Raw genomic sequence first — 127,922 nt, forward strand, 5'->3', positions numbered from 1 at the left:
AATGATCATGCCTACATGATATGTTGAGAATTTGTATGGATGTCTGCACTATTCAGTACAGTACTAGCTACATGTGACTATTTAAATTTAAATTATAATTAACAAAAGTAAACATTCTGTTCTTTAGTTGTACTAACCACATTTCAAATGCGTAATAGCTACATGTGCCAGTAGTTACTATATGGAACAGCATAGATTATAGAGCATTTCTATTATCACAGAAATTTCATTGGAGAGTGCTGCTCTAACAGAAATACTGAATACACTTAATAGAACTTTTCTGAAGAATTGAGATTATAAGAATGAAGTTGCCTCCAAAGACAAGTATTTCACCTAAGGGAATAATATATGAGGAAAATTGGTCATTCAACCAGATAATACTTTGCATATTGTAAGCATTCTATAAATTTTTGAATGATGTCTAAATGAGGGAGCAATGTTGCATTATCACCAAGTAATTCTAATCAACTCTCCTGAAATATAGTCTAGTGTTATCTTCTTTTTCCAGAAAAACGCACAATTTAAGTAAATTATTACTTTTAGAACTGATATGTTGACTCCATCCTCTTTTGAATCTTTAGCCTCTGTCTTTTTAATTAGGTTATTTCTAGATATTTACTATGTTATTTACATATTAAATGCCCAGAAATTATCCTTATTTCAAAAATCTGGCCAGAAGTGATATAAAAACGAAGTATTTTACGTTTACCTGAAGATGGTCATCCCCCCTTGAAAAGTAATGTTCTGTGCTCTAAGACAGCACTGTGATTCCTTTAATTAAGAGAAGATAATTTTTTAGCACCATAATTGAGGCCAGCACTGGAGCAGGAAGTCATTTTGGCTCCAGATTAAAGAAATATTAAACGCTTGGCCCCTGAAGACTCAAAGGCCGACTAGAAAAATGATAAACTTCAAAGTACCATCCCATAGATTGTGATGGTCTTTGAAGAAACCTAGACATGAAAATACTGGATTCACCCTAGACATGCCAAAGTTACTCAGCTACTGCAAAATTTAAGGTCAATAAGAAAAAGATTATGAAATAGGTTTTCTGTATATGGAACAAATAAATGTGAAAGCCCTGAGATTTGTATATTAGATTGGTTGCAACTGGTAACATGTTGTAATAGAGATCACAAAATAGAATTGATAAACTTAAGCTGGGGAGAATCCTATTTTTTTTTTTAAAGGAAACTAACAGTGATGGACAGAATAGGTCACACGTTGCTATTTTCCTAGTTTACTTCTAGATTCATGTGAAACATGATTCATGATTCTAGATTCATGTGAAAAATATAAAAACATATAGCAAATTTAGGTATGAAAGGCCAAAGAATGAAATAATATTTCTAAAGGGACTTTAATATACCCAGACTATAGCATTTATAAACTAGGACATGCTACCCCCTGGTTCACTTCCAGACCATTGCTCAGTGTACTGAGAAACATGACCACATACTGACTGGCACATGTTCAGAACTTGACGATTTGACATGGGAAAAATATTTTCATATTTAAGTGTACATTTGGCAAATAGAAGTATTAACAATAAGACTGTGGGTAACTTGCCGTATGTTTTATACAATGGATACTTACTGATCTTATAAACAGAGAAGAGCACAGAGCTGAATATTTTACAGTTGAAAATCCTCACTTACTTTCTAATATAATTTTTTTTCCTTAGTTCGATAGACATAACAAAGGGCACAGAGCCTAAATAGTTCTGTTAGTCTATGCCATGAATGGTAAATGGATGCTACCCATATCATTGGACCTACATTTCAAGGTGTATGTGAAATGTTTGTACTCTTAATATGTCCAGAGTTTCCCAGGTGAAACATAAACTTTGAAACATAAACTGCCAAGTTTCCAGTGTAAAGTGTTTTTTTTTTTTTTTTTAAGCAGAACAATAGGACTAAACAAAATATTTTAGCTTCTCTAAATATTTTCTCCCCTTACCTTGCATCTCACCCTTTGGTTGGTCAGTAAAATGCTGCTAAAGTAAAAGAAATTTCTGATACTTTCACTAAAATGTGCTACAGTTATGTCCTGGATCTAAAATTGTAGGACAAGAGGACAAATAGATACCCAGAAACAATTATTAAAAGACACAAAGAAAAACAACAACTAACACCTAGGTAGCCTTGCATCCTGTAGATTTTGGATGAAGTTGTTACAAAATGCTTTTGTTGCAAGATGGTGGGAGAAAGTACAGCCTTAATTCAGGTCGCATAATCATTTTCCGTTAAATGTTTAGAAGTCCTGCTTTCTTCCACAGCACAACAATTACACAGCAGAGCATAATTATTTTACAGTCAATTGAGTACACCAAATGGGCATATTTATGAAACCTGATTTATGCTTCATACTTGCAACACTACATGAAGCGTGGCTTTACCTCCCACCAAACCTGCAGTCAGTAAAACCGTCAGAAGGACTCTTTGCTTCAGCTCCAAAGCAAAATAACTGAAGTTTGAGCAATCCTTTTGAAATGTTGGTACCACACTTAGCTTTTTCCTATCAAGTGTACTGCAAAGAGGAAAGGCAAAGAAAGCAATGTGGTATCTGTGGACAGGTTCCATAAAAGTTTTATGGCTTTAGTTTATGCCCTGATTCTTGCTGTGGTGAGCAAGTACATTTTTCATTAGCCTATCCCACAAAGCAATGAGACAGTCTACATTTAAGTGATGACCTTCTCCATATAAACTCAAATTGTTTTCCTTGTACTTCAATAACTAATAATTATTTATGAAGGTTTGCATAATTACCTAAGATACTGCAGGAGTTTGGTCACATTATGACCTTCATAAGAACTTCTTGGAACATGGTATTTCCAAATTTTTGAAGAGATACTCTAATTCCTTGTCTTTTTTTCTCTCACACATTTATACAGTTGGCAGTGAGGCATCAATTCACAGTGATGACTTACTGGTACCATCAGTGAGTTTAAGGAGGCCTCTGTAAATATTTAAATTAGGCATTTCTGTTTTAGATGCAAAAAAAGTCCAGGCTGCTGTTCTAATGCAATTACAGAAAAACTAAATAATAGGTGATTTTGTTGAATTTGCTGATTAATCATGTGTAATGTCTATGTTTTTCTTATTAATTGCTTTATTTTAATTGCATAAGAATATAAAGTCTTCTGATTTCACTCAGGACTGAAAGAGGGGAAATACTTATTTGGAATTAATGAGCAAACTGTGGAGTCCTGGGTTTATCAGTAATTCTTTATCTTCAGGGTCTGAGCACGGCCTAATATGGGGACTATAAAACAAGATTCCTCTATGTGTTATTGACTTCCAAATGAAAAAAAAAAATTATTCACTCCTTTCATAAGACCTGTGCACAGCAGCTCATGTTGATGGCCTCCAAGCACAGTAAACTAACACATTAGGGTAAACAGATGTTTTCTCTATTAACAGTATCAACCATCTGGCTGCAGGCCAAATCAAGTCTGGGAAGTAATTTCAACTGGCCTGTCTGTTAATGCGAAAACTGACTGAACAGTCTCTCCTGCTCATCTTCCAATCCTGCAAAGGATGTTTCTTCCAGTGTATGATTCATGGAAGAACAGGAAGGAGAGAGATCATTTCAAAGAGTTAATTAATTCTTAGTTGCAATTTTATTCAATTATCTGTTTAAAATATAAAATGTACAGCATTCAAGATGCTAAGATCTAAACTAAGTATGATGTAGAAAATTAGGGAAAATGTAGAGGTAAATTTTCTTAAACACTGGAATCAGCTGCGGTATCTAATTTAATCTTTATTTAAAGAACCCAGTCCCTGGGAGACCATGAAACTAGGTTGCCAACTGCCTACTAAAAAAATAAAGGAACAAAAGTAACTTTTGCTAAAAAGAGGTAAAATCATGACCATCTCACATATTACTTATTTTTGGTCATTAAATATTGTTTATTCAGATATAATTGCCTTAGTTCATTTTATCTTTCATATAGTAATGATTCTTGAATTATATCAATGCAATATTAATACAGACATTATCTCTTAACCTAACCTAAACAAATCAGAATAAAACAAAGGAAGATTATAATTCATAATATCATTTGCACAGATGTAAAATCTCAAGTAAGATTTAGTAAAAATTAATTTCTTTCATTTATTCCCAGATACTTGTGATAAATACCCACCTTTGCAGAATTTCCTTTTGTTCTTATTTCTTAGTTCTTTCTTTGCCTCTAAATCATTTTCTTTTCCTAACCATATTAGCTATGTATATAATGGAAAATTGAATCCCAAGAAGACACATCTTTATAAATGGATGAATAATTCTCCTGGGCTAGAAATTATTTAACTGATACTGAGCTACAAAATGGTATCTTCACGAGGCTAAACCTAATACAACTATTTCTTGTCCTATCTGTAGACAGACTAGAGGATTAACTAGGAATTATGTGTTTTTTTAAAAATGTTTATTATTTATTTTGAGAGAGAGAGAGAGAGAGACAGAGAGTGAGCAGGGGAGGGGCAGAGAGAGAGGGAGACAGAGAATCCCAAGCAGATTCCACACTGTCAGTACAGAGCTTGACATGGGGCTCGAACATACAAACTGTGAGTTGATGACCTGAGCCGAAACAAGAGTCAGAGGACTAACTGAGCCACTGGGACTCAGGTGCCCCAGGAATTGTGTTTTAAGGAATCTAGTAGCAAGCTTATTTCTAGTGGTTTTCTAATGTTCCCACAAGATTTCCTGAGTTAATCAACTAACATAGAGGTGCGGTATAAGGAAGGAGCTGCCAAAGCATGTTGCATAGTGTGGACAGAACGTGAGATGAGTAGATGTAGATGTAAATCCTGAATTAGGCACTTACAATTTGTCTATTCACTGAACAAACGCACACCCAAACTCCTTTTAAAAATTCATTAAAGTGCTGGGGCGCATGGGTGGCTCAGTGAGTTAAGCGTCCGACTCTTGATTTCAGCTCAGGTCATGATCTCACAGTTTGTGAGATCGAGCCCTGTGTTGGGCTCTGCACTGACAGCACAGAGCCTGCTTGGGATTCTCTATCTCCTCTCTGCTCCTCTCTCTTTCTCAATCTCTCTCTCTCTCTCTCTCTCTTAAAAATAAATAAACATTAAATTAAAAAAACTATTAAAGTGCTTATTATGCTCCAAGTACTGTGTTTTAATATTTGGTGTACCATAATGAAAAAGATTGACTAGATTCTCGACTTTCTTGAGTGTCTAGTCTAGTGGAGAAAATGTGTACCAACTGGCAACCTATCAAATAAAATAACTGAACATTGAGATCCATGCTGTGAAAAAGAAGAATAGAGCAATGTAACAGAAAGTAATAGGACTTGGGTTTTGTAGCTCAGTTGGTATTGATGGATCAGAAAGTACTTCTCTGAAGAAGGGGCATTTAAACTGAGACTCTAAATTGTAATGGAGGCAGCCATTTGGAAAATGACAGAAAGAGTGATTGAGGCAATGAGGGTGTAATCTATAAGCCCATGAGAAGAAAGAGCTGAGCTCATTAGAAAGTTGAATGAAGGAAAATATGTCACCTCTTAGGTAAGATTTTAAACCTTTCAGAAAGCTTAGATGAGAGTCTGTAAAAATAGGTCTGGTGTGATCTGCCTCATATATTTGTTTGGGAATAATAATACCTAATGTATATTGATAAGTTCTATTTACCAGCACTATTTGAAGCCCTTGCTCTGAATTTCTAATTTAGATCCTATAACAAGACCTCTTCTCTGTCACTGTCTGTATTTATTTAGGTAAGGAAACAGATTTTTGGTAACTTAGGTAGTTAGTAAGTCAATCCAGCAATCTGACTCAAGAGATCATCCTCTTAGCAATAACATGAAATAATGTAGAAAAAGTTTCCAAGACATCATGCTTGTTCTTGTAAGTGTAGAAATTGTTGTTAGGAGCACCTAGGTAGCTCAGTCGGTTAAGCATCCCACTTCGGCTCAGGTCATGATCTCCTGGTTTGTGAGTTTAAGCCCTGCATTGGGCTCTGTGCTGACAGCTCAAAGGCTGGAGCCTGCTTTGGATTCTGTGTCCCACTCTCTATCTGCCCCTCCCCTGCTCATGCTCTCTCTCTCTCTCTCTCTCTCTCTCAAAAATGGAATAAACATTAAAAATTTAAAAAAAAAGAAATAGTTGTTATTACTATCAGTACTCTGACTGATATGTAAATATTTCAGTCTGACCCAGCATTGATCTTTCCTACATGTATGTATAAAGTGATTAAATTTGTCTTTAAAACCAAAGTAATTTTGAGAGTGAAAGTGTTTGATTACATGGATACGACAGGCATTAACTAATACTGTCTTGGGATAGTATGGGATAAATGACTGTTGTACCTAACATGTGAATTTGCCATCATTGGCCTGAGGTCACATTTGTAGTGAATACAGCAGCAGGCTACTGTTTCGTGAATTTCTTAAGCTGGGAGAGAATTTAGAGGCCATCAATTACAACATCTTGTTTTATAAATAATTTGCTTTTAAGGCCCAGAGAGATGAAATTACTTGCCCAACATAAGAGCTGGTTAGTTCCAGAACTAGACTAGAAACTCAGTGATTTTTTTTAGTATTCCTGGCTGCTTAAAGACAAATGTGTATTTCTTTAGCTGGAACTGAATGGAATGGATAGAAATTTACTTATCCCATCACCCCACTGGCAGAGTGTTTTTTTTTTTTTTTTTAACTAGTAACTTGTATCATGAAGCCAGCCAGGATTCACAGACAATCCTAGGAACATTTTAGAATAGGACCATCAGCAGTGTTATGGAATGTGGAATCAGAAGGCCCTAAATTAGGTTTTAGCTTTGACCTTGTCATTGTTTAATTTAAGGGCCTTAAGCCAGTTACTTACTCTTTCTAAGCCTTGATTTCCTCACTTCGAGAGAGAGGACTTGAAAAAAATCCCTTTGAAGTCCTTTTTTTTTTTCTTTTCTTTAAGTTATATAAGAACAATAGTCTGAGTTTGGGGAAAGATAGTTGGTAAAGAGAAAAGTGAAGGTACCACAGACAGATTTCAATTTTGCCAAGGGCTAGTCTTGAGTCTGTTGCATGTTAAATCACATAGTTCTTGAACTGGATTAGTGAGTAGGTAGATAGAGATATTGATTAGGACACCAGTGATTATCCAGTAAATTATGCATGACTGAGTTTAAGTAGACCAACAGGATACTTTTGGACCATTTCCCACAAGACGAACTAACATTGACAGCTCATTTTCTGGAATCATGTGAGACTACTCAGGGGTTACAAATGGATAATAATGGGGATTTAAAAATTTAGATCCTAAAATAAAGGACAACTAAGGGCCTGGAAAAGAGTTCTACTATTGGAATTTTTTTTAAGTTATTAATGTCCCGAGACATTTGTCTCTACATTTTTATATAACATGGAAATAATTGCTAAGTGTTCATGTTGTTCAAGTCAGTGGTAACAATAAAAGAAATATAGGTAAATTTTTAGGTATTCAGTTCTAGAGTCAAATAAGTGGGTTTAAATAGTTGATTGCCTGATTTACAGGACTGTGGTGAGAATTTAGTGAGAAGATGTACATACTCAGTCACCCTAGTGTGCCTCAGCTGCATTGGCTTTCTTTCCCTTCTCTGATTGCATTACACCCTCTTCTCTTCTGTACCAAAACATAGAGATTGTGGAAAATATTGTAGATTGGCTTCCTCAACCTATGTTGTCTCTCTAATAGCATACCTTCCTTTAAACTAGAGTCTAAAAAAATAAATAAATACCATATTTATTAGATTTCAATGTGTCAGGATTCCAATGAGACTGTCTTCCACCAAATAGATACACATATATGAAAGAAGGAAGGCAAGAATAAACATCTGGGACAAAGGCTAGTTGTTTCTTTTTATGAGGATTGTCTTGGAGGCCTTTTATTAAGGCCTGTTAAGAAGATTCTGCTATGTGAATGTATGAACATTTGGTTTTCATGACTGTCAAACAGCAGATGGTAGCATCAGTGACATCTCTGGTGATGTTAGGCATATCTTCTAGTTGGGTCATTTTGACTGTTTAGCATCAAGTTCAGTTCCTCGGACTTTTCCAAAGTTCTTTGCGTTAGTAAGAGGCTATAATAAGGGCTCTTTTGCATAAGTCAGCTAGAGTGGACTTTGTTGTCTGCAACTAAGAATCCTGAAGTAATACAGCAATTTTGAACAATGAAAGACAGAAGCCTCATTAACGTTTCTTAATATAAGATCATATTTATTCATATGTGTATTCATTTGAAATAATTATTGAGCATAAGACACTGGGTTAGATGCTGCATATAAACTGGTGAATTAAAATAGATATCAACCCTAGATATGGAAGCTAAAATCTATTGCAAGAGATATAATTAACAAGTAAATAAACAAATGAATATATGCTTGAATAATAATTAGTGCTCTGAAGAAAATCAGTAAGATGTAATAATATAATAAAAGAAGCCATTTAAGTCAGAAGTGGTTCTCTGAAAGATGAAAAGAAGCTAGCTAGTAAGAATGTGGAAGGTGCATTTTCTGTGGTTCTGAATGGTGCACTAAGAGCTTCTGGTGAATTTTCTAGTCACCAGTAAAATAATAGTTAAATAAGAGTGGTTAAATAAGTAAAACCTATAATTTGGCAGAAATCGGTAGCTATTTAGTCAACTAAATTTATAGAATATAATACTGAAAACATAGAAACATAAAAAAGCTAGCAAGAATGACTTATTTCCGGTAACTGGCCACCTACATAATTATTATATCCAAATACCATAAATAACCTCTTTTTTTCCTGATAGAAAAGGGGATGGTGATTATCTCTCAGACAACTAGATTTTTCAGTAAAACATTACTCAAGTGAATGTTATTCTTTCATTGGAAATCGTGTGACCTATTTATGGTGGTGGAGTCCCTATGACCTCATATGATAGAAAAATAAGGTGAGGAACCAATACAATTATAAATAGCAAAAGGAGCAAGCTAAAGATTGTAGAATGCCCAATTTAAACACTATCTCCTTCCACTGTCAAGAAGACTGTGATTATTGAGTTTTCTGTTACTCTTCTACAACAATCCTAATTTTACATAACTTTTATTTTATTATAGTTATTATTATAGTAAGTTATTATATATAGTATGTTATTATACAGTTATTATAGTAAGTCCTCTTACAAGGACTTACTGCTCTTAAAGCCCAAAATGATGTGCTGAAGGGTTAGCAGTTAGTTCCTACGGTTTAAATAAAGAGACTGGGATTAACACTTTGAAGAACAAACTGGATCTTCCTTTTGAAGGTGAGAATTTATCCTGATCAAGAGGTGTGAAATGATTTTAGTGTTCATAATTCAGATGTAGAGCCTTCAGAGATCAGGCACATTTTTTTCCCCTTTGTATGGCCATTTGCATGTGAAACAAACTCCCTTTCTAACCTCTCCTTGGCTACACCTTTGTCCAGATAAACCTGGCAGAGCATCTTGTGAATGGGCACATTGCCATCATGGCAGATGGACTGGGCAAGCAAGTTCAAGAGCCAGAATGTATGTCACATTTGACTAAGAAGGGCACATTGACACCAGTGTATGTAGAAACAGCATTTGGTGTACATTCTCACTCCCTATGGCCAAGGGAATATGACCCAGCACTGTAGCTGAGCAATGCATTAACTTTGTAAATCTAAAACATTTAAGCCTAATCACTACAGATCTATTGCCCAGAAATTATGGCTATGATTTAGACTTCTTGGGAGAAAAAATGTAAAGCTTTGTCCTAAATATTGGATATAGATATTTCTTCAAAAAAAGCATCATCATCAACCACAAATACTATATTGATCATTTGTTCTATTCATGCCATTTGTAAGGTCGTACATTTTACAAATAATCTTTCAGAGAAGAAATTTGTGGTTTTCCTTTTCACATAAGCACAGGTACATTATCTGAGCAATAGTGATTTTATATTTTATATCTTTCTTTATATAACTTATTAATATATCTCAAACTATTCTCATCCATTTCTTCAATCTCACCTTTTCTCTCCAAATGCCCTGATGTAATTTATATTTCACTTCATTGGGAATGAATATTTTGAGAAACATGTTTTAAATCATTATCAACCTCACCCCCATGCTCTTAATCCTTCCACTTTTGTGATCTCTGCCAACAATGTTATAATTATTCTGATTTAAAACATTAAGACCAACTTTAACATTAACTTGTCTTTTATTTCCATATCTAACTATTCTTCAAAATTTTCCAATGATAAATCAATCCTCTCCTTTCCAGTCATAGTTCTATTACTTTAATTCTTAACCTCATTATATCTCACCTAAACCAGGAAAGCTCTCTATTAAGTATTTAGCATAATGGCTTCAAGGTCAGACAAACCAGGTCATAAATCCAGCCAACCATTTATGAATATATGTAAGTATGTATGTATACATTTATACACATTCAACTGTTTTCTTTTTTAGCCCAACTCAGTTAAAAGTATTTTACAGAAAAACACAAATGCCATTCCTAAATACTTCAGTGTATCGCCCCTAAGGATAAGAACATTCATCTACATAACAATAGTATGGAAATATTATGAAGGCAGGCCTGGAAGGATGTCCTGATGGGTTGTTTGTGAGGATATAAAAGAAAGTCAAAGATATTTCCAGAGATTTTGGCAGGAGCAAATGGAAGTATGGAGGTATCATTTACATAGGCCAGGAAAACTGCATTTAGAAGCTATTTTGGGATTATAGAGATAAATTTCCCCCCATTCTTTGCTAGAGATTGGCTGGGTCAGGCCATAATTGAAAATTCTGGAGTGTGTAAATTTCCTCGAAGTTGAGGAAATCTTGCATGAGGCAAAATAAAATATCAAACCCAGGTTCTAGAATATTTTTAGTGAAATAATTTAACAAGAATCGCAAATGGAAAATGGAGCCATTCCATTTAGCATGCTTTGGCTGTCTGCAGAATATCTCACTCAAATTGCTCTACAGTTTAGAATATGTAAAGGTTCCAATGTAAAGAGGTACAGACTAGGGCAGTCTCCAGAATTGGCTGAGTTAATGGTTAGGGCTGTGACCAAAAATCCAAGTTCTTTCTACATCTCTGTGCTATCATCCTACTTGTGGACTTCATTTTTATATTGGTTCCCATCATATTCTTAAAACAGCTGCTGGAAGTATCTATGGCAATGTTTATTTATTTGTGTCCAGTGGAAGGTCAAGAGAGAAGGTGCTTGCCCAAGCATGGATTATAATTCCCTCTTTTAGTCATGTTTGGTCTGCTTGAGTTACCATTTCAGCAATTACTGAGATCGCGCTCTGGAATTAGGAATGAGAGAGATAACAATAAGTAAGTAAGAAAGTAAGTTAAGTAAGCAAATAAAAATAAAAACCACAATATGTTATTGGGAAAAAGGTAGGTAATCAACAAAAGTCATTACTCAGAAAGTTCTCTTACCTCTCCAAATACAACCCATCCCCTGAGACATATACTCTTCGTATGTTTTTTACCATAGATTAATTTTTCCTGCTGAAGGGCTTCATATAAATTGAGTCATATGGTATGTACTCATTTGGGTATGGCTTTTTTCTGCAAAATTATTAATGTGTCTCTCTGTGAATTGCTTATTTTTATTCTACAGTAGCACTCTCTTGTATGAATGTAGCACATAGTATTGGGTTGTTGACACTTTTTGGAATAGGGGATAAAGCTACTATAATTATTGTGAACAAGTCGTTGGGGAACTGCACGTGTATTTTATTTCTGTGGGTAAAAAATCTAGAAGTAGAATGTCTGTGTCATCGGATAGTCTATGTTCAACTTAATACAAAAAACTACCAAATCTTTATTCCAAGTGGCTATACATTACTGGTCCTGAATATAACAGAAGAGACAAGTTCTGCAGCATTAGCATTTTTGGTTATGGATTTGTAAAACAAAATTTAAATTATTATGAACTAATGCTTCATTTCCAAATTACCATGTGTACAGAGAGGTGTGAGACATAGGTTTTATAAACAGGGTTGATGAATCCAAAACTGCTAGCATGTGATATTTGAAGCCCAGAAAAGAAAGTGTCTATGTGTCTTCCTGACGAAATGAGTACTCAACACTCTCTTAAAGATTCAGAAATTGAGTGTGCAGTGACATTTGATCACTACAGTAATGGAGGGGCAAGGACGCAGGACTGGAGATAATTCCTCACTTTTAAATAACATGAAATTCCAAGAAAAATAATATCCGCCGAATGGCTTGTGTTTTCACCGAGTTAGGAAAGGCCTGGTTCCTTGCTAAATTACAGACATAATCAGTTTTACCTCCGTGCGATGGGCAGTCACACTATCCCCGGTAGGTCGGCCTTTGACTCAGCTGTGTGTTCCTTCACTAGAAACTGACTGACAACTTCATGTCTATTTATGTGTCATCATCTGTTATAAGTTGAATGTTTGTGTCCTTCCAAAATTCATATGTTGAAATATTGACTTTCACTGTGATTGTACTAGGAGCCACGGCCTTTTGGAGGTCATTGGGTCATGACAGTGGAACCCTCCCGAATGGATTTAGTACCTTATAAAAGAGACCCCAGACAGCTCTCTTGCCACTGCTTCCATGTGAGGACGCAGCAGCAGAGAGCTATCTGTGAACCAGAAGTGACCAAACATGGAACCTGCTGGCACCTTGATCCTAGATTTTCCAGCTTCCAGAGCTGTGAGAAATAAACGTCTGCTGTTTAAGACACCAGTCTGTAATATTTTTGTTATAACAGCCTGAACAGGCTTAAACACCATCCATCTGGGGTGTGGGTGAAGTCTAAGATATTCAATTTTAATATATACATAGAGTTGAAAAAGTCTGTTTGTTATGGCATAGTAGTTTTATGTATTATTTTGGCCTATGCTTTACCTCGCTATGAGCCCTGAAAAATGAACATTTACAGATAATAAGCTCTTTCCTTCATCCTTTCTTTTCCTTTCCTTCTTTTTTTCTTTTTCTTTTCCTTTTATTTCTTTTTTTTTCCTTTTCTTTTTTACTATCAATGATTTAAAGCCGGATTTTTGTCTATATCCCCTAGTTTCACGACCTCATAAATATAACACTGTGTACTTCTTATCTCCTAGATAGAAATTGTTTGCACTGTATGACTCTATTTTATCTAACATGCGTAAAAGGTCCCCACCATCAGTTCAAAAATATATTCTTGTTACTCCATGTATGCATGTGATTTTGGGGATCCTGGTCACTAAATGAAAGCTGGTGCACAGCCAGAGTTTAAAAGTGTCAACTCTGTTTAAAATGTGTTTTGTTTCCTTCATGTACATGATGCTTTGTTACTGGCAGACAAAAATAAACAATTATAGGCCTAATGTAATAATTGTTTCCACTCTGTTTTGAATAAAACCAGTAGATTGAGGTCACTGTTTTTATTAGAGAAATATGATAATGTGATTATTGTATTTCTAGCTTGACATCTAGGTTTCTGTTTTGATGCAGTAACTACTGTGGGAATCATTTGCTCTGTGAGTTGCAGGTGTTTTTTAGGTGCTTTCTATATTTATTCATGGGGACGGACATGAGTTAGGGGAGTGTATATCATTCTTTGTAGCCCCTTTGTGAAAATAATTAAAATTTCCTAGGCAAAATAACTTTCTCTCTCTTCCTTTTTTCCCCCCTTTCTCCCTTCTTTCTTCCCTCCCTTTCTTTCTTCCTTTCTTATTTGACTCTCAGACAGATTATTTGAGCTTGAGCTGAGTCTCTGGGGCCACCTTTACGTCTCCAGTCACTTGCACAGGGCTTACAATGCTCCACTTACAGGACGCTTCATCCAGCTTCACCATTTTCTTTTCTTTCTTTTTATTTTTTAAGTTTATTTATTTTTGATAGAGAAAGAGAGGGTGGGGGGGGCAGAGAGAGAGGGAGACCAAGGATTCGAAGCCTGCTCTGCGCTGACAGCAGCAAGCCCAACGTGGGGCTCAAACTTACAAAGCAGGAGATCATGACCTGAGCCACCCAGGTGCCTCATGTCTTCACCATTTTCTCATCATCACTCTAAACTTCTGCAGCTGCTATCATGCCAGACCCAGACAGCTTGATTTCCCCCTTCATTTTCCTAAATCATTACACAAGGTTATTGCATATTACCAACATTTACCAAAGGGGTAGCAAAGGGTAATTAGAGCCCAAGGAAGAAGAAAATTTCAAATTCAAACAGAAACCACTAACCTGAAAATTTATCATCTCTTCTATGCCATAGGGAATTTCTTGCTTCATTAGACCTCAGCATCTCACCATCTCCTTGGGCCTCTTTCTCTAACCTGATATCCTTTGCTATTTCCACTAGGCTACCAAATTCAAATCCTCACATTGCTATTATTTCTCATGCAGAACAATTTCATCTCCTGTCTTGTTCTCATTCTCAACTTTCCTAGTGTCGTGGACTCAGCAAGTTTCTACTATGTGTTTAATATAGTGAAAGCAATGAAAACCATTTTCTTTCCTTAAGAGCAATTTTTAATCCTGCTACATCTTTAGTTATGGACCTACCTCTTTTTCCCTGTGTTGAGATTTCTTATCCATAGCCTCATTCCAATTATAACTTAATCAAAGTTCTGAACTCAATGATTGAAATCATTTTTGAATAAACTCAGTTTAAAAAGCAATGAACAGGAACCACGTTGCATTCAGATTAAATTTTCCTTCAGATGGCCCAAAGTAGTTTTCTCTTCATATTTAAATATTAAACTGGGCATATGAGAAGGGGTTGCCAAGTAGTATAAAGCAGTTATTAACAAAATAGCAAATCATAGTAAATTGAAATATCAATCTAGTACTATTTTTCTTAGCTTTGTAAGGGACATGGTTAACTGAAAGTTTGGGTGATACAAACCAAAGATACCTTTTTAATACAGCTCCCCTATATTTTTGCCTTTCTATTGCTAAAGTCCATCCTGCAAAGATACATTGGTGTCTGAAGCAGTCTCCACCACTTTAACATGACTTGACTTTCCAGGAAGTTTCTTTCTCAGTCTGCTGAGCAGATGAGAGACGGCTTGAAGAGAGATGGCTGCTTATGATCCCACTTCCGCAAAGCACTTAGGAAAGACCTAGAAAGTGCTTAACTAATGTTAGCTGTCATTAGTAAAGAGAGGTAGCATAGGTAGTAGTGAAAAGACTCAGCTCTGGAATGAGACTGCCTGCATTTGATTCCGGACATACCACTCACGACTTGCTGTGATCTTAGGCGTTAGCTTAAATTTTCTGGGACTCAGTTTCCTCATCTGTGAAAAAAAAAGAAGTCAATAATAATAACAACTATATTAAGACATTGGTCAGAGGATTAAATTACTTAATAGAATGTAAAATGCTTAGGATGGTGCTGGTGCATTGTAGGTGCTTAGTAAGAGGTCCCTTCCTCTAGTTTTGTTTTCTCCAGATGTGACCCAGGCTCACTTTGTCTATATGTCATGATTTTGATTTTTCAGAGGCTGGTGAAGACTTTGTAACTGTAGCGGGTACTGCATCAAGACAGTAGTTTTGGGAGAGAGCCTGCATTAACAGGATTTCTGCTACTATAGGCTAGGTATGGATCTGCCAAGAAAACTTTAGAAAGGGGTCCTCTTGGGGAATCTCAAATATGTGTGTGATGATACCAGTGGAGGTTTGGTGGTGTATATTCCATATCCAAATGGAGAAAAGTTAAAAAAAAAAAAAAAAGAGTCCAGGCCTGAATGAAGTAAAATGTCTTTTATCTGGGGATCTCACAAGTTTCAACAACTCATTACAGGAGGAAAATGGAAATCTTGCCGTGTGAACCATTTCTTTTCATTTTGCCTTTTTAAATGTTTATTTCTTTGAGGGGAAGGGGAGGCAAAGAGAGAGGGAGAGAGAAAATCCCAAGCAGGCTCCAGGCCCCATGAAGAGCCTGATGAGGGGTTCGATCCCACTACTGTGAGATCATGACCTGAGGAGAAACCAAGCCAAACGCTTAACTGACTAAGGCACACAGACACCACCATTTCTTCTTCTTCTTCTTCTTCTTCTTCTTCTTCTTCTTCTTCTTCTTCTTTTTTCTTTAGTGCTCAAATTTGAAAATGTTGCTAGTCTAAGTGTGTATAGTGCTTTGCATTTATTCATCATGCTTCTGTTTTGGCAAATGGAGGTCATGAGGACTTTATTAGGATTTTCTGAAAGGGTCATGGGAGGCTTTTTTATTCCACTAGTGTGTCCCTAGCCCCTGGCACTGGTTAGTGGTGTTTATACGTGGAATGAGTTTGGTGAACCTTGATAAGGCTTCGACCATCTCACTGGGAACCCTATTTTGGACTTATTTTAATTTTGTGAGTCTTTCATTCTTCAGTTTCTAGAATTGGGTGTGGAATTTGTTGGCTCTGTTTGGCAGTATGCAGCTTCTGATTTGTAATGGAGGGCTGGGATAATATTCATACATCTGCTAGGAGGTAGGAATTGAGCCAGGGCAACTGCTTGAAAGCATTTGACTTTTGACAACACAGACCGGCTGTTTTTGCTTCCACATATGCAACTCTGTGAACAAAGGCAGAGGGGGAAGTGATGAGTGTGGTATGTGGCCTCTTATTTACTATGAAGCAACTGTGCAATTTACTGGCATCTCCAAAAGTCTAGCTGTGTGACGCTGTGGCTGTATCCATGGAAGTGGGTGTAAAGCTGAATAAATGGGCAAAAATGAGCAAAAATCCCGGCATCTTTTGGATCTTGGCTGGATTAATGAAGTGGCCTCCACATGAAGCAGAACAAAAAATAAAATGGATTCAGAAGAAGAAAGCCAATGTCATACAAGTCCACAAAACCAGAACTGAATGTATGATCTTCTAAAGGATGCTCTAACATTTTAAAAGTAATCAGCATCATAGAAATACTACTGACAGGGTTTTCCTTGGAGCAAACTTTTCCTCTACACTATCTCATACTCAAGTTGCATGCTTTAATTGAAATCAGACTTTAATGCTTAATGTACATAGATTTATGTTCTTAAATGAAAACCCCAAGATAATTTTTGATTGTGTCAAGCAGCGTAGTACATGAGTCACTTGTTAGTTCACTGATGGTAACGAATAGATTTACCATGGCCTAAAACAAACAAGCAAACAAACAAACAAACACAATGTAAATGTTGAAAATGCGTTTAATATTAAAAATAGAAATAGCTTTAGAACCCATTGCTTTGGTTGTGTTAAGAAAGTGAGAATTGAGATACTTGCCTCAATTAACCCCATTGCTCACTCAAAGTCATTTACTCAGTGACTCCTGAGTGCAAGGCACATTGCTGGCTCTGATGTTACTGCTGCATAAGGCTTATCTCTTAGCTTGGAGAAGATGACAAACTAAAGAAAAACCAACACTGAACAAGTAATCATGATAAACCAGAATTATGCATTCTCTGACAGAGGCATCAAGCCTGTATGTACACACCATCAGGGGGCTGGGCCTCAGCTGCACTTCCAATGCTTATAAATGCTTTAGTTTTTGGTTATTCACCTCTCTGAACCTCAGTTTCCTTCAGTAATACTTAACTCATTGGGTTGTTGTGAATATCAAAGAAATAAATCCCTACGATATGTGTAAAAGTACCCAGCATATACTAAGTCCTGAGTATATATTTTATTATTATTAGCTTTGATACCTATCTGAGAAATTGAAAACATAATGCAAACATCCTGATCTTTCATATATCTTGTACATGATAATCTCATCCGTGTATTTATTTCATTGGTTTAAGAAATATCATAATGATGTCTGTATGGATTCTAAATATTCATCCATTTCATGACAAATCTATGTGCTATTTATATCTCAGTGCTACACAGCTAGCTCATATCTAATGTAAATGGATTCAACTCCTCTTACATCTAACTTAAATACTCAACATTTCCACTTGAATTTCTTTAGTTATGATTGTTTTGGCCACATGTGACCAAAAAAAAAAAAAAAAAAAAAAACAAATAAATAATGGTGCATAGGCAAGATAGAGTTCATTTTTGCCTCAAGTAAGAGAAGTCTGGAGGTAGAATATCCAGGGCTGGTTATGATCAGGGAGCCAGGTCCTTTCTGACTCTCTCCCTAATTCTTAAAGTACAGGTCTCTTCCACCAGCTCCAAGATGACTGCCCAAGTATGTCTGCATCCCAACAATCAGAAAGGATAAGGAGATAGAAAAGAAGAGTCAAAGACACCTTCTTGACATCTGGTAAGGAAGTTTCTCATTTAGCTTCCTCAGAACAATTATTTTTATATCTTTCAGCCATAACATAGGCACATAGCCATAACTAGCCCCATGAGAGGCTGGAAGTGTGTTTTTTATGTGAAGCATCCATGTGTCCAGCAAAGAGTTGGAGTCTAATGTTAAGAGAGCAGCAGTAACAGGATAGTGGAGGAGAATGCATTAATCAGTCAGCCAGTTTGGATAGAACTGAAGTAGAAGGAAAGACCATGAACTTCAAAGTTGACTGCCTCTTACTGGTTAGATAACTTTGGGTATGAAGCTTAATATTTCTATGCCTTAATTTATTTATCAGGATCTTAAGTATGTTTCAGGAACAAACGAGTTAGTGCACGTTGGCACTTAGAACAGTGCTGTGTATGTAAAACATGCTTATTTTAATGTATGGAAAGCCACTGGAGAAGACTGAGTAGGAGAATGCTGCCATCTGAGCAAAGTGTTAAAATGATCACTCAAGCTGATTGCAGGAAAAATATACAGATGGAAAACATGCGTAGATGTACAGAAAAGCATTAGATTACTACCATAGAAGCAGTGATAAGGGAACAAAATGGTGCCAGTGGAGTTGTAAGGCATGGTTGTAGTTAGGATGTATTTTGGTGATGAACAAATAGGACTTATGTGGGCTGACAAATAAGAGGTAAAAAGACTATCATTTTTATGACTATGCCATCAAAACCATCATGTCCCCTCAGTCACATTATATACACCACAATATCTTGCACATGATAAGGGCTACACAAATGTTCTGGTCAGTTCAATTGGAAAACTAGCTGCTCCCCCAATTATTTGGGGGGCCTCCCATTCATTCTCAGACACACACTTATACCAGGATCATAATGTTATAATCATATCAGTTTAGTGAAAGGTGTTCTAATTAATATATAACTAAGTCATTTAAGTGGATCAAATTTTAAATAATCATGTAATTCCTCCTAAGAACTTAAAAACTTCTGTACCATGCTTTAAATAAAAATACATTTAAAATAGATAATATTACTATCAATATAGAGTCATTATGGTAGAGTGAAAAGAATAGGACTTTATAAGCAGGCTGTCTGAGGTTCAAATACCAGTCTTCTAAGTTTTCTTATCTTTTGAGTTTTATTTCCCAAGTGTTTCCAGTTCAGGTCTCTGTATGGCACCTTTTCTAAGGCCTTCTAATTCAGAGATTTTTGTTGCTGCTGTTATGCCACCCATTTAAATTATAATTAAGGTAGCTATCAAATTATTGGCTCAATGCTATTTTCCTTGACTATTTGAGGAATATTATACTGTCTCCTTGTATCCACTGACATTGACATTCTTTGATCCTTGCACTTTTATACGTGATCACTTTCTATGGGCTTTAGTGTTTTCACCTTTCACATTATCTATCCCCTTTGTCAATGTATAGATCACTTAGAATTGTGATCTTTCATCTTTCACTTGTCTTTTTTTATGCTTTTAATTTTCTGGGGCTCCTGTTATCTGATATTGGCATCTCTATCTTCCATGTCTCTTTATCCCTTCCTGCTACCTTTAGGAGAGTTCATGCATCTGATCTTCTGACTCACTAATTTGTTCTTCAGCAGATTGCATCTTACTACTTATGCACTATATTGTCTCATTTGTTTTACTCCATTTTTCTTCTTTTTGATTCATGATTGCGATTTATTTCTGATTTACATTTGCTCCCATCTTTACTTATGTACAAACGTATTATTTTAGATAACTTGTGTGCCCATTTCAGTAACTCTGTTCGGAGTGATGTGTTTTCTAGTAAGTTACTTTGTATTTAAGGTAGTTATGTAGCTCAAGTGTCCAGTTACTTTGCCCTGTGGCTTCATGCCCTTCTAGGGAGAATTATCAGCCACACTGTCTGCAATGTGTATTAGGAAGGACTAAAGTCAAGAGTTATCCGTGTTGGTCACAAGGAGTTTAGGGAAAACTGAACACTGAGTGCCAGAGTGGCTGACTCCAAAGCCACACTCTGCCAAAAATTGTCTTGAGTGAGGTATCATTATAAATCCTTACTGAGAAGCAGCTTTGTGGGAGTATTGTCTCCAAGCTGTAATCTAATCATACTGGATATTTGAAAAGGAAGTAGTGGAGGAATGAATTTTCATGGTCTTCTGGTCAATCCTTCAACTTCTCGTCTAAGTAGGGAGCAGGACTTGTGCTCACCTGATAAACCTCCCATGGACTTCTGTGCTAATGTCTGGAATGCTGCTGTTGGTTGGTCTGATTGAAAGGGCCCAGTATGACTTTCTAAAGTCTGTGCTGGAGAGAGGTAAAAACGGAATATAAAACTCTGCTTTCCACTTCCTGACATGGATGGTTGCCTTTGCCTCTGGGTTGGCCCGCTGACCCTCATTCTTCCTGCCTCTAGCACCTACCAGTGGAAGAAAATGGTCTGTCTCCCCAGGGGGTTGTCATTTCTATTGTTGCTGGAGTTTTGTTGTTTTGTTGTTGTTCCTTTTAATTCCTAGTTTAAGTCCAAGTTCTTCTCTGGCTCCGGTAGCTTTTCTGGATTGACTTCATAAAAGGAAACAAGCAGTCCATGCCAGTTCATTATCTAGTGTGATCCTTTACTCTTTAACAGACAGAAGGCCACAGGCCTTCAGAGATCTTCAGAGAAACTGAGCATATCTATTTAGGACAACGTGATCTCTCATTTTCATATTAAGGCTTTGATAATTATTTTTACAATTTTGCTTAAATGTCCTTCCTAAAACAACATTTTCTTTCATTTCCACCCCTAATTATTAGACAATGAGAAGTGTATAATATTTGCTTGTAAAACTGCCCATACTTATGCAACTTGAAAAATTAACTCTCTAAAATATAAGCTCTATTCTATCGTCACACGTTGTGAGACGATAAAACTGTAGGTCTACAATGTGATGCATTATAGTTATATTTTGTCTTTATTGCCATGGCTTTGCAAAAACACATACTTCACTAACAAAGTAGGTAAGTAGTAGGCTTGACTACAAAAATATTGCAAATAATGTTAGAGGAAGTGACAGCTGTCTGATCTTCCAAATATTGTAGAAACAATTGCTGTGAAAAGAGATTATTATTTTTTCTCCCTATCTATTTATTATTTCTTCTTCCTGACTTTGTTGAAATGAGTTTTTGTTTGATTATGAAAAGGTACATATTTCAGCAATCCAAGCACAATATAGAACATGAGGTAGTTAAAGATTCAATGTTTCACTTATTTTGTTTGTTTCAGGAGTCCAGGGCCAATTATAATGATAATATATTCATTAATGAGCTTATCTAGATGAAGCTAATGGACATAATTCATTGGACTTTAAAGAAGCACATTAAATAGTGACGGGAATTTTTTAATGATTGAGAAATGTAGGCTTGACTGGAAAGGAGGAGGTTGAAGGAGGGAAACAAAATATGTGCTGGTTTTCTAAGCTAGACCCTCACTCTACTATATAATTTGGAAGTTAACCTGGCACATTCTGCAGTTGTTTAAAACACATTTATTGAATGTTTTACAATTATGTGTTTTCCCTGTTTGCTTGGGTAGGTGACCTTTGGTTCAGCTTCTGAGTATGTACACAATTTAATTGAAGCTTTTAGAGAGTTATAAGGAAATGGAATTAGTTTTCAAGATGTTGTCTCTTGGAGAAATCTAGCCAGGGGGCGTGAAGGTTCTGAGGTTAAATAGCTCTCTATGTAACAGTAGGACTATACAATTTATTTTCTTTACTCCATTTTCTTTTCTTTTCTCTCTTGCTGTATTTATATTCTTCTCTTTTTGGTAAGTGTGTATTGTGAGATAACTAGAAACAGGACTAGAATCGATTAGACAGAATGGAATATGACCTTAAATAAGTCAGTTTCAGATTATATATATATATATATATATATATATATATATATATATTAAAGCTAAGAGACTTATTTTGTTATATATATTATGATTAATACAACCACCACATATAGTATTATTAAATGAAACTGGTTTTAAAAAGCCATACAACAAAATATGTAATTAGGAATTATTTCCAAAGCCAATGCTATTTAAAAAAGTCCTTTTTAGTGGAAAAATTATTTTTATAGTATTAGTTTTTAGTTGCATAAGATATTCACAAGCAAGTCTAATTAATATAATAAAAGAGTTATATTAGTAGTAGCATTATGTTTATATGGTTAGTACAAAAATGAAATGTAATTTAGGGAAAAGGAAATAGATTGTGTAGGTTCTAAACATATTGAGATGGCAGTTTCTGAATAAGGAATTCAGGTGTGATCGAGTACAAATAACATCATTAAAATAATGTACAGACTTCAACGGGGATGACTGTTAGATAGTACTTGTTCGTGTTTTAGCCCCTACTGTGTTTGTAACTAAATCAGACGTCCTTCTAGACTAATATTTTGTGTAAAATACTCCTTATCCATTTCATATATTGGGAGAAAAGATGAAAAAAGAGAATGAAAGAGGAGAGAGGTTTTAAGTCCTGTTTATGTGCAGTAAAACTCAACTGGGCTGAAACGGTGACACGAAGGAACAATCTTCCAGGCAAGAATACTATATTACCCAATGATTACACCTGAGGCATTTAGTTTGCTGGTTATTACATGATAGAGGGGAAAAAAAAGGTTTTCTATTTTGAGTCACTATATCTATCAGCTCTTTTTATTTTTTAAGTTTATTTATTTTGAAAGAGAGAGAGGGAGGGAGAGCAAAGGAGGAGTGGAGAGAGAGAGAACCCCAAGCAGGCTCCAGGCTCTGAGCTGTCAGCACAGAATCTGACATGGAGCTTGAACTCATGAACTGTGAGATCATGACCTGAGACGAAATCAAGAGTCAGATGCTTAATTGAGCCACTGAAAGCCCCATCAGCTCTTTTTTATTAGAATCTAGAAACATGGGAAAATTGAATAGAGTTAGATGCTAAGAAAAAAGAAAGAAGATAAATACAGTTTAATCTGTTTACAGTTTATCTACACACAGAATAACAGAACTTAGATATGAATTCTATAGGAAATCCCTAACTACGTGCTGGTCCTAGGATTATATTGTTTGGTAATGTAAAAGATGAGTAATGTACCATTCCTACCCCCAAATGCTTGCTGTTACTCTAGTAATGATGTATTATTCATCTTTTCTTTCTTTCTTTCTTTCTTTCTTTCTTTCTTTCTTTCTTTCTTTCTTTCTTCTTTCTTTCTTTCAACTTTATTTATTTTGGGAGAGAGAGTATGAGCATGTGTGTGCATGTGCCCATGAGTGAGAGAGGGGAAGAGAGAAAGGGAAAAAGAATCCCAATCCCAGTCCCAAGAATCTTCCCTGACAGCATGAAGCCTGATGTGGGGCTCAAACCCACAAACCATGAGATCATGACCTGAGCCAAAATCAAGAGTCACTGAGTCACCCAGGTGCCCCATTACTCATCTTTTCATCTTCAGATAAAAAAAACAGGCTTTGGTATTAACTATAGAGAACATTTGTCCACTTCTTCCCTTCCCTTCCCTTCCCTTCCCTTCCCTTCCCTTCCCTTCCCTTCCCTTCCCCCATTTTTTTTCAATTAAGCATATGAACCCCCTTCTTAGGTTTAGATAATTTTCTACTTTATTGGCCTTAGTTGGGTAGAATCTACCTGCAACATAGAACCTAAGCAAGACCTTACAAGCTTTATGTCAGCTGAAGCATGAATATGCGACCTTTTACGAGCACTCAGGGTTTGGTAAAGGGGGCAGGGAAAGTGGAGCATTCAACCTGGTCATGGACGGAAAGCCACCTATTCCCAGTTACAGATATGCTGTGATACCAGGGACAGCATCCCATGTCTGATGGTGGAAAGTGCTTGATGTCATAGTTATTCCATAAATGAATTAGCAGTGTGATCACATCACATTATCAATTAATCTCTTGAGGGTCACACATGTCAATGTATATATTTGTAAATATTACTTATTATCATATCCTTCAAACAATATAAAAAAGAATATAAAAATAAGGTAATATTTGGAGAATTACTTTGTAAACCAACAAGATTAAAATCATTTAATTTTACATTAATAAACATTATTCCTAATCCCTTGGATACAATCCCTTTATGTTAGAGATAGATGACGTGATGGTATATATCACCCACCAACTACCACAGATACATCTGTTATTGTCCAGATAGAAAAACGGAAACAAATGCACAAATTCAAACAGAGAAAAAATTATCACAAGGAATATGTTGTAAAAGTATTGGAAGGGTTTGAGAAGCAAAAGGGGGAATGTGGTTTTACTTAAACTTCAATAATTACTGGAAGTCTTTACTGTGCCTATTGTTGAAAAAATAAAAGAAGTGTGACCCAAAGAACAGTAATTGTAGAAAGCCCATTTTCTCCCTGGAGCTGAAGGCCTGGTGTGGGTTAACTGCTAAAAGATATCTGACATTACATTAACTTCTAGAGCCATTTTAATGCATATCCATTAAAATATCATTTTGCTTAGCAAGTTATTTTTATTAAGAAATTTATTAAATTGGGGGCACCTGGGTGGCTCAGTCGGTTAAGCATCTGACTCTTGATTTAGGTTCAGCTCACGATCTCACCGTTCATGAGTTTGAGCTCCGCATCAGGCTCTGTACTGACAGCTTGGAGCCTGCTTGGAATTTTCCCTCTCCCTCTCTCTCTGTCCCTCCTCTCTCTCTCTCTCTCTGAAAATAAATAAATAAACTGAAAAAAAGAAGTTTATTGAATTGTTGTTGATTGCAAGTATATCGTTAGGTGGAATTCTACTAAGTATGACTATCATACTCTCTCATCTCAATAACGAGCAGATAAGAATATTTAAAACATTTATTGACATTTCATCAATTCCATAAAATGGGCCTGTGTTTTGGTCAAGCTTTATAATGCTGGCTAAGGGTTCAATTAGTCTTCAAATCAAATATCATAATACTGTCAAGTTTCAGAATAGGAAAGAAGTCTTTGAGACTTTATGCTTTAATTTAATATGATATGGAACTGGGTGACTCCTTACTCTGTCCTTTAATTTGTATCTGCAGATCCTGACATAACTACTAAAAGAACCAAAACTATTTTTGCATATGATAGTATATAGAAAGGCATGGATCCCACTGTGTCCTAATGACATACCCTACTATGAAGAACTAAAGTTCACTTAAAGTGTAGCTATAGTGGTAACCATGTTAGAATCAGAAAGAAAATTCTAAAAAATAAAAAAAAAAAGGCAATTATTCTTCAACACCCAAACGAGCATGAGCATCAGTGAAAAATAATCTATCTAGAATGTTAATTCAAAAGGACATTTGAGAGTTTATTTATACTTAATTCACTGTTATGGACACTCCAGGATAGAGTGCCATCAAAAATCAATCGATCAACAACTTATTTTATTAAGATAATAAATTAATGAAACTTCCTCTCTTCATACAAAAATTCTAATCATCTCTCTTAGACGTATTTGTTTACTCACCATTTAAGGAAAGAAATGTTAGTAACATTTGTTGAGTGTATACTCGGGGCTAAGTGCATTCCTAGGTACATTACATATGTTACTGGTTTTATTTATTTATTTATTTTTATTTTTTTATTATTTTTTTTTAATTTTTTTTTTCAACGTTTATTTATTTTTGGGACAGAGAGAGACAGAGCATGAACGGGGGAGGGGCAGTGAGAGAGGGAGACACAGAATCGGAAACAGGCTCCAGGCTCTGAGCCATCAGCCCAGAGCCTGGAGCGGGGCTCGAACTCACGGACCGCGAGATCGTGACCTGGCTGAAGTCGGACGCTTAACCGACTGCGCCACCCAGGCGCCCCTGGTTTTATTTATTTTTATTTTTATTTATCTTTATTCTTTTAGTAATCCTATGGAAGGGACATTAATCATTTTTACATTTAGGAAAATTGAGACTCAGGGAAATTAGTCTAGGAGGTGGAAGAGCTGAGATCAGAATTGACATTGCTCTGATTCCAAAGCAAATGTAAATTTCAACACAACAAACTACATGAGAAATTCCTTGGAGGGAAACAAACAAGTGTTATTACCTACAGATAATCGGCCCATATAATTTTTTCTATGTTCTCAAAACGTAAAGGAATTTTATGATATCTAAAGCATGTATACTTTTATATAGATGAAACTGGTAGAATTGGAAGAAAACCCTTGCTTATTCTCCCACATATTGTAGTCTGATGGCAGCACTGGTGAAGTCCGTGGCATCTTCAGAGGAGCAGGGCAAACCATCCTGGGACTGAAATTCAGATTTATATACAGGAAATGGAGAAGAGGCCATAGACACAGTGGCAGGTGTAAAGAATTTAAATGAAGTAGAAAGACCGTAGTTGCAGGGAATGTAGTGACAGAAGCCCAGACCTGCTCTCAGCATGGGAGTTGTCGAGAGTTGGGCTTAACTGGAGAGAGCCAAGCTGCCAGGTATCAGAGTAGTTGATTAAGGCTACTAGCCAAAGTGAAAGTTACAGCCACACCTTTAATCACTTAATGTGATAGTATAAGCAAGAGGCTGAACAGGAGAGAGTGCTGGCTCCTACAGTGTTTTACCTTTTCTGGTAGACTGTTGCCAGATAGGGAGTATGTGGATCAGCACCCAAGGTGGGGATCGCCTCTCTCCCGACGGACCCTGTACAAAAGTCTCCTGCCATTTAATGGACCTGTGGGCTGAGCGGAGGGAGAGAGAAGGACTAACGGAGCATGAGAGTGGAGGAAAGCACTGAGAGTGGAGGAAAGCACCGAGAGTGGAGAAAAGTGCTTCAAGGTACTCCCTTCCCCATAAGGAGGTCTCAGCGGAGGCACCTGGGGAGGCCTCCGCTGAAGGTCCTTATAAAAGGCCTGTGAGGGGCGCTCCTGGGTTAGGGATGCGGTGCTGAGGAAGGGTGGGCCGCCCAGGGTGGGTTAGCTGAGACCTCAGATGCAGCTCCAGAGACCGCGGTGCACCGGCTGTGCACAAGTCTGTGGGGGCATCTTCCCCAGGAGCACTGCCAGGTGATGCCCTCCTGATTGCCTGTGGTTAAGCCTGGGAAATCCTTCACAGCATATCTGCTCGGAGCCAGACTTTTCAGAGGTAAGCGGGGTGCAGTGCTCCTGACATAGGCAGGCAGAAGGTATGGCAGAGAGTGGGAATTGACATTTTTTAAATGGAGGTGGAGCACCCACAGAGAATGTTGCACTTGGCCACTGGGTCTCCGACTTTGAAGGACCAGGATTATGAGATCCAATAATATTTTGAGGCTTTACAGGATGTGTTTTCCTTCTTTCCTTTATTTTGGAGATGGGTGAAGAAAGGGGAAAATAGTGGTCTCCATGATGTTTTTTTCTCCAAATAATTCAACCCCAAAGTCAGAAGAGGATTTACAACTAGCATTATGAGATGGATATTTTTCTTGTCTAGAAAAAAGCCTCATTCTGGGCAGAAAAAAAATGGAAGGGGAGCGAATGGAAATCTGTGGGTGCTAAAATAGAGAGGTAGCAAAGCCCAAAAGAGGGATGGTGGCAGGGGACATCTCAGAGTCAGAGGCATTCATGAACAGAGACAACTGATGACAGAAGACCTTATATCCTCAGCCTCCTCCCATGACCAAGAGCTTCACTACAGGTGGCTGAAGGCAGGCCACTAGCATAACCCTGGTGTGGGGGTGAGAAGAAGTGTTTCATCATCTGAGCAGACTAGATTTTGAGTAATTAAGCTGAGTTGGAGAAAATTAAATTTTGACACGAGCCAAGACTCCCATGTGTTGCTATGATGCAGACAGAGGCTAATGTGATAATAAGCATTTCGTTTTAATGAACACTTATTGTGTGCCCAATGTTTTAAGTGTTTTAAATATATTAAACCTGATCGTGAAAATCCTTTGAGACAGATATTATTAATAAATGCTTTTTATTGATGAGGTCATTGAGTCTCGGGTATATGAAGGGATACTCACCTACTCTTGAAAGTTGGTAAGAGTGGTTCACCTCATACTTGAACATAAGGATCTACCTCTAAAGATTATGCTTTTCACATTCACAATGACGTGAAGAAATTAGGTGAACAACAAGACTGATTCTTACAACTGAAAAATAATTCAATCTTAGATAAAAAAAGTAGAGACAAACTTTCAGTAAATGTTCCTTGGTGCTATATTTCAGACCTCTCTAAAGAAGTTTGAGCATGGCCTAAAGATGCAGGTTGTGTTGGGCCTTGCAGAGGGAATTCAGATAATGTGGATGATGAAAGAGATTTGTGTGGAGGGCCCAGCTTAGAGACCACATCTATCTTGTCATCATTTATTAATATATCCCCACTGCAAACACCATGCCTAGAATAAGAAAAAAAATAAGAAGGCAGTGAATAGACTGCTAACATCAGTTAAGGAAATAAATTGATCTTGGACATTCCACCTTTATTAAAGCTTCAGTTTTCCCAGCTGTAAAATGGAAAATAAAAATGTCTGTAATCTGGAATGTCTGGGTGGCTCAGTTGGTTAAGCGTCCGACTTCGGCTCAGGTTATGATCTCAGGGTTTGTGAGTTTGAGCCCCGCATCGAGCTCTGTCTGACAGCTCAGAGCCTGGAGCCTGCTTCTGATTCTGTGTCTCCCTCTCTCTCTGCCCCTCCCCACCACTCACACTCTGTCTCTCTCTCTCAAAAATAAATAAACATAAAAAGATTTTTTAAAATGTGTGTAATCTAAGGTTTTTTTTTTTTTTTTTGGATGAGATGTTATAAAGTGTTTCATAAAATTTAAAGAGCTATGAAAATATAAGCTTTGACTCTTGTAACCATTTTTCATGATAGAATTCTATAGAAATAGAAAATTGGACCTTGAGTCATGTAATTTAGTGCTTGCCAAAATCTTTGTGCAAACATGTGAAATCTGAAAGCGAGAATATAAAGAACAGATCAACTATGTCATTCTTTTTAGGTAGTTCTTCTAAACACACCCCTTGTATTAATTTAGGGCATGATAAATGAAAATACCTAGATATTATTTGAGTTACTCATATAAAGGCCTTCTTGAGGTATCATTTCATTCCATGTCCTGGATACTTTATACCAGTGCTTATTAGAAGATGTGGCCTTTTGAAAAATGATTTTATATCTGTTACAAAATTCTATCTGAAAATCTTACTCATTATGATAATGTTATATTAGGAAGCAAGCGTGGGTGCTGCATAGACTTGAGTGCAAAGAATGTATTTGCTTTCAAAATGCACTTGGATATTCCCATTTGTCCCACAAGATAATCTATATTTACTGTATTTTCCTTATTGCTTTGGCTGCCAGGAAAAAAAAAAATAGGAGCTAAATCTAGAGCTTACTTGAAATAAGTAGATTATCCTATGTCCCTGATTTAGTTTTATACTGTCTTCATCATGTACAAGTTTTCTAGTATATCTCAGGCACTGGCCATTAAACAAACAAACCAAATCATTGTTGTTAATGTTTGTTCTTACATATGGTTATTTTCCATATAAATTTCATAATCTTTAAGTTTTTCATACAAAACAAATACTCAACTCCAGTCTTGGCAGACAGCAAATTTTAGAGCAAAAGGTAGACATTTCTCTCCTAGTCTGGTTCTCACAGGTCTCAGGACTTCTTACTATCCTGTTTCATTTTTCACGTTAATAAGTTTAAGAGAAGGATTGTGATGACTTATTGGTCATGCGATATAAGAGAAGACAATTTTGTAAATTACTATAATCTAAAGCATCAGGGAGCTTAAATTCTAGGAGCGATATAAATAATACATTATATTGCAGTGCCAGTTAATTTCCATAGACATAGAAAATAGTAAGTATATGTAAGGGTTGTAAATTATTGTTTAAAAAAGCATAACTGATTTTGGGTATATTTCAAGATCAGATGATGCTATTAATATGCTTGCCTTGGTCATAGTCATGTCATGGAAACAGATGCTAGGATGCCTGAAGCCCAACTGATTGAAGATATTGCAAAGTAGCTGTAAAGTAGCCTATGAAGATATATTTTGCGAGGTGAGGATGGTGAGTCCAGGTTAGAAGCCTCCTTAGAATGACACCTTATACTTGGTTGAAGTTCTCTTTCATTTTGATTAACCACTAAACAGGCAAAAAGTAAGAGAGGTCAACATTGAAGTGTGGGAGAGTCTCTGTGCTGATTGCCTTAATTCCTCCTGAGGAAAACTCCAAGTTCAGGCATCAAAGCAGTCCTTGAAGACCAGGGAATCTATCATGTAAAAGGAGACCATGAGAGTGGGGCTTTCAGGCTGCTGCTTCTTCTTCTTCCTCTTCTTCTTCTTTTTTTTTTTTTTTTTTCTTGATTTTATTTTTTAACTATTAGCCTGGGGGCAAATCCAAATTATAATCAAAGGTCTCCCCTATCACCAGTAAGGTCGTTCTGCCATTCTTGATTTGCCAGTGTTCTCTAGGTCCATCTTTTGTTTCTTAATGCCATCATCTGGCCCAAGGCAGGCTGGTTCCTAACCTATCACAAATACAAGAATGAAAAAACAAACAGAGGGGCAATTAGGTGGCTCAGTCGGTTAAGCTTCCGATTTCAGCTCAGGTCATGATCTCATGGTTTGTGGGTTCGAGCTCCATGTCAGGCTCTGTGCTGAAGCCTGTGCGGAATCTGAAGCCTGTTTTGGATTCTGTGTCTCCTTCTCTCTCTGACTCTCCCCTGCTCACACTCTGTTTCTGTCTCTCTCTCTCTCAAATAATAAAATAAACATAAAAAAAAGAAAGAAAACACTTTTGGATAGAAGTATCAGGGCGCCTGGGTGACTCAGTCAGTTGAGCATCCAACTCTTGATTTTGGCTCAGGTCATGATCCCAGGGTTGTGGGATTGGCCCCGCATCTGGCTGTGCACTCAGCATGGAGCCTGCTTAAGATTCTCCCTCTCGCTCCCCCTCCCTCTCTCTCTCCCCTGTTTGAGCTCTCTCTCTCTCTCTCACTCTCTCTCAAATTGAAAACAAATGTTAATAATAAACAAACTGTTATATATGAATATTTATTTTCTGGTGTGTCTCTACCCAGAACTGAATGAAAACTCATTGAAGGATTGTAATCCATTGTTACCAATGAATAATTTCCTCTTTGGGGAAAAAAGATACTAGATAAAGATATTTCTTGCAACTAAAGACTATTCTAGTTCTTTATACATAAAGCATACTTAGAATCGGATACTTTGAGCAAAAACAAACTATATAAGAATGTGATTTTGATTATTTTATTTGAGATTCACTTTAGGACTTTGGACAACTTCCTGACTTTTTTTTAAGACCCTTCTCCACCTTGGAGCTTATGACTGTAAGAAATTATAATAATAATAAATGCCAGTATATAAAATGTACATAGTTTACAGCATGGTTTATAATAATTCATATTTATTGACTAGATATAAGACTTAGAGGTCCATGAAATATTACCTGGCACAAGAAAATATAATCAAATGAACAATGATTTGGCTATTTTTCTTTGAATTCTTGACTCCTCATTTTCCAATATTTATTTGACTACCCAAGCTATAATGGTTTTAAATTGCAAGGCTCTGTAAATATAACTTTTTATATTGGTACATTATTTTATAACTTTCTGAGATAGCCAGTTACTTTTTTATAATGATATTGTTTAAAATTAATATGACACTACAAACCATTTTTACTTTTAAAGGTCCTAGAAATATATATATATATATGTATATATGTATGTATGTATATATATATATATGTATATATATATATGTATATATGTAATATATATTATGATCAGATTTCAGTAGTGGATCAATGAAAATGATAGCAATTAAAATGTGTATGTATCAACTCTCTTTTCTAGTTTCTGAACTTTCCCTTAGCATCATTGGGCTTTCTTGAGAGTTTTGGGATTTTGGATAGTAATTTTTGCAGGTTAAGGAGAATAAAACAAGCAAACGTAGGAAAGAGTAAAGGCAGTTAAAGGGTAATTACTTCCTCTGGGAAGAAACAAGATATAGCCTATTAATTTGCAGCTGTAAATTGCACCATTGTCTTTTCTACCTGTCTATAATACAAAGAGCAAATGGCTATTTTATTGGCTATGTATTGTTACGTAACAAACTAGCCCAAAACTTAAAACAACCACCATTTCATTTACTCACAGTTCTCTGGGTCAGCTTCTAGGTAATTATTCTGGTATGGATTAACATGGTTGATATCTGTGCTCAACTGGTAGCTTGATTGGTGCTGAAGAGTGTAGGATGATTGATTTCCATGCTGGCACTTGGTAGGTCCAGGGAGCCTTAACTTGCTTCTGCTTCATGTCTTTCCTTGTGTTCAATTATGCTGGCCTGGGGCTTTTTCACACGGTGATGAAAAGGTTCCCAACAGCCAGAGGGAGCAAGCCATAAGGCAAAAGTGATTTTTAAGTATCTTCTTACATTCTGCTTGCCAATGTCTAATCAGTTAGAGTGAGTCATATGGCCAAATGCAGATGCAACAGGTGGAGAGATAGAAGTCATCTCCTGATGTAGCAATGTCACATTGCAAAAATGTGTGCATATAGGGATAGAGGAATTTGCGAACATTTCTTTTTTGCAATCTACCAATATATGGTTAGACACAATGGAAAGCTCTGCTTCTGTATATTACTTAGACAATTATTTGTAAAACTCCATAGTATTTTGTTTTTGTGGGTAGTCAGCTGGGGTCTGGATATAGCTTTATTGATTGATTGATTGATTGATTTTATCTCATTTTTTTATTATATGAAATTTATTGTCAAATTAGTTTCCATACAACACCCAGTGCTCATCCCAAAAGATGCCCTCTTCAATGCCCATCACCTACCCTCCACTCCCTCCCACCCCCCATCAACCCTCAGTTTGTTCTCAGTTTTTAAGTGTCTCTTATGCTTTGGCTCTCTCTCCCACTCTAACTTCTTTTTTTTCTTTTTTTTTCCTTCCCCTCCCCCATGGGTTTCTGTTAAGTTTCTCAGGATCCACATAAGTGTGAAAACATATGGTATCTGTCTTTCTCTGTATGGCTTATTTCACTTAGCGTAACACTCTCCAGTTCCATCCACGTTGCTACACATTGCCACGTAGTACTCCATTGTGTATATAAACCACAAATTCTTTATCCATTCATCAGTTGATGGACATTTAGGCTTTTTCCACAATTTGGCTATTGTTGAGAGTGCTGTGGATACAGCTTTATTTAAAGGGCATTTGTTTGTAGTTGTAGATGTAGGCATTCTACTAGAAATCTCCCTCTGCTTAAGTTTGTGCAAGAAAAGGCATAAGAATAAAATGTAATTTAAAAAATTAGATGAAAATTTAGCCTTTGAGTCAGTTGAAAATGAGATGCTCAGCAATAAATTTTGATTGCATTAGAAAAGAAACATCTATAATATAATGTCCATACAGGGGGAAAAATGACAGAAGTTGAACAAAATTAACTGGTTTTCTGTCAAAATTGAGGCTTAATCACATAAGGTTTTGGTATATAATAGGAAAAAAACACTTATATAGCATAGCATGAAGAAATAAATAGATGCATTGACTATTTTAGATGAGGAGAGCTGGACTTTCTACCATTTTGATGCAAATGTGAGTGCCCAAGATGATTGTCACATTCTGAATCATGATTTGCTTTGTAGCTCTGTTCATGCTATTCTTTCACATTATAGCTACCAGGTGGTTATTACTGACAGTTTAAGATAGGAAATGTACATGGTGGACCAGTCCTAGACAAATAACAGGTTGCTGCCCCAGAGAGCTTGCAGTTAAGAGACATGAACAAGTATAATATAGAACAAACAAGACAAGAATATGGACTGTCTTCTGCAGCTAAAACTCTTAATGATGTAGGAAAACTTTTTGGAAATTAGTGAAAGAAAAGAGACAGGACTCTTGGGGAAAAATACACTAAGGGTTATTATTAACCCTTCTTAAATATCTGTGACTTTAGAGCTAAATAGAATGCTGATGTGTGATGTTACCTAGGCCAAAAGGGCTATATATTTATCTGGGAATGTCAAAATAAGCACATGAAAAAAAAAGAAGCATGAGCAAAAACCATATGAAAAATTTATTGGTTTTATGAATAGCTATCACAGGGAGTGGATCTGCTGATAATGTTTGAATCATGAAGACAATTACCCTACATTTTATTTTTAGGAGATAACTCATGATATCAGAGATATCTAATATATATATATTTTATATATATTAGATATCTCCTACTTTATAGCAAAATTTGGGAAGTATTTACAAATTCCTTCAGGGGCTATAGATGACTTCTAAAACTGCATTTTCTTAATGTAAAAGATTATTAGAGGGACTACCTTAGAGTCTAAAATTTATCCTAAAAGGTATCCCAGTGATACTAAAGGATTTTAAAAAGGGTAAAAACTAATCAAATTTACCTTCTGGAAATATCACTGTAGTAACAATGAGATGGAAGTTAGTGGAGTTAAAAGGATAGGACTATAATCCAGTTTGTAAGGGATAAGAACCCAGAGAATGACAGGAGAAATAGCAAAGGTGAAATGATTTCAAAGGAGTTAGAAAGGGAGAATCTATGGGTCTTAGTAATTAATGAAAGGATTCAGCAATTGAGAGGGAACAAATCTAAGGTAATCAAAAGTTAATGACCTCAGTGGTAATGGTACCCTTTACTCACCAAGCATAGAAAAAGGGACCTGCTTTGAAATTTTGTGTTGAGGGGTATGAGACATCCAAGTGAAAATAGTCAAAAGGCATGGGATGTGTAAATTTATAAATCAACAAGGGAATTCTAAACTAAGTACACAAGTGTTGGAAACAGCATTTACTTATTCAGTCCAGAGTTATTTGTGAAATATGTACAATGCACTACAGGTACTATGCTAGGTACTGATAAGACCATGGTTAGTCAGACACCTCTCTTCAAAGAGATTACAGTCTGCTAGGCAATAAGAACAACAGTTTAGAATTATAATAGGACATTGGTAGATATGACCAATGTGCTTGAATCGGTTAGTTGGGTGAAAATGAACATCCCCAGTCACCTAATTGGACAAAACTGGTAATTTGGAGCCCCAGAAGGTTTATTTAAAAACTATCAATATTTCCTTTCAATGTTTGTGGGTTTTTTTTTCCAGTGCAAAAATAATACATAATCATGATGCAAGATACATATAAAGAAGATAATTCACAAATATTTATAATGTGCCTGATACATAGCACATATTGTGGTATTTGCTGACAAGGGATTTCTTGTTCTCTCTCTTCCGTATCTGAGTGTGCTTGCTTCTATCAGTCTAGAGTGTTATACATGTAGTATCTTCTCCTCCTCCCCCTCCCTCTTCTTCCTCTTCTTCCTCTTCTTCCTCTTCTTCCTCTTCTTCCTCTTCTTCCTCTTCTTCCTCTTCTTCCTCTTCTTCCTCTTCTTCCTCTTCTTCCTCTTCTTCCTCTTCTTCCTCTTCTTCCTCCTCTTCCTCCTCTTCCTCTTCTTCCTCCTCCTCTTCTTCTTCTTCTTCTTCGTCTTCGTCTTCTTCTTCTTCCTTCTCTACTTGCACCTTGTTTACTCCTATTTGTCTCTCTGGTTTCTTACTCTGGGATGCCTCCTTTGACCCATTATATCTGCCAGCCAGATTGGGTGATGTGCTTCCAGATCATCTTCAACTTACCCAGCTCTCATTGTATTCCCTAGCATGTTGTAATTGCTTGCTTACTAGCACCTGGTGACTCGGCTAAAAATAATTTGGCCAAAAGCATATTGGTTAACTTGGCAGTAGGTCTAAAATGGCATTTTGATTGAAAATAAATGTTTCTAGTCACAGGATTTGGTTTTTAACATTGATAATTTAGGCATGTGTAAAGGTCATTTGCAATTCATGATGAATCATCATACATTTTGCCCATTCTTTACTAATTATTTCTTATTTCTCCTTCTTGAAATCAACTTTTCAGCCAATCTTCTGCTTTGTAATCTTTTCAGTTGTAAAATGTTGACATAATTTTATGGGATTATTTAAAGCAAATTAGATGATCAATCATATTGACTGAGATGAGAAGCTCGAAAGCTTAGGAGGTCTTTATAAGTCATTTGAGACATGCATTTCAGCTGATGCCATTAAGATCAAGTTCTAGTACTTGACCTTTGCTGTTAGTAACTTTACTTCAGTGACAATTGCTCTCTAATTTTAACTCACTGTTGTCACACACCTGGTTACATCAAAAATAGAATGGCAGACTCAATAAATAATATTTATTATTAGTCTTCATTATATGCACAATCAATATCAGGGAATATTTAGCGTTTAACTCATTTAAAATAGATCTATGAGTTGATGTCCCATCTTTTTATTTTTTTATTTTGAGAGAGACAGAGATAGCACAAGTAGGTAAGGGGTGGGAGGATGGGGACAGAGAATCTCAAGCAGGCTCTGCATTCAGTGAGGCTCGAACTCATGAACCGTGAGATCATGATGTGAGCCAAAATCAAGAGTCGGGCTCTCAGCCGACTGAGCCACCCAAGTGCCACTTCCTATATTTTAAATTCAGATGGCCTGAGGATATAAGATCCCATGGCCAGAGAACCATAAGAACATGAACACCAGTGCTCAGAAGCCTCATCATCCTCAAATCTAGGTTACAGTTCCCGTTTCAGAGAATGAGTCACTAACAGGAAAGTGAATTTGGCCTTTTTTCTTTATTATAGAGTGGCTCTTTCTATAGGCTATATGAGGTCCCTGTAAAATTACATCCAGTTACGTTTTATCTCCACATTGCTCTTGACCTTCTTCCAACCATTCTGCTGGAAAATTATAAGAGGGAAGGTGGCCTTTAAAAAAAAATGTTTATTTATCTATTTTTGAGGTGGGGAGGAGCAGAGAGAGAGGGAGACAGAGAATCCCAAGCAGGCACCACACTGTCAGTGTAGACACTTGTGTGGAACTCAGGTCATGATTTCATGGTTCATGAGTTTAAGCTGAAATCAAGAGTCGGATGCTTAACCAACTGAGTCACCCAGACACCCAAGAGGCAAGGTGGCCTGTTAAGTCTAGAGTTCCCCAACTGTGTCTGTATTCACAACATACATGCCTGAATCATGAATCATGGATCATGAACCAAGCTAGAGTGCTACCACTTTCTACCTTCCTGCAATGAACTCCACACTGAGCTTCATCACCAGCTCCAATACCTGGGTCCTTCCAACAGGCAGGATGCATTTCTTAGGTATAAGTATAATCCAGAATACCTAGACTATCTCTATTTCAAACAAGGGATTTGGGTCCACCTAGAGCTTTTCCTTTGCTTAAAGCATTTATTGGAAACAGACACTTGAATTCTACATTGCATGTTCAGAGGAAGAGAAAACCAAGGTCTTGTTCAGTTTTCTGGCCTCATCCAGAAAGATAGTTTTGTTTTGTTTTTGTTTTGTTTTGAATACCTCATCTAGAGGTAGGACATCCTGGTAGAAGGATGTTTCGGGTATTCAAACACAAGAACATAGATGATGGTAGATAAACAAGTGTAATTTTATGGAAATTGATAAAGAGTGGATCTAAAGCAAAAACGATAACTTGGTTTTAAATTTTACAAATGAGGGCACCTGGATAGTTCAGTCAGTTGAGCATCTGACTTTGGCTCAGGTCATGATCTCATGGTTCATGGCTTTGAGCCCCACATCAGGCTCTGTGCAGACAGCTCGGAGCCTGGAGACTGATTCAGATTCCGTGTCTCCCTCTCTCTCTCTCTCTGCACCTTCCCCTGCTCACGCTCTGTCTCGCTCTGTCTCTCGAAAGTAAATAAACATTAAAAAATATTTAATCAAAAATAAATTTTACAAATGTGCTGAATTAGTGGAAGGATTCAAGGATGACTACAGGGTCAAGTTTGGGTACCTGGATAGATGCTGGTCTCATTCACTGAGAAAGGGAATTCTCAGTGAATTCACTGGGAAGAGGAAGAAATCCTAGAAATGGCCTTCTAGGATTAACAATCAAATTCAATTTTGGATATGCTAAACTTTACGTATATATAGACCTCCAATGAGATTTATTTCAGTACAGAATTGATGATTGTTATTGCATGGTCTCTAATAAGGTGAGTGATGGCAAAACCAAGAACACAGCTGGTTTTCTTTCTCACTGAAAGACTATGTTGGGAAAGACAGACAAAGTATAGATCCTAATAACTTTGTTGGCCTGGAAGGAAGTTGAAAGAGTTCTTGGCTGATATCCTTGAATTACTTTGTAAAGTAAGTTGAGGTATAAGTAATATAGGGGTATCTACTAAGAATGCATAGGAGAGACACCTAGAAGAAAAATTTGTAGGGAGTATTAAAGACCTAAATGAAATTAAATTTGTGGTGGTTTTGACTCAATGCTTTAAATAAATTACATACCTTTTTGGTAATCAGAGATTTATGTTTTCTCTAATGCAAACTTGCCACTCATTCTACTATCTCACACTAAGAAAAGACTGCTGTATATTCTAATAGCAAATACTTTTATGGTGCTTTGTCTTTAAGAATTTTGTGTATTATGCACTCCTTTATTTTTTTAAATTTAATTTATGTATTTTTTAAATTTACATCTACATTAGTTAGCATATAGTGCAACAATGATTTCAGGGCTAGATTCCTTAATGCCCCTTACCCATATAGCCCATCCCCCCTCCCACAACCCCTTCAGTAACCCTTTGTCTATTCTCTATATTTAAGAGTCTCTTATATTTTGTCCCCCTCCGTGTTTTTATATTATTTTTGCTTCCCTTCCCTTATGTTCATCTGTTTTGTATCTTAAAGTCCTCCTATGAGTGAAGTCATATGATATTTGCCTTTGACTAGTTTCGCTTAGCATAATACCCTCTAGTTCCATCCACGTAGTTGTGAATGGCAAGATTTCATTCTTTTTGATTGCTGAGTAATACTCTATTGTGTGTATATATATATATATATATATATATATATATATATACACATACATATACATACCACATCTTCTTTATCCATTCATCCATCGGTGGATATTTGGGCTCTTTCCATACTTTGGCTGTTGTTGATAGTGCTGCTATAAACATTGGGGTGCATGTGCCCCTTTGAAACAGCACACCTGTATCCCTTGGATAAATACCTAGTAGTTCAATTGCTGGGTCATAGGGTAGTTCTATTTTTTTAATTTTTTGAGGAACCTCCGTACTTTTTTGTGGAGTGGCTGTACCAGTTTGCATTCCCATTCACTCCTTTAATCTTTATGGTAATGCTAGAAGGCAAGTGCTATTATTTTTCTCATACTGGATGAAGAAAACTAGTTGTAGAGGATTAGTAGCTTATCCAAGGTCTTATAACACAGCAGAAATTACAACCAGTTCTACTGGAACCAGAGGCGGTGCTTTTAATCATTTTACCTGCCTCTCAGTGTAGAATATCTCTATAGTCTATTCATAAAAATCATATTTTATTGTATTTTATCATTATGTAGACTAAGAATATTAAAACCAGAAAATGTAAACAGAAACAAACAGTTAAGGCAATAAATGAGCACCTTTATTCAATCTTAATTATTGATACCTGAAGAAATACTTAATAGTTCAACACAAGATATAATCACAGATGGCATAACCTTTATGAATAGAAGAAACATATTCTATGATGATCTGTGTGAAAACTGTTTTGCTCTTTTCAAAAGTCGAGAAAATGTACAAACTTGCTTTGATCCAGCATAGAAACCATTTCCAGGCAATCGTATACAACCATGATATTTAACAGAATTTCCACAGGTCAATAATGAAATAAACATAATGTTAAAGTTATATAAGCATACATGATGAAGTCTGAGTATTTTAAGGACTGTGTATTTTGTAATTACATAGATTTAGATGTCTTTAAAATTAGCATGTCATTTCTATTATAAGGATATGATCAGCCAAGTTAAGTAAAATGGCAAGAGAAAAATTTGACAGTTCTCTAATGGTTTATGCATGGAAGTTTTACACCTAAGAACAAAGGATTTTGTATCATGTATATTTTGTAGTTTCTATCTATACTAACACTAAAATTTATTATTTAAACAATCGAGTTATAACAATTCTATTAAGTTCAACTCACCAATTAGAAAAAACTAACTTACGTTTTTTTTAAAGAAAAAAACCAACCAAACTGATATTGATAACTAGAATTCTAGTGGCCAGAGAGAAAAGCTAATCAATTTAGCTGCATTCCTCACAAATTTTTTTCTAAGTCTGGTTCATAAATCTCCACAACTTTGTAATATCACCACACCTTAAGTCAGAATTTAAGTTATATTAATATTCTACTAAACTTAAACATTAAATCCACCTTGGATTTAGTCAGTGTTATATATACAATAGAGCTTTTGGTGTCTCCATCTATTTTGCTGTGATACCACTGTTTGCTGAGAGTACATAAACTTTAGTCTTACCACTATTTAAAAGCATCAATCCAAAGAACATCATGCTTTTAAAAATGGCCTGTGGCATCCCAAACTCATTTATATTGTATTAGCTACTAATTCAGTAATGTGCCGCTTTTTTTGTTGCTCTAATAACGTCAACAATGAGTTTGAAAAAAAAACTTATGGTGCTTAGAATGAGAATTAGGTACATTTAAAAATTTTCCTACTTCTATTGTCTCAACACATTAATCCTTATCACATATCAATTTAGTTCTACAGACATTATCAAGGTTGTACTATGTGCCAGACAGTATGTTAAATGTTGGTGATACAAGCTGGATGAGATATAATAAAAGTATTCTATGAGGGGTGCTTGGGTGGCTCAGTCAGTTAAGCATCTGAGTCTTGATTTCAGCTCAGGTTATGATTTCACAGTTCATGAGAGTGAGCCCCACATCGGGCTCTGTGCTGACAGCCTGCTTGGGGTTCTCTTTCTCCCTCTCTGTCTGCGCCTCCCCCACTCCTGCACACACACTCTCTCAAAATAAATAACATTAAAAATAAAAGAGTATTCCATGAGTTCATTGTAATAAAGATGCAGAGTGTGAGGCAATCTGGAGAAGTGTATTCATTAAACATTTAGTTATTGGGCACCAATTATGTGCCAGACACCTATACATGGTGCAGCCCCTGAGTAGTGAAATATTTAACCTTGAGAAAGTTAGGTGAGTTCTCCTGAAGAAGAGAACATCTAAGCTAGGTGGTACTGCAAGTAAGGGAGCAACATATGCAAAGATATAGAGATGTGAAGTAGCGAAAAGTTGGAAATATTCAAGTAGTGAGATATTGCTGAATTATGGAGTATAAAACAGAAAGTGAATCAAGACTCACATCAGAAGGTTTATAAGATCTTCCTTAATTACACCTATAATTACTCTTTTCTTCTTTCATAACTTCAGGTGTTCTCAATTCCATATCAAATCAATCGTGACTATACATGGAGATAAAGATCTTTTAAAAATCTAATACCAGCTACCTTTTCATCCTTAGGAGCTCATTCCGTCACTGCAGGCAAATTTAGTCTTTGCTGTTTTCTCCTAAAATATTTGACATTTCCTCACCTTGCCTCTTTGTTCCTGCTGTTCCCTAAGCCTGAGAAGCTGCAATTTGTCATGATTCCACCCTTCCTTGAAGCCAAACTTCAGAAGGTACAATTGCAAGAAATATTCAAAGATCTCCCAACTCCATGTTATTGCTTGTCTTCCTAGATACCCTGAGTTCCTTTAATTGAAGATATTTTTTTTCTCATAGAAACTTTTTACAACATTGAGCTTTAAAATTGTGTGTGTGTTTGCATTTCCGTAAGTTTAAAAGTTCTTTTAACCGAAAAATGTATCTTATTGATCTTTTTATTTATTACTACCTATATTAATTAGAAAAGCATAGGTACCGTAAAAAAATCCCCAAAAGAGTACTACTCAATAGGAAATTAATATCATGCTTCTGGGAAAGTCCTGGGCAAGTGGATGGGTTAGCTGGGCAGCTCTGCTCTACACATTCGGGAAGCTGGGCTGTCAAAGATTCCGCAGTTTTCACCAAGTTCCTTCCAAGGCCAACTCTGGCACTAACACTCCAGCCAACCAGCAGGGAGACTGGGAATGGATTGTAAGGAAGTTTTTCTAGGCCTGGCAGACATCACTTAGATTCCCCTAGCTGTAGCTGAATTACATGTCTACAGTTAACAGAAAAGGGCTCCTACGTTTATACTCCAAATAATTTGGATGTTCAGCTACTGATCCCTATCGTGTTGGATTGTGTAGCACCTTATATATAGTCATATTAGCCAATATTTGTAGAATACTTCTATGCCAGACCGTTTTTCCTAAGTGACTTACATATATTAACTTATTTACAAAAGCCTCATAAATGTAGGTCTTCTCCTATCTCTTAGAGTTGAAGAGACTTAAACAGATTGTTTTTTGTTTTTTGTGTTTTTTTTTAACTAACAAACAAAAAAAACCCTTTACCGGGGTCACATAGCTAGAATGTGGTAAAGCAAGCATTTGATCTGAGTCCATATGCCATGCTGCCTTTAGTAAACCACTATGCATACTGCCTTCAGGAGATTAAACTACATAGATATTAGTTGAATTAATGCAATGTAAGTTTTTAAGTAACTAATCCTGTCTAAGACTCAAGTTTGAAATATTGGTATTCACATTTCACTTTCTACATATACAAAATAGGGAAATGGTTTATTTGAGCTATCCTAAAGAAAAAATTTAAGGATATACATGAAAAACATGTAGAAAATACTTTTAAAAAAGACAATTGTAGAATGGTTTATAGTATCATATTGAGTCTCATTATCAACATATGTGGAAATATTAGGCAATAGGCAATTTCATATTTCCTTATTTCATATCATTCTTAATAGATGAAAGTCTACAATAAATATAAAGGCAGTTTACCAATGCTTGATTTAAAATACTGCCTGGAGGTGTCTGGTGTACCAGACATCTTGGAGACATTGTATTGATAGCTGAGCCTCTGAGTAAATCAATGGATTTGTGCCTTGAAACCAGTTCAAAAAGCATTTTTACCAATCCATTGAAGGATACTGAAGGTAAAATTGTAATGGGAAGGCCTTTAGTGAGTGGGGTCATCCATTCTTGTAATTTCTTTTTACTTTTTAATACACAGATAACCAGTGTGTCTTCACAGGTCATCACATTTTTAGTTTGCATCAGTTTTATGCTCTATTCTGTGTGATCCCCTCTACCAAGAAAAGCATGTATTGATTTCACTTTGAGTGGCCACCTGCAAACTTAGAGTCTCTTGGCTCAATCAACCAAACCCAAAGCATTTTGCAGAGCATTAATATGGATTGATTTATGGGATGTTTCTTAAGTCTTTCCTTTATTAATTGAGGGAAGTGTATTTATTGCTTGATAGGCATAACTTAAATATTAGCATTGGGTTTATGTATGGATGTTTTTATTAACACAGAGATAAAGTAGTAACTGCCATCTTTTGAGTTCCTAACAATGATACCACATTCTTTTGGTAACAATACTTTAATTTTCATTGGGGGTAGTTGCCATTTCTCTATCCTTGATTGAGGTAGGTCAGTTACCTTTTGGAGTTGGCCTCTGCCCATGCCTGGCGAGGGAATCACCGTGTTTGGTTTGAAACTCATAAGAAAACTCATAAGATTGAGACTGGGGCTACCAATAAAGGTTGACAAACTGTTTTCTGCTGAATTGAAGCTGGGAGGATGAGAAGCTAGGGTTACAATAGCCACATCTCCTTCCTATAATTTAACAAATATTCAACATCCACCATGTGCCTAACACAGGCATATGGGATACAGAAATGAACAACATAGACAAAAATTCTAAACAATTAGATGTAAGAATTAGCCTGAGAATGGAAATGACACAGATGAAGTAGGGCTGAAAAATTAGAGGATTGGGATTTTGTTGACATTCTTTGTGTCATCCCAGGATCAAGCCCGCCTGAAATTTCCACTGAAACGAAAAATTCTGTTTCACAGCCAATACATTTCCTTCTTAAAGTGCGGGTTTAATTTGTTACTTGTATTCAAAGGCATCTCAATAAATACTCAGACTTAAACTCATGGACACTATAAAAGTAAATTGAATATTTAAGCTGGCATGGACTGTCTTGTTATTGTAAATTCCTCAGTTTTCTTCTTGCTACCACTGCCTTATGTTTTAGTCCATCTTGAACTTTGTGGGAAAAAAAAATATAGGGATCACATTATAATCTATATTTTATGGCTGAGAAAATTGAGTATCAGGTACTAGGAAATATAAATGTCATTACGTGTTCCTACTGCCTGGGGCTTGGGATGTAAATCGGGAAAGAGAACTGGCATGGGTAGGTGCATTGCCGATCAAAAGTGACTAAATCTACTTTATATTAATCAAAGGTACATAACTTAAAATTTACGTTCAACTTGATATTCTTATCCTATTATGTACAATATGACAGATTCTAAATATTTTTAGACAGTCAAAATATTTTTAAACTGTGTATGTGATGATACTTCACTAATTCTGCTTCTAATACCCCTTAGTCCATATCAAAGCTGTTTGTTTTTAGGTGTGAGACTGTCTTTGTTTCCACTGTGGGAAACAAAAATATCTAACCTACAGATTAAATTATTTATATTTTTAGATTGTGAATCAATGTATGCTATTACAGAAAATACAGAAAAGTTTAAAGTAAATAAAGTTAGCACTCCGAATGCTGCAGTCAACTGCTATTCTGGTGCATTTACTTCTAGAAAGTATTTGAATAGATAAATGCTTATTCAATAAACATTTTAGGTGAATTTTTGTTTCTTGTGTTGTTGATTTTACCCATTTGACAGGTGGGAGGTGATATCTCATTGCACTTTTGATTTGCATTTTCCTGATGATGAGTGATGTTGAGTATCTTCTCATGTGTCTGTTGGCCATCTGTATGTCTTCTTTGTAGAAATGTCTATTCATTTCTTCTATCCAATTTTAATTGGATTATTTGGTTTTGGGGTGTTGTATCACTTTTTGTTTATATGCATATATATATATATATACACACACTATATATATATATATATATATATATACTATATATTATATTATATATATATACTCTTTGTATATATACTATATATACAACATTTATATATATACACCCATATATATAAATATTTTATAAATATATACTACATTCTCTATATATATAAATACCCTTTATTAGGTATGTCATTTGCAAATATCTTCTCCCATTATGTAGGTTGTCTTTTAATTTTATTATTTCTTTCACTGTACAGAAGCTTGTTATTTTTATGCAATCCCAATAGTTTACTTTTGCTTTTATTTCCTTGCCTCAGGAGGCATATCTAGAAAAAATGTTGCTATGATCAATGCTAGAAAAATTACTGCCTATCCTCTCTTCTAGGATTTTTATGGTTTTAGGTCTCACATTGAGATCTTTACGTCATTTTGAATTTATTTTCGTTTATGGTGAGACAAAGTGATCTTCATTCTTTTGTAAGTAACTGTCCAGTTTTCCTAACTTCATTTGTTGAAGAGAGTGTCTTTTTCCTCTGGATATTTTTTTTTCCTGCTTTGTCAAAGGTTAATTGGGGATATAAATGTAGGTTTATTTCTGGATTTTCTATTCTGTTCTACTGGATCTATTTTTGCGCCAGTACTATACTGCTTTAATTACTACAGCTTTGTGATATAACTTGAAGTATGGAATTGTGATGCCTCCAGCTTTGCTTTTCTTTTTCAAGTTTGCTTCTGCTGTTTAGGGTCTTTTGTCATTCCATGTACATTTTAAGATTGTTCTAGTTCTGTGAAAAATGCTATTGATATTTTAATAGGGATTGCATTAAATGTGTAGATTGCTTGGGGTAGTATAGACATTTTAATAATACTATTTCTTCCCATCCATGAGCATGGAATGTCTTTCCATTTCTTTGTGTCATGTTGAATTTCTTTTTGTCAGTGTTTTATAGTTTTCAGAGTATAGGTCTTTCACCTCTTTGGTTAGGTTTATTCCTAGGTATCTTATTATTTTTGGTGCAACTGTAAATGGGATTGCTATCCTAATTTCTCTTTCTGCTGCTACATTATTAGTGTATAGAAATGCAACAGATTTTTGCCCAGTGATTTTATATCCTGCGACTTTAGTGAGTTCATTTATTAGTTCTAATCACTTTTTGGTGGAGTCTTCTGGGTTTTCTACATATTGTATCATGCATCATCTGCAAATTGTGAAAGTTTTACTTCTTCCTTACCAATTTCAATGCATTTTACTTATTTTGTTGCTTAATTGCCGTGGCTAGGACTTCTAGTACTATGTTGAATAAAAGAGGTATAATGGATATCCTTGTCTTGTTCCTGACCTTAGGAGGAAAGCTCTCAGTTTTTCCCCATTCAATATTATGTTCACCCTGAGTTTTTCATGCACGGCCTTAGTTATATTGAGGCATATTCCCTCTAAGTCTACTTTGTTGATGGTTCTAGATGAATGGGTGTTGTACACTGTCAAATGTTTTTTTCTTCTCTATCAGATGGTCATTTTTTTTAATCATTTCTCTTACTGATGTGATGTATCACATTAATTGATTTGCAAATATTGAACCACACTTGCATCCCAGAAGTAAAATCTACTTGATTATAGTAAATGATTTTTTAAAATGTATTGTTGGATTCTGTTTGCTAGTGTTTTCTCAAGGATATTTGCATCTATAGTCATCAAAGATATTGGCTTGTAGCTCTCTCTTTTGTGTGTGTGGTGCATTTACTTGGGTTTGTTTACATGGTGATACTTGCCTCAGAATAAATTTGGAAGTTTTCCTTTCTCTTCTATTTTTTGGAATAGTTGGAGTAGAATAGGTGTTAACTCTTCTTTAAATGTTTGTTAGAATTGGCCTGTGAAGCCATCTTGTTCTGGACTTTTGTTTGTTGAGAGTTTTTTGATTATTGATTCAGTATCCTTGGTAGTAAGCAGTCTGTTCACATTTTCTATTTCTTTTTGCTTCAATTTTGGTAGGTTACATGTTTCTACGAATTTATGCATTTCTTTTGGGTTGTCTATTTTGTGACATAGTTTTCATATTATTCTCTTACAGTTGTGTTTCTGTGGTGTCAATTGTGATTTCTCCTCTTTCATTGGTGATTTTGTTGAACTTCTTTCTCTCTCTTTCTCTCTCTTTTTGTGAGTGAGGGTAGAGATTTTTCAATTTTGTTGACCTTTTCAAAGAACCAACTCCTGGTTTCATTGATCTTTTGTATTAAAAAAATTTTTTAATGTTTATTTTTGAGACAGTGAGACAGAGCATGAGTGAGGGACGGGCAGAGAGAAAGAGGGAGAAACAGAATCTGAAACAAGGTCCAGGCTCTGAGCTGTTAGCACAGAGCCTGACGTAGGGCTTGAACTCCAGAACAGCAAGATCATGACCTAGATTGAAGTTGGAGGCCCAACCAACTGAGCCACTGAGGCTCCTCTCTATTGTTTTTTGTTTTGTTTGTTTCAGTTTCTATTTGTTTTATTTGTGCTCTAATCTTAATTATTTTCTTCCTTCTGCTGGGTTCAGGTTTTGTTTTTCTTTTTCTAGCTCCTTTAGATGTGTGGTTAGGTTGTTGGAGATTGTTCTTGCTTCTTGAGGTAGGGCTGTATTAATATAAAATTTACTCTTAAAACTGCTTTTGCTGCATCTGAAAGGTTTGGGACCATTGTGTTTTCATTTTCATTTGTTTCCATGTACTTTTTGATTCCTTCTTTAATTTCTTGGTTGACTCATCGTTGTTTAGTAGCATGTGGTTTAACCTCCATGTATTTGTTGGTCTTTCCAGATTTTTTCTTGTGGCTGATTTTCTAATTTCCTCGTGTTGTAGGCAGAAAAGATTCATGGTATGACTTTGATATTTTGAATTTGTTGAGGCTTGTTTTGTGGCCTAACATGTGATCTATTTTGGAGAATGTTCCATGTGCACTTGAAAAAAATGTGTATTCTGTTTTAAGATGGAATGTTCTGAATATGTCTGTTAAATCCATCTAGTTCAGTGTGTAATTGAAAGCCACTGTTTCCTTATTTATTTTCTGTTTGGATGATATATTCATCAGTAAAAGTGGGGTGTTAATGTCCTTTAGTATTTATTATCAATTAGTTTCCTTATTTTGTTATTAACTGTTTTATGTTCTTGGGTGCTGCATGCTGGGTGCATATATATTTACAATTGTATCTTCTTGTTGTATTGTTCCCCTTATAGTGTCTTCCTTTGTCTTATTATGGTCTTTGTTTGAAAGTCTATTTCCTCTGATGTAATTATTCCTAGCCCAGCGGTCTTTTCACTGTCATTTAATAAAAATCCCCACACTTTCAATCTGCGTATCTTTAGGTCTGAAATGAGTCACGTATAGGCAGTATATAGATTTTTTTGGTTTTGGTGTTTTGTTTTTTTTTTCCCCCCACTCTGTCCCCTTGGGGCTTTTGCTTGGAACTTTTATTCCATTGACATTCAAAGTAACTATTGATACATATGTATTTATTGCCATTTTGTTGCATGTTTTGTGGTTGTTTTTGTAGTTTTTCCTCTGATATTTTCTTCTCTTTTTCTCTTTCATGGTTTGTAGGTTTACTGTAGTAATATACTTGTGTTCCTTCCTTTGTATTTTTGCATATCTATCACTGTTTTTTGATTTGTGGTTACCATTCAGTTTATATATAACATCTGCATATCACAGTCTATATTAAGCTGATAGTTGATTGTTTTTGAAACAAGTTCTTTATCCTCTCCCCTCCATGTTTTAGATATTTAGTATTTTTTTTATTTCATGTTTCCTATTTTTCTTACTTATAGTTTTTGTTTTCCATTCATAAGAGTCCTGCTTAACATTTCTTTTAGGATTTGTTTAGTGTTGATCAATTCTTTTAACTTTTGTTTTTCTGGAAAAGTCTTATTGGTCCTTCTATTCTGAATGATTGCCTTATTGGGTGAAGTATTCTTGGCTGCAGAATTTTTCCTTTCAGCACTTCTTGCCTGCAAAGTTTCTGCTGAAAAATCAGCTAATAGACTTATGGGCTTTGCTTTGTATAGAAGTGCCTTCTTTTCTCTTATAACCTTTAACATTATTTCTTTATCACTATTTCTTGCCACTTACTAGGTGTCTCTTTGTGGACCTCTTTGGGTTGAATTTTTGGGGCATCTCTGTGCCTCCTTAATCTGTATCTCTGCTTCCCTGTCCAGATTCAGGAAGTTTTCAGCTATTATGTCTTCAAATACATTTTGTCTCCCCGCCCCCCATCTGTCTCTTCTCCTTTTGAGATCCCTATAACACAAATGCTATTATGCTTGATGGAGTCACTGAATTCTCTAAATCTGTTCTCATTAGGCAGTCTTTGTCGTCTGTTTTGCTCGATTGCTTCCCGTTATTCTAGCCTCCAGGTCATTAATATGTTCCTCTGCTTCCTGTAGCCTACTGTCTATTCCATCTATTGTATTTTAAATTTCACTTATTGAATTCTTGTTTTTAATGTTTATTTCTTTTTCAGAGAGAGAAAGAGACAGACAGACAGACAGACAGCACAAACAGGGAAGGGGCAGAGAAAAAGGGAGACACAGAATGTTGAAGCAGGCTCCAGGCTCTGAGCTGTCAGCACAGAGCCTGACGTGGGGCTCCAACTCATGAACTGTGAGATCATGACCTGAGCTGAAGTTGGACATTTAACTGACTAAACCACCCAGACACCCCAGATTTATTGAATTCTTTATCTCTGATAGGTTACTTTTTATCTCTGTCAACCATCTCACTTTTGTCCTCCACCCTCTTCTGAAGTCCAGTGTGTATCTTTTATGATGATTACTTTTAATTCTGTATCAGCCATATTATTTATTTCTGTTTTGATTAGATCTGCTGTGATTTTGTCATGTTCTTTTATTTGGGGCATGTATTCCTCTCTCCTCATTTTGTCTGCCTTGCCGTGTCTGTGTCTGTGTGTCAGGAAAGTCCACTATGTCTTCTGCTTTTGAAAATAGTGACTTTCTGAAGAGGTCCTGTAGTGCCCTGCAGTGCAGTGTCCCCCGTTCACCAGGACCTGGCACTTAAGCAGAGTTCCTATGTGTGTTGCCTGCATCCTGCTATTGTGTTTGAGTCACTTTCCTTTCAGTTTAGACATCTGCACTGACTCTTTGCTTGTTGTGGGCTGTACTGCTTTCTATAACATTAAGATCTAGGCAGGCTGGCTCTGAGGGGGTGTGACAGCAGAAGGGCTTGGGGGAAGGGCAGCAGTGATAGAATTTGCACTGAACCACTAGTCCCAGGCCAGTCCTCTGAAGTGCAGTGGCTCCAGGCACAGCTTGTGGAGGTGACCGGGTTGGGCTTGCCCCGCCTTAACAAAAATTGAGCTGAGCCCAGAGCCAAGGCCAGCAGGCTTGGAGTTGGTGAATCCTCAGAAGAACTAGTGGGTGTGGTTCACTGCTAGCAGGTTAGGTAGCAAGTGTTTGTGCAGCATCACCTCCCACAGTGGCTCTGTATTTATGCTGGGAGGCAGGGGAGGAAAATGGCACCTGCTGGCCCCTTTGTTCCCAGAGGAGACTGAACACCCCGACATGCTCAGAAATCAGTATGAACAGATCCCTTTTGTTGCCCTGTGCTAGATGTCCCTCCTATGTTGCTTATCCTCAGGTTGTTGTCTTTTTAAGGGCTATAACCTGTCTATCATTTGCCCTCAGGGCTTGCCTAGGCAGAGTGAGCTGATTTGTAAAGCTCCAGCTCCAAGTCCCATTGATTGTACAAACCCCCAGAAGTCAGCCTTTCTGGTTTTCAAGGCCAAATGTTAGGGGGATTTCCACCTAGCTGTGGGCAAGTGACCACAGTTTCTGTCCTTCCTAACTTCTCCAATGTGGCTTCTTTACATTTAGTTGTAGAGTTCTGCAAGTCTTTGGATCCCTTTCCAGTTTACTGATGTGGATGTGAGTGACACCTAATTGTAAACACGGGATGGAGTGAGCTTAGGGGTCCTCCTACTCTGCCATATTTCCCCAATTATTAGGAATTTTATAGAGAAAATTGCTTAGAGCATGATTGGAAAGGCTGGAGGAGTGAGAATCGGGGGCCACCTGATTTCAAGAACACTCCATGCCTGCAACCCATAGATCAGGAAAATGCTACTACTTTGTCTACAATTGCCTCTTCCCTATAAAGTTTGGCCACTAGGTGTGGAATATGGCCACTAAAACTGTCTCTCAATACTCATGTTACTGATGTTGCTTGCAATCAGAAGGAACACCTGGAAGAGGGCTTCTGCTTCATTTGTCTTCCAAATCTGACAGAAATGCAGTTAATTAGTGAAATATATTTTGCATCCAAAACTTCAGCTTCGTGTAGTCTAGGAAATGTAGTTTTTAGGTTGTAACTCTCTGTAGAATTGGAAGTAAGCTATTATGTAATAATCTTTCCATTACATCTTTCCACATTATTGTTGATGTATAGTAAATCTTTGAATATTTCTTATATTGAGTCTATTTGAATTCAAGTTGGTTTTATGCAACACTAGTTATAGAAACAATATAAATAATGTATAATTATAAGGAGTATTTGCACATGAGCCTGACAAATGTAGATTAATTTGTAATTTAGAATATAGTTTATAATTTAAACTGTAAACCATGGTAAATTATAACATTAAAAATGTCAGAGTGAAGTCAAAATGGGATTCATGATTGGCACTTATTTGATAGACATTTTTCTCTTTTTTCATTTTTCTCTTCTCTGGACCTAAAACCAAGTTATTCATATTCTTGGTTGTATAGTACATAACAGGACTTTTGTTTTTCATTTGTTGTGGTCCTATCTGGTTTATTGTACTGTGAATCTTGAAAGACATCAATAATGAATTTGATACCATTTTCCCTACACATTGATTTTTGATATCCCAGAAATCAAATTATCTTATATTGCCAATACAATAAATACTGTAAATGTGACCAGATTATAGAAGTTTTGCTTCAGAAAATCCTATGAATTAGATTTAGACAATTTACTCAAGTGTACATTAAAATATTTTAAGTTAACATTTGTTGATTTATTTTGAAGCGTTTTAAGCTATTTTTGAGAACTTTTCTATTTTCTAAGCCAACATATAATTCAAAAGTCAGAAAAAAATGATAGAGCACTGCTTCTATCACTTTTGTATTTCTGCATTTAAAAAATATTCTTTTTAAAAATGAGTATTATAAAAGAAGTATTCTGTCCTGATATTTATCATTGGCCATTCTTTAGTGTAGTTGATATTGTGATGGGAGAAGGAATTTAGAACGTGTTACCAGTGATTTCCCTGGTTTTCTGTTTTACCCCTGCTTTCAGTTCACACCAGTCAACAAAAAAACCAATGATGGCACGGTCTATCAACTTAAAAGAAATTCTTTTAAATGAAAATGACTTTCTCTATTCTTGGTGTGCTATTTTATTTTGTAATATTTATGTGAGTAATGTCAGCAATATCTGGATACTGTTCAGTGTTCTCTATAATTTCAGTATAACTCAATGCAACATACTTATTATACAGTAATATTTGATGAGGTTTGATGATTTAGTATTTCTAATTTTGCTATTAGATGAAAAAGTTTGCCAGTGGAAGACTTGGTTTCTGATTTATTAATTATGTGTTTCAAAAGGTATTATCGCTATTATATATGATGTCTGTATATTTTTATGTATAGTTGTGTGTGTGAATTCACAATTATATCCTTTACCCCAGGGATTGCCTTTATTTATTACTGTGCCTAGTGTCTTATTTCTAACCAGAAGTTCTGTTTATTTTTGTCTTTTCTGAGTCAAACACCCTGGTAACTTCGAGTGACAATACCACAAATACTGGATATTCAGAGTTCAAGAGCAAATTAAACTGAAAGTTTATAAATCAAATCCTCACTCAAATACATTCCTTACAACTGTTTTGTTTTTCCCTTGTTCTCTTTTGTTTTTGCCTTTTGAATTTGAAGAAGACTGTACACATGTTGATGTGTGACTATGACTGTTAGAACTTTCTGTAGATATAGTAGCTGAAGTTCACTCAGTGGTATTATATTTGTAATAGACAGAAAACTGAACTGGGAGTCAGGAAATTGGATTTCTAGCTTCCTCTGATGTGTTGTGCTGAGAGAAGCTATGTTTTCTTTTGTACCTCTTGTACAAAAAAGGCAGTTAGAGCTGGAGGGAGAATACTGTTGTGATTAATCCTGTGATTGAATATGACAATTATATACAAGTTGAAGACAAAGGTATTTTCTAAAGAGGAAGAAAATTATAGAGTTGGGCTTCTTGATAGGAAATATAAATGGATCCCTGGAGGTTTTCTTTTCTTTTTTTTTTTTTTTTCAACGTTTATTTATTTTTGGGACAGAGAGAGACAGAGCATGAACGGGGGAGGTGCAGAGAGAGAGGGAGACACAGAATCGGAAACAGGCTCCAGGCTCCGAGCATTCAGCCCAGAGCCCGACGCGGGGCTCGAACTCACGGACCGCGAGATCGTGACCTGGCTGAAGTCAGACGCTTAACCGACTGCGCCACCCAGGCGCCCCCCTGGAGGTTTTCTATGTGGATAGAAAACAAATAATATACTTACCATATACATGTTCCATCTTCTGGACAATCAATTGATTTTAATAAAAGCCAACTCTTTAAAGGACTAAAACTTTAAGATTTATTCCTACATTTAATTCCTAACTTAACGTATTAAACTACATATGGCAACAGAAGTATGTGATTAAAGTTTTTATATTAACTAACTTATTCAATATTTACTGAAAATCTAATAACAGAAGTACTAGTCTAGGAACTGGGAATACAGTAGTGAGGGAAACAGAAAAAATGAATATTGTTGTTGTGGAATTTATATTTTAGTGGATTTCAAGTACCATGTATTAAGATTCCAACATCAAAAATCCTGAGACTCTATATTCTGAAAATCCTGTAGAAAAATGGACAAAAACTTGACTATTCACCTCACAATAAATGTTATCCAAATGGCCAATAAACACATGAGAACATGTTCATCTTGATCAATTGTCATGGATAGAAACATGACATATGATACTACTCTAAAGTAGTATCAGACTGCCTAAAGTTTAAAAAAAACTGCCTAAAGTTTAAAAAAAAAAAAAAAAGGTGGTAAATACCAAGTGTTTTTGAGATTTAGAATGCCCAAAGTCTTGCATTGCTAGTGGGAGTGGATATGGCTATGTCCACACTGAAAAACTATCTGGTAATATTTCTCAAAAGTAAACATATGCATATTCTCAGAACCAGACATCTATTAGGCATAACACAATATAATTGAAATATTAACAGTGTGATACATGTTTTCTATCAACAAAATTTGTAATCAGCAAAAACAAACTAGGCAAATATCCATAGACAGTAGGATAGAAAAAAAAAAGAAAAACTGTGGTATCACAATGAAATGAATCTTACAGACACAAAGTTGAGCAAAACAAGACAGAGATAAAAGAATACATACTACATGGTTTGAGCTGTATAACATACAAATCCAGGGTGAAATACCTCTATGTTGTTAGAAGTGAGACTAGCAGCTATTGTTAAGAGCAGGGGTATTGTGGCTGGCAGGGGATAAAAGGAGCTCTTTTTGGTAATATTAAGTAATATTAGGTTTTTTTTTTTACTTGGCAAAACAGTCCTTGACAGTCAGAAAATTCACTGAGTTGTACACACACAATACATTTACTTTTCTATGTGCATATTATATTTCCAGGAAAAAAAAAGCTGTTTCCTGACTACACACTACTGAGTTCAGCCTACTAAATTAACTGGTTATAAGAATTTTCCCCATTAAAAATGGAGATAATTCATAAGCCAGGATGAGGTTATGACAGACTTGTAAGTCCTTGTTTCATGAAAATTGACAATCATGCTTCTAAATATAATGGCAAGACTGTGGAACTTTTTTTTTTTTTATTTTTTATTTGTAAAAATTTATTTATTTATTTTTGAGAGACAGAGGGCAGGGCAGAGAGAGAAGGAGACAGAGAATCCCAATCAGGCTCCATGCTGTCAGCTCAGAGCTCGATGTGGGGCTTGAACTGACGAACCATGAGATCATGACCTGAGCAGAAATCAAGAGTCAGATGCTTAACCAACTGAGCCACCCAGGCACCTTAAGACTATGGAGCTTTTAAACAAAACTTTCCTGACTAAATACTAACCTTGTAAAAAGACTCATAGTGATAACGGGAAAAAAATAGTAACTCCCAAGAAGTTAAAGTTTATTATCTTTTTAATAGAGGTAGTGATAGAAATAATTTCCTATATAGTATTAATTATGTGAAAATTTAAAAAATGAAAATATATATGAAATATTTAAAAATGAAAATTAAAAATATGAAAATTTAAATATGAAAATTAAAAAAATGAAAATATATATACTTTTGGAGTTTTTGGAAAAATTTTACATAGAGGGGCTTTGAAACTATATCTACCTGATTCAAAATTTTATTTCTTTAAGTTTATTTTGAGAGAGAGGGAGAGTCAGGGAGGAGCAGAGAGAGAGAGAGAGAGAGAGAGAATCTCAAGCAGGCTCTGGACTGTCATGCAGAGTCTGACCTGACATGAGGCTAAAACCCACAAACTATGAGATCATGACTTGAGCTGACATCAAGATACAGATGCTTAACTGACTGAGCCACCCAGGTACCCCTGTCAACCTGGTTTTAATCTGGCTGTTCTACCAGATAGCTATGTAGTCGCAAGTTATTACATGCTATGAACCTTAGTGTTCTGTATACTAGTTACTAGATTGGCTGGATCATGGAGGACACATGACAATCTGTTGGATCTATGAGGGTTGTACTGTACTTCTTCATCGCTGTATCTCTTGAGATCAGTTTGTTACCTGGTCTCAAGTAGCCATACTAAATATTTGGAAAATAAGGTAAAATTGTACATAGATGCTTAATAGTTCATTTTTTTTTTAATTTTTTTTTCAACGTTTTATTTTATTTTTTGGGACAGAGAGAGACAGAGCATGAACGGGGGAGGGGCAGAGAGAGAGGGAGACACAGAATCGGAAACAGGCTCCAGGCTCTGAGCCATCAGCCCAGAGCCTGACGCGGGGCTCGAACTCACGGACTGTGAGATCGTGACCTGGCTGAAGTCAGACACTTAACCGACTGCGCCACCCAGGCGCCCCAATAGTTCATTTTATTATATGTAAAATTTATATCCTGTTTTAGAATTTATATATTTTAATTTTCACTCACTATTCTCCAAAGAATGTATAAACCTTTCCAGATGTAATACTAATCCAGTATCTCAAAATTAATATGCAGAGTAAATACTTCAACTTTAGATATCTCATACAAAGTCAAGTGCTTTTCTGACTCTAGAGTAGTAAAATAGATGGTTGTTGTATATATGTGGAAAGAAATGTAGTCTCATGGGCTTTTAGGGCTACAAATGTTTTTCATGAATATTTATTCAAGTCTCTATCAAGCATCCTTGTCAAACATATCTTGATTAAATCCAGTATGAGGGACTCTTCCTCTACCAGTGGGTACTCTATAAATCTACAGCTATTGCTGTTAAATATTCCATATATTGATTTCAAAATTGCCTCTAAAATTGGTTATACCCTCTGGAGCACCAAAGAGTAAGTCATATTCACTGCTACATGACAATCCTTCAACAATTTAAGTTGAGCTAAATCTTCATATGGTAAATTTCTAGATTGTTCATTGTACTGTTTGCCTACCTTTGATTTTTGTATATCTTAGAAAAGTGGTTCCCAGTTTATAAGTGATTTTCAAAGAACAAAATAAGGCAGACAAACTATGATCTGAGCCTAGCCTTGTTTTTGATCTAGCTTCCAATGTTACCTTTAGTGGCTACAAAACAATACGGATTTATACTATCTGTGTTATGGAATTTTTTTCAAGACATTGAAATGAAAATGAAAAAAATGAAATGGAAAAAAACTTAACATTTTATACCCCCACCTCTGGCAACCACCAATCTGTTCTCTGTTTCAGTGAGTTGGATATTTTTTTTTTAATATTCCACATATAAATGAGGTTAGAGTATATTTGTTCTTTATCTGTCTGACTTATTTCAATTAGAATAGTAACCTGAAAATTGATCTGTGTTGTCACAATGGCAGGATTTTCTTCCTTTATATGGCTGAATAGTATTATATGTGTGTGTGTGTGTGTATACATATATACAATCTTATAAATAAATATACATGTGTATATATGAAAATATACACATTCATATACATATACATATATCACATCTTCTTTATCCATCCATCCATCCATCCATCCATCAATACATCAGTAGACACTTTGGTTGTTTCCATGTCTTCACTATTGTAAACAGTGCTGCAATGAACGCATTGTAGGAGGGCAGATATCTTTTTGAGTTAGTGTTTTTATTTTTATTTTCTTTGGGTAAATAATCAAGAGTAGGATTGCTGGGTCATATGGTACTTTTTTTTTAAGTTTATTTATTTATTTTGAGAGGGACAGAGACAGCACAAGTGGAAGAGGGGCAGAGAGTGACACAGACAGAGAGAGGGAGAGAGAGAATCCCAAGTAGGCTCCACATTGTCAGGGCAGAGCCCAATGGGGGACTCAAACTCATGAAACATGAGACCATGACCTGGGCCAAAACCAAGAGTCGGATGCTTAACCAACTGAGCCACCCAGACATTCCTGGGTCATATGGTAGTTCTGTTTTTAGTTATTTGAGGAACCTCCAAACTATTTTCCACAATGGCTATACCCACTTACATACCTACCCACAGTGCACAAGCGTTTCCTTTTCTCCATATCCTTGCCAAAACTTGTTATTTCTTATATTTTTGTTAATGGCCATTCTAGGGGGTATCTTATTCTGGTTTATATTTGCATTTCCCTAATGATTAGTAATGTTGAGCAACTTTCATGTAACTGTTGGCAATTTATATGTCTTCTTTAGAAAAATGTCTAGTCAGATGAAAAAAATATATAATTTTCAAGTTTATTTTTTTGCGTATAAAATTCATAATGCTCACATGCATTTTTTAAGCAAGTATTTACTGAATGGCTATTGTATGTCAGTGCTTTTCAAGGGCTAAGGATAGAGTAGTGGATAAAACAAAGATCCCTTCCACCAAAGAACTTATGTTCTAGTTCAGAAAAGTATCAGCCCGGACATAAAATGGTGAACTGTAATCTACTTTTTCAGAAGTGTACATTTTTTATGAATAATTTTAGTGTTCCAAGCTCCAATTATTGGCTATTATAGTTAATAAAAGAATGATGATATTTAACTAAGATTATTAAGAATCATGCCTTCAGTGAGCAGAGTCCAATGAGTTAATAGCTTTATATTGTTCCTAGTCAAATGAACTTTTTATGTAATTTCATTCTTCTTTGAGAAGAGCTATAATTAAAACTCCAATTGCAAACCCTCCAAATAATGTTGATTCTGGAGTGGGTGGAAATTCTTCCTGAAATATATTCTCTAAAGTAAGATGGAAAATTATTTTGATAATTCTGTTGAATTAAGTCAAAAAAGGAGGGCAGGCATTTAATATTTTTAATAAGGACAGTCACTATACCTCCAAGCATCATTATTTGAATTTGCAGTCAGCAAAACTATTACATATTAATTTAGTATAACTTTACAATTTTGGCTATTGCTCTCATTAGGGTGTAACTGCTCATAAATGAGAATTGTGAATTAAATGCATAATGATGGTGGCAGTGGTGGTGGTGAGACTATATTTACTTCATATACTCTTTTAAGAGTATTCATCCAGATCAAAATAGCAGAAGGATAAGAGGCTTATCCAAAGGTACAGACACATAGAAATATTCCCTACTTTGAAAAAAAATCACTAAATCACAAGTGGGGTAATAATTTGATCTCCAAATTAAGTAGATTACAAAGGTTAATTACAAAGGTTAGCTCATGTTATTGATAACTTCAGTTATTTTATTTTAAAAAGTAACATGCCTTGTTTGAATGAAGCAATATATTAAATACAACCCCTATCACCTCGAATTGCTAAAAACCCACAAACACTAGAGTGTGGGTGAGTTTGTTTGGACTGCTGCCTAAGCACAACGTTTTTTCTTTGAATGCTAAGCTTATTCATAATGAAAAATCAGTTTTCTGACAACAGGCACATGCATTTTACCTTATTTTATGTTGTATATCAAATAGCATATCCATTAATAAACTCAAATATATTTATATTTAATGAATATTTCCTCTAGTCCTCTAAGTTTTCTTTGGCATCTCTTTCCAAACTTACTGTACTTAAATTGATATCACTGCAAATGACTGTGTATTTATCTGCTTGGGAAGCCATAATAAAAATCACAGGTTGAGTAGACTAAGACAAGAGAAATTTATTTTCTGGGGCATCTGGGTGGCTCAGTCGGTTGCACATCTGACTCTTAGTTTCGGCTCAGGTCATGATCTCAAGGTTTGTGAGATGGAGCCCCACGTTGGGCTCATGTTAGCCAGGAGGAGCTGCTTGGGAGTCTCTTGCTCTCCTTCTCTCTGTGCCCTTCACCCACTTGTGCACACCCACATGCTTTCTTTCTCTCTCTCTCACTCTCAAATAAAGAAAATGAACGTAAGGAAAAAAAAAAAGAAATTTATTTTCTCATTGTTTTAGAGGTCGGAAGTCCCAGATCAAGGGGTTGGCAGATCATTTTCTAGACAGACCTCTCTTTCTGGCTTATAGATGGCTGCCTTCTTGTTGTGTCTTCACATGACCCTTCCTCTGTGTGCATTTGGAGAGAGGGAGAGGAAGAGAGTTCTGGTGTCTATTCCTCTCCTTATAAGAATACCAGTCCTATGAGATTAGTGCCACACCCTTATGACTTCTTTTAACCTTACCTACCTCCATAAAGACCCAATCACATTGGGAGGTAGGGGCTTCAATATATGAATTTAGAGGGTGGAGTGGTACAAGCAGTCGATACTTCTTTATATTTTTCATTTTAAAAAGTTTTAAATTTTAAAACATTTTAAAGTTTAAGAAAAATTGTGATGATAGTATAGAGTATACCTACATGCCTCTTACTGAGTTTCTTCTACTATTAACATCTTAAGGTATATTAGTTACAATTAATGAATTAATGTTTATACATTAATTAAGTCCATACTTTACCCATATATCTTTACTACCTACCTTGTTTTCATTCTTCCTCCATCTCTCCCTTTCCTCCCTGCCTGCCTTTCTTCCTTCCTTTCTTCCTTCCTTCCTTCCTTCCTTCCTCCCTCCCTTCTTTCTTTCCTTCTTTCCTTCCATCCTCCCTCCCTCCCTCCCTCCCTCCCTTCCTCCCAGGTTGCTAAGTTCTTGTCCCAGAGGTAGCAAAGAATTGGAGACACAAGACCAGTATGGGGAAATGGTGTATTGAGTAGAAAAGTGTCGTACCCTTTCAAGACAGAAAGTGAGCCAATGCTGGAGCAAGAGTGACAGTGGCTCCAAGAAGCTCTAGCTGCTTCCTTTTAAGCCCGCTTTCTGCATGTGTAAATTTGGCTCTGATTGACAGTTTTGACTGACAGCTGGTGCTTCTGTAACATTTTGGCTTCTGCGTATGTGCCTAGCTATGATGCAGTCTGTTACAGTTGTATTTATTTATGTATTGTATATTTATGAGTTTCTAATGGGCTTTTGCTGTGACCTTAAGGGCAAGTTGCACCTTTTGTGTGCATGCTCAGCTCTTAGAAGGCCCCTTGTGGCTTTTGAGCCAGCTCTGTGGCTAGGCCTTTCCTGTTCTGTTAGCCGTTAGAGGTGACTCTGAGGATGTGATGAGAATCTGCTTTATCCCTCCTCCCTCATGCCTAACTGCCTAACACTGCCTTTCTTCTTTTTTGATCCCAGTGTTTCATTCAGAATATCCTACTACTTTTAGTAATCATTTTGCATAAGGCTCCTCTTGGCTATGACAGTCTCAGATGTTCCTTGTTTTTGTTGACCCTTATACTTTCGAGAAGTACAGTCCTAATTTGGTATTTTGTAGAATCAGTTGAAATTTTCTTATGCTTATCTCACGATCAGACTAGGTTATGCATTTGTGGGTGGAAGCCCACAGAGATAAAATGCTATTTTCATCACATCACAAAGTGTGTGTAGTATCAACGTGGCATCATTGGTGATAACCTTGATCACTTAGCTGTGTAGTGCTTGTCAGGTTTCTCCACCGCACAGGTACTTTCACCTCCATTTCGTACTGTGTTTTCTAGGAGGAAGAAGCTGTTCACTGGCTCCACAGTTAAGGAGTGGGGAGTTACACTCCATGTCTTAGAGAGCAAAGTAACTGCATAAATTATTTAGAATTCTTCTACGTTTATTTATTTAGTCATCTATATCAGTATATACTCATGGACAATTATTTTATACTTTTGATTATAATCTAATACTACTTAATTTTGTCATACAAATTGTTATAGTTTTGACCATTGGGAGCTCTTTTATTTACTTGGCTTTTGTGTCTCTTTGACATACTCCCATTATTCTTTTTTATTTTCTTTTTTAATTTAGTAATTTCTTATTCCCTGGCACTACAAGATGTTTTAGGCTGTATTTATATATTTCCTGACCCAGCCCTAGAACCATCCATCTTCCAAGAAGACTTTGTACCTTTTATTGCAGAATGGTATTAGAAACCAAGATCTGGGTGCTAGCTGTGCTTATTGCTACTGGAGTGCTGCTGATTCCAGGCCCTCTCGGCGGAGAGAACAAGGAAATATATTCACGCATGTAATAATACACATCTATAAATATCTATTGATACATATTAGTAAATACTAAACTGAAGTTCATATCAGTATCTCCAACTCTAATCAATTACCGCGTGGAGCTTTCTAGTCTTCTCCCCTTGCTTGTTTGTAATCTTTCACTCCAGTAGTCAGTGGGAAACCTCACTCTCACCATATTCTATGCATCTAGTTAATTATTACATACTACTATACATGTATAGAGGTATCAGAATTGTTAACCCATACCTCTGTAGAAAACAACTCTATCAACTATAATTCAGTGCTATGTACAGTTCCTTTTACCTTTATTTTACTGATTTTCAAAATTTGGTCAGCAACTTTTCTTACCATCCCTTTCTGTGAAGGTGTTTCATACATTTATAATATAGTGAATTTGGTTTGTCATATACTAATTTCCATTATGGGGTCCTGCAGTCTCCTGAACAACTTTTTAAAAGTTTATATACATTTAGGTTTACTCTTTGTGCTATAATATTTTATGGGTTTTGACAAATTCATAATGTTACATACCCATCATTACGGTACCAGACAGAATAGCTTTATTCTCCTAAAAAATAAGTTTCCCCAGCTCTTAAATCGATTTAAACAAATGCCATCCACTGATATATTTACCATCTTTTTAGTTAAGGCCATTTCCAGAATTCATATAATTGGAATCACCCAATATTTAAGATTTTCAGACGGGCTTCTTCCGTTTAGCAATATGTGTTTACAATTCATCTGTGTCTTTTAGTGGCTTGAAAAATCCTTTCTTTGTTTATTGCTGAATTATTGTATGATTGTATCATCTTCATTTCTGATATTGGAACTTCTCTTACTCTCTTCTCACTGTTTTGCTTGGCCGGGCAAGAGGTTTATCAATTTGTTTATCAGATAATTAGTTTTTAGTTTTGTTGGTTTGCTCTATTTTTTGTTTTCAATTCCATCGATTTTTCTCTGCTGACATTTTTCTTTTTTCAACCTCCTTTAAGCTAATTGCTCTGTGTTATCTAGTTTTATAAGATGAAATCTTAGGTCACAGATTTTAGATCTTTCTTGTTTTCTAATACATGCATTTAATGCTATATATTTTCTTCCAAGCACAGCTTTCACTGCATTCCACAAATTTTGATAGGTTGTATTTTCATCATCATTTAGCTCACACTATTCTGAATTTCCCTACAGACTGCTTTTTTGATCCATGCTTTCTTTGATTTCCAAATATTTGGACAATTTCCTGAGAACATACCTGGTATGATTTCTATTCTTCCAAATTTTAGTATTAATGAATTAATTATTCAATTTTAATTTTTAATTTTATGTTTGGTTGTTTATTGTCCAGAATGTGCTCTATCTTGGTGAATGTAAATCACGAAATTTAAATCTGGATAAATCACGAAATTTAAAACTGAAGTAAGTACGTATATAGCATGCAGTTTTATGTTAACCTGGCCAGGAGTTGGGCTGTGTTGAATATTTACTGTAGGTGTAGGTGTCAGAGGCTTTGTATTTCTTGTTTTTGTCTTTGCTCTTGACTTTGGAATTATTTGGAAAAGGGCTTATCTGGTAGTTGGATAAGTGGTAATCCTGTGCTATTTTAATATAACCCCATTGATGTTGTGGTATGGTGTTGGTGAAGGAAAGTGTCCTATAATTTTCTGATTAAACCTCATTTATTTAGTGGGTTTGTGTCTCTAGGTTCATGTGAACTTCACAAGTGTTTCTCCAGTATACATTATTCACCACCCCCCCCCCCATTCCTACTCCTTTGGTGAGATAGGGGAGCTTATAGGTAATGGAGAGGAGGAGTTCTCTTTCCCCACCTAAGATAAGGTCCTCATACATTTCCCCTGTAGAGTAGGTATTCGTTAAGGAAAATGCTCTGAGTAGGTTTCCTAATTAGTCTTTCCTTCTCTTGCCGGAGCCAGTAGGGGATCTTTCTTGACACTTCACTGTGAGATCCTAGAACTGAATCTGCAGATAAAACCTAAGAAATGGTGAAGAGCTCCCTAAGACTTCAGTGTCCAGGACTGTCTCTCTCACATGGTAGGCTCATGTTCAACCTCCAGCAGCTCATCAATAGCCATTTAAGTGTTCCTACCAATCTGTGGCTCCAGCATCTTCTGTTCTAGCTAAGCAGATCTCAGTTGTGACTCTGTATTTTCCTGGCCAGCTTTTGGGGTGACAAGTTGCCCTGAGACCTCAGTTCTCTGATAGGATAAAAAAGTCATTGACTTTGAGTTTATTCAGATTTTTATTATAAGAAATGACAGTCTTTTTACATGTCAGAAATTTCAGTCTTTTTACATGTCAGAACTAAAATCTGCAGTCTCATATTTTTCTTTAAAAATTTATGTAGCCAGATGCTTAACCAGACTCTCAATATAAACATCTGTAGCTTAGACAATTGAACAAAATGCTAATAATTTTATTTATATACTCATAGAATATAGCCATCTTTGATTGCTTCAGCCAATTAAATCATATGTGATCAGTATAGGTGGCAATTTCTGAGTACGAGTTAGAAGATAAATGTTTGTTCTTGAAACTATGAGCATTTGTGTGGCTTAATAGTTATCATAAACATCCAAGTTAAAATTTCAAAATATCCACTGGGTGCCTCCGTGGCTCAGTCAGTTAAGCATCTGATTCTTGGTTTTGGCTCAGGTCATGGTCTCATGATTCATGAGATCGAGCCCCACATCAGGCTCTGTGATGACAGCATGGAGGCTGCTTAGGATTCTCTTTCTCCTCTCTCTGTGTCCCTCCCCTTCTTATTTGTGTGTACATGTGGTCTTTCTCTCTCAAAATAAATAAATATACTTTAAAACATTTCAAAACATCCAGATTAAAGCACTGGTAGGCAGAATCCTAAATTAGCCCCCGAGATTCCACCAAGCTGGTATACGTACCTTGCATCACATCTCTTCCTTTAAGAGGGACTTGTGCTATGATGAGATATCACTCCTGTGATTATGTTACATTATATAGCAGAGGGATTTTAAAGATGTAATTAAGGTTCCTAATCAGTGATTTTGAGTTAATCAAATGAGAGATTATCCTGGTTCAGCTTAATTTAATCATATAAGCCATTAAAAGGGGTCAGAAAGATTAGAAGCAGAAGAGGTTTCTTCTGCTGACCTTGAAGAGGGGAAATCCATACTGTGAACTGCTTATTGAGATGGCTGCATGCAAGAAATTGAAGGTGGTCTGTAACACAGAGTGGTTATCCAGAAGAAAATAGAGATTCAAGTTCTATAATTACAATTAACTGAAATCTGACAACAACCAGTAAGATTAGAAGAGAATGCATATCCTTAAAGGAAAACATAAGGATAGCTGACATCTTGATTTCAACCAGTGAGACCCTGAGCAGAGGTCCCAGCTAGCTGACCCCTGACTTTTGAACCATGGGTAATTAATGCATGTTATTTTGTACCTCTGTTTGTGGTAATCTGTTACATAGCAATAAGAACCAAATACAAAAACTGAAAGAAGGACAATATCAAAATATTTTGGTATTTTTTAACAGCCCTAGTGGAAACATACTCAGAATTTAGAATTAATAGAATTACATCCCATTCATTCATTAATGAAATTAAGTTTCATTTTCATACTATAGTTATAACTTACACAAAAATAAAAAAAATGTGTCGACTTGATTTATCCATTAATAATATTCTTAAGTATTATGTCAGTCCATTTGGGCTGCTATAACAGAATACCACAGACTAGGTGGCTTTTAAACAACTGAAATTTATTTCTCACAGTTCTGGAGTCTGGAAGTCCAAGCATGCTAGGTGCCAGCATGATCACCTTCATGTGAAGACTGTCATCCGGGTCTCAGATTACCATTTCTTGCCATGAGCTCATATGGTGGAGGGGGCAAGGGGTTATCTGGGACCTCTTTGATTAGATCACTAATCCCATCTTTAAGATCTCCACCCTTCTGATCTAATCACCTCCCAAAGCCCTATATCCTGAATACTATTACCTCAGGATTAGGTTTTCAACCTATGAATTTTGGGAGAATACAGTGAGTCAGTCTCTAGTGGGTGTGTTAACACCTTCAGCCAAGTGTGGTTTTGGTGTGGTACTCCAGCCAAACAACATGCAAGCATCCATGAAACTCAGAAATATTTATCGGTTTTGACACCAGATGGTGGTAGGTAGGTAGTGATTGCTTATAAGAGCTGGTATGCTTCTGAATGTTTATTTTCCTAATTCTGATTTTAGGAAAAGGAAATATGACTGTGCTATATGTACCCAATGACCATATAAAATGCTGATTAATATGTTGAGGGAAGATCAAATTGATAAAGAAGAAAAATTCTAAATTTTTGATAAGTAAAATGGCAAAGAACATCAAAGAGACAGTAGTGAGAATAAAAGCTGAACACTACAAGATTAATCAGATCGAAATATCATATATGCAAAATTAATAGGTAGCTTCCATATCTTGGCTATTGTAAATCATACTACAGTAAAGATAGGGGTGCATATATCTTTTTTTTTTTTAATATTTTTTTTTCAATGTGTATTTATTTTTGGGACAGAGAGAGACAGAGCATGAACGGGGGAGGGGCAGAGAGAGAGGGAGACACAGAATCGGAAACAGGCTCCAGGCTCTGAGCCATCAGCCCAGAGCCCGACGCGGGGCTCGAACTCACGGACCGCGAGATCGTGACCTGGCTGAAGTCGGACGCTTAACCGACTGCGCCACCCAGGCGCCCCTATATCTTTTTGGATTAGTGCTTTTGTTTTCTTTTGGTACACGATAGTACCCAGTACTGGCATTAATGGATCATATGGTATTTCTACTTTTAATTTTTTGAGGAACTTTTATACCATTTACCACAGTGACTGCACCATTTACATTACCACCAGCAGTACATTAGGATTCCATTTTCTCCACATTCTTGCCAACACTTGTTATTTCTTGCCCTTTTGATTCTAGCTATTCTGATAAGTATAAGGTGATAATTATTGTTCTGATATGCATTTCCATGGTAATTCATTATGTTGAACATCTTTTCATATGTTTGTTGGTCATTTGTCTGTCTTCTTTGGAAAAATATCTATTCAGGTTCTTTGCCCAATTTAATAGAATTTTTTAGGGGTGTGTGTGTGTGTGTGTGTGTGTGTGTGTGTGTGTGTGTTGAATAGTCTTTCTATATTTGGATAATAGCCTCTTATCAGATTTATCATTTGCAAATGTCTTCTCCCATTCAGTAGGGTGCCTTATCATTCCGTTGATGGTTTCCTTTGCTGTGCAAAATGTGTGTGTGTGTATGTGTGTGTGGTCCCAATAGTTTATTTTTGCTACAGCCTATGACAAAGAGATTACTGCCTATGTTTTCTTATAGGAGTTTTGTAGTTTCAGGCTGCACGTTTAGGTCTTTAATCCATTTTGAATTTATTTTTGTGTATGGTGTAAGACAGTAGTCCAGTTTCATTCTTTGGCATGTTGCTGTCCAATGTTCCCAACACTATTTGTTGGAGAGATGATCTTTTCCCCATTGTCTTTTTTGTTATAGACTGACCACATAAGTGTGGGTTTATTTCTGGGCTCTGTATCTTCTTCTGTTGATCTATGTGTTCATTTTTATGCCAGTGCCATACTGTTGATTACCACAGTTTTGTAGTATATCTTGAAATCTGGGATTGTGATACCTCCAGCTTTGTTATTCTTTTTCAAGTTTGCTTTGGCTATTGAGGGTCTATTGTGGTTTCATACAGATTTTAGTATTGTTCTAGGTCTGTGAAAAATGCTTTTGGTATTTTGATAGAGCTTGCATTGAATCTGTAGATTGCTTTGAGTAGTATGGACATTTTAACAATATTGATTCTTCCAATCCATGAACATAGAATATCCTTCCATTTATTTATGTCATCATCAATTTCTTTCATGTGTGTTTTATAACTTTCAGAATATAGGTCTTTCACTTCATTGGTTAAGCTTATTCCTAAGTATTTTATTATTTCTGGTGCAAATGTAAATTACGTTGTTTTCTTAATTTCTTTCTGCAACTTTGTTATGAATGTATAGAAATGCAATGGATTTCTGTATATTAATTTTGTATCTTCTGACTTTACTAAATGTATTTATCAGTTCTAATAGTTTTTTTGGTGGAGTCTTTAGGATTTTCTAGATCGTGACAGTTTACCATCTTCCTTATCAATTTGGATGCTTTTTAGTTCTTTTTCTTGTCTAATTGCTGCAACAGAACTTCCAGTACTATTTTGAATAAAAGCGGTGAGTGGACATCCTTGTCTTATTCTTTATCTTAGAGGAAACAGTTTTTTACCACCGAGTATGATGTTAGCTACGGAATTTTATATACAGCCTTTATCATGTTTATTATGTTCCCTCTAAACCCACTTTACTGAGAGTTTTTTTTTTTTATCATGCATGGATGTATTTTGTCAAATGATTTTTGTACATCTATTGAGATGATTATATGGTTTTTATCCTTCCCTTGTTAATGTGATGCATCACATTGATTCATTTGTGAACACTGCCACACTTGTATCCCTGGAATAAATCCTCCTTGATTGTGGTGAATGATTTTTTTAAATGTATTGCCAGATCCATTTGCTAATATTTGGTTGAGAATTTTTATATCTATGTTTATGAGAGATATTGGCCTGTAATTTTTTTTGTAGGGTCTTTATCTGATTTTGATATCAGGGTGATGCCAGCATCATAGAATGAATTTGGAAACTTTTCCTCTTATTCTATTTTTGAATAGTTTCAGGAGAATAAGTATCAACTTTTTAAATATCTGGTAGAATTCACCTGTGAAACCATCTGGTCCTGGACTTTTGTTTGTTGGGAGCTTTTAAATTACTGATTCAATTTCATCATTATTAATTGATCAGTTCAATTTTTTTCTATTCCTGATTCAGTTTTGGAAGATTATGTATTTCTAGGAGTTTAACAAGTTCTTCTAGGTTGTTCAATTTGTTGACATATAATTTTTTATAATATTCTCTTAAAATTCTTTATATTCTGTGGTGTCAGCTGTTCATTCTCCTCCTTCATTTCTGATTTTGAGTCCTGTCTTTTTTTTTTTTTTTTTTTTTTTTTTTTTTTCAACGTTTATTTATTTTTGGGACAGAGAGAGACAGAGCATGAACGGGGGAGGGGCAGAGAGAGAGGGAGACACAGAATCGGAAACAGGCTCCAGGCTCTGAGCCATCAGCCCAGAGCCCGACGCGGGGCTTGAACTCACGGACCGCGAGATCGTGACCTGGCTGAAGTCGGACGCTTAACCGACTGCGCCACCCAGGCGCCCCAAGTCCTGTCTTTTTTTTTTATGGGTTTGCCTGAAGGCTTTTAAATTTCATTTATCTTCTAAAAGAACTAGCTCCTTGTTTCATTGTTCTTTTGTATTATTGTTTTAGTCTCTATTTCCTTTATTTCTGCTGTAATCTTTATTCTTCCCTGGTACTAGCTTTGGGCTTTGTTCTTTTTTTCTAGCTCTTTTACATATAAGTTTAAGTTGCTAATTTGAGATTTTTCTTGTTTCCTGAGGAGGTAGGTTTGCATTGTTATAAATTTCCCTTTAGATACGCTTTTGCTCTGTCCCAAAGATTTTTGAGCATTGTGTTTCATTTTCATTTTTATCCATGCATTTTTTTATTTCCCCTTTGATTACTCAGATGACCCATTCATTGTTTAGAAGCATATTGTTTAGCCTCCATGTATTTGTTTTCTTTTCAGCTTTTCTCTTATAATTGCTTTCTAGTTTTATACCATTGCAGTCAGAAAAGATGCTTGTATGTTTTCAGTCTTCTTAAGTTTATTAAGACTTGTTTTATGGCCCAACATGTGACCTATTCTGGAGAATGTTCTATATGTACTTAAAAAGAGTATGTATTCTGCTATTCTGGGATGGAGTGTTACATATATACCTGATAGGCTCAGCTGGTCTAATGTGTTGTTCAAAGCCACTATTTCCATGTTGATTTTCTACTTGGATTATCTATCCATTAATGTCAGTGGGGCTTTAAAGTCCCCTACTAGTATTGTATTATTGTCTATTTCTCCATCTATGCCTGCTAATGTTTGCTTTATGTATTTTGGTGCTTCTATGTTGGGTGCATAGATATTTACTATTGTTGTGTCCTCCTGTTGGTTTTATCTCTTTATCTTTATGTAGTGCCCTTTTGTCTGTTGATACAGTCTTTGTTTTTAAACTTATTTTGTCAGGTATTAACTATTGCTATCCCAGCTTTTTCACTTCCATTTGCATAATATATGTTTTTTCCAGCTCTTTGCTTTCAGTCTATGTGTCTTTAGACCTAAGGTGAGTTTCCTATAGGCAACATATAGGTGGTATTTTTTATTCATTTAGTTACCTCACATTTTTTATTAGGAGCATTTAGTCTATTTACATTTAAAGTAATATGGATAGGTATGTACTTACTGTCTTTTTGTTAATTGTTTTCTGCTTGTTTTTGTAGTTCTTTCCTCTTCCTTTCTTCTCTTGCTCTCTTTCCTTGTGGTTTGATGGCTTTTTTAGTAATATGCGTGAATTCCTGTTTTGTTTTTTATTTTTGTGTGTATCTATTATGTTTTGTGGTTACTATTATGTGGTTACTATCAGGTTTATACATAACATCTTATGTGTATAGGAGTTTATATTAAGTTGATAGTTGTTTAAGTTTGAACACATTCTAAAAGCACTAAATTTTCAGTTTCTCTTCCATGTTTTTTGTTTATAGTGTCATTTTTTACATCTTTTTATTTCGTGTATCTTTTGACTGAATTTTTTGATATAATTGATTTTACTACTTTTGTATTTTAACCTACATACTGGCTTTATAAGTGATAATCTACTACCTTCACTATATGTTTGGCTTTACTTGTGAATTTTTTTCCTTTCATAATTTCTTCTAGTTATGGCTTTTTCTTTCTGCTCAAAGAATTCCCTTGCTTGTGTCATTTTCTTAAATTGTATTTTAATTTTTTTCTAATTGCATCCCCCACATTGTTATCATTTTCTTTATGGTTCTTAACTTTTGTAGCGTAGGACTCTCCAAATGCCCAAAAAGGCACCCCTTAGAATTGCTACCTCCATTTGTCATAGTATCTTCCAGCTTTTCCACTCAAAGTCAAATTCCTTGATTATGACTTCTATGTTGCAAATTGCTTCTCCACCCAATTCTCAATAAAGCGTACCCTATATTCTTCCTTACTGCCTTCCTGCTTAAAATGGTCAATACACTCATTCAGCTCTTTTCTCTTCCTGTACCTGCGATGACTCATTGTCTGTCCCTTTTTAACTCTCCATCTCTGGAAACTACAGTGTCATGGCCTTATTTAGATTTTGGTGGAATTATTTGGGTTTCACTTGTGTTAGCCTCTTTTTCTACTGGCTTATCTCTTCTTACATGATTAATCCTATGAGTAACTGCATATTCATGATATCTGGTAAGAAAAAAAAACTTTTTTGCTTATGTTATTTTTGTTTTACTGTTTTATCTATTCTCTTTGATAACTTCTCGTCTAGTGGATACAGTTTAATATTGAAAGATATAGTATTTTCTATAATAACATGTTGAGTTTTGTAGTGTGATTTCTTTTGCTATGTATTAATGCTATGTTCCTATTTAACTTCATCAATAAATAACATTTTGCGGACATGATAAAAGTCATGAACCCAATATTGACTATGAATGAAAAAATAGAAATCCTCATGCAAATGACAACAGCAAAAGAAAAAAATCTGACTCTTCTCTTCATCTGAAATAATTTAGCTCCATTAAAAAATACTCTTTCCAATTTCTTAATAGAGAAAATCCAATAAACAAAAATAATGATTCTCTTACACACCTTTTAAAGTCATGGAGGAGGGATGGGGCAGGTATAGAGAGAGAGGTGAGGAACAGACTCATACTCCAGGTACCTCTGGCATGGGGAAAATGAATCCCATAACATTTGGTTTTGAAAACCAGAGGGGCCTCATTTTGAGGGTTCTTATAATCAGGGATTTAACACCTGGAACACTAAAAATCAGAATACTTTTCTCTCTTTTTCTCTCACTTTCAAAAGAAACAGCAGACTTGGCTCTGGGAGAACCTGGAGGGCATGGAAAATTTAGTTCCCACCCTTAAAGAGAAAGCACAACCAAGAGCCCCAGAGAGATGTAGTATAGAAGTAGCAGTTTGAAAAACTCCTAGGGCACACTGGGGAGGAGATTTCTTAACCAATCACAGAGCATATGTTGAAGGGGAGGGGATCTTTTGGAGGGGATCTTTTGGTAGCACCGTTTCCCTTCTAATGCCACAGCCTAGATACACACACATGTGTGGGAACCGACCTGGTTCCACTATACACCTCTCTTGCTTACAGCATTCTCTGCTCTTGAGAGCTTCTGTGGATCTGCCCTTTCCATGTGGTCAGCCATGGCAGAAGGTTAACCAGGTGGCTGCAGGTCTCTTCCTGCAGCAGACCCTTGTGGACATTACTGTTACTGCACTCAACACCTGCTGCAACTCTCCTGCACTACCCCCCCCCCCCAACCCCCGCTCCAGAGCTGTAGCAGGAGTTCTCTAAAGAAGCTCCAGATCCCTTCCCACAGCAGATCTGCCAAAGTTTGGTAACACTGCAAGGCCACCCCCGTGTTCTTCAGTGGATATAATATTCCAATATGCCCTTGGCTAGAGCCCATGCAAAGTGGTTCCACAAGCCTGGCAATGTGCAAGCAGTTCTGACAGTGGCCAGCTCCAATCCAAAGTGACACCTGTCCTTGGAGAAGATAAACACACACACCAGTCTAACTTTGGCCCAACAGGGAGCTGGGGGCAGACATCTGGTCAGACTGCAGACCCTGCCCACCATTAAAAGCTTACCATGATGCCTAGAGAGAGCTCTTTGTAACTTGGTGTTGCCAAATCACTGGCAAACACCTGATCTGACTCAACTCAAGCCCATGGTAGCCCCAGACTGCCTCACTAACACAGGGATCCAACCCTGCCCACAACAAGCAAAGAGAGCAATTGCAGACAACTGGACTGTAGGCAAAAGTGGCTCAGCCACAATAGTAGGGCACTTCCAACACATAGAAGAAATATCCCTGAAGTGCCAGATTCCACTGAACAGGAAATATTTTAATGCAGGGCACTATGCGTCCTTTTATTCTGAAGGCTACTACTTTCAAAAACAGGAGACAAAGCTGACTTTCCTAACACATAGAAACAGACATAAAGAATTAGACAAAACAAGACTGAGAAATAAGTTCCAAATGAATGAGCAGGACAAAAATCACAGGAATAAAGCTAAATGAAACAGAAGTAAGTAATATGCCTGGTAGAGAATTTAAAGTAATGGTCATACAAATACTCAATTGACTTGAGAAAAGAGTGAAGGAACACAGTGAGGCTCAGAAAACATTAAAAAAGAACTAAATAAGTGAAATTAAAAATACACTAGATGGAATAAACAGTAGACTAGAGGAAGCAGAAGAATAGATTAGTTATTGGAGGACAGAGTAATGGAAAGCAGAAAGCCAATAATGAGAGAAAATGAAAGTAGATTAAAAGAATTCAGTGACATCATCAAGCATAATAACATTTACATTATAGGGATGCCAGAAGGAGAAGAAAAAAAAAAGGGGGCAGAAATGTTGAAGAAATAATAGCTGGAAACTTCCCAAATCTAGGGAAGGAAACAGAAATATAGATTTCCAAACATAAAATCAACAAGGAAACAGTGGCTTTGATACATTGGACCAGATATATCTAACAGATATTTTTCAGAACATTAGCCTAAAACAGTGGAATACACATTCATTTCAAGTGCACATGGAACATTCTCCAGAGTAGATCACATGTTAGGACACAAAACAAGTTGTAACAAATTCAGAAAGATTGAAGACAAATCATGCATCTTGTCAGACCACAACAATATAAAAATAGAAGTCAATGCCCCCCCCCCCCCACCAAAAAAAAAGAATCTGGAAAGAGCACAAATGCATGGAGGTCAAATAACATGCTACTAAGCAACGAATGAGTCAATCAAGAAATCAAAGAGGAAATCTAAAATTATGTGAAGACAATGAAAATTAAAACCCAATGGTCCCAAATCTTTGGGATGTAGCAAAAGGTGTTTTAGAGGGAAGTTTATAGCAATACAAGCCTAACAAGAAGCAAAAAAAACCCAAAATACCAAAACTGAAAAACAAAACAAAAAAACGCTCAAAAAATCCAACTTTGCAGCTAAAGAAGGTAGAAAAAGAAGAATAAACAAATATCAAAACCAATGGTAGGAAGAAAATACTAAATATTAGAGAAAAAGTTAATGAAATAGAAACTAAAAACAAAAACCCAATAGAACAGATCAATGAAACCAGGACCTGGTTCATTGAAAAGACAAACTAAATTGATGAGCCTTTAGCCAGGCTCATTAAAAAAAAAGACTCAAGGGCGCCTGGGTGGCGCAGTCGGTTAAGCGTCCGACTTCAGCCAGGTCACGATCTCGCGGTCCGTGAGTTCGAGCCCCGCGTCGGGCTCTGGGCTGATGGCTCAGAGCCTGGAGCCTGTTTCCGATTTTGTGTCTCCCTCTCTCTCTGCCCCTCCCCCGTTCATGCTCTGTCTCTCTCTGTCCCAAAAATAAATAAACGTTGAAAAAAAAAATTAAAAAAAAAAAAAAGACTCAAATCAGAAATTAAAGGTGAGAAATAACAACAAACAACACAGAAACACAAATGACTTTAAGAGCATATTATGAAAAATTTTATGCCAACATATTGAAATTGCTAAATTTCTGGAAACATAACCTCCTAAAACTGAATCAGGAAGTAGATTTTTGGAACAGACTGATTAGCAGCAATGAAATTCAATCAGTAACCAAAAAAAATCCCAAGAAACAATAGTCCAGGGCCAGACAGCTTCACAGGTGGATTCTACTGAATATTTAAATATTTAATACTGATATTCCTGAAACTCCTATTTAAAAAAAATACAGAAGAGGAAGGAAAGCTTCCAAATTCATTCCATGAGGCAAAGATTAACCTGGTACCAAAACCAGATAAAGATGCTACAAAAAAAGCGATCTAGGACAATATCTCTGGTGAACATAAATGCAAATATCCACAACAAAATGTCAGAAAAGAATCCAATAATACATTAAAAAATTTCATTTGCCACTATCAAGTGGGATTTATTCCTGGGATGTAATGGTGGGTCAATATTCACGAATCAATCAATGTGATACATCACATCAACAAGAGAAAAGATAAAAACCATGTGATCACGTCAATAGATGCAGAAAAAGCATTTGACAAAGTACAATATTTATTCATGATGAAAAGGCTCAACAAAGGAGTTTTAGAGGGACTATACCTCAATATAATAAAGACCACATATGAAAAACAGACAGCTAACATTATATTCAATGGGGAAACCTCAGTGCTTTTCCACTAAGATCAGGAACATGGCATGAGTGTCCACTCTCACCACTTTTATTCAACAAAATACTAGAAGTCCTAGCCACAGCAATTAGACAAGAAAAAATAGATAAAAGCATTCAAATTGGTAAGAAAGAAGTTAAACTTTTACTATTTGCAGACATAATACTATATATAGAATACTATATATAGAATATATATTCTATATATAGAAAATCATAAAGACTTCACCAAAAAACTACTAGAACTGATAATTCAGTGATGTCACAAAATAAGAAAATGAATCATAGAAATCTGTTGCATTCCTATACAATAATAATGAAACAGAAAAAATGGAAATTATGAAGACTATACAATTTACAATAGCATAAAAAAGAATAAAATACCTAGAAATAAACTTAACCAAGGAGGTGACACACCTATACTGTGAAAACTCTAAAACAAAAATGAAGGAAATTGAAGACAACACAAAAGGGAAGATATTTAGTGCTCATGGATTGGAAGAACAAATATTTTTTAAATGTCCAACTACCTAAAGAAGCCTACAGATTTAATGTAATCCCTATCAAATTCCAACAACATTTTTTTACAGAACTATAACAACTAATCATAAAACTTATGTGGAACTACAAAAGACCACAAATAGCCAAAGACATCATGAAATAGAAGAACAAAGCTGGAAGTATCAACCCCAGATTTCAAGATATGCTATAAAGCTGTTGTAATTAAAACAATACAGTACTGGCACTAAAATAGATGTATAGATCAGTGGAAAAGGATAGGAAGCCCAGAAATGAACTCACAATTATGTGGACAATTAATCTTTGACAAAGGAGGCAAGAATACATAATAGGAAAAAGGCAATCTGTTCAACAAATGGTGTTGGAATGTTGCACAGCAACATGCAAAAGAATAAAACTGGACCACTATCTTAAACAGTACACAAAAATGAACTCAAAATCGTTTAAAGACCTAAATGTGAGGACTGAAACCATAAAAGGCTTAGAATTACTGCACAGGCAGTAATTTCTCTGACATCAGCCATAGCAACATTTTTCTAGATGCCTCCTGAGGCAAGGGAAACAAAAGCAAAATTAAACTGTTGGGGCTACATCAAAGTAAAGATCTTCTTCACAGCAAAGGAAATAATTAATAAGATTACAAGACAAACTATTGAATTGGAGAAGATATTTGCAAATGACATAGGCAATAAAGGGTTACAACCCAATACAAAAAGAACAAATAATTCAGTTTAAACATGGGAAGAAGACATGAACAGACATTTTTCTAAAGAAGACATACAGATGGCCAACAGACAAATGAAGACTCAGTATCACCCACAATCAGGAAAATGCAAATCAAAACCACAATGAGATACACTTTACATCTGTCAAAATGGATAAAATAAAAAACACAAGAAACAGTGGCTGTTGGTAAGAATGTGGAGAAAAATTAACTCTTGTCCACTATTGGTTGACACGAAACTGCGGCCACTGTATGGAAGTTCGTCAAAAAATTAAAAATTGTATTACCATATGAGTAATTCCACTACTGGGTATTTATCCAAAGAAATGAAAACACTAATTAAAAAAAGTTTTGCACCCCATGTATTTATTACAGCATTATTGTTTACAATAATCAAATCACATAAGTAGCCCAAATGCCCAATAGATGAATAAAGAAATGGTATATATACAATGGAGCATTTATTCAGCCATAAAAAAGGATGAAATCTTGGCATTTGCAATAACATGGATGAACCTAGATAGTATAATGTAAGTGAAATAAGTCTGTGAGAGAAAGACAAATGCAATATGATTTCACCCACATGCAGAATTTTAAAAAAGAAAAGAAAAAAGTGACAAACCAAAAAAGCAGACTCTTAGCTATAGGGGAAAGAACCTGTGGTTACCAGAGGGGAGGTGGGTAGGAGAAGGGTGAAATAGTTGATGGGGGGTTAAGAGTACATTTATCATGATGAACACTAAGTAATATATAGAATTGTTCTAATCACTGTATTGTATACCTGAAACTAATATAACACCATATGTTATCTATACTGGAATTAAAATTAAAAAAAGATCAGGATAGTTTTTATGTATGTAAGTAATGATTTATGTACATTTTATGTACATTTTCTTCCCTTAAAATCTGTGTTAAATTTCAATCTAAATTCATACTACAATATCCACTATATAAACAACTTTTCCATTTCATAGCCCTTTCTTCTTTTATATGCAAATTGACTTGTTATAGAATAATTGGATTAATTTTGCAACCAGGGAAATCAGTATTTTTTTTTTTTCCATTTGTTGTCAGGTAATGTAAAAAGAAAATAAGTTTAATGAGGTATCCTAGATTGGAAATCTATTTACAACCTTTGAGTTTCCATTACTACTACCATACTGGCTATCTTGATAGTGAAATCAGTCAGTGTTCAATTATCCATTTTGGAGGCAACCTCAGCATCTTAAAGAATCTACTTTTCCAAAGCTATGTCAGTAAATAACTTCTCTGAGATGGATGTGTCAGTAAATTAAAAAAGTAAAGTAAAAGTTAAATTGGCTTAATGCTTTTTCCTAGTGTCCAGTGTGCACTATAATATAAATGTAATTTTTTTTTAACTTTTTATTTTTAGAGAGAGTGAAAAGAGCATGAACAGGAGAGAGGTGGAGGAAGGGAGGGAAGGAGGGACGGAGGGAGGGAGGGAGGGAGGGAGGGAGGGAGGGAGAGAGAGAGAGAGAGAAAGAGAATCTTAAGCAGACGAGCTCCACATGAGGCCTGATCCCACAACCCTGGCATCATGACCTAAGCCAAAATCAATACTTGGATGCTCAACTGACTGAGCCACTCAGGTGCCCCTAAAAGTGTAATTTTAAAATTAGAATTCTGAGAAAGAATTGGAGGTTGGAACCTAGAGACAAATTAGTTTTATGCATCATTATATTGATGCTAATATCTTCCTCACAATGATACTATGCAATAGTTTTCCTACTTTAGTAGATGAAGAAACAGAAGCAGAGAAAAATCAACATATGCAGGACACTCTTAATACCATATGGCAAGAGATTGCTCATATTGGCCTCTCTTTCTCCCATGTAGTAGAGAGACTGGCAGGGCCTGTCCTTGGAGTTCTTTATTGTGTGCAAACATTTCTACATTTACTGGGCTTGCTGAAGATGTTGAACAAAGATCCATGTGAACAACATAAGGGGCTCACTGGACAAGGCACACCAAATTCTGGTTCTATGTCCATTCTTAACTGTTTTTTTTTTCTTTTTTTTTTTTTTTTTTTTTGCCTTGTTCTAGGTGCCAGGTCCATATAGGTCTGGTGGAGGGACCAAATAATCTGCATAACTGTTTAGGACTGGTTGACTGGAAGCAAATGACATCATACAAATAATACCAATGATAGCTAGCATTGTGATAATAATAACAACAGGTAAAATCTCACAAGGTTTTCAGAAGCTGAGTTACAAAATAATAACTGATATGTATAGGACTTAGGACTTACAAAACAGTCCCTAAATTCATGATGTGCTTTATTAGGAAACATTATCTAGTATTTTTTAAAATTTGTCTTAATTTTAAAGACGGAGAAACAAGATTTTCAGAAGCTGAGTCACATAGCCAGAACTTGGTAGAACAATGTCTTTTAGTTCCGAACTCTTGGTAAAAAGGGTAAAAAGTCTCCTTAAGACTTACTGGCTTAAAACAGCATGGTTGCCTTGGAGGTGAGCAATTCTGATTGGATTCAGTTTGGTGGTTATTCTTCTGATTGTGGCCAGGCTTACTCAAGCATTTGCAGTCAATTGCTGGTCACCTAGATGTCACAGCTCTGAGGGTTGGCTAGCTATCAGCCTAGGTGTAGGATAAGACAGGGGCATATTCTGTATTACCCAGAAAGGTTCCAAAATCAGAAAAACAAGGAAAATCCCAATGTTCAATCACTTTTTAAGTCTTTTCTTGTGTCTCCTGGCTTTTGCTTATTTGGTAAAAGAAAGTAACATGCCCAAATCTAGTGTCAGTGTGTGAGGGGACCTCCTTAGGGCATTGGTACAGAGAAATATGAACAAATTTGAGGCCATTATTGCAATAATCTATCGTAGTTACTTAAAAGAGAAAGCCCCTCCATTATAATAGGTTCTACTAATTTTATTGCTTTCTGAGGAAATAATTGATTCAAAAAGGAATGAAGAACAAATCTTTCAAAGGTTATGAAGGGAGTGAGATGTGTAGTAATGGACTCTAAAGTCTTGAGCAACAAATTTCAAATATGTTGACTAGAATGTTGGTCTTGGGAATTGGTCCTCACAAAGATGGAATTTGTCATAAAAATGTTTAGAAAATACTCATATGTCCACCCCATTTTAGTCCTGAGAATGTGTGATGGTTAGTTTTCTTTGTCAACTTGACTGAACCATAGGATGCACCGACATTTGATCAAACACTATTTGGTGTGCACCTGTGAGTATGTGTCTGGATATGATTAGTGTTGGAATAAGTATCCTGAATAAAGCAGATAGCCCACCTCAGTGTGGGTGAGCCTCATCCAATTAACTGGGCACTTATCATCCAAACTAACCTGAATGGAACAAAAGAGCTAAAAGGGAACTCCTGCAGTCTTTCTGAGCGGGGACATGGATTTTTCTGCTGCCTTTGGACTCAGAGAAACTGACTCTTTTTAGGTCTTAAACCTGTTGGCTTTTGGACTAGAACTTACACCATTGATTTACCTGGTTTTCAGAGTTTTGGAATCAGAAGTTGATTGGAATTGCACCCTCAGTTCTTCTTGGTCTCCAGCTTTTGACTGTGGATCTTGGGTCTTCACAGCATCTATAGTATGTGAACCAATTCTTTATTCTCATGCTCTTTACTTCTCTGTATCTCTCTCATTCTCTGTCTCTGTCTCTGTCTCTCTCTCTCTCTCACACACACACACACACACGCACACACACACACACACACACACACACACATGCCCCTCTTCTATTGATTCTTGTTCTCTGTAGAACCTGGAATAATACAGTATGTTATACATTGACATACTAACATACTAATGACGTTAAGATTGTCTGGAGTGAAACATATAAATTATTCTTTTAATATAAAAAGTTTCAGAATGAGTAGAAAAGTCTTGATTCAGGTCTTGGTTCTGCTACAAACTGTGACTTTCAACATTTATGTGAAGGCTCTAGATAAATTTCTGATTCATCATCTGTAAAATGGAAAGATTGAGAAAGTACTTCTAAAGCTATTCTCATGCTAAATTTTCTCTAGAAAATACTTAAAGAAATTATAGCCATTAAAATTAAAATTACCACACTTAAATGACTACTTGAATTTAAGACATTTTTAAAAGCAGAGAACCCTTTATAGTATAATATCTATTAATATCCTAAGAAATTAATGTTCCAGTGAATATATTTTATTAAATGTATTTACAGAAGTAGAAAGACAAGGAAAATGATAACTTAAAAAACTTGTGTTGGCATGGTGAAACTTTGACCTGCACACACAATTTGGCAGTGTGTGTGTGTGTGTGTGTGGGGGGGGGGGATATGTGTGAGGTCAAAATGAAATGGCAGAATATGTTCATTTTAGACACAGATGTTTCTAAGCAAAACCAACAGAACAGAGGTTTCAACAGGAGAATTCTTGTTACATTTTTTGAGAAACAATGATGACTGGATATCTTGGAGGAAACTTTGTATAGTAGGAAGATAATATAAATAATAGTAAAAACAGTATCATACACTTCTCAATCACCATTCAGTTTCAGAGTACTTTCATATCTATAACTTCATTTGAAAAATGATTCATGGACCAAAAAAAAAAAAAAAGAAGAATACCTTTGATTCAGCCATATAGTTGTGTAGACCGCTAGAAGGTTTTGGGTAGATAAACTACAAAGGAAGCAGAAAGAGGTTTTCTCATTTTGGTGAAAGGTCATGGACACCTTGTTCTTACAGAGAGTAAAAACACAGCCTGGCAAATGGTAAATAGCGTTGACAAAACAGATTACACTGGAATGTAAAAAGTAAAACTGTGGTTTCTGCCTGAATTGTTTTTCAGTCACTGCTACTAACTAGACATTGCATTTGAAAAATATTTCTCTAATCCAGCAAATCTCAAAAAAAAAAAAAAAAAAAAAGAAACCTTGAGATGTCTTTGTGAAAGTTTTTTTTAAAAGGGACATATTTATTCCTCTTAATACCCCTTCCCAGTAAAGCATATTTTATGAGCAACAAATGATCTCACATATATATCAAAATGTGATGACTCTAATACTCCTACTTCTTCTCCAGTTGGCTTATAATTAATATAGGCTTCTGTTATCCTGCTCATTCTTTTGCTCTGTGTGACCTATTAGCACAATGAAAAGGCCGAAAACTTTTCTAGCTGTTATGTTAAGGACCATAAAAAAGTTCCACTATTTTTCTAACTGAAAATAGGACACATACTACTTCTTAAACTATCTGATCTTAAAAGTAAAAACAACATGCAGAAACACAGATGTTTCTGTATACAAATTTTCAGTGAGTAGTAAAAGTGTGACTAGTATAAATGATTACTTTTGATCTCTATAGTTACATTGTCTACCTCATAATCACAGACTAGACCTCATGTAGAATAATTATTTCCTACCTTCGTAAAGGCTCCTGGCAAAATGTTAGTTAAAAGATGAATCCCTTGGGGTGCCTGGGTGGCTCAGTCAGTTAAGCATCCGACTTTGTCTCAGATCATGATTTCATGGTTCGTGAGTTCAAGACCCATGTTGGGCTCTGTGCTGACAGCTCAGAGCCCAGAGACTGATTTGCATTCTCTCTCTCTCTCTCTCTCTCTCTCTCTCTCTGTCTCTCTCTCTCTGTCTCTCTGTCTCTCAGAAATAAATTAACATTAAAAAAAAGATGAATCCCTTATGCACTGAAAATCTTTACTGGGACAATAAATTAATTTGAATACCATATTGAGAAGGAAAACAATGGAGCTTTATTAAAACAAAAGAAAAATTGTCTTTAGAATTTTTCAATATAAAGCTTCATATTTAGTCACCTCTTTCCCAGACACATTGTCTTAATTCACTCTGCGACTACTCTCTTCATAGATTACAGTATCTATTTCGAATCCTACTTCCTTTGTGAAAGTTTCCTATAGTTTACCTGAAGGCAAATTTTTCTTTTTCATCTTCCACATCAATACTTTCTACCCTGCTTGTTTTTTCTTTTTTTTTAACATGTAAATTAGTAATGTCAAGGTTAAGAGTGTGGCCATCCATCTAAAAATTCCGATTCAAATACTAGCTTTACATTAATTTACTCTATACATTTGGACAGATTTGGGGTGTCTTCCTGCCTCCCTTATTTGATAAACGATGGAGTAGGAAATGTTTATATGCCTTGTCAGGTTGTTATAAAACAATATAATGCCTGGTGCATACTCTGCTTATTAAAAGATGATGGTTTTTTGTTATTATCATTCTCAACATTTTAAACTTCATTTATCTAACTTCATTTTAGTTCCAAGGGGATGAGAAGAGCTCCTACCATATTTTTTTTGACGTTCACATTGCCCAGGACTATGTCTTGCTCATAGTAGATGCACAAAAAATACTTGTTGAGTAATAACTGTCTGACACTGATGAAGAAGGAGGAAGAGGGAAAGTTAAAGGGTACGATTACTTTATATGGACAGTGGTAATGTTAAAATTAATATCCTGGAGTTAATATTTAGCTTCTATATTAAATCAACAGTGTAAATGTTAAAGTTTTTGACAAAGATTCTTGCAGTGTATGCTCAAATAAGCTGTGATTCTGCTGCCGTGAGTAAAATATTTCAAGTATTGGAGGGCCAATGAAGAAATGATCTGTAATGTTATGAATGTGTAAAATGGAGGAATATCTAAAGTAACACTGAGATAATTGTCCATAATTTTCTAGGCACTGTGGTAAATGCTGGGAATCAAACGATTACAAGATTATTCTAAAGTAACTCAAGATCAAGAGGGCAAATGACTAAGCAATGAGTTATGAGAGGCTTATATGTCCTACATAAATGTTTATACAGGATGCTAAGGAGGCAGAAAAGGAAGGGCATGAAAGAAATCCAGAGGAAGGACACTGGGAAACATTTAGAAAAAAGTTATATTTGAGTTAAATCTTGAAGACTCAGGAAAACATGCTGAGAGTTTGCTATGATTGCTCAGGAGAGGTATGACCAGTGTCTTGACAAAGAAGCTAAAAGGCAAAATTGGAAAAAGGCATGAACCAGAAACATAATACAGAAGAACTCTCTAATGGTTCACTCTGAATTAATCCAAGTTTGTAAATAGTGGAATTAATGATTAGCTCCCATCTTTTGATCAAACTCTATTCTTGAATGGGAGCAGTCTAGTCTTTTCTGTCTAGAGGGAAGACGAGGCCAACCAGGGAAATGGCAAACACCTACATCTTAAGAAGTTGGATCCTTATATGCTCATTATTCTCCTGGCCCAATCCCTGCAGGTTTGGTCAACCAATCAGATCCATTACTTGGAATCACTGCTTCTGTCTCAGAAGTGCCAGCCTGTCACAGGATAGAGTGATCACCATTCATATTTTAAGCTGGAGTGGACAACTGCCACCAGGTGGCACCAAAATGCAGGCAGGACTTACATGGTTTTGGATTTCACAGGCTCAGATTCCCTGACCAGTGAGCTAGACAGGCTCACCCCAGTCATTTCATTAACCTCGCAAAAATGTGATCCAGCATTTTACGTGATTAAAATTTTAGATCCTACATTTCATATCATGGGAAGGATTTTATTACATTTTTAAATGAGAGAAGAAATTTAAAGCCTGGAGAAGGAAGACAAATGTAAGTTAATTTAAATCTGCTGATTTACCAGTTCATGATGTGGTTCATTGACAGATTGGGAAGAAGACTGGTTTACAGGAGAAGGAAGGGCAGAATTCTGGCCTTCAGTATTTTAAGTTTCTGGAACAAGCATTCACAAAAGAGTGAGAAGCAGAAAAAGAGTGAGAAAGGCCATCTGAACGAGCAGGAAGCCATTTTTCTGGTTTATTTCATAAGCAATGCACAAAGACTGGAGAAGTGATAGCATCATCGATAGGAAAAACAGCTTTTGATGTTCTTGTTTTCGTTTTGTATTGCTGCCCTGTTTCAGTAGTGTGGTTAGTTTTAAAATGTACAACATAACTTCTACTAGATTCTTTCAGAGAATGGCATTTGAATCATTTTTGCCCTCTAATAAAAGACATTTGCAATGTCATCTGCCCCAGACCCTATCTAGGTTTCAATACAGAATAGTTTAAGATGATAATTTTTATTTCCCTCTAAATCTCCACGTCCCTGTTTCCCTAGCGCAACTCCCTAGTGTGAGTTCTGCCTGATGACATAGCTTTTCTATTATCTCATCATGAGGCATTTTCTGTCCTCTGCCACTTGGCTAATGTTATTGTCTCTTGCTGTGGAATTGCTTATGCCTGGGAAACTTGCCTCCCAGAAAACTTTGCCCCCAGTACTCATAACTGTTTCTGCTGTGGAATTTCTCCCAGAAGATCCCTAAATTGAAAGAACTCTTAATCCATCCAAAGGTGTTCCACTAGGGCCCAGCAGTGAACAATAGCTTTATCATGTATGTCTCAAGACACTGTCTTTTCCCAGCTTTGGATGAGGTGGACCTTGTTTAGAATTCCAATCTATACCATTATTCAGTAGTAGAATATGTCTCTAGTCCAGTGCCTTTGGACTCTGTCCTTGGAAAACAGTAGGCTAGCTCTTTAAAAAAAAAAAGCCTCACTTCCCGTTTTTAAAACAATAGATCTGAGCTAGCATAGGAGCCTTAATTATTATTTAAAGTACCCTAGGTACACGAGTATGTGCAGTGTTAAAAACCACTTCCCTACTCCTTTAGGAAGGATCAAATGATTGTTCTTAACATCTTAACCGGCTCCTTAGGTTGATTCTTTTCCTTTTCTTAACACATGCAAGGATATTGTTTACTGGAATTGTGTGCCTACTTTTGATTTACATTTTCTTCACTGTATGTTGTTTTGTTTTAACATACTTTTCTAGATTGTTAAAGTCTCTTTTAGTGAGAAATATAGGCCTGTGAAGTATATCCACTGCTCAAAAAGTCTTGTTTCTCTGACTCACCCTAAATTGGTTAATCCTATCTCTAAGCTATTTTCCCATCAAACTAACATCTCCTTCAAGCTTGAATTCTATTTACTATAGTTCTTCCTGACTTCCTTTTGGTATGGCTAATTTCAGAACTGTTATGTTTATTTTTTTACATGGTGCGCTGCAAAAGGAGGTATTCAGTCGGCATCCCCATCAGAAAGCCGTGTGCCCTTATATGGTACTGTCTAGCGGAAACACAGAGCAACATATTTCAGTTGCACAATTTTGCCTTATGGGATAGTAATGGCCCTGCTTAAAGTTTTCTCTACCTTTGACTGGGATTCTAATTCAATACACTTTTCAGTTATGTGTCCAGGGCACAGGTAATCCTGTACTTCACCCACTAGTAAAGGAATCACTATAGAACCCACTCAATCATTCTTGTAGCATATTATAGTAATCTTTCTGGTCGCCTCTAAAATCTCCTCAAGTTTTCTGCAAACACATTATATCCCTATAGCAATCCTTAGGTGCAGGTTTTTAGTTACTCTTATCTCAGCCGCTTTAACTGCATGTGATGGTGGCAAATTTCAGTGTTTCCCTGGACCCTGAATCTTGTCTGGTAAGTCATTCTTGTGTTTCTGTGATTTTTAACAGTTAGGGGCCAAAACCTTGCTTCCTGGTTGATCACAACTTAGAACAACATTTCTCTCTCCTGATGCTCTCTTCAAGAGCAGTTGCATTCAGCTATACCTCATATCCCCTTTTGCATCTCTCTATCCTGGCCTAGCAGATCATTTTCCAATTTATATCTGTTTAATATCTTTCTGAGATTGTTTTTTTCCCTGGAGGAAATTTCTCTCTTTTTTCAGAACAATTGGTGTTTCTTATGCTTTAATTATTTTGCTTTTTTTTTTTTTGTTTACCCAAGAGAGAATTAAACTGTGATTTTCCAATCATCCAGTTTCTCATTGATCCTCTGAACAAGTATTATTTCTAAACTCGAAAATCCCAAGCACAGATTTTGTAGGAACTTCCTCAGTGTTTGGATTTCCAATCATTTCATTGAGTTGTTTATCTACTAAAATACAAGTAGGTAGGATATTCTTATAGGTCCCCTTCTTTATTATTTATTAAGAAAAATATGGCACTCATTTGAGAATGATGCTATATTTTACTACTGAAAAACTAATGCTATGATCAGAGCATATTTAACCAAATTTAATGATCAATTGAGATGAAGGACAAAGGGCAGGACTTCTGCTGCCAGGCAGATCCCAGATATGGAGAAACTAGATGTTATAGGTTTATCAAATTCCCTGAAGTCCTGTAATCAGATAGGTCAGATATTTGGAGAAAAAGTGAGTATATACATGGCTAGAGACTGTGACAGTTTCTGTAATGGATGATCATTTTATGTGGAAAAAAACTTTAGGAAAGAAACAAATGTGTTTCCACTTCCTGATGCCTAGTACTAGGTCAGTGGGGTTTCTTCCGAATGAATGGGATGAGGAGTACATGGTTAGGGGAGGGCAGTGCACCATATTATTAAATGTCTCAAAGTTATTCTGAAAATGATCCAGAAAGATTGCTTTGTCAGGGATTAATGAAAGGAGGATCATACATATGACTGTTGGTTAATTGGGTTTTTCTTCTGTCCTACAGTTCACAGTTATCTCAATTGTTATGATAAGGAAAATTGATAGCAAAATCAAGTATATGCTTAATATGATAATATTTACAAATATACTAGAATGCATGTCCTTTAATTGTATTTCAAATTGCTAAATATGTATAGAAAATGTTTAGTAATATTGAAAACTAGAAATAATATCCAATCCTAGAAAAAATTAGAATAATGCAGTTGATAAGGTCCAAAACAGAGTGAGTTAACTGTGAAAAAGTGTTGGCAGAATGTAGGGATATAGGAATCCATGCGCAGCTGATAGGGTAGGGTTTACACAAAGCAACATGCTAAATATTTAAAGCATATTTCTGAATGAAGCATGTAAAAACTGACTTATTTTTGTAGCATAGTACTAAGCATATAAATGAATACAAATACACATGAAGCAGCCATACATAAAAACATATACTCCAGAAGACTTACAATATGCCAGAATAAAATGGTGCCAATAAATAAGTCCAAAGACAATTCTTGAACTCCCAATAGAGGTTAATGAACAAAGAATGTGTGATTAATGCAATTTATTTTATAAAATCCCTAATAAATAAAATAAATAAAACATATTAACCATGTATTTTCATTTGTTTTTAATTTTTTTTTCTGATAATAAGAGTAATAATTTCTTTTAACTGAAAATGAATAGATGTTTTGAGAATTGGGGCACCTGGGTGGCTCAGTTGGTTAAGCATAGGACTTCAGCTCAGGTCATGATCTCATGGCTTGTGAGTTTGAGCACTGCATCGGACTCTGTGCTGACAGCTCAGGGCCTGGAACCTGCTTCAGATTCTGTGTCTTCTTCTCTCTCTGCCCCCCACCCCTGCTTGTGCTCTGTCTCTCTCTCTCTCTCTTTCTCTCTCAAAAATAAACATTTAACAAAAAAGGAAGTTTTGAGAATCAGAAAAAAAACTGTAGTCCCCTACTGCTTCCACATCCTTGCAATTTTGGTATATTTTGGTATATTACAATTTTGGTATATTTTCATTCAGGTTTTCTTATAGATATTATTCTATGCTTTTCCCATAATATTAAATATTCTCCAACATTAAAAAAATACTCAACATTAAAAATAGTCTCTAGAAATATATAGTTCAATAGCTACATGATATCATAGCTTCAATTACTAGTCTCAGATCAACCTCTGTATAGTCCAAATAGAAGTTACCTGTTAATTTTTCTAAGAAGCTGGTGATTCATAATTTTGAGTTTGGATGTCATATGATCATATATCTGTGGCAAAGGAGAATGTGACTTTATAATGTAAAGTACAATTACATAAAAAAGGAGGCTTATGAACAGGTATAATAAAAATGGAATTTTTCTATTCTTTCCAGTGTGGTTAGCATGTGAGATTTGTTCACAGTTGCAAGTGCCCCTGCCTTCTACACACACACACACACACACACACACACACTCCAACCAGAAATGCCTACTTCCTTTGAACCAGAAGGAAAAAAAAAGAGCTGTAAGAACTCAGGCACAAAATATCTGTTGAGATATTAATTTTAATCCTGAATGCACTGTTAAGCTAGTGACTAGAGTATACCAGATACTAAAATAGTGGAAAAATTGCTCTCTACTGACAGGAATGTGATTACTTGGAAAGGAATTCAGTTTGTGTAGGTGGGAAATGACAAGAGGAAGTTGAAATAGATTTTTTAAAAGATGATTTGTGAATCATCTACTTAGGGGTAACCACTAAGAAGATAGAATCAATGACTCATAGAGAAAGTCCTGAGAAAAAAGAGATATTATAAAACAGATAATGGCTTTGGTGAGAACTAGGTGTTCCTTTAGTTAAATTTCAGAATGAAGAAAAGAAAAGGAAGCATTAAAAACAAGAAAAATGACCTAATACCGGAGCAGATGCAGTAACGTGTAGCAGCATAAAATCAAAGACGATGTTGTCAAGGCTGTCAAATATCAAGGAGAAATCAGAGAGTGACTTAAATAATGTTCCCTGTATTTTAAGATCAGTTTTGAAAATGCATGGACTCTGATGCTTAACATTGTAGAATACAGCAAAATAAATTATACTGGGAATTGGGACCCAGATTCTACTATTAAAACGCCCAGATTTCTGAGACTTGGGGAAAAAAGTCCCATAGCCTGGCTATGTATCTTTGCTTTTCATTTGTAAAATAAAGAGTTTAAAATATTGATTTCCAAAACTCTTTTCAGTTGTAAAATTCTGAGTGTGAAAAATACAGGAGAGAATTCTGAGTGTGAAAAATACAGGAGAGAAAAAATTATATATGGTAATATAAATGAAATAACTTTGACTCCTTATGCACATTAGATTGAGAAAAATACAGAATATGATTTATGATTTTATTAAGGCATTTATATTTACGTTTACTTATGTTATTAAATATATTGTTATTTATGATTTTATTAATATTATCCCATTTCATATATATAGACTTATACATATTCTATAAAATTATCTATTTATACCTTTATATCTTTTACCTATAATTAAAGAATACCTTAGAATGTAGACCAAATTAAAGGGAGAGACTTTTTAGTGCTGCATACTTTATCTATTGAGAAGTAGCCAAGGCATAGAATAGGGACATTGTCCTGGGATGAAGCCAGAGGATATGATTGCAAAGGGCCCTAAGTCTCTCCTAAGGTCAGACATATACATAAGACATGTCCTTCTTCCATACATTTCTATCAAAATCTGGAGAAAGAGGTAGATAGTTGAGATATTCTTGAGCGACTGAGCAATTTTTCTAGTGAGAAGACTATTACCTAAATGCAGTCTTTAAATCATGGATTTGAATTTAAATTATTTAAATTATTAAATAGACTCTAACTTATTGAATTGGATTAAGTTTTTTTTTTTTCTTAAAAACTTTTTTTAATGTTTATTTATTTTTGAGAGAGAGAGACAGAGTGTGAGCAGGGGAGGGGCAGAGAGAGGGAGATGCAGAATCTGAAGCAGGCTCCAGACTCTGAGCTGTCAGCACAGAGCCCAACACGGGGCTCAAACTTGCAAACCATGAGGTCATGACCTGAGCTGAAGTTGGACGCTTAACTCACTGAGCCACCCAGGCATGCCGAATTGGATTAAGTTTTAAACCAAAAACGTCCAGAGTGAAAGTGTATCCTCATACATGTGAATGGAATCTCAGGGAATAAAAATCATAGATTATAGGCAAACTAAATTAGGCATATTTTTCTTGGTACATGTGAAATACTGTGTTAAATTTTGACATCCACATGTGCCATTTTATATATCATAAATCTCAGACTGTATTCTTTTCCTGTTGTGTACAGGTATATTGCTGCCTTCTAGAATACAGGTTGTGTAAACAGAAATTGTTTCTTATATTTGTCCAAGCTGTGAAGTTCAAGGGAAGGGACCTCAGTGACATCAATCAAAGATTCATTAATTAAGATTCACAAACAGGCAGTTTGAACAACATGGCAGTGCATTCTGATAGCTTATATAGCTGCTTCATTTTATGCTGAGAAACTTTTTCTTAAATTCTTTCCTTCATTTACTTTTGGTTAGACACTCTCCATTTCCTAAGAACCGCCCTATTAATAGAAGATAGGAATCCAAGGAGGTGAAGGTATAGACAACAAGGTATAAGTAAGTCATGTGTAACCCTCTAGCAAAAGAAAAAAATATATATATTGGTCACCAGCAGATGTCAGGTATTGCTCTGGGTGGTGGGGATAAAAGAATGAACAAGAGAAATACTGCAATGAGGGGAAATAGAGGCAAAGAAATGATAAATAAGATAATTTCAGATTGCAGTAAGTGCTGTAAAGAAAATAAATTCATATGACCAGGAGTCTGTGGGGTATGGAAACTTCTTTGGAACTAGTGGTAAAGAAAGGACTCTGTGAAAAGAAACCATTTTAGTTTAAATTAGAATCATACAATAAACTCACTCTAGGACAAGGGGGTCAAAGAATTCAGGCAACAGAAATAAAGCCATATGGATCAAACTTGGCTGTAGGTTAGTTTGGCTATGGTGAGGGTGGGGGAGGAGAGCCATATAAGATGAGGTTGCAGAAATAGGGCTAAATCTCAATAAGCCATGGTAAGTAGTTTGGATTCTTTTGTAAGTGAGAATAGTATAATGGAAAATATTGGTCTCAAATTCCCTGGGATCTGTCTGACCATTTTTGGGCATATTTCAACTTCAGTATGCTTTTCTTCTAAGAGCCAGTGCCTGCCACTCCTTTTTGGAGGAATGCCTTTCACTGGCTGGAGCCCGCCTTGTCCCTACAGCAGAGAAATATCTGACAATTTATGTCTACTACCCCTCAGCCAATAATTAGTTAATTCATGAGTGCAGCTTCAAGTTGAGGAAACCCTGAGAGGTAATTTCCTCTCCAGAGTTTTTCTGTTGAGATTAGGTTGAAACAACCCCCTCAGCCCTCTCTGGGATTTAGCCTGTGATCACATCCTTGCCTGTATCTCTCTTTTTCTGTTCTGTTCTCCCAATTTCCCCTGGGAACACTTCCTCATTAGTTCCCCTAGGAATTTTTTCTTACAAAATCACTTGCATACCAAACCTCATCTTACACTCTACATCTGGGAAACTGAAACTCTGACAGTTGGAAGATTTGGGAGGAATCTCCCAAATAAAGGAGGACAAAAACTGACTAATGTTTCAAAAATATCACTGTGGCTGCTGTGTGAGGAAAGATAGTGGAGGATGGGGCGGGGGGCTGGAGGATGAGGGACAAGGGTAAGCAGGTTATTTCAATAATCTGGACTAGATAGCAAGCTATAATTTGCCTATACAAAAATTCTCTAAACAAAGGTATGTCCATTGGAGGAATTGTCATAAGTGATGCATTGAGATATAAAAAGAATATAATAAATCCTATTTGTGTTGGTCTAGAAATAAAAAAAATGTGCCTCACTATTGTTTATCAGTTGACAGAGGTACATATGATTATACTTTGAAAGAAGTTTATATATGTGCTTAAGATTTTGTACTGAGGATATAGGCCATCAAAAATGTTTAGAGAATACTGGTTTTAGACACCAGCCAAATTTATGGTCTCTATTAACATGCTGTTTATTCTGGGTAATCTTACGGAATGCTTTTCTTGTGTATGTGTCTCTTGTGAAATGTCTTTGCCTTTAATTTTTCATTTTTAGGGAGGAGGTTTAATTATTTGGGCACTTCTCTAGCTTGGCTATTATGAAGAATGAGACTATTCAATTTCTTCTGAAGAAATGCATAACTAGTTGTAGGGGCAAGTCTGGTAATTCTCTATTATTTTCTGAGTATAAGAAAATTAAAAGTGCTCCAGATGCTTTAAGTGTAATTTTCTATCTACCATAAATTCACTTCAAAATGCTTTCTTCAAACAAGGTCAGGGCATTAGTGCTCATTAAGGACTATATACATGCACAGCTTGAGAATTCATCAGAAAACCAATCAGTTGTTTGAACTCAAAGAAATTCTACAAAAAATTGTGAGCTTCTTTTCCACTCACTCAGCAATCTACTGCCACCCCTTACATCAGATACCACAATTCTAAAACGTAGATGTTATTAATCAGGTATTATCAGGCCAACAGATCAGGAGGCAACTGCCATCGAAGAGATAGTTTGCTACCCACAGGTACCAAAAGGAAAGACACTCCATGCTATACAGGACCACATGGGGAAACACCCGGGTCAGGCAGGAGGCTGAAGGGGCAGGAAGAAGATGTAACAGTGGCCTTTCTTGTGGTTTCTTCAGGAAAAGCAAGGGAAGACAAGTCAATAGGTTTAGGTTTGACAAGTTTGAATAATTTCACCAGGTTCTGAGGCATAAGGACTGTCTCTAGGTGTCTGTCACCTGTCCTGAGGTGATTAGGACAGGGAGATAATGTCCTTCAATATTGGAGCTCTGTGAGAACTAGACAAATGAGATGGTTAGGATACAGGCTTTGGACTTGTTGATTTGCAAGTGAAAGACCCTCTCCCAGGCAAGTCCCGTTGCTATCTCTAGAAATTGACTAGACTCAAGAATGTCAGTTTCTTTGTGTCAGCAAGGGCCCAAGATGTCAAAACATCAGAAAATACAGAACATAAAAAGCATGACCAATGTAATTACAAAGAAGGAAAACGTTTCTATGATTGAATAAAAGAAGCAAAGAAAGAAGAAATAAGTGAGAGAGAAATAAAAGGTAGTAAATGAAAGAGGAAAAGAAAAAGAGGTAATTGGCGAGAAGGAACAGGGAAAACAGGATAGAGGAAGAATGGAGAATATAAAGAAAAATTGTTTCCTTTAAACTAATTCTTAAGCCGGAATGATTTTAACATGATATTCCAATAACAGTTATAAAAGTTTCTTAACTACTTTTATTATGTATTGACTCATTGAACAGTAAAGAAAAATGCAGCTAAGTTGGTTTGAGACAACTGAATGACTACATATTTCATAAAATAACTCCATATTAGAAATCTATTGAATGTATTTCAACTTAAGTTTTTACATAATATTTTTTTTTGTAAATCGTGTACACTTGAAGATTTATTCCTTCAATTAATAGTGGGAATTTCTAGTAGTCAGAAATTGAGAACTTGGCAGGTATTTGAATGGGAAGCTGGAATTCTTGCTTCTAATAAAATATGGATAACTTATAAAAGCCATATATTTTCTTGCTGATACTATTTTTTCCCTTTTTTCTTGTTAGACCAAGACCGTGTACTTTGGTTTTAATAAAGCATTATTTAATTATAAATATTCTAGGTATTATAGGCATCACAATTGGCTTTTGAGGTCACCTTGGAATTTGGATCTTATTGAAACTTTTCCCACTACATAAAAAACTTGTAGTATGCTCACTTTCTCACATTTATTCTCATGTGAAATCTCTATTTTCCATATGATTGTGAGGATGAGTATACAACAGACCATATGTGACAGTTGAACTTGAACCTATAATGTCGTAGTCCAAGAAGCCAAATCACAGCCTTTGAAACAGCACAGAATATTCAGGACTTAGTGACTGACATCTCCCCCAGTTTTTGTGTCTGAGGATCAACCAAAAAAAGCCGTGTATGCTCCCAAACTAATCACATAGGAACATGCAATGCCCCACTTCTAGGTAGCCCTCATCAAGTTTCCTATGCCAACAACTTTCATTCACAAAACACCTTGAGCCTTATTCTTTTTTCTTTCCTTTTTGTCACTCTAAAGCTTTTCCACTCTCTTCCCTGAATTTGAGTCTCTGTCAAAAGTAAGTGACAGTGGCTGACTCTCTTCTACAGCAAGCTCTGAAAATCTAGCCTCTGTTTGTTCTCATTTGAATGGTGTTCATTGTTTCCACAGGCTTTTTACTTCTTTTCCTGAGACTGATTTGTTTTCCTTTCACTAGTCTTTATAATTTTCCTTATGATAAGGAAAGTGATTTTGTATTTTTTCAGTAATAAGTATTTTTTCTTGTCTTAATTAAAACATAATTGACATATGCTAATTTCAGGTGTATGCCATATTGATTTGATAGTTGTATATTTTGCAAAATGATCACCACAATAAGTCTAACATTTATCATTATATATAGTATGTTGCAATATTTTTTCTTGTGATGAAAACTTTTAAGATGTACTCTTTTAGCAATTTTCAAATACACAATTCAGTATTAACTATTGTCACCATGCTGTATATTACATCCCCAGGATTTATCTATGTTATAACTGGAATTTTGTATTTTTTGACCCACTTCACCCATTGGGCCCCCACTTCTGGCAATAATCAATCTGTTCACTGTATCAACAAGCTTTTTGTTGTTGTCATTTTAAAATTCCACATGAGTGATAATCATACAGTATTGGTTTTTCTCTGTCTAACTTATTTCACGTAACATAATGCCCTCAAGATTCATCCATGTTGTCACAAATAGCGAGATTTTGTTATTTTTTATGGCTGAATAATATTCCACTGTGTGTGTTTGTGTGTGTGTGTGAAACACGTTTTCTATATCCATTCATCCATCAATGGATGCTTAGGTTATTTCCATACCTTGGCTATTATAAATGATGCTGCAGTGAACTTGGTGGTACATGTATCTTTTTGCATTAGTGTTTTTGTTTTCTTTGGGTAAATACCTAGAAGTGCAATTCCTGAATGATATGGTACTTCTATGTTTAATTTTTTGAGGAACTGCCATTTGCTTTCTGTGGTGGCTGCACCAATTTACATTCCCACTCCCAGTGTGTGAGAGGTCACTTTTCTCCACATTCTCACCAATACTTATTTCCTGTCTTTTTGATAGTAGTTATTTTAACAAGTGTGAGATGATCTCTCATTGTGGTTTTGATTAACATTTTCAGATGATTAGTGATGTTGAGCACTCTTTCATGTACCTGTTGGCCATTAGTATGTCTTCTTTGTAAACATGTCTATTCAGAACCTCTGCCCATTTTTTAATTGGATTGTTATTGAATTGTATGAGTTTTTATGTTTTGGATTTTAACCCCTTATCAGGTATATGATTTACAACCATGTTCTCCATTCAGTAGGTTGTGTTTTCATTTTGTTGATCAATTCCTTTGCTGTGCAGACACCTTTTAGTTTGATGCAGTCCCACTTACTTATTTTTGCTTTTGTTGCTTTTGCTTTTGGTGTTAAATCCAAAGATTTATTGCCAAGACCTATGTCAAGGAGCTTATTGCCTATGTTTTATTCTATGTGTTTTATGGTTTAAGGTCTTATGCTCAAGTCTTAAATCCATTTTGAGTTAGTTTTGTGTATGATGTAAAAAATTGTTCCAGTTTCATTCTTTTGCATATGGCTGTCTAGTTTTCCCAACACTGTTTACTGAAGAAACTATCCATTTCCATTGTGTATTCTTGTCTCCTTTGTCATTAATTAATCCTATATACATAGGATTATTGCTGGGCTCTCTATTCTATTCCATTGTTCTATGTGCTGTTTTTATGCCAATACCATACTGTCCTTATTACTGTGGCTTTGTAATATAGTTTGAAATAAGAGACCATAGTGCCTCCAGCTTTGTTCTTTTTTCCCAAGATTGCTTTGGGTATTGGGGTCAGCACTAGGCATTTTTTTTTTTTTTAATTAAGGTTTATTTTTGAGAGAGAGACAGAGACAGAGACAGAGCATGGGCAGAGGAGGGTCAGATAGAGAGGGAGACCCAGAATCTGTGAAACAGGCTCCAGGCGTGGTGCTGTCAGCACAGAGCCTGAAGCGGGGCTCAAGCTCACAAACCGTGAAATCATGACCTGAGCTGAAGTCAGACTCAACCAACTGAGCCACCCAGGCACTTCCTAGACAATTTTTTTTAATGGGATTATATTATATCAGGCAGGGAGGAGCACATGTAAAAGTATCACCTGAAATGGATGAATTTGTTTTCAAGACTCCCAGACTTACAATTATTCATTCTTACCCGAATTTTAACATTTTAACCTTTTCCTTCTTTTTCTTTCTTTCTTTCTTTCTTTCTTTCTTTCTTTCTTTCTTTCTTTCTTTCTTTCTTTCTTTCTTTCTTTCTTTCTTTCTTTCTTTCTTTCTTTCCTTCCCTTCCCTTCCCTTCCCTTCCCTTCCCTTCCCTTTCCTTTCCTTTCCTTTCCTTTCCTTTTTTTTTTTTTTTGCTTTCTAACTTTTAATCAATGGTAAAACCTTCCCCTACCCTCTCCTCAAACCAAAATATGTTTCCAGAACTTTTTACGATAGTAGAAACAACACATAATTATATATCAAAGATCCTGGAAAAAATGGAGTTTTTCCATTTAAAAATCTATTTCACTTCAGGCAATTTATTTAACTGCTCTGAGTTTCAGTATTTAATCTGTTAATGAGACTAGTATTACCTTCTTTGTAAGATCAAATATAAAAAGCAATGTGTAGAAGTGTTTTGTAAATTAAGTGACTCAAAAATATCTCCCCTTTTTTGATTAAAAAATTTTAATTCTGGTAAAATAAACATAACATAAAATTTACTATCTTAACTTTTTTTCAAAAAAAAAAATACAGTTAAGTAGTGTCAAGTACATTCACACTGTTGTGACGTAATCTCTAGAACACTTTTTATCCTGGAACAAAACTGTATATTTATTAAGCCACAACTCTTATACTTCCTATATTTGTATATTAGTGTATGCTAAGTCCTTAAAGTCAAAGGATGCTCTTTTGACTGTAGATTCAAAATTCAATCTGTAGGAAGATTTTGATTGCTATGAAATAACTTTATATTGGTCCAAAAAATGGCCTAATCTGGCTTTATTTACTCTTCATTTGGACTATTATTGTCTCACAACTACTCTTGTCCTATTACACTAAAACCAAAATGACATTTCCAAAACTAAACTGAGATCATGTATCTCTCAGTCTGAAATCTTTTGGTGGCTTCCTGATATTCTGAGAATAATACAAAAATCTTTAATACAGGCATATCTCATTTTATTGTGTTTCACTTTGTTGTGCTTTGTAAATACTGTGTTTTTTTTTAAACAATGAAGTTATGTGCCAAGCCTGCATTGAGCAACTGTGTTAGCATGATTTTCCCAATAGCATTTGCTCTTTCATGTCTCTGTGGCACACTTTGCTAGTTCTCACAATATCTCTTTATCCTCCTTGCTGATTTATTGGGAGCAGTGTTTCTTTTTCTTTATAGGGAAAGAGACAGTATTTCAAACTTTTTAATAGTTACTATATTTTTATGGTGAGCTGTATTGGAGATCTTGTATGTTACTATGTTAACTGTTTTGGGGTACAATGAACTGCACCCATATAAAACAGTGAAATTAATCAACGGGGTGTGTTCTGACTGCTCCATCAACTGGCTATTCCCACATCTCATTCCTTCTCCTCAGGCCTCCGTAATTCCTGAGGCACAACAATATTAAAGTGAGACTAATTAAAAACCCTACAGTGGTCCCTAAGTGTTCAAGTGAAAGGAGTCACACATCTCTCACTCTAAATCAACATGTAGAAATTATTAAGCTTAGTGGGGAAGGCACGTCGAAAGACAAGATAATGCCGAAAACCTAGCCTTTTGTGCACTTACCCAAGCTGTGAATGCAAAGGCAAAGTTCTTGAAGGAAATGAAAAGTGCTGTTCCAGTGGACACATGTATGATAAGAGAGTGAAACAACTATATTCTTGATATGGAAAAAAATATTTTGGGAATCTGGACAGAAAATCAAGCCAGTCACAACATTCCCTAAACCAAAGTCTAATCCAGAGCAAGGCCCTAAACTTTCTTCAATTTTATAAAGGCTGAGAGACTTAAGGAAGAAACTACAGAAGAAAAGTATGAAGCTAGTAGAGGTTGGTTCATGAAGTTTGAGGGAAAAATCCACCTCCCTAACAAAAAAGTATGAGATCAAGCAACAAATCCTGATGTAGAAGCTATAGTAGGTTGTGCAGAAGATCTAGCTAAGGTAACTAATCAAGGTGGCTCTACTAAACAACAGATTTTCAATGTAAACAAAATAGCCTTCTATTGGAAGATGCCATCTAGGACTTTCATATCTAGAGAGAAGTCAATTGCTGGTTTCAAAGCTTCAAAGGACTCTCAAGGCTTCAAGGCTGACTGTCTTGTTAGGGGCTAATGCAGCTGGTGACCTGCAGTTGAAGCCAGAGCTCATTTACCATTCCAAAAATGCTGGGGCCCTTAAGAATTATGCTGAATGTCCTCTGTCTGTGCTCTATAAATGGAACAACAAAGCCTGCGTGATAGCATGTCTCTTTACAACATGGTTTACTGAATGTTTTAAGTCCACTATTGAGACCTATTGCTCAGGTAAAACAAGATATTTATTTGTTTAATATCAAAATATTTGTAGTAATATCAAAATATTACTAGCTGTTAACAATGTACCTGGGCACTCAAGAACTCTGATGGAGAGGTACACCGAGATTAATGTTGTTTCATACCTACTAACAAAATATCCATTCTGCAGTCCATAGATCAAGGAGTCCTTTTGACTTTCAAATATTGTAATTTAAGAAATGTATTTCATGAAGCTATAACTCCAATAGATAGTGATTCCTCTGACAGATGTGGACAAAGTAAATTGAAAACCATCTGGAAAGGATTCACCATTTTAGGTGCCATTAAGAACATTCTTAATTCCTAGAAAAAAGGTAAAAATATCAACATTAACAGGAGTTTGGAAGAAGTTGATTCCAACCCTCATGGATGTCTTTGAGAGGTTAGAGATTTCTGTGACAAAAGTAACTGCAGATGTGGTGAAAATAACAAGATAACTAGAATTAGAAGCAGAGCCTGAAGATGTTACTGAATAGCTAGCTGCAAACTCATGACAAAACTTGAACATATGAGGCGTTGCTTCTCATGGATGAGCAAAGAAAGGGGTTTCTTGAAATGTAATCCGTTCCTGGTGAAGATTCTGTGAGGATTATTGAAATGACAATGAAGGATTAATATATCCCCTAAACTTGGTTGATAAAAGTAGTGGCAGGGTTTGAGAGGATTGACTCCAATTTTCACAGAAGTTCTACTATGGGTGAAAGAACAGCATCTCATGCTACAGATAAATCATTTGTTAAATAAATAATCAGTCAATGTGGCAAGCTTCATTGTCTTATTTTAAGAAATAGCTACAGCCACTCCAGCCTTCAGCAACTACTACTTTGATCACTAAGTGGCCATCAATGTTGAGAGGCAAGGTCCTCCACCAGCAACAAGATTACAACTTGCTAAAAGCTCAGATGATGGTTAGCCTTTCTTAGTAATAAAGTATGTTTTTAAAATAATGTTTGTATATTGTGTTTTAGGCATAATGCTGTTGTTGCATATTTAATAGACTACAATATAGTGTAAATGTAACTTTTGTATTTACTGGGAAACCAAAAAAAAACATTTGACTCACTTTATTGTGTAATTTGCTTTATTGCAGTGGTCTAGGACCAAATCTTGACATCTGAGGTTTCCTTGTATGCACTGTTAGATATTGCAAGCTGATTCCAGCTTATTTCTTTAGTTTCATCTTATAATAATCTCTGTCATATACTGGTTCAGCCTCATAAACTTTTGATTCCTGGGAGAGAGGTCATGCTTTCTTCACACATCCTTCTTTTGTACCTGTATATGCTGTGAGGGGTTTTGCCAGTCCCCTTCACTTAGGGGCATTTCCAGAGAACCCAAGAGATGGATTATAGCATGTCATGATGCCACTTTGAGATCATTTTGTAACAATAAAACTCCAGTGTTCCATATTCCATTATGAGTTGGGTTCAAAATAGCTAATAAAACTTCCATGGAATGAGGTGTTAATGGAGGAGAGAGAGACAATACGACCTATTACAAAGCTTAAAAGTGCCAAATGACAAGAATGAAAATAACACCTAAAATATGAAATAACTTTATATTTTAGCATAGGCTAATGCCTCAGACTTTATCAGAACTGGAGAGTTAGCTGCAAGTCCATAATACTGTGCTAAAATAATAGTGATGCAGGTGATCAGCTGAGGGAAACTTTCAGTGTACAACAGAACAATGAACAATTATTTTAACTCTCTCCTTTGTTTACAGACTTGACTTTTTCTTGTTAATAAGTATCCCAGAAGCCAAGCTTTTTAAATCATAAATAATACCACTTATTTTGCAATTCCTTTTTCCAAGTGTAGAAGACAGCCGACCAAACCAAAGCAAACAACACTAAAGTACTTCATAAAGTGTAACACACAGAGGCCAAAATAGAGGTTTGCTATTATACCAATCCATGACATGGAAGACTTAAGTTCATTTGGACAGCAAAAGAGAGTGGTACAGTGTATTAATACCATGAGAATGGTGAATTATTTCTTTATACTCTGGAAAACCAGCTGTGCTGAGACTTAGCAACAATCTTAAAATAGATGGAATGTGTGAAAATCTGGTCATTGTTGTCAACTATTTTCATGTTCTTTACTGTGATTTCCTTATATAAGGAGTATCCACTCCAAAGAAATTATGTGCTGCTTGTCAGAAAAAATTAAAGTTATGGAGATACAGAGAAAGAGAGAAAAGAGTCAAATATTTTCTTCAAGCAACTAGTTGTAACTTTTTGACTTATATTAGCAGACTCGGTTGCCATTTACCATGGTAGTTAAACCATACTCAAAGTTTTGACAGATTCCTGGAAAGTTAAAACAGATTCTCTATTTAAACATAAAAAAGTTGAAACTGGTAGACTTTTAAGGACTATAATTTATGTATTAAACCACAACAATTAATTATTGACCTTTGAAATGCTAAAGAAAGGAACTAGAGGTAATTTTTCTTCAGTAAATTATTTCAATCCAAGGATAAAAAAAAATGAAGCTTAAATTGGGCAGCAAATGGCAATATTTGTAATAGTTGTGATTCGTTTTGGTAAGATCTAAAGTGATTTTTTTGTTGTAATATACATAGTTTTAAATAATTAACTCATTTTTTTTGTGATTTCTCCTAGTCTGTCAAGCAGTTAACAATTTCAAGACTTTTGACCTTAATATATACCACAAAAGATTTTGGTTTTGAGAGAATAACTGGTGCAAAGGCCAAGTCTATGTTACTCATTATGGTGGACAAATCTCTCCCAGAGGCCCCAACCTATCTTGTCAGAGTTTACATGTAACTCACTCTGTACACTTCAGAAACAACAATGTGCAGATCATTATCTGTCTACTTCTTATGCCTCTTCGATCTGAATTTCTGTTTATAATCTCACCTGGTTTTGAGTTTCCCCATTCTTACTACCACCTCATGACATCATTGAAAATGAGATTGAAAACAGTATCAGCTAGGTGAAAATAACATTTAAAATACAGTAACAGTTTTATCACTCCTCATAATATCAAGAATGTGGAGTAAAAACAAAATGAAACAAACAACTCATGCTTTGTGTGATGCACAAAAACTAAAGTTCTCTGAAATCTTTCCTAATTTGTAAAATGGGCGTAATGTGACTGAATCTGATGGGCTATTTTAACATTGGGATAAGTATGTAAATCAAGTCTATTCCTTAGTATATTATAAAACTTGGAGTTTTAGGAAATTTGGGATTTGTCAGGTTTTTTATTTTCAACCATGTATCGTATCCAATAGCAAAGCAACTTGATTCTTGTTTCAGAATATACCTTTGAAATTATTTCTCAGGACCTTCCCCAATATTACTCTAGTCAAAATAATAACACAGTGAGAGACTTCTAACTCTATGCCCTCTTGCCCTTTATACCACTCCCATAATACTTAAAAAAAAAAAAAAAGGAAAGTTGCTTTACATTATTCAACTTTTCAAAGACCTGCAGTGATTTCTTTCTACTTTTAAAATAAAAAGCAGTGTAAATATTCCTTTTCAGGCTACATTATTAAGTTCCTAGCTTACTAGCTAATCTCAAAAACAAACCAAAACAAGAAAACCCAGAACTCCAAACCAAAACCAAAAACCAACCAAACAACAGAAGCAACATCCATCTCAGGGCTTTTTCATTGTCATCTCTGAATGCAACATTCTATGCAGATATTCCAGTGGCTTATTGCCTCAACTTGTTGAGGTCTTTATACAAGTATTACCTCCACAACAGTTTTTTGATTATCGAAACTAAAATGATATTCCCTCTCACTTTTTAATTTTATTCCCATTGCTTATTTTTTTCTCCATGACACTTAATGCTACCTACCATTATGTTATCTATTCATTTATTTATTTTTAATTTTTTCCCCAACTCTAGAATCTAGGCTCTCAAAGGGCATTAGGCTCATTTTGTTTTCTAATAATCAGTAATATGTGGTATATAGTAAGTACTCAATACTTAGGGAAGTAATAGGAAAACATGATTTAATGAATAGAATATAACTAAGAGCTATCAGTATAACAAAAATATAATACAAATTACCTTATATATACCTCCAAACAATGAGGTGGGCATTTAACATATTTTAGATTTTATAGATAAAAATTGAGACCAAAAAAGCTTAAATTACTTGCCCAATATCTAAAATTACTCGTTCAATATCTTGTATCAAGTAGTTTTTTCAAACGTAGCTCTTTTGTCTCTCGAAGATCCTTTATCATTATCAAGAATACCACTTTCCTACCTTTTGGGATAAGCACTGGGTGTTGTATGGAAACCAATTTGACAATAAATTTCATATATTGAAAAAAAAAGAATACCACTTTCCTTTGGAGAACAGAGATGGAGCATGAGCTGATCAGTAATTTTTAGAGCAAGTTTCACATTAGAATTACCTGGGGAACTTAACTACTGAAGGTTAGACATCATTTCAAGACAACTGAATCAGAATATTGAGAGTGGGGCCTGGGAATTATATGGTTCTAATTCTGACACCCTAGGTGTATTAAATCCAAACTTCTATTTGTAATGTCAAATCTAGTTGGTAGTTGATTTTTTCTTTCTCTTTTGTCTTTGTGTCATCGAAAAACAAAAAAAGGGCTCTGTCCTGTGCTGAGGTGCCAAGTTTTTGTTTTTGTTTCAATTAAAATATATGTGATGTAAAACCTTGTATACATTTAAGGTATACAACATGTTGACCTGAGACATTTACATAGTGTCATATGATTGTTAATGTAGATATAATTAGTATTTCAATCACATCTTGATTTTTTTTTTCTTTTCAGTCATTGGAAAAATTGAGATTTAGTCCCAGCAAGTCTAATGATTCTAATTCAAAATTGTAGTCTGTTTTCACTACTAATGCATTAGGTCTGTAGAATTTCTTTATTCATTGCAAGTTCGTTTCCTTAAGCAACATCTCTCCAATTCTGTCACACACCCAAGACCCTGGTAACCTCATTTCAATTTCTGTTCTTACAAGTTTGGCTTTTTTAGGCCTCATATATAAGTAATATCAGATAGTATTTGTCTTTCTCTGTTCCATTCATCTCACTTCTCATAAGGTCTTCAGGATCCATCCATGTTGGCACAAATGGCTGGATCTCCATTCTCATGGCTAAAAAATATTACATTGTGGGGCGACTGGGTGGCGCAGTCGGTTAAGCGTCCGACTTCAGCCAGGTCACGATCTCGCGGTCCGTGAGTTCGAGCCCCGCGTCGGGCTCTGGACTGATGGCTCAGAGCCTGGAGCCTGTTTCCGATTCTGTGTCTCCCTCTCTCTCTGCCCCTACCCCGTTCATGCTCTGTCTCTCTCTGTCCCAAAAATAAATAAAACGTTGAAAAAAATATTACATTGTGGATACATACAGCACAATTCTTTATCCATTCACACAGTGATGGATCCTTAGGTTTTTTCCACATCTTGGTTATGGTGAATAAGTCTGCAATCAACAAAGAAGGTGCATATATCCCTTTCATGTCCTGTTTTCATTTTCTTTTCATGTATAACCAGAAGTGAAATTGCTAGATTGTATGATAGTTCCTTTTTTTTCTTAATGTTTTGAGGAATCTCCATATTTTTTTCCATAATGGCTGCACCAGTTTACATTCCCATAGTGCACAAGCAAAATGTTCCCTTTTTGTCCATCCTCACTTCATGCTATCTTGAGTATAGCCATTCTAACAGTGTAACATAATGTTTCACTGTGATTTTGATTGGCATTTTCCTGGTGATTAATGAATTTGAGCACCTTTTCATGTACCTGTTGGTCATTTGGGGAAAAAAAATGTTTAGGTCTTCTGCCCATTTTTTTCATCAGGTTTTTGTTTTTGTTTTATGTTATTGAGTTGTATGAGTTCTTTATATATTTTGGATATTAATCCCTTAACTGATATATGGTTTCCAAATATTTTCTCCCACTTCATAGGTTGCCATTTCATTATGTTGATCATATCTTTTGACGTGCAGAAGCTTTTTATTTATCGTAGTCCCATTTGTTGATATTTGCTTTTGTTGTGTGTGCTTTTAGTGTCATATCCAAAAAAACTATTGCCAAGATTAATGCCAAGGAGCCTCTTTTCTGTGCTTGCTTCTAGGCATTTTATTATGTCATATCTTATGTTTAAGTCTTTCATTCATTTTGAGTTAATTGTTATGAGTAGTGTAAAATAAGGATTCAAATTTATTTTCTGCATGTGCTAGTCTTCTCAGCACCATTTGTTGAAGAGACTATCCTTTCCCCATTGGTTGATCTTATCTCTCTGGTCATATATTAGTTGGCATTATATATGGGAGTTTAATTCTGGATCTCTATTCTGTTCCATTGACTTACGTGTCTATTTTTATGCCAGTACCATACTGTTTTAATTAGTATAGCTTTGTGGCATAGTTTGAAATTAGAAAGTGTGATGCCTCCTGGTTTGTTATTCTTTCTCAGAATTACTTTGGGTATTGAGGGTCTTTGCTTATTCCATACCCATGTGAGGATTGGTTGTTCTATCTCTGTGAAGAATGTTGTTGGAATTGGTGTTTGAGTTGTAGATGGCTTTGGGTAGTATGAGCATTTTAACAATATTAATTCTTTAGATACATGAACATGGAATGTCCTTTCATTTGTTTGTGTTGTCTTTGATTTATTTCAAAAAATCTTGTAGTTTTTGTCATAGAGAGCATTTTCTTTCTTGGTTAAATTTATTCCTAAGTATTTAATTGTTTTTGATGCTATAACGAAAAAAAAGTTCCTTTTTCAGATATTATTAACATAGAGAATTGCAAATGATTTCTGTATGTTGATTTTATATACTGTAACTCTATAAAATTCATTGATTAGATCTACCAGGTTGTGGCTTAGACTTTGGATTTTCTATGTAAAAGTCATATTATCCTCAAATAATGACAATTTTGCCCTAATTCCTCTAGCTAGGTTTCTAGTACTGTATTGAATAAAAGTGTTGAGAGTGGGAATCCTTGTCTTGGACCTGATCACAGAGGAAAAGCTTTCAACTTTTTACCATTGTATATGCTGTGGGTTTGTCATATATGGCTTTTATTATGTTGAATTATGTTCCTTTAATACCCAATTTGTTCCTGTTTTTTTTTTTTTTATCATGAAGGGATGTTGTATTTTATTACATGCATTTTTGTACCTATTGAGATGATCATGTGTTTTTTATCTTTCTATTGATATGATGTATCACACTTATTAATTTTTTATATGTGAATCCTCCTTGCATCCCAGGGATAAATTCCATGAGGTCATAGTATATAATCCTTTTAATGTGTGGGTTTGCTAATACTTTGAGAATTTTCATGTCTCTATCCATCAGGAATACTAGTCTATGGTTTTCTTATACTGTCCTTATCTTTCTTTGTTATCAGGGTAAGCTGGTCTGATAGAATGAGTTTGGAAGTATTTCTTTTTCAATTTTGGGAGGAGAGTTTGAAAATTATTAGTATTAATTCTTCTTTAAATATTTGATAGCTGTTGTGAAGCTGTCTGGCCCCGCAGTTCTGGGCTCTGATGTTTCAATTACCAATTCAGTCTTTTAACTTATTATTGGTCTGTTCAGATTTTCTGTCTCTTCCTGATGTAATCTTGGTATATCGTGCATTTCTAGGAATTTATGTCTTCCAGATTATCTAATTTGTTGGCATATGATTATTCACAGTAGATTCTTATCATCCTATAGATTTCTCGTTACAGTATGTCTCCTCTTTCATTTCCAATTTTATGTGTTTGAATCTTCTTCTTCTTCTTTTTTTTTTTTTTTAGTTTGTTAAAGGATCATCAATTTTACCTTTTTGAAAAATCAGCCCATAGTTTCATTGATACTTTATTTTGTTTTTCTTATTTCTCCCTCTTTACTTCCATTTGGATTTTTATTATTTCCTTCTTTCTGCTAACTTTGGACTTAAATTGTTCTCCCCACCTCCCCCCACTTCCTTGAGGGGTAAAGCTGGGGTATTCATTTGGGATCTTTCTAATGTCTTAATATAAACATTTATAGCTTAAACTCTTCTCTCAAAACTCTTACAACATCACTTTTTCAGACATTTGATTTTTTTTAAATTTTTTATTTGACCCATTGGTTTTTCAGATGTGTAATGTTCAGTTTCCACATATTTATAGATTTTCCAGCTTTTCTCTTGCTGTTCATTTCTAGTTTCATACTGTTGTGTTCATAATGAATTATTGGTTTGATTCAATATTCTTAAATTTACTAAGACTTGTTTTGTATCCTATCATATAATCTATCCTAAAGAATATTTTTTTTGCCCTTAAAAAGAATGTGTATTTTGCTGCTGTTGCATTGAATGTTCTGTAAATATCTAAGCCCATTTCGTCTAAAGTATGGTTCAATCCAGCATTTCCTTGTTGTTTTGCTGGGTGATCTATCCATTGCTGAGGTCGCTTCTTCTTATTGTCTATCTTTTCCTTTATATCTGTTAGCATTTGCTTAATACACTTACGTGCTCTGATGTTGGGTATGTATATATTGACAGTTATTATATCCTGATGTATTGATTCATTTATCATTATGTAATGACCTCCTTTGTCTCTTGCTGCTATTTTTGGTGTAAAGTCTAGTAAAGTCTATTTTGTTTAAGTATGACTACCTCTTTTGGCTCCATTTGCATGGAATATCTTCTTCTATTCCTTCACTTAGAAACTATGTGTGTCTTTAAAGCTGAAATGAGTCTCTTGTAGGTAGCATATATTGGGTCCTTTTTTTCTTAATTCATCTAGTTACTCTGTGCCTTTTGATTGGTTAATTCAATACATTTATGTTAGAATGATTATTGATATGTAAGGACTTACTAATGCCATCTTATTAATTTCTGATTATTTTGTATTTCCATTGTTTCTTTTTCCTCTGTCTTTGCCTACTTGTGTAAATTGGTTATTTTTTGTGGAGGTGTGTTCTACTTTGTTTCTTTGTCTTTTGTGGCTCTACTCTCAGTTTTTGCTCTCTGGTTACCTTGTGGATTGCATAAAACATTTTATAGATAAAACAGTCCATTTTAGTCTGGTAGCAACATATCTTCAAACAGCTATAAAGATGCCACCCTTTTACTTCTCCCTTTTATATTATTTATGTTACAGTTAACCTATTTTATGTTGTACATTCATTAATAATTTATACTATCTATAGTTATTTTTACTACTCTTTAACTTTTATACTATTGTTGAGCAATTAACATGCCATCCAAATATAGCGTTACAGTTTTTTGACTGTCTATTCACCTTATTGTGCACTTTCACATATTTACGTGTCAGTGATTAGTGTCTTTTCATTTCAGCTTAAAGAACACCTTTCAGCATTTCTTGCAAGGCAGGTCCAGTGTTGGCAACTTTTTTTCCCTCTATTGGAGGGAATAATTGAGAAGGTGTGACTATTCCTTAACCTGTGAGCTGGACCTGGGCAATTGGAAGCTCCTTATCTCCCCTGTCCTTAGAATGTATGCTCTGCCCGCTGTTCCCACAGAGGGAACCATTTTTCAAGGACACACCCTTGAGAGAGCATTATGTTTGGAGACCCTCTGGATGGTATATGTGACTGAACTCAGTTAAGGCTTCTATATAAACTTAAAAGATTCTGGTAGGCAGGTGTGCAGATCTACTCATCTTGCAGACACCTAAGACACACCTTATAAGTTTCCTTGCATATTAAATCTGTCACCTACCAATCTGGAGTGGTTTGCATTTCTTCAGTCTCTCCCTCTGTGTACAGGAACCAGTTTGCAAACCAACATCGTTCAACATTTTGAATATGTCATTCTACTCTCTCCTAGCGGGTAGAGTTTTTGTGGAGAAATCTGCTAATAGACTAATTGGGTTCCTTTGTAGGTTACTTTCTTTTTTTCTTCCCCTGGCTGCCTTTAAGATTCTTTCTTTAAAATTGATTTTTTGACAGTTTCATTATAATGTCTCTTGGGGAAGATGTTTTTGCATCAAAATAATGAGATGCTCTATTAGCTTAGAGGACTTGTATGTACAAGTGCTTCCTCCAGATTTGGGATGTACTATCTATTATTTCTTTAAATAAACTATGTCTTCTCCCTCTCCTCTTTTTCTGGAATCCCAATTATTCTAATATGTTCTTTTTGATTGAATCTGATAGTACTCATAGGCTTTTAAAAAATCTTAGTTCCCGTTCTTCTTTTGACTGAATTGTCTTTATTCCTATACTCCAAGTCATTTATTCTTTCTTCCATCTGGTCTTCCTTGATACAGATGCAATCTTTTTCATTCTCCATTTCATTCATTGATTTTTTTCTGCTCCAGTATCCATATGGCTCTTTCTTACCATTTCAATCTCTTTGATAATGAATGGTTTCTATTCATTAATTTTATTCCTGGTTTCATTGAATTGTTTTTCTGAGTTTTCATGTAGCTTTTTGAATTTTTTTCATAACCACTATTTTGAATTCTTTATTAGTCTGTGTATGTGTTTGCGATCATATTCTTTTTGTGATACCATATTTTCTTGATTTTTAAATATTGTTTGTCACTATGTGCTCTGGCTTTTGCATTTGAAATAGATATTTTCTTTTTTTTTAAAGATTTTTTAAAATGTTTTTATTTATTTTTGAGACAGAGAGAGACAGAGCATGAGGAGGGGAGGGGCAGAGAGAGAGGGAGACACAGAATCCGAAGCAGGCTCCAGGCTCTGAGCTGTCAGCACAGAGCCTGACGCGGGGCTCGAACTCACACATTGTGAGGTCATGACCTGAGCCAAAGTTGGATGCTCAACCAACTGAGCCACCCAGGCGCCCCTGAAATAGATATTTTCTTGAATAAACTTTTGTTTTGTTTCTTATAATTCATCAGGCTGGCTATAAGAATCCTTTCTTTTGTATTCCAAAAGGTAGCACTATAGCTCAGGTTTGTGGCTTCTTCCTTGGCCACTGATCATTGCTTATTTTCTGAATAAGCTCCCTGTCTACCAACACTCCCTCTCCTGAATGCATTGGGTAGAATACATAAGGAGCTGTCCCCAGAGTGTAGGGAGATGTGCATTTATTATGTGGAACTTTAGGGGTGCCAACAGACCTGGTGAGGAGATCTTCTAGTGGGGCATTCCCAGAGGTTTGTGAGCAGACTTCCTGTTGAAGTCTTGAAGCAGACAGCGGAAAATGGGTTCCTTTAATATCCTTTGATACTTTTCTCTACTTCTTTCTCTTTCTTCTCCTATCCCCCAATTATAGTGGTTGCTCTTCAGAAATCAGGGTGTTGCTAAAGAGAAATGTTTTTTTTTCCCAGCCACAATCCACACAACTTGGATAACCAAGCAGTTACTCACCAATTCACTTTCCACCTCCTCTATGGGAGAGGTTGCTGCTACCTGCCAAACAGCTTCATCCTTGAAATGTCACCCTGGGCAAGGGTGGCTCTGGAGAGTTTGTCTCTCTCCTCTATATCCAGACTTTTTTTTTTTTTCATCACACCAGTGTCATGTTGGAATCTCTTCTCAGGCAATATGAACTTCTAAAATTTCTCTTTCACCTATGGGTATCTGTCCAGGTTTTTTCCCCTGATTGCCGCAAGTAGGGGTGGGGCAGGTTTGCCAACTCCCTTGGGTCCACAGCCCTTACTGAGGTCTTATTTATTTTCAGATTCACAGGTGAACAAGAGTACTGTTAAGTCCCTTAGTGTAATTTGCTGAGGCAGTTTTGTTCAGTTATGGATGTAATTGTTAAGAAAAAAAGGGGAGAGAAAAAAGGAATGACTTACGATTCCATGACGCTAATGTCACTCTTTGTGAAGTACCATGTTTAACAGTCTCACTTTGGTTATGTTGGTACCATTCTTCTGGCTTGATGAAATAAGACTGAAAGCAGTATTATGAAATATTCTGAATTCCTAGCCAAAGAGTTAGTTCAATTCCAGTTGCCTATTCCAAATTGTTGGAAAAAAAAAAAAAAAAGATTCTAAGTAGAAAGCAGAAAACAAAAAAAGTAAAAGGACAAGATATTGTAATCTCTTATTAAGAAATGTAGTCTAGGGGCGCCTGGGTGGCGCAGTCGGTTAAGCGTCCGACTTCAGCCAGGTCACGATCTCGCCGTCCGGGAGTTCGAGCCCCGCGTCGGGCTCTGGGCTGATGGCTCAGAGCCTGGAGCCTGTTTCCGATTCTGTGTCTCCCTCTCTCTCTGCCCCTCCCCAGTTCATGCTCTGTCTCTCTCTGTCCCAAAAATAAATAAACGTTGAAAAAAAAATTGAAAAAAAAAAAAAAGAAATGTAGTCTAAAGATCTCACTGAGATCTGACTCCAGAGCAATGTTTTGTTTGGTTATGTGTTTGTGGGTAGGCTAGTGAATGGATACTTAAATTGGCAGTCGAGTGAGTATTTAAAATAAAGATAAAGGGGTTGAAGGAAAAGACTGTTCAGATTATGTTAAGAATGAGACACAGGGGTGCCTGCGTGGCTCAGTTAGTTAAGCATCTGACTCTTGATTTTGTCTCAGTGTAGAGCCTGCTTGATATTCTCTCTCCCTCTCTGTTCATCCCCCCTCTCAAAATAAATAAACATTAAAAAATGACAGACACATAAACAAATGAACATAGAAAGCTTAAAGGAACAAAATAATAATAAGCAAACATTCATGCTTAAAGCAACAGGATCAACATTTGTATCTGATAAAGTATTTGAGAAAGAAAGAAATCTACAACACAAAGAGGGTTATTTTATGATAATAAATGGAATAGTCTATACTGGAGATATTAGTGGTCAGTGTGCTAAATGACATATCAAAGCATGTTAAGTAAAAACTCTTAACACTACAAAAAAGAAGTGACTATATACACTAGCAGTAGGGGCCTGACTACCACCATTCCTGCAACATAAAACAAGTAGACAAAAAAAAAAAATCATAGTTTTAAATAGCATCTTGTAGGCTTTAGTCAAGTGTGGCATGGCTGTCCAAAATGGAAGCTATTCTACTGCAAGTTTATATGGTTACACATTCTTATCAACACTTGTTATTGTCAACCTTTAATTTTTGGTATTTGGGAGTGTGTAGGAGTATCACACTGAGGTTTAGAAACTTTATTTTTCATTTCTCTCATGATTGACACTGATCACTAGTCATATAATTATTAGCTATTTGGGAATATTCTTTTTGGAAGTTTTTGTTTAAGTATTTCACCCACTTTTAATTTAGTGTTTTCTTTTCCTGACTGATTTGTAAGAATTCTTTATGTTTTCTAGATGTGAGTTATTTAGAAACAAACATACACATTAAAGGAACTAGAGAGTAAATGGATAACAGAGACAACAAAAGAACTTCAGAATATAAAGAAAAAAATCCATTTGAGGAGATAGAGAATTAGACTTTCACCCATAAATGAATTACACATTATAAAATAGAATCAAAACAGGAAAGAGCAATTTGAAAAAAAAAAATAGTGAAAATCAAGCATTTAGTAATAGTTTTGAATGAAGATGCATTAGTTTTGAATAAAAATGCACTAGATGAAATAGAAACAAATTCAAGAAAAGATAGAAAAATTAAATGATCAATTCAGAATATTAAATGTTCAAGTTTTAAGAGTTCTAGAAAATGAGATCATGGAAAATTGGTAAAAATCTTTTTGAATTGTAGAAAGTAGAGCCTGGAGAGAAGATTCTAAATGTTTTCAGGAAGAAAAAAAAACTGGTTCATATAAATTATCATGAACCTGATACTAGAAATTCTCAGCTGCTATATCTAGAAATTAGAAATACAGGGATCATCAGTGTCAGAATTATGGGGAAAATATTACCTAACCAAAATATCAATCAATACTTCCATAGTCAAAGAATGTAAGTATTAACCGACAATTTAACATAATTTTGTCATATATTTATGTAGATATTTATATATACATATTTGAAGAATGCAAAGAAGAGTACTGAGGAAGTGTTTGTAAGAGAGCTAATTTGTCTCTACCATTAAGGAAACAAATGACATTTTAAAACTGAGCAATCCTTGAGGCACCTGGGTGGCTCAGTTGGTGAACTGTCACAGACTCTTGGTTTTGGCTCAGGTGGTGATCTCACAGTTTTGTGAGCTTGAGCCCTGTGTCTGGCTCTGTGCTGGCAGCATGGAACCTGTTTCTCTCTTTCCCTCCCTCCCTCTTGTTGCCCCTCCCTCCCTCCTTCTCTCTCAAAATAAAAAAAATAAACTTTAAAAGAATTCATAAAAATTAAAACTGAGCAATCCTCAACATCAGCATATTGTTTAGATTGTATAAATATTAGGCAATTAAAATAGCTGACAATTGAAAGTGGTTGTTGAATTGTATAGGGTTAGATTACTGGGGATCTAGTGCCCTAAATTTCACCCAAAATAATTTGGAGCTACATATATATTTGGTGGGAAAATCACCCACTGAAATATCAATAGGGAAATATTTACTAGAGGCTTTGTATAGCAGGTCTCATTAACTTAGATATTTGCATATTTTTTGTACCTGAATCTAATTAGTATTTATACAAAAAGTGATTGGTACCAGAAATTAAGACTGAGGAAATTGCAATGAGTGATAGGTATATTAATATTGGGAACATCGTTCTGACTAATGTCCTTTTGCAATACTTAAGGGAATTGGAAAAAGTGAAGAATGTGAGTAATTAAAGTCATTTCTCAGATAAATCTAGAAGACTGCAGAACTCACATAAATGGAAAGATTCCTTTGAGTTTGCTGTTGCAAGCTAAGAAATAGCCCTACTAATTATTAGAAATAAGAGAGACTGTGAGGAGATAATATAATGATTTGTGGGCTTTCCTAATAATTTGGCAGAAACATGACCCAAATGCAGAACACTCATTTACAGGCCTTGGGTGCATGAGATTTGATAATTTTTTTTTAATTTTTTTTTTCCGTTTATTATTTATTTTTGGGACAGAGAGAGACAGAGCATGAACGGGGGAGGGGCAGAGAGAGAGGGAGACACAGAATCGGAAACAGGCTCCAGGCTCTGAGCCATCAGCCCAGAGCCCGACGCGGGGCTCGAACTCCCGGACCGCGAGATCGTGACCTGGCTGAAGTCGGACACTTAACCGACTGCGCCACCCAGGCGCCCCGAGATTTGATAATTTTTGATACCAAAGAGTTAAATGGATAAACTTCAAGAGACTTCTTAGAAAATATCTGATGTTTGATATGTAATCCTGAACTATCCTGTGACAAAGAAAAAAGTTTTCATTTTAATGGGGGAATACTGTTTTTGTTTGTTTGTTTGTTTCAGCTTAATAAATTCTGTTCAGTAAATTAGATTCTTAAATATGTGCTTATATACTGGGCACCAAATAGTTCTTTAATAAAGCAGACATTAATATTCTTCATTTTTTCCCCCTTCCTTCTTATTAGTTTCCATATTGAGCACCTCCTGGATGGCGAGAATTGTGCTAGTGTTTTAAAATAACTAAAAATATCACAACAACTCAAGGAGTTTCAGGAATATTCTGCACATGAGGAAATATTTGTTTGGAGATATTAAATAAATTGTTCGATATCACAACACTAGCAAAGGGAAAAATATAGCAAATGTAATATTTTTCTATTACATCATGCTGTATCATTTTAAAGATATATATCTTTTTAGTCAACAAGTGTTCATTGAGTGCCTATCATGCTCTATTCTTGACAGTGAGAGAGAAATAAAATGCAGTCTCTTTCTTTATGATTCTCATAGTCTAGTGAGAGAGTATTTGCATAAATATGTATTTGCGGAAGCATGAAAATTTTGCTTTGGCTTTAGTATTCCTTTTTGGGAATTCTATACAAGTTGAGAAAATGAATTAAGAGCAGAATGCCACTATAAAATATGAGGAAGAAAGATTCCAAAACATCTATGATAAATCATCTTATACAAAAGATAGTAAGAAGAAAATTTAGAGAAAAATGATGTACTAAAAAACATATTTTGTTTTCACTTATCAAACTTGAAAATTTTTCCACAAGTGATTTAGAAATACTTTTTTCTGATGCTTTTAAGCCTATCAAGTCAAATATTTTGAACAAAATCTTATTGAACTGAGTGCAGTAGAATGTCATTCATTTTCTGTGGATGAATTTCAAAGAATTTTTAGTTTAACCCAAGCTATAAATTCCAAGTAACAGAACTCTATCTTTGAAACTGGTGCAGAAACACTAGTTCTTGATTCACATTCTGCTGTATGTACCAACAAAGTGTGAGAAATATTATTGAATTGGTATTTTTCTTATTTTCCTAATAACAAATTTAGACATAAAGATACAACCATACATTTGTTTTAAGTTTTATTATGCTGAGTTGTGAAGGATTTAATTCTTCTCGTTTACTTGGTAAGAAACTTTTAGGTCTCACATAGCTAACAACCACATGAATCTGACTGATGAACTATTTATTGAATGGAAAATCAGTGAAACAAATGTCATACAGCTGTGACTGACAATGAAGTAAATGTGGTGAAACCTAGGAGTGACATGTAAATAAACAGATGATGAGTATTTTTTCACATTCTTCAATTGTATGTTAGAGTAATTATAACACATTCTCATGTAACAAAAGTACTGCCCTTAAGCAGGAAAATACTTACCACTACTTAATCCAGACACATTTATAAGATATAAAATAGATGATGGAACTGCTTTGTCAGATATCAGATGTTCAAACAAGATGGAATAGAAGTGATCACATTTTTTAACGAAGAGTGAATTAAAGATTTAACACCATACTCTGCCAATAACAATGCCAACTTTCAAGACAGCTTGCTTATAGAGAACATAGTTTATTTGTTGGAATCTGCTAAAGAAATAACCAAATGAGTGTGACTTGAGACCAAAAGTATTTCTTACATTCTGTCTGCTATAAGGAGTCTCCCAAAAGTTTGCTTCACAGAACATGCTAAATTAATGTGCATGGAATGAAAGCTGAGATGCATGTGGGAATTTGGAGGTTTGTTATATTGAAACCAATTAAATTTCTCCATTGCTATATTTTTAGATCCAAGATTAAAAGAAATTTTATCTCAGGCAGTAAGTGTAAAACAACAGCTAAGCAAAAATATTCCTGATAAAATAATATGTGAAGACATTTTTAAGTCTTCTGCAAATAGGCATAATCTTCTTTAAGCAGTGCAAACAACTCCAATTTGAGAAATCGATTTGATGAAATTACAGGAATTGAAGAGCTGATAAATCTCTACCTAGATGATAAAAGACTTTCAAAGTTAGTGGCAAACATTATCATCAACAGTATCCTACATTGACAGAATTATCCCCAAAACAATTGCACACCTACCAACCACACTGAAAGTGAGTGAAGTTTTCCAAATTAAAATTTCAAACTATTTGAATTGATATTTACATGGTTAGGAGTGAAATTATAATTATCACTTAGGGAAATTTGAAAAAATTTTAAAGTCTCATCACTTAATTCTATGAGGGTATTAGTTGGCCTCCCCTAAATATTGATTTTAACATTCAACTATTTGGCATTCAATCAAAAAGTGTATTGAGGGCATATCTATAATTTCAATGTGGTACACTAATCTGCATTAGTGTATTTATTACTAAAATTATCAGGTAATAAATAGAGTAGGCAGTGGATTCTGTGGTAGGAAATCAAGAAAAGCTCTATACCAGTGTTTTGAATAACAGTTTCTCAAACAGCAGTCACTTTTATAATAGTATTGAGAAAGAAACAAGGAATAGTGATAACCAATTTGACACAAAATTAAGAGTTACTACAGTTATATTTACAACTGTAATAAAACTGTATTATTTTTGTATAGGTATCATTATGTCTTCTGTGTTGATTGTACAACCAGTCAAATATGTGTTATAAAATGTGCATATTAAGTATAATATATGTAATGCATTGCATTTGAATATTTATGTGAATGTTTAGTTTTACCATTAAAGGAAAGAGGACAGTTTTATTTATACCAATTGTGAATTATCAAAGATTATATACATACTTTCATATTCTGGGAAATACTAATAGTTTTTTATTTTTAGGCTCAAGAAATAAGTTTGCCTCTCCTGTGATCATTGGAATTTATGAGAGTTGTCAGGGTCTACGAATTAAAACTAGGTAAAATAGTACTGTTATAATTTCTCTTTATTAAAGGAGAAATTTCTAGTTGTTTTCCTCTATAGACAGGGCAGATAGAATAAGGGGGAAAAAAAGAAAGATGAATATAATTTTTACCAGTTGACTTCCAGTTCTAATCACACAGTCCTCTCTCGTATGAAAATAGGCAGAAAGAAGACTGGAATCAGCATTCCATACCCCATCCAAAGGAAGCCAATGGGGCTTTTGCTCTCGACTGGTACAAGGAAAAGTTCAGGTAGTGTTAGCACTGGTGAAACAGTGTAGAGGTCCATTATATGATTTGCTACCTAAAGTGACCTTAGAGTGTCATTCAGAGAAAACAACTTGTGTGGATCTAACCTAGTTCTTCCAGTGTGAAGTTCTGTTTTGTAGTTTTTATTTATCCTTTAAAATTCTAGCATAATTAACAGTGTTAAATTAGTTTTCAGGTGTAAAATATAATGATTCAACAGCTCTCTAAAATATTTGGCATACATCGTAAGGATACTATGATTTTTTTTAAGTTTGTTGATTAGTTTTTAAGATTTTATTTTAATTCCACTTAGTTAACATAGAGTGTTATTAGTGTTATTAGTTCCAGGCATACAATATAGTGATTCAACACCCTGTACTCATGACAAGGGCACTCCTTCATCCCCATCACATGTTTCTTTTTTTTTTTTTTTCCCATCACCTGTTTAACCCATCACCCTACCCCCTTCCCCTCTGGTAAACATCAGTTCTCAGTAAATAAGAGTGTGATTCTTGATTTGTGTCTCTTTCACTCGTTATTTTTTCCCCTTTGCTATTTGTTTTGTTCTTTTAAGTTCCACATATGAGTGAAATCATACGGTATTTGTCTTTCTCTGACTTTTTACACCTAGCATTATGTCTTTGTAAATGGCAAGATTTTATTTTTATGGCTGGATAATATTCCATTGTATATATAGTGGAATATATATATATATATATATATATATATATATATATATATATACACACACACACATACACACACCCCATCTTCTTTATCCATTCATCAGTCAATAGACTCTTGGCTAGTGTCGATAATGTTGGTATAAACATCAGGGTGCACATATCCCTTGAAATTAGTGTTTTTGTATTTTTGGGTAAATACTCAGCAGTAGTATTGCTGGATCATTAGGTAGTTGTATTTGTAATTTTCTGAGGAGCTTCGGTACCATTTTCCAGAGTGTCTGCACCAGTTTGCATTCCCACCAACAGTGTAAGATGACTCCTTTTTCTCCATATCCTCATCAACACCTGTGGTTTCTTGTGTTGTTGATTTTACCCATTCTGACAGGTGTGAGGTGCTATATCATTGTGGTTTTGATTTGCATTTTCCTTATGGTAAGTGATTTTGAGCATCTTTTCATGTGTCTGTTGGCCATTTGGATGTCTTCTTTGGAAAAATGTCTGTTCATGACTTCTGCACATTTTTTAGTGAGTGTTGAGCTTTATAAATTCTTTGTATGTTTTGGATACTAACTCTTCATAGGATATGTTATTTGCAAATATCTTCTCCCATAAGTTGTCTTTAGTTTTGTTGATTGTTTTCCTCCCTGTGCAGAAGCTTTTTATTTTTAAATAGTCCCAATACTTTATTTTTTCTTTTGTTTCCCTTGCTTCAAGAGACATACCTAGAAAGAAGTTACTATAGCCAATGTCAAAGAAATCACTGCCTGTGTTCTCTTATAGGACTTTTATGGTGTTAGGCCTCACATTTAGGTAATTAATCCATTTTGAGTTTATTCTTGTGATGGTGTGAGAAAGTGGTCAAGTGTCATTCTTTTGCATATTGCTGTTGAGTTTTCCAAATTCCATTTGTTAAAGAGACTGTCTCTTTCCTATTGGATTTCTTTCCTGCTTTGTTGAAGATTAATTGACCTTGTAATTGTGGACTTCTTTTTTAATATTCTGTTCTATTGATGTACGGGTCTATTTACTTATTTTACTATGGGTACTTACCAGTACTCTATTTACATACTTTACTATGGGCACTTACCAGTACCACACTGTTTGATTATTATAGCTTTGTAATATAGCTTAAAGTCCAGAATTGTGATGCCTTCAGCTTTGTTCGTTTTCAAGATAGCTGTGTCTACTCAGGGTCTTTTGTGGTTCCATAGAAATTTGAGGATTGTTTATTCTAGCTCTGTGAAAAATGCTGGTGGTATTTTGCTAGGGATTGCATTAAATCTGTAGGTTGCTTTGGATGCTATAGACATTTTTAAAAAATTTAATGTTTATTTACTTTTGAGAGAGAGACACAGACAGAGTGTGAGTGGGGGAGGGGCAGAGAGAGAGAGAGAGAGGGAGACATAGAATCCAAATCAGGCTCCAGGCTCTGAACTGTCAGCAGAGAGCCTGATGCAGGGCTCGGACTCACAAACTGCGAGATCATGACCTGAGCCAGTCACACGCATAACTGACTCAGCCACCCAGATGCCCCAGATGTTTTAACAATATTCTTACAATCCATGAACATGGAATGTCTCTCCATTCATCTTCATCTTCAATTTCTTTCATCAAGATATTATAGTTTTCAAAGTAGAGGTCTTTCACCTCTGTGATTAGATTTTTCCTAGGGATCTTGTTATTTTGGGTCTAATTATAAATGGGATTGTTTTCTTAATTTCTCTTTCTACTTCATTATTGGTATATAGAAATGCAACATATTTCTGTGCATTAATTTTGTATCCTGAAACTTTACTGAATTCATTTATCAGTTCTAGCAGTTTTTTTGGTGGGGTCTTTAGGGTTTTCTATATACAGTATCATATCATCTGCAAATAGTGAAAGTTTTACTTTTTCTTTATTTATTTGGTTGATTTTTATTTCCTTTTGTTGTTTCATTGCTGTGGCTAGGATTTCTAGTACTATGTTGAATAAAAGTGTTGAGGATAGACTCCTTGTCTTATTCCTGATTTTAGGGGAAATGCTCTCAGTTTTTCCCCATTAAGGATTATTTTACTTAAGGGTTTTTCATATATGGATTTTAGAATGTTGAGGTATGTTCCCTCTAAACCTGTCTATTTTGTTGAGGGTTTTTATCATGAATGGATGTTATACTTTGTCAGAAGCGTTTTCTACATCTATTGAAATGATCGTATGGTTCTTATCCTTTCTTTTATTGATGTGACATACCACATTGATTGATTTTCAAATACTGAACCACCCTATAACAGAAGAATAAATCCCACTTGATCATGGTGAATTATTTTTCAATGTATTGTTAAAGTCAGTTTGCTAATATTCTGTTCAGAATGTTTGTATCTGTGTTCATCAGGGATATTAGCCTGTACTTTTTTTAGTGGTATCTTTGTCTGGTTTTGGTATCAGGGTATTGTTGGCCTCATAGAATGAATTTGGAAGTTTTCCCTCTTTTCTATTCTTTTCCAATAGTTTGAGAAGAATAGTATTAACTCTTCTTTAAATGTTTAGTAGAATTCACCTGTGAAGTCATTTGATACTGGACTTTTGTTTGTTGGGAGTGCTTTGATAACTGATTCAATCTCCTTGCTGGTAATCAGTCTATTCATTTTTTTTTATTTTTTCCTGTTTCAGCTTTGGTATTTTCTATTTTTCCAGGGATTATCCATTTATTTTAGGTTGTTCAATTTGTTGGCATATAGTATTTCATAATATTCTCTTATAATTGTATTTATGTGGCATCAGTGTTATCTCATTTGAGTCCTTTCTATATTTTGTCTTGATAAATCTGGGTAGAGGTTTATCAAATTTTTTGTTTTATTTTGTTTCAAAGAGATGGCTTCTAGTTTCATTGATCTGTCCTATTTTTGTTGTTGTTGTTTTCTTTTTTTGTTTGTTTGTTTCTATACCATTTATTTCTGCTCAAATCTTTATAATTTTCTTTCTTCTGGTGTTTTTAGGTTTTATTTTTTGTTCTTTTTCTAGTTCCTTTAGGTGTAAGGTTAGGTTGTTTATTTAAGCTTTTTCTTGTTTCTTGTGGTAGGCCTGCATTGCTATAAACTTCCATCTTAGAACTGCTTTTGCTGTATCCCAGAGGTTTTGGAGTGTTGTGTTTTCATTTTGATTTGTTTCTATGACTTTTCTTATATCTTCTTTTATTTCTTGGTTGGCCCATTCATTGTTTAGTAGCATGCTATTTAACCTCCATGTATTTGTGATCTTTCTAGATTCATTCTTGTGGTTGAGTTCTAGTTTCATAGTGTTGTGGTCAGAAAATATGCATGTTATGATTTTTATTTACTTAAATTTGTCAAGATTTGTTTTGTGGACTATTATGTGATCTATTCTGGAGAGTGGCCCATGTCCATTTGAAAAAAAAAATGTCTATTCTGCTTCTTTAGAATGGAATTTTCTGAATATATATGTTAAAACCATTCTTTCCAGTGTGTCAATGAAAGCCATTTTTTTCTTGTTGATGTTCTGTTTAGATGATCTGCCCATTGATGTATGTGGGGTGTTAAAATCTATTATTGTATCATGATCAATTAGTTCCTTTATGTGTTTATTAATTTTTAATTTTAAAAATTTTTTAGCTTTCATATTTGAGTTTATTCTTCATTTAACTTAAAAACTATAGTTGAATATTGAAAACTATAGCAAGTAGTGAGCTATGATTATAATCCTTTACTCATTCACCACTACATATAAAATGCCAGCAGTGGTATTCACTGACCTCATTAAGAGGTCTGACACTGAACACCACCCCTAGAATGATGTTCATCATCTTCAGATGATTTTCCATTGTGATGGCACTTCCTTTCCTGATTTGGATCATAGTTCACCAGTTCCACCTTCTCCGTTTCATCGATCTCTTTTACTTCCTTCATCTCAAGTAGGAGTTTTTCCAGATAAGGGAGTTTATCAGGAGACAGAGTTATTCTCAGGAAAGTTTACCTTAAATTGCATGATTAGGCAACCCTTTTCATATGGTCTATGATAAATTGGCATGCCTTCATTTAGCATATCCTTGATGTTTCCATACTTGAAAGTCTGACCAGGATGAGAGGTGGTGAGGATGGTTCAGTTGTCAAGAGTAGATATTGGCTTTTGAAAGTCACACAGTGTTTCAACCAGTTGTATATCCATACACATGAAAAGGTCTTCTTGCTCAATAAAAACATCATGGTCCATCTGGTCTAAAATAATGATAATATCCCTTGGTTCCAGTGCTTCTTCTTGGTCTCCTTCACTATGGAATGTTATCTTCTGGCCATCTTTCATGCCTTTGTTAATACGAATTTCTAAATCTTCTCTTGAACTGCAGCTTTTTTTCCCCTTCCACTGCAGCTTTTACATCTATCTTTACATGTGATCCATTCTCCATGGCCTGGTACTCCATGAACACAGATTGGATTTGCTGAACCATTCTAGGTCCTATGTGATGAATTCTTTTTTTTTTTTTTTTTAATTTTTTTAACGTTTATTTTATTTTTGAGACAGAGAGAGACAGAGCATGAACGGGGGAGGGGCAGAGAGAGAGGGAGACACAGAATCGGAAGCAGGCTCCAGACTCTGAGCCATCAGCCCAGAGCCCGACGCGGGCTTGAACTCATGGACCGTGAGATTGTGACCTGAGCTGAAGTCGGACGCCTTATGGACTGAGCCACCCAGGCGCCCCTATGTGATGAATTCTTTGAATTCTAGTACTTTGGTAATTGGGACATCATTACCACCTCAGTCCTCACATTTGTCACAAATCATGTTCTTTTGCAGAGCTAGTTTTCTTGTTGCACCATTATATAAATATAAGGTTATTGAGAATGATATACAACGTTTTTACCTCTCCTTTCTCTCTGCATCCTTCCTCCTCCTCCAAAAAATGTATTAAAGTTCTCCATGGGGGAGTAAAACTACCACCAGCTCCACCTTCTTTAATTAACTGTTCTCCTCCTTTGTCATTTAATTCCCTTTTCTTTGCATCAAACAGCACTTCATAAGCATGAATCTCTTTAAACTTTCCTTCATTTGGATTTTTATCAGGGTGGTACATCAAGGCCAGTTTCCTGTAAGCCTTTTTTAATACTTCCTAGGTGGCATTGGGTTTGACTCCCAAAAACATCATACTAAGTGGTTTCTTTCACCATTTTCTATAGCTGGTGAGTGGGCTGAGGCCAGTGTGGGGGAGGAGGAAGGATGCAGACAACTCTGGCAGCCACCACTCTTCCCCTTCTCCCTGAACATTCTGCAAAGTTCCCTGTTAATAATTGTTTAATGTATTTGAGTGCTTCTATGTTGGTGCATAAATATTTACAATGCTTATATCTTCTTGTTGGATTGTCCCCTTTATTATTATAGAGTGTCTTTTTTTTTTGTCTCTTGTTACAGTCTTTGTTTTAAAGTCTGTTTTGTCTGATATAAATATTGCTACTCTGGGTTTCTTTTGACATCCATTTGCATGATAGATGTTTCTCCATCCTCTCACTTTCTATCTACAGGTGTCTTTAGGTCTAAAATGAGTCTTTTGTAGGCAGCATATAGATGGGTCTTATATTTATTCACTCTGTCACCCCATGTCTTTTTATTGGAACATTTATTCCATTTACATTAAGTACTTATTGATAGATATGTATTTATGGCCATTTTATTATTAGTTTTGTGGTTGTTTCCGAAGATATTTCTGATTGTTTCTTGTCTTTCTTTCATATTTTGCTGATTTTCTTTAGTGACATATTTGGATTTCTTTCCTTTTATTCTTTGAATGTTTATTAATGTTTTCTCATATATAGTTACCGTTAGGTTTGTATATAAACTCTTCTGCATATGGCAGTCTCTATTAAGTTGGTGGTCATTTAAGTGTGTACTCACTCTGTTTTCCTCTCCTCCCCACATTTTAGGGTTAGGTTATTATATTTTTATATCCTGTTTTGTGAAATCCTTGACTGAATTTTTACAGAAATATATTCATTTCTATAGATTTTGTGTTTCCTACCTCTATCCTGTCACTTTTGGTGTGTCCTTTACACTCTAAGTATCCCCTTTAATATTTTTTGCAGGGCTGGTTTAGTGGTCATGAAGTCTTTTCATTTTTATTTGTTTTGGAAACTATCTCTCCTTCTGTTCTGAATGATAGTCCTGATGGATAGAGCATTCTTGGCTGCAGATATTTCCCATTCAGCATTTTAAATATATCATGCCACTTGCTTGCTAAGATATTGTTGAAAAATCTCCTGCTAGCCTTATGGGTTTTCCTGTGTAAGTTACTTTGTAAGTTACTGACTTATTTTGTCTTGCTGCTTTTAAATTTTTTATCACTATACTTTGCCAGTTTAATTACAATATGTCTTGGTGTGGTTCTGCTTTTGTTGATTTTGATAAGAGTTCTGTACCTCCTGGATTGGGATATCTATTTCCAGATTAGGGAAGTTATCAGCTATTTCTTCAAATAGATTTTCTGCCCTCTTTTCTCTGTCTTCTTCTTCTAGGACTCCTCTAATATGAATGTTATTAGACTCAATTGAATCACTGAAATCCCTAAGTCTGCTTTCATTTTGTATAATGCTCTCTCTCTCTCTCTCTCTAGCTTGATAACTTTCTATTACTCTGTCTTCTAGGTCACTACTTCAATCCTGTACTACTTCCAGCTTGCTGTTCATTCCATTGAGCATGTTTCTCATTTCGTTTATTGAACCCTTTACCTCTGCTATGTTATTCCTTATCTGTGTGTTAAGGGTCTGACTCATGTCTTCTACTCTTTTGTCAAGTACAGTGAGTGTCCTCATAATAAATGCTTTAAATTCTCTATCAGACATGTTACTTATATCTGTTTTACTTAGATCTCTGACTGTGGCCTGGTCCTGTTTGTTCATTTGGAATAAGTTTCCCTGTCTCCTCATTTTGTCTGCCTCTATGCCTGTGTCTCTGTGTTAAAAAAGCCAGTTGTGTCTTCTGCTCTTGAAAGTAGTGACTTCATGAAGAAGAGGTCCTGGAGTTCCCTTCAGTAGAGTCCCCTATTCACCAGAACCTGGCACTTCAGGGGGATATTCTATGTATGTTGCTTATATCCTGTTGTTGTGTCTGAGTCACTTTTCTCTTCAGTGCAGTTGCCTGGACTTACTCTCTGCCTATTGTGGGCTATGGTTGCTCTCTGTGATATCAGGCAGTGGGACCCAGGAAGGCTGGCTCTGAGGGCCATGCCTGCTGCAAAACTTGGGAGCAGGGAAGAAATATTAGCAAAATTTGTACTGGGCCACCAGTCCTCTGCCAGATTTCCAAAATGCTATGATGTTTGGTAACTGTGTGCCAGTGTGGCGAGTGGTGCAAAGCCAGGAATGATACATGCTGGTGGTTGGAGGTGTGTGGCTGGCATGGTGTGATGGCTGGGCATAGCACTGTAGCTTGGTGTGGTGCATGGCAACAGCTGTGGCATGCGGCAGCTTGGCATGGCATGATGGTGTTTGGGGGTACATGGCTTGGTGTGGTGCGTGATGATAAGTATACTCAATATCCTTCACCAATTTAATGCATCTCCTAACCCTCACCCTTCCATCAACCACCAGTTTGTTCACTATATTTAAGAGTCCATTTTTTGTTTGTCTCTGTTTTTATTTCTTAATTTCCATGTTTAAGTGAAATTATATGGTATTTTTCCTTTTCTAACTGACTTATCTCACTTAGCATTGCACCCTCCAGATCTATCATCATGTTGCAGATGGCAAAAATTTCATCCTTTTTCATGGCTGCGTAAAATTCCATTGTACACGTGTGTGTGTGTGTATCTTTATTATCCGCTCATCTGTGGATGGACACTTGGGTTACTTCCATGTCTTGGCTATTGTAAATAATGCTGCAGCTAACATGGAGGTGCATACATCCTTTTGAATTAATGTTTTCATTTTCTTTAGGTAAATACCCAGTAGTGGAATTCTATTTTTAATTTTTTGAGGATCTCCATACTGTTTCCCATAGTGTTTCCATCAGCTTGCCTTTGTACCAACAGTGTAAGAGGGTTCCTTTTTCTCCACATCCTTGTCAACACTTGATGTTTCTTGTGTTTTAACTTTAGCCATTCTCACAAGTGTGAGGTGTATCTCATTGTGGTTTTGCTTTGCATTTCCCTGATGATGAGTGTATTGAGCATCTCTTTATGTGTTCTGTGGAAAAATGGCTATTTAGGTCTTCTACCAATTTGTTAACTATTTGCCGTTTTGATGGTGAGTTGTATAAGTTGTTTATGTATTTGGATATTAACCCCTTATTGGATATATCATTTGCAAATATCTTCTCTCATTCAGTAGGTTGTCTTTCAGTTTTGTTGATGATTTCCCTCACTGTGTAAAAGTGTTTTATTTTGATGTAGTCTCAACAGTTTAATTTTGCTTTTGTTTCCCTTGCCTCAGGAGACATATCTAGAAAAATGTCACTAAGGCCTATGTCAGATAGATTACTGCCTATGTTTTCTTCTAGAAATGTTACGGTTTCAGGTCTCACATTTAGGTTTTAATCCATTTTGAATTTATTTTTGTGTATAGTGTAAGATATTTGTCCAATTTCATTCTTTTGCATGTAGCTTTTTAGTTCTAATGACACCATTTATTAAAGAGACTGTCTTTTTCCTCATTGTATATTCTTGCCTCTTGTTATAGTTTAATTGACCATATCATTGTGTTTATCTTTCTATCCTGTTCTGTTGATCTACACGTATATTTTTGTGCAAGTATCATACCGTTTTGATTACTACAGCTGTAATATACCTTGAAATATGTGATTATGATACTTCTAGTTTTGTTGTTTTTTTTTCAAGATTTATTTGGCTATTTGGGGTCTTTTGTGGTTCCATACAAATTTTAGGATTATTTGCCCTGGTTCTGTGAGATTGCTTTGGGTAATATGGGCATTTTAACAATATTTGTTCTGCCAATCAATTAGCATAGATATCTTTCTATTTGTTTGTATCATCTTCAATTTCTTTCATCAGTGTTTTATAGTTTTTGGTGTATAGATCTTTACATTCCTTGTTATTTTTCCTGTAATAGTAAATGGGATTGTTTTCTTAATTTCTCTTTCTGCTACTTCATTATTAGTATATAAAAATGCAATAGATTCGTGTATATTGATTTTGTATACTATAACTTTAATAAATTAATTTATCAGTTCTAGTAGTTTTTTGATGGAGTCTTTAGGGCTTTTAATATATACTATCATGTCATCTACAAATAATGGAAGTTTTACTTCTTCCTTACAAATTGAATGCCGTTTATGTCTTTTTCTTGTCTGATTGCTGTGGCGAGGACTTCAGAATTATGATGAAAAAAGTTGTAACAGTGGAAATCCTTATCTTGGTTCTTAGGGAAAAAGCTTTCAGTTTTTTACCATTGAATATGATATTAGCTATGGGTTTTTCATATATGGCATTTAGAATGTTGAGGTATATTCCCTCTAAACCTACTTTATGAGAGTTTTTATCGCGAATTGTTGTACTTTGTCAAATTCTTATTCTGCAAGTATAAAGATTATCAAATGGTTTCTTTTGTCATTTCTCTTGTTAATGTGATATATCATGTTGTTTGCTTTGCCAGTATTGAACTACTGGAATAAGTCTCACTTGATTGTGGTGAATAATTTTTTACTGTATAGATGGATTCAGTTTTCTAATATTTTGTTGAAAAATTTTGCATCTTTGTTCATCAGAGCTAATGACGTGTAGTTTCCTTCCTTCCTTCCCTTGTTTTCCTCTCTCCTTTTCTTTTCTTTTCTTTTCTTTTCTTTTCTTTTCTTTTCTTTTCTTTTCTTTCCTTTCCTTTCCTTTCCTTTCCTTTCCTTTTCTTTTCTTTTCTTTTCTTTTCTTTTCTTTTCTTTTCTTTTCTTTTCTTTTCTTTCTTTTCTTTTCTTCTTTCACCTGGCTAAAGATTAATCCATTTTGTTGGTGTTTTTAAAGAACAGCTCCTGGTTTCATCAATTTGTTCTATTGTTTTGAAATCTTCATTTTATTTATTTCTTCTCTATTCTTTATTATTTCCTTTTGTGTACTGGCTTTGGAC

At 35.5% G+C, this 127,922-nt stretch overlaps 2 pseudogenes; one reads left to right on the forward strand and one right to left on the reverse strand.

The window, feature by feature from the left end:
- Positions 1 to 26,904: 26,904 nt before the first annotated feature.
- Positions 26,905 to 99,771, forward strand: LOC123596461 (annotated as a pseudogene).
- Positions 99,772 to 121,622: 21,851 nt separating this feature from the next.
- On the reverse strand, positions 121,623 to 123,029 carry LOC123595937 (annotated as a pseudogene).
- Between the last annotated feature and the right edge of the window lie 4,893 nt (positions 123,030 to 127,922).

The sequence above is a fragment of the Leopardus geoffroyi genome, chromosome B1 (genome assembly GCF_018350155.1).
Source record: "Leopardus geoffroyi isolate Oge1 chromosome B1, O.geoffroyi_Oge1_pat1.0, whole genome shotgun sequence".
Lineage (NCBI taxonomy): Eukaryota > Metazoa > Chordata > Mammalia > Carnivora > Felidae > Leopardus > Leopardus geoffroyi.